Genomic DNA, 144,179 nt, shown 5'->3' on the forward strand with positions numbered 1-144,179 from the left:
CACACATGACCAGCTGTCACTATGCTGCTATGTTGTTTCATAGAAAGTACCAGGTTCTTGCTCTTGCCCCAGCTGCTCCTCAGTATGCTAAAGTGATAAAAGGTGTGTTTTGTGCTCACCTGCGTCCACCACGTGGTCAATGGTAGGGAAACGCTTGTACACCGCAGTGCTGACTGAGCGGAAGATAAGCAGTGAGGTGAGGTTGACGTAGCGCATCAGTGTGCGCCGCAACAGCCGTCCCTGTTCGTCCTGACCCATAACACAGCTGGAGATGAGGAACATGAGCCGGTCGGGCCACGGCAGGTTCTGAAACTGATTCCACCAGCGGTTCACCACCAGTGTTACATAGAAACCTGCAGAAAAGAAATGCTCATGATCTCAGAGTGATGCTATCTGTTATACACCAATCAGGCATAACATAATGACCACCTGCCTTATGTTGTGTCGGTCCCCCTTTTGCTGCCAAAACAGCCCTGACCTATCAAGGCATGGACTCCACTAGATCCCTGAAGGTGTGCTGTGGTATTTAAAAGAAAACGTGATTCATCAGACCATCAGGGGTCAGCATGGGCACCCTGAATGGTCTGCAGCTATGCAGCCCCATACGCAACAAACAGTCATGCACTGTGTATTCTGCCACCTTTCTATCAGAAGCAGCATTAACTTCTTCAGCAATTTGAGCAACAGTAGCTCGTCTGTTGGATCGGATCACACGGGCCAGCCTTCGCTCCCCACGTTCACCACTGTTCCTTTTTTGGACCACTTTTGATAGATACTGACCACTGCAGACCGGGAACACCCCAAAGGAGCTGCAGTTCCGATCCACTTGTCTAGCCATCACAATTTAATCCTTTGTCAAACTCAGTGCTATTTAACAAAGAAAACGAATAATCTTTGATAATAACATATTCTATGAGGAGATTAGGTTTATTTCATATTTATGGAAGGAGTCTCCAGTATCGGTGTGAAAGGTTTCCCACCACAGGAGAATCTTCAGGACCTTTGAGGACTTTTCTCGCTTCTTAACTTCCCAAGAGAGAAAAATGACACTGATCTGATCTGTAGTGACTGACAGTTTACAGCCGCTATTATGTAAGTGATAACAGGAACCTGTTTTCCATGACAGTAAGCATAGAAATGTTTTTCCTTTAATTGCCAAATTGTTGCCAAACTGCTGTTGTGTAAGAGTAATACACTTCAGGATATATTGCAGTGGACTGTATTATATTGCATTACAGCAATTCTGGTTGATTATACTCATACCACAGCATGCCTTGATGTGTAATATTCCTTAATAAATCTCAAATAAATGCTCAAATGTGTTGTACGGCAACATTAATAAAACATTTTAGGGGCAAAACCTGAAACATGAACATTTTCAGAATTAAATCTGTCTACATTTTTCTTTTCTTTTCCCACAAAAGGATTTTTTTTTTCTAGCCTTTAAAAGCGGAAATGATTTTATTTCACACGTTCCTACAAGGACATCGTGTGTGAACAGCTGCAGCTTTAAAGACTGTAGAATAAACTGCATTTATTTACATTACAGTGATATTATTCTCAATGACTGTATGAACATTTAATCTGAGAATTGAATTCATTTGGGTCTCAGGATAAATTCAATTAGTCTGTTTACACATTTGCTCAATTAGAAATCATGAACAGTGATGCAATAGGATCCAGTTGCTTATAGAGCAAATACTTATACCACATACACATGCTTGCATGGTTTTATGACAGTTCTGGTTCCACTCACTTACAGCATCATTATTTACTAAGAATATGAGAATAATCAGGTTTATAAAATTCATACAGCATGTCTATACAAGCCGAGATTACAGCTAAAGAGCAAAACACCGTACCTAGCACAAAGGTGACAGGAATCTGTTCGGCATATCGATCACAGTAGATAGACAACTTTTCAAAGAAACGCTTCTGAGGATCTGTAAGCACCAATCTAAAGGTGGTAGAGAGATGCGATTAGATTAAAGTGGTCAGACAAATAAACACCATACAATAGGCATAATTTATGAAAGTATACATATGGGAGAGCTGTGAAATTACAAGATGAATGTAGAGTTAGATATAGCTGCTGAAGCTTTTCTATTCCAAAATAACTAATAATACATCCTGGAAATATAGTTAATTTAGACAATTTTAACAATTTAAATGTATTCCAGTTATTCAATCTGTGTAGAAAAAAGGATATGTACAAACATTTACAACAATACAAAATGGATGAATGTTAAACACACAGTTAAAATGGAGGGTCTTGGAGGAGATCGTGTAGATGTTGTATATTACCTGTAGATGAAGCTAAAGAGGGAGTAAAGCAGAACAAAAACCAGAAATTCACGGTAGAGGAGTTTGTAAATGCTGCCTTTCCACCTCAGTAGCAGTCTGTGGAAACCGAAGAAAGTGGCGTTGGCCACTTTACTGGAGTAAGTGACTGTCATCTTAAATCAAATGCTAAGGTTTCCTACATTCAAACACACTGGCTAGTGTCTGACCTGAGAGTGTTTTACCCCTGCCTTACAGAAAACTCTGCATGCTTTGGGAAATAGCGCGTTGTGGAGGAGAGTCTGTCCCTCTGTGAGGAGAGTCTGTGGGCTTGTGAGGAACAGACAGACAGATGAACAGACAGAAAAACAGATAGACAGAGAGAGAGAGAGAGAGAGAGAGAGAGAGAGACAGAGAGACAGAGATCTAAATTTATCCTCCGTGGTATTTACTGTGGATGGAGTGATCAAGTTTCCAATTTGGATGGGTTGTGCAGTTGTGCAATAACACAGGGGACAGTTGTAGTTACATGTGTCTTTTATGTGCCGAAACAGACACATTTCTCATCAGATAAATGTTAATTCACATTATTATCACGATATATACAATTAAATCTATAGCAAACCATAGATTTTCAAAATGTCAGTAATTTCAGCAACAGTACAAAGTGCAGTGTTTGGGTTTGTCAATGTACAGAGAGACACAGAGCCTTTAATAGACTCCTGTAAGATCTGTAATGAGGAGTCTGATGGCTGGAGGGAAGAAGCTCCTCCTGAGCCTGTCAGTTTTATCCATCAGACTATGGAAGCACTTACCTGAACATACAGTTACCTGGGTGGGTGGAGGCTTTGGTGATTTTAGCAGCTGTGGTGTAGATGTGTGGCAGAGTGAGGAGATCAGACACAGAGTTAGAGATGTGCTCGACGCAATACTCTCTGCAGAGCTTTACGGCCTGGGTGGTGCAGTCAGTAAACCTTCTATAGCCCAAGTATAGAATGTTATAGAACACTTCATTCCTTCATTCAAGCAAAATGAAGTCACACTTGATTAATGCTTCAGGCTACTATCTAGTGAACTTTAGGCTACTATCTAGTGAACTTTTAGAGTGAAACCATATAACTAGAATATTTAGTTGTGATTTGATTACATACAGTCATCTGGAGAGCCTGTCAGCTAGTTTTGAGCAGTTTTAGGCATTCCTTACCTCATTACCTGTGCTTGAGGTAGTATCGTTAACTAGGGTTGATAGGTTTTAGTAAAAGTTCCACTCTAACTACACAAGCTAGCCTAAAAAAAACCCTGGGAATTAGCAAAATGAGCTATTTTCTTTTCCTCAGTGTTTCTGTATCAACATTAACCCACTGCGATATAATTTACAGTATAAATGATTTTGTTCATTATAGACACACTGTGTGTGATTATTAAATATTTCTTTGTATAAAATGTATTCAATTTTATTCCTATTATTTGCAATCAAACAAGACATTGGCACTTGATCTTAACTTGATCTGGCAACCCTGTAAGAAGGGGTCAAAATACACAGTAAATGACGGGTCAGAGCTGTTTTAGCAGCAAAAGGGGGACTAACACAATATTAGGCAGGTGGTCATAATGTTATGCCTGAAACGGTCCTGTCCTCTGTTCCTGAGTACACCAATCAGGCATAACATTATGACCACCTGCCTAATATTGTTTTGACCCCTATATTTTAATATTTTGACCCCTTCTATCAGAACCAGCATTAACTTCATCAATTTGAGCAACAGGACAACAACATGGTCCAGCCTTCGCTTCCCACGTGCATCAATGAGCCTTGACCGTCCATGACCCTGTCGCCGGTTCACCACTGTTCCTTCCTTGGACCACTTTAGATAGATACTGAGCACTGCAGACCGGGAACACCCCATAAGAGCTGCAGTTTTGGAGATGCTCTGATCCAATGGTCTAGCCATCACAATTTGGCCCTTCATCAAACTCGCTCAAATCCTTACGCTTGTCCATAAATGGACTTGTTGAATGGCTATAATAAAGGGCCGGGCTTTGCTCCATCTGGCCATGTGGATGAGCTACCACTGATCATTTTTTCCCCTAAACATTAATAAATGGTTTCTCATAACAAACTATTTTTATTCCCATAATGCACAACAAAATTCATAGATTTTTTTTTACAAAAAACTATAGAGTTAAATCAAAAGGAACACACTGTTAGAGTGACCCCATAGGTTGGGTTTGTTGTGAGGTCAGTTCATTAAGCCAGGCAGAGATCAGTATATTTACTGCAAATTATATTCATGTGTAGTTGTGTTAGAGACTGTGAATTTAAATCTGCAATAATTCCACAGCCACCAGTGTCCTGGAGCCAAGGGAGTAGAAATTGGCTGCGCTTCTCTGAAAGGGAAGGCATATTCTCTCTACCTCATCAATCACACTGACACTAGCCAATCATGGGTGTCTGTGGAAGAGGGCAGGTAGCACTTTGCTCTATTGCAATACAGAAAGAGCAGTTCAAATAGGTGTGATTAGCTGGCTTCACATTGCTCTGTAGTTACAAAGGGCAGGACAACTCCCTAATACATTCATGTGCATGTAAAGGCAGACGTCCCAGTTTTGGCCTGGCTCGCAGTCTCCAAAGGTCAGGCCAGTCAAGTTCCTCCACACCAAACTCGCTCATCCATGTCTTTATGGAGCTTGCTTTGTGCAGTCATGTTGGAACAGGAAGGGGTCATCCCCAAACCGTTCCACAAAGTTGAGAGCATGAAATTGTCCACAATGTATGAAGCTGAAGCATTAAGAGTTCATTTCACTGGAACTAAGGGGCCAAGCCCAACCCCTGAAAAACAACACCTGAACTCAATGATTTCACTATCTTTTGGCAATATAGTGTAAGTAGATTTAAGTCTCCTGTCCAGAAAATGGCCAAAGACCTGCGTCCAGCTAAAGTCATACCCAGGTATTAAAACCCAGCCTTTTGTTAAATCAGGAAATGAGATGAATTTTTCTAGGAAACTCAAGTGATACAGTTTGATAGCTGAGTCAGGAGCACAGATGACTTGACAAATATGCTTTCAACACTTTCCCTGCTCACAGAGCTTCAAGGCAGAGACGGACAACAACAGATCAGCTTTCGTGATCTCCTTTCCGTTTGGCAGGATCATTCTAGTTGCTAAAATCATGAAGCATATGCAGTGTATTATCCTGGATGTTTTCACTGCAGTAATATTAATGTGCACCTGATGGCGCTGGTGACTACACAATTATACATCATCACTGCTGCCCACTGCCCTGACCGTTTTATTTGTTATTTTGGAAGATGCATTTATAGAAATACAAATAATCCATAATAGCATTGTCCTGTGTATTCATCATGGTGTGTATTTGTGTGTATTGTTGCCCATTGTTTGTGTGTGTGTGTGTGTGTGTATGGTTGTGTTTCAGCATTGTCCCAGAAGAAGTAGAAAATTAGGAAAGATGATGAGGAATGAGAACTAATTTTATAAATTGATCCAGAAAGAAAGCAAAAAAAAGAAAAGTGGACACGCGCGCGCGCGCACACACACACACACACACACACAGACACACACACAAAGACACACCTACTATTTGACCACGTGTGCACCTTAAAGAAACGTATGTGTGTGTGTGTGTCTTTTTTATCACGACAGGGAATTTAAAAAGATAAAACAAAAATAAAAACAAAATAAAACAACAACAAATTAGAAGGTTGTTGAGGTTCATGTTAGGGTTAGCTTCGAATTAGCATTAATTATATACGTATTGTCAATAGAAGGCAAAGGATAGTAAGATGTGTGTGTGTGTGTGTGTCACGACAAGGGATTTGAAAAACAAAACAAAATAATAACAATAAAAAATGATGTAACTGAGTTTCAGGTTAGATGTAGGGTTAGCGTTAAATTAGCATGAATAATACAACAACAGAAGGTCCTCACAAGGATAGTAAGACGAGTGCGTGAGTGCGCGCGCGCGCGTGTGCGTGACGCAAGTGGCCGGTTGTATGGGTCGTGTATCACTCGCTCGGTGCCATAGTTACTGTTAGCAGCCACACGCTGTGTGTGTGTGTGTGTACACGGATTTGCACAATGAAAGAAGCTTAATTTTTATCCATTTTAAAAAAATATAAATATATATATATATATCTCGGGTTTGTGGATTTTTAAGGAGCAGCGCCGCTGCAGCGTGCCAACGCCTTGCAGGTAATGTTTAATGTATTAAGTTGCATTACATTAACAAGAATTGCTCAGTTCCTGTACACGCTGCTAACTAACTCATTAAGTATCTAGTTGGTTTTTTTATGCATTTATTTGTCACCTTTAACTAGCGATGAAAAGCACACCCAGTCCTCCTGCAATAAATACCCCGGTGTGAGATTTGGGCTCGTGCATGAATGCGGCTAGCGCTCCAGCTAGCTAACTACGCATAATATTCATGTTGTTTTAAAAAACAATCACAGGGATTTCTATAAAGAATACACGTCCAGTGTTTTGTTTATTTGATTTGATTTATTCGAGGTTTAGACATGATCGCGAACGTTTCCTCCAAACGGAATCGGTATATTATCCCGTGCCCTTGTTATGTAAAGCTGCCTTTAATAAGCCGGCTAGAAAGTGTTCAGCTAGCTACAAGGCTACATAACAATTCAGCAGGCAAGTGTGCTCAGGTTAGGGCTAGGGAGCTTGCATGGGGTTTAAAACAGTTCCTTTTGGCAGTGACAGAGATTAGATAAGATTACACGAGATTAGATGTTCCCATCGTTTTGAGAAGGAAATGAGTTTTATCTAAAATGCACCTCACACACAGGTGCATTATGGCTTTTACTAGTCTCCCAAACCTGTCTGTCTGTCTGTCTATCTATCTATCTATCTATCTATCTATCTATCTATCTATCTATCTATCTATCTATCTATCTCTCTGTCTGTCTGTCTATCTATCTCTCTGTCTGTCTATCTATCTATCTATCTATCTATCTAGAAGAGTGCTGTGTTAATAACCCCTTTAATGCCTTTATAAATAAATGATGAGAGGGAATTTAATCCCAGGCTGCTCCTCTACCTGAGGATCAAGCATGACAGGCCTACATGAAGAGGCCTTGCCTCTACTCTTTAATGCTCCGAAAGTCTTTCAGCAAAAAGGCAAAAGCATACGAAATGTTATTTATTCAAGTATTGATTGTGAACCGTCTACAATAAGTGAGAATGAGACTGCTGCCTGTCCCTTCCCCCCATCTACAGCATGTGATCTCAGTAATTGATGACCAGAGCCTGGGTTTCTCGGTCAGCAGGATTTTTTGAGGGTGACGACTGAACCATGCTGATGATTTAGATGATCCAGGATGCTCTTAAGACTAGACTTTGCAGGGGGAAAAGAGTCAGATTAGACAGGAAACAAGTTGTAACAGTGCACAAGCTCTAATGGCTGAATCCTTATGGGTTTGTTTGCCTTGTGCTCAGGACTGTGGGGTGAACTGACACCCTGTGTGTGTGTGTGTGTGCGCGCATGTGTGGTCATTCATGTGGGGGACACATCCATTACATCAGCTGTCCCATTAATAATAAATACAAACCCTCTGTTATATAAAGCTTTTTTCCAAAGCTATTAGAAGCTCCATAATCTAATACAAATAGGCAGCTATTAACAATGTAAGAGAAGATTACAGTATGGAGTGAGGAGTGTTTTTATCATCACCTACAGAAAACTCTTGCTGCTGCATACTTTCAGACGTCTCTGGTACGATTGCTCTCTCAGTCTGAACAGCTTCGTTCTTTTTCCAAAAGTTAATCAAACCTGATATGAAGGGTTAATAAGAGAGCAGGCAGATAACATGGAGCAAAAGTGGACTTTGGATCCTGGTTAGAATTGTAATGCCGACCTGGGCGATATGGTGAGATGAAAACGCGATTAGACTTCAGATAAACGTGGATTTGTCTTGCTTTAGCCGTTCCTGTGTTTGAGCAGAGCTTCGTGCACAGACGTGGAGCGAGTTCAGGCTGGGAGTGGTGCCTATAAACAAATCATTCTTTTTTTTTTATTGTGGTTCCTCAACAAGGATACAAGACCTTCCTTTGTTTGGGTTTAGTGACTTTACAGCTGCGTATTAAGCTTACACACTGGATATGGACAAGGAGTCGTCTCACAGTGTTTCTGCAGACTTTAAGAAATAACTGTAGAGTCTTTCAGCTCTAAATTATAGCTGATCCTCTGTTTCTGCGGGTTTGCAGCCAATCACATGCATCTGTTTCAATTATTTAGCTGAAGGCAGCTTATTGGATCAGCGACTAGTCACACGGCAAGAGACGTTTTCTCAAAACAACGAGAGGTTTCATTCGTTTTTCTATAAAATCGTAACGTGACAACCATTACGACAACAAAACACAACCATTTGGAGTTGTTTTATTGATTAAATATGAACTAAAAAGCACCACACAGACATGTAAGCTGCTTACTGGACCTTTATAAGTAAAAGAAGTCTATGTAACCGGACCTTACACTCCAGTTATATCTAGTTTTCCTCCTGTGATGACGTGAATGTGCGTACTCTTCACGTGGCCTGAGGCTTTCTACTACGTTTTCATCTCTTCCCAAGTCATTTCTGAAGAAAAGGTTAAAGCACACTGCTTAAAATGGATGAATAATTCATTTAAGTTGTCTTTATTTATCACATATACATTACTTTCTTCGCATATCTCATCCTTGGGGGTTTGGGGTTAGAGCGCAGGATCAGCCATAATGCAGTGCCCTTGGAGCAGGGTGGGTTGGGGGCAGCTTTGTGGTGCTGGTGCTCGAACCCTGATCTTCCGGTCAACAACCCAGACCCTTAACTACGTGAGCTACCACCGCCCCAAATTTATGTATTTCATGACATCTTTACCTTTTTGTCTCCGTTTCATCCGTGATGCAGTCTGCCAAGTTTAAACTATGAGGTGATCCACACCTCTGGTCTGGTTTTAGACTCACTTGATTCTGTCAAACCCGGAGCATCTTACATCATCACAAACACACATAGAGGTCATGATAGAGACCTTACCTTATCTTTCCCTTCAGTAGTTTTGTGAGATGTGGTAGCTTTGTGGTTATGGTGCTGGACTACTGATGGGAAGGTTGTGAGTTTGAATCCCAGCTCCACCATGCAGCCACTGTTGGGCCCTTGAGCAAGGCCCTTAAACCTTAATTGCTCAGTTGTGTAAAAAAAAAAAAAGAAGAGAGATAATAATGTAAGTTGCTCTGGATAAGGGTGTCTGTTAAATGCTGAAAATGTAAATGGTGTTGTTATGTGCAGTAAAGCTTTTAACCTCTTCTGTGTCCCATAACATTCCCCTGTCACTCATGCTACACGTGTATTTTGGAAATGAATGATGTCGTCGTCATCGGCTAAAACACACACACACGTTTTATTTACCTCCTGAACAAGTATGAGTTGTGTATACATTTACGGGAATCGCAGCACAGTTCCAGTGCAGCCGAACTCGCACCACCTCCTACAGGTAGTCTCAGGTTCAGTACTGTGCTGTGCTTCCTGCTCCACATGACAGATCTAACATTAACATCTTATCATACAAACTGTGCTCTGTTGAGGAATAAGTGTGAAAACCCTGTAATTGCTTTTCTTCTCATATAAATCTGGGGGAGGATATACAAATCCTCTTTTTAACACGACATACTTCTCAGTTGTATATTACACAAGTCTTGTGTGTGTGTGATGTGAAAGTTGTGTGTATTTTGGGTTTCGGCAGCAGTGTTGTAAATGTAAATTGCTGAACTGATCCATGACATGTAACCTGAGCCAAAGGACAGAGCTGTAGTTCTGCAGTAAGGCTAAAGGTTCTGCTTAATAATCACAATAAGCAATGACTATATACATTTGCCGAATTCATAAAGTGAAAACTGAATTAAATGCTCAGGCAGAGAAGCTTTATTTAGCTTAATTACCCAAATTCACCTCACCTAAATCCACTATAAATAAATAAAACGGACACTCAGGCTTCAGTGAACAAAAATGATGATGTAATTAAATGTTGTTAGAGTACCTACTACACATCCTGGACAGTTTTTGTATGTAAATATGTGTTTTTTAATATGGTTTTTTTAATACTGAATGCAGTGCGAGAGGCTGAACTGTCGGAGACATTTATTCTGATCTAAACAAACATGCATGTAAACACAGCAGGCAACATGGAGGTCAGCAAAAAATGACACGTGCATATATGGTCCAATCGGTTGATGACGTCATTATCATGACAGGTCTGGTCAGCTCTGCACTTCATTATACTATATTATCATCAGTGTGGGTGTCAGTTTGGAGTCTGATCTCTGTGTGGTCTGATACGGCTGTACCGGGGCAGTGCTGTAGAACGTGCTGCATGATAGCACACTGCATACTTTGTGTTTGATGCTGTCCTGCTTTGGCGCAGCGCTGACATTTTCTCCTGGCCTTCTTACAACCAGCAGAATCCTGAGCAGACGAGACAGCTTTATCTTTCCATTTGCTCTAAATATAACGTGTGCAGAAATAGTAGAAATAAAGAAAATGGGAAGTTTGAAGATTGGATAATCATGGCCTGGTCCAGTGTGAGCGAGGCTGTCTATCTCTCTACTGTAGCCTCAGGTTCCTGTTGTTTTCAGACAGGAGTGGAACCTGAAGCTCCAGCTGTTGTAGCTCCTCCACCTCATGATTTGATGTTTTGTGCATGCTGAGATGCTTTTCTCCTCACCACGGCTGTAAAGAGTGATTACTTGAGTTAACATTGCTTTCCTGTCAGTTCATCAGCAAAGGGTTTCCACCAACAGAACTGCTGCTCACTGGATATGTCTTTTTTTTGCAGCATTGTGTGTAAGCTTTAGTGACCGTTATGTGAAAATGGCAGGAGGTCAGCAGTTTCTGAAATACTGAAAGCAGCACATCTGCCACCAGTCCAGGCCACAGTCCCACTGCGATCACACGTTTCCTCATGTTAGATGTTTGTGATCATTGACATTAACACTAATTGTGGACAGATCATTATTATTATTATTATTATTATTATTGTTTGTATTTAAACATGAACTGGACAGTGTAGGCATGCAGTTGGTCATTTTTATTATAAGCAGTTTTTACATCCATCTAAAAACTTTTGAATCCAAACATTTCTGCAGTTAAATATCAGTTTAACTCCAATACATGTTTTATTATATGCACTAGTAGCATGGAGTCTGATATACGCTTGGGGTTTTATGGTCTGCTGTCTGATACTATTTTTTGCTAGCAAATTTCCTATTGGGATGAATAAAGTGTCTGTCTGTCTAGTAGTGTTAGACCCTTTGGCTTTAGTTGTATAGCCTATTTGTAATGGCAGGGTTGATGTCTCATGAGCTTCCTTCTATTGCTTTTGTTCACACGAGTCAATCCTCTTTTGTGCAATTTGACCTGTGTAGAGTTCTACTGCAGCATCAGTGTGATTCCTGCAGGTGTAGAGACACGCTATAGTTTCTTCACACGCCTGAATGCGGAAGTGCATGTAGCAGTGAACGATGAGGGCAAATACAGCTCGCAATCAGGGCAGCGTCATATACCTTTCATCTCCTGTACCTCACAGAGAAAATAATCTATCTTTATAAGTTTTATGACCTGATTTATTTTCCTCGATTTGCTTTTGGCATCCGAAAAATGAAACACGTGTCAGAGATGCAGTACTGTAATTCTAATCATTTCACTTTAATGCTGCTTTGTGAAAGTTATTAAAAAGTGCTGTACAAATAAAAGTGAATAGAATTTGCATGTTTTTTTTTTTTGGAACGTATCAGAATACAGGAGCATTTCTATACAGTGAGGGGAAATAAAGTTTTGGGACACCCCTCCAAATCATTGAGTTCAGGGGTTGGGCTCGGCCCCTTAGTTCCAGTGAAAGGAACTCTAAATGCTTCAGCTTCATACCAAGACATTCTGGACAATTTCATGCTCCTAACTTTGTGGAACAATTTGGGGTTGACCCCTTCCTGTTCCAACATGACTGCACACCAGTGCACAAAGCAAGGTCCATAAAGACATGGATGAGAGAGTTTGGTGTGGAGGAACTTGACTGACCTGCACAGTCCTGACCTCCACCTCATAGAACACATTTGGGATGAATTAGAGCGGAGACTGTGAGCCAGGCCAAAAGTTTTGGGACGTCTGCCTTTACATGCACATGAATGTAATATGGAGTTGTCCCGCCCCTTTACAGCTATATCAGCTTCAACTCTTCTGGGAAGGCTTTCCTCAAGGTTTAGGAGTGTGTTTATGGGAATTTTTGACCATGGCTCTAGAAGTGCATTTGTGAGGTCAGGCACTGATGTTGAACGAGAAGGTCTGGCGTCTGAGTTCTGATTTGTTTACATGCTTTTACCTTCCTTGACATTAGTCTGAGAGTGTGTTGTGTAATCTTGTGTGATGTCCAGGGATGATTAGCTGAAAGCGGTTGTACTAACAGGGATGTTTATCGTCTTTGCTCTGTAGTTTTTTCCACTGGAGTGCTGTCACAACTTTAGGAAGCTTCTTCACCTTCATCATGAATGCTAGAATATCTCGAAAGCATATCTTTGTCACGTTAATGGACACATACTCCTTTTGTTTATATATAAAAGTACAACATCAAATCTCATTAGCTGAGTTATATTACACAGTGTAGTAGGTGAAGATTTCTTTCTGCTCACAGACCTGATTTTTATCCTGACAGTAATGTAGACAGGTTGTATCAACACTTTGTATGCTGGTAAAGCGTCTTATCTGTGGACACACACATCTGCGGTGTCAGGGGTGGGACTGGCGCTTGGCCAAGGTCAAGCCTGTAGCCATAGCAACCGGTTTGACGGACAGTGGGCCACGCTATTGTCAAAAGCAGGCGTATCAGCTGATTTATTTTTCTATAGTAAATACAACAATGAATAGCTCTCAGTTATAGACTATTGAAATGAACCTTTGGAATGTGTGTTAGGGCGTGATATCATGTTGGAGTGTGTGTGTGTGAAGTCCTGCATCACTTCTGTGTTCTGCTTTACTGTTAAACACTGATGATATCCAGTACTGTGCAGCTTTTTTAAAATTATTAATTAAATATTTATTAAATAAATATTCTGCTGCCCTGCTGTTGAGTCTTGTGTGTGTGTGCGAGTCTGTCTGTGTGTGTGTGTGTATTTGTTTGCGTGTCTGTCTGTGTGTGCGTGTCTTTGTATAGTTATCTGTGTGTGTGTGGGTCTGTGGGTGTGTCTGGGTGTGTGTGCCGGTGTGCATGTACCTGTGTGTGTGTCTGTGTGCATGTATCTGTATGTGTGTATGTTTGTGTTTGTCTGTCTGTGTGTGTGTGTGTGTCTGTGTGTGTGGGTGTTATCAAGGTTGTATAAAGTATCTCAATAACTTTGTCTGATTTTCTGTGTATTTAGGTAGTGAGGAAACACTGCTGAGACATGTCTGAAGGACTACACACACATTCTGCAGAATGGTACACAAACCCTTTCCTGCTATTTCAGAGATAGTCCAAAACCTCCTTAATTTACCTTCATAAATGATCATAGATTGGTGTACACTTAGCGACTGTAGACCATTTATTGCTTTATGTGTCAGCATTTCTCAGCTCTGTCCATCAGAGAAAAGAAACCTGCATTTGATCCGCTCGTACTAGTCTGTCCCTTCCCCCAGTATAACACAACTACTGTGTTTGGGAGTAATCCATCACCCAAGCAGTATCCGGTGATCAGTGCTCCAGAGGTGGTTCTTTCCCCCGATGGAGCTGGTAGAGAGGAGCTGATGAGCTACATGACAACAGATGGGATTCAGGCACTAACTCTGCATGTATTGTAATTCTAGCTGATAAATCATCTAATGAGTGTAGCTACACAACTAAAGTGTTTCTCTGTTCATGTTGTGCATCTTAATATCCATAAAAAGCATCTCTGTCCAGTGCAGCATCTGTACCACCAGAAAGATGTTATTTACTTTCTGTTAGACTGCATTGGTCATCCTCATGTGAGCTTTTTCACGGAGTTGCTCTTTAAACATCATTCTTTATGATTTAAGAATCTTTCAGTACATATTCCGGGTTTTACTGACTCAAATTTCTCTTCCTGCCTAGATAAACATGCTATGACTCTGAGACGATGGCCAGCGAACCCCTCGAAGGTTTCCACGAGGTGAACCTGGCATCACCCACCACGCCGGACCTGCATGGTGTCCATGAGCAGCACACGCCGAAGCCCAGCGCCCCACCCAGCACCCTGTACCGCACACACTCCTTGAGCTCCAACCCCTGCCCTCCTAACACTCTCTATGTTGACCAGTTACCCACCCAGCCGGTTTACCCCGCTCCCAGAGAACTGGACAACGATGAGCCACACAACGGCAGGTGATAATATGGCTTGGTTTCATTAATATTAATAGGTTTATGAGAATAAAGTGCTTGGACAGACACAAAATTCATCCTCCTTTTGATTTTTTTCAACATTCACTGTCCACTTAATTAGGAACACTTGCACATATACATACAGTTATCTAATCAGCCAATCATGTGGCAGCAGCACAATGCAAAATATCATGCAGATACAGGTCAAGAGCTCCAGTTAATGTTGGCATCAGAGATTGTGATAATGGCAGTGAAAAAAGGAGGATGTGCAGCCATGACCATCACACTCATATGTGGTTCTTCTCCAAAGTTTAAAGCACACAATTGTACAGAAAGTCTCTGTATGCTGTAACATTATAATTTACTTTCACTGGAAGTAAGAGACTCGAACCCTGTTCCAGCATGACAATGCCCCTGTGCACAAAGCCCCTGAGCTCCATGAACACATGGTGTGTTAAGGTTGGAGTGGAAGAACTGGAGTGTCCGGCACAGAGCCCTGAATCTGACTCAACCCCACTGGGAAGAACTGGAACACCGACTGAACCTCAGACCTCTTCACTCTTACATCATCAGTGTCTGATCTCACTAATGCTCTTGTAGCTGAATGATCACTAATCCCCACAGACACGCTCCAACATCTAGTGGAAAACCTTCACAGAGACTGGAGCTCATTATATCAGCAAACATAGGGTGCACAAATTTTTGGCCATATAGTTTATAGAATTAAAACATACTGAGATGATGTCTTGACACAAAGCAGTATTTTATTCACTGAAGAATGAACACATCCTTTCTGTCTGTTTATAGTCACTATGTAGTATGTTATAAACAGTCGTTCCGTCACCAGCCTTTTTCCCTCCGTCTTAAGCTCTTGTGGATTATATGGATTGTCTGCTGTACTGCTCATTGTGAGTGAACTGTTACTATAGCAACAATAACATATTAGAACAAGTGCTTTAATAAATAAAATGATGGTAATGTGATCAATAGCTTCTGATCAGTTTGAGTTCAGCAGCACTGTGGTGTAATGCGCTGTGGTGTAAAGCTCATGGTGATTAACTCTGATTACTCCCACGCAATATGCAAATCAGGGGAAGTCATGCAGCTGTGAACATGGCAGGAGCGGAGGATCACCAGAGCTTGTTTTCTTCTGCAGCCTGTACTTACATGTCCTCTGCCAACGGACTGTTTCCCACCGCTGTGTCTTAGGAGGTGACATGAACAGAGACATGCCGTGTTAGCAGCAATTGCTGTGTCTTTTTTTTTCCCACCTCTAGGGTTAAAAAAAAACTAATAATGTGATGCCATTTCCTGTGGGTGGATCACTTCTTTGTAATTGCATTTAATTACATTTAACTCCAGCCAGAGATCTGTGGAGGTGGTCAGCCTGATGTGGACACACTCTGGAGCTGTGTTCATTCACTATTCACACGTTTCTTTTTAATGCGGTTAAATGTCATCATGACTTATCAAGATGGATCAGAGACATGAACGAATTTCTTCATGGGTAAAATTAAAAGACCTGTAGTTCCTTGATCAATTATTTAGCACCTCAGTAATGTCTAGTGGAGTAACCATTTCCGTGATCTGTGTTCTGCAGTTGTACTGAACTTCACTTGTGAGATTGAGAGGGGATTGTAGACCTGGAATACCTTGTTTCACTATGATGTGATGACTTGCACCAAGGGCATCACCTAAATCTACACAGGGAATACCACAGCCAACTATGTTCCAGCACAGATATGTTCTTTGTGCAGAAACAACTTCTCATGGAAGGACAGCCTATGGGGAGCAATCTCCTCTACAATATGCTCTAGTTGAGACCATGCCCTTTCACTCTTGGGTGTGGGAAATATGAGTTCTGGTTGTGGGGATGAACTCTCTTGGATTAGTCTTTTCAGAGATCTTTTCTGGATGGAATCCTCTCACCTGTAAACCAGTAAGCTTCTGACATGGAACAGCAGTTGAGACCCATACTGGTACAACTGTGGAGGTATGAGAGTTCTGTATAACCTTATTGGATATTGCCTCACTTGCTGTCTCTTTAACTACTGCAGACTCGGTCCCTCTTTCCTTCAACTTTTCCTGTTCCTTTGACTGCTCTGATTGCAGAAGCTTCCTAGCCTCTTTGCTGCTGTCTTCATATAGACATGTTTTGTAATACCTGATTTCTCAGTGGAATTAATTGGCAACACCCTTGCTGCAGTGCCTTGAGTTCTTGCTGTTTTCTCTTTCTCAGCTTCACTTGGTTTTAAAGCATGAAGGGATGTCACTGGATTGCAAGCAATCTGGCTGAAGCTAGGAAATGTGTTAGCTTCTTCATCAATTTCCATGACCTTACGATTCCATCTTGCAGTTAGCCAATCAGAAAGCTTGGCAAGAATTTTTCATTGCAGTCACTGAGGACTTCAAGACCCTTAATCTGAGGAATAGCAGCTTCACAGCCTCGAAGGAAGTCAGTAAATTCTCACAGTCAAACACTATCCTTGGAGCTTATCTTTGGTCATAAACTGAACTTATCTCTGTAGACCTTAGCAATGAAGAATGGGTTTGGTTCATTTTGCTAAAAAAGTAGCCTGAATTTAGTGGTTAAACTCTGAGAATCTATCTATCTGTCTGTTTATCTATCTGTCTGTTGATCTATCTATCTGTGTATCTATCTATCTGTGTATCTATCCAACTCTATTTTATGTCTCTTTTTTCTTAAAACTTCTAATTTAATCTATTAATTATTTTAAACTTTAAACATCAGTCTGGCTTTGTCAAAACAATGCCAAAGTTTGTCATGATAAACTTTACCTGTCTACTTATTATTCTTAAATGGACAACACTGACTTAGGAAGATGTGTTCTTTATGAAAGTTGTCCACCAGCTAAACAATGATGAGTTATTTATTTTTTTATCCAACAAACTGGGCTGGATCTGAGACAAGAGATTTGAGATGACTTCAGATTTCTGAGATAAATAACATGTTCATGGTCAATTGGATCGTATTTTAAGGGTTGTCAAGACATTATTGAAGAATATTCCCCAAAGCCACAGCAGTAAATGAGTGAAAAACTGTCAGTGAGATTGTAATGGATAAAGAGAAGTTAATGCTAAAATCCCTGCAACAGCTGGACCTTCATTCTTTATCTAACTCAGACATTTACAACTTAATCCTATAAACAGAAGGAAGTTTTCACTCTGTTACATTCATTTGTTGTCTTCAGGAAAATACTGCTATTACTAAAATACTACTATTCCTTAAAGCTAATGTTTTTTGAATGTTTTTCATTTTAATGATCTAACATTTATTAGATGATTTAAATCTATTAGATTATTACACATAGATTTGAACACATTTTGTTTGTAAATAAATAATATAATAATACATGTTTCTTTTTCAAATTTAATTCAAATGACAATCATATATAATATTTACAATAATAGTGTAGGTGTTTATTATTTCTCTAATGTAATTTTGTAAATTTATTTCTCTTTTTGCAATTTTTGTTGGTCAGAGTGACCACAGTGAGGTTTGGAGCCATTCTTCTGGCTGGGACGGCTTGGACAAGGCCCATAGTGAGAGCCGTATTTATGGCTGGGACGGCCCGGACCGGGTCCTCAGTGGGAGCCGTGTTTAAGGCTGGGACGGCCCGGACCGGGTCCTCAGTGGGAGCCGTGTTTAAGGCTGGGACAACTCGGACAGGGTCCTCAGTGGGAGCCGTGTTTAAGGCTGGGACGGCTTGCACAGGGTCCTCAGTGGGAGCCGTATTTATGGCTGGGACGGCTCGGACAGGGTCCTCAGTGAGAGCCGTATTTATGGCTGGGACGGCCCGGACCGGGTCCTCAGTGGGAGCCGTGTTTAAGGCTGGGACGGCTCGCACAGGGTCCTCAGTGGGAGCCGTGTTTAAGGCTGGGACGGCTTGCACAGGCTCCCCAGGGGGAGCTGTCTTGACAGCTACAAAGCTCTTCTTTAGGTTGGGAGGCAGCACAGGTTTCCTAAGTGATGTGGTGGGCTTGATGAGCTCAAGGCCAAACAGCTCCTGAGCCACATTTATGGCTGGGACGGCTTGGATAGGGTCCTCAGAGGGAGCTGTCTCAACAGTTATGGTGCTCTTCTTCAGGTCGGGAGGCAGCACAGGTTGCCTAAGTGCTGTGGTGGGCTTGGTGAGCTCAAGGCCAAACAGCTCCTGAGCCTTCTGATGTTCAAGGCGAGCCTGGCGTTCCTCTTTTCTTAGAGCCTCTCCCACATGAATCGGCTTCCCGCCCCAGATCCTGCCGTTCACGCCATTTTTGGCCATCGCGGCTTCCTCGGAAGATGTAAAACACACGAAGCCGAAGCCTTTGGATCGCCTGTTCTCAGTTATCACCTGAAGGAGGCAGGATCATGAGGAACAATGAGCACAGAGAAAGCTTTCCACTCTCTAGAGTCAATAAGGGGAAGTAGATACAGATTATTAGGAATAAAATGGAGAGCTCATTAGCTGTATGTTACCTTGGCACTGGTGACCCTCCCGAATTGTCTGAACACCATGCCCAAACACTCATCATCAATGCTGTTGTCGAGGTTCTTGATGAAGAGGTTGCTGGCATGGTGTTGGGAGCTGGGGCGATCTTCAGCCTTGCGCTCTTTATGAGGCTTAAAATATTGGCTGGTGCTGTAACAGAACAGAGATGCTGCTTTTAGAGTCTTTATCTAAACCTGCTCTTAGATGTTATGTCTTTTTCCAGCAGCCTGATGTTGACTGAAATACTCTCATAAGACCAAACACAACCTCTGTTTCAACAATTAAAGGAGTTCGATTAATATCAAATGCAGTTAGTTTAAGCACAATGTCACATCATACTAATTAACACGTGGCTTACACTTCGAGGTCGTTCAGCATCATCACATTGAGCCGCTCGATGGCCAACGCCGCTGCCTCTGCTGCCTCGTATTGAATGTAGCCATGGCCCTTCGAGTCCACAACCTTCAGGAGAAACACAGCATGTAAACACATAGTTTACGGGGCAACACTGTCGCTAGACTCATCCAGGTTCTGGATGAAAATGTTGGCCCCGTTGGTCCTCTGGCCCGTTAGCTCCCAGTCAGACCACATGACGTGCATGGGTCTGTCCAGAAGAGGTTCAAAGTGGAACATTTCCAGCGCTCGCTCAGCTGAGGGAACCAAAATAAGTTGTTGATTTTAATTCAATCAACAATTAAAAATAGTTTTTACTGCTGCACAAAAAAAAAAATCCTATCTGTGCTGCACTATAAGGTGAAAATCCCACAGCAATGCATATGTTTAAGCATTTAATTGTAAAATATTGTATTATGTTATAATAATATACAGTAGACCACTGGCTGTGTGACTGGCTGTGGATATCTGTGGCTTGGATTCCACTGGAAATACAAATCTTCACCAGTAGAGAAACTAACTGAACTAACTAGACTAGAAACAAACTAGAAAAACTAACTAGGAAATTCTAATCCTGACACTAGTCTGGAGTGTTTATGGTCACTGTAGTAAAAACCACTGGCATTTGTTCTTAAGGCTTAAGTCCATTTTCTTAAGGCTTAAGTCCATTTCCTAGATCCCACTTTTTTGCACACAGGATACATTCATTTTAATGAATGACAAATTGAATGGATCTGTCATGTGTTTTCTGTCCACATTTATTATTAGTGCAGGTGGTGTTTCAACTTGATACCCCCCCCCCCCGTCTAGCTGAGCTGATGTGCCATGGGACTATTAGTAACAGTTTGCTGATAAATAACAGGATCCATGTGAATGAAGGAAATCTGACAATAATAAGTGATAAGTCTAGTCATCAAACCCAGTGTGTTAAATCAATTAACTCGAATCAACAATTAACATTCTGCTCATGTGAATTTAAAATGATTTATTGCAAAATATTACTAATGTTGAAATTTCTTTTTTCACACAAAGCACAAAAATGGTTCATTCAGCAGGTTCCTAATAAAGTGGACAGTGTGTGTATGTTTGTTTTTATGGTGGAGCCTAAAAACATTTCTGCATTGACGTATTACTTCAAAGCACCTTTATATCCCCCAAATGTAAGTTGTAGCTACTGAATCAGCTGCAGTGGTCAGTCCTGCTGATTATTAATGTGTGTGAACTCTGTGGTGTTTGTTTCCACAGCATGCCTGGACTGGACGGCTCAGCCTCGCAGGAGGCGGGACTAGGTGATGCGTTGGCTGATGATGGCGAGGACCCCATGGGCTTGAGCACTGACAGCCTATCACGACTCAGAAGCCCTTCTGTGATGGAAGTCAGAGAAAAGGGATATGAGAGGCTGAGGGAGGAGCTGACCAAAGCCCAGCGGGTGAGGGATTAGTGAAATCCACTTCATTATCCCTGTAACAGTAAACATCCTCACTCTGGTTTATATCCATAAGCTTACACTACAGTCTAAAACACTTACACTACAGTCCAAGCCTTATTTTAGCTTAGTAATTATATACAAGGATATTTTGTGACCTAAAACATCAGTAAGCACTAATATGCTAGAAAACAGCAGCAGTTTGGCCCTGAGCTCAGGTTACTGTCCATGTGGGATTCCTCAGGGTTCTCCAGTTTCCTCCCCACCTCCCAATAACATGCCAGGAGTCGTTGTGTACGCTGAATATCAACAGAGAGTGAGTGAGTGAGTTGTACATGCAGTAGAAGCAGAAGTCAGAGTCTGGGATCAGTGTTAAGATCAGAGTATTGAGTTCAGTAACAGTTTTCCTGGTGTGTTTGTTTTCCTGTAACTCAGATTAGAAGGTTGAGGATGATGCTGAAATATCTTTTATTTTAACCAGCTACTGGAACAAAAGTATCACTGAAGAGCAGTGTGGCATTGTTCAGAGTGATTTATCATTTCTAACAACGTTATAACGTGACAACAAATGGTCAGTTTTATAGCTCCACCCTTGTTTATGGGCATGCAGCTCATGCCCTTGTTTAGCTTTCACACTGTTTGCTTGAACTTTGTGAAATTCCAAAAGACTCTAATGTAGCCTGACATTGCAATTTTTCAGGCTTAATTTGACATTTCACTTTAATTAGATGCATTATTGTTGGAGAGTAAACTCTTAACATCAACATACAATTCGTGGCTGTTTAGTGCTTTTGTAGATAAAAACTGTTTTCCCTGTTTGTCTGTGTAAGCACTAGTGTCAAATGTCTGTTTACATTAATGAGGAAATAGGAAATGTGTGTGGTGAAGACTCTGAAGAAGAGCTTGTTGAGTAAAATCAGAACGTTGGTCCATAATCCTTTATTCGTCCCACAGCGGACATTTGCATTGTTACAGCAGCATAGGGAAAGCAGCTAAAGATAAAAAGATCATGATATAGAAATATAAAAAAATATAAACAGACAATACTTATAGGATTTTAAGTGTCACTGCACTATTCCCATATGAGATAGGAGATTCCCAAAGATTTATTGTCCAGATTGTAGTGCTGTCTGCTGGGAGCAGTGCTGGATGGTCAGTCTCACAGCAGCATGAGGAAGGACCTGAGGTTCTGCTCCCTCACACACTTGGGGTGAAGCAGCCGGCCATCATAAATTATTATTATATCATCTTCCTGTCCTTTTTTTATCTAATCAGTGCTATTTTCATCTACTTATTTTTATCCTTACTCCCTATGTGGCATCAGCATGCTGAGACATGTTCTTTGCTTTTTCTTGTACCTGGACTGCTGGCTACTACACGATGCACAGCATTGTTTACTTACAGTAAGCTCCTAATCCCCAAAGCTTTTGAGGGGCGTTAGTGTGGATGTAGGCCAGGCGTTAACATATAGGAAGGAGGAGAAGGAGATTTAAAGCGTATCTTCCCTTCAGCATGATGGAGAATCTGTCTGGTGAAGCTGGAGGCAGTAGTGAGGAGACAGATGGTATAGAGAGTAGTTTTGGCTGCAGGAACACAGTCCTAATGCAGACCCTAACACTGATGGCTTTGTGTTATTCTGCGTGAAGACAAATTAAATGTGCTAGAAGGAGATCTGGACCATGCTAACGTGCATCACTCGACTCAGATTAATACCATAGAAAGGACATATTAAAGAATGTTTTATAAACATTGGAATAATTTGAAGGAATGTGTAAGTAATTCAGATAGATACATTATAGTTGTTTACGTCTCACCAATAAATGTAGAAACAGTCACTCACTTCCTATCTGACAAATTCCTCTGTGCTTTCATGGCTACAGTTCAGGCTGAATGCTTTTGTACCTCTTGGCTAAAGATATTCACTCTCAGTTTTTCAAAACTCTACAAATTTCTTGGTGGTGTACATTTCCTTTTTATAGCAGTGGATTAAAGACAGTTTTGTTTCAGTTTTAATTCAAATACAGTCTGGAAAATTCCAGATATCAATGTAATTTTTAGAAACTTCTGATTGGTCAGTTGTCGTAATTAGGAGTTAATTAGGAGCGCACCTCTAGCTGTATTTAAGGATATTTCAGATGCAGTGCATTTTTGTCCTTGATATTGCGGAAAAATACTGTATAAGCAGCTCCAAGACCTCACTAAACCTAGACAAGAGCAATTTTCAAATAGCTAAAGTTACCATGAGCTTTAGCTAGGGACAAACTTTGGTCCAGAAAGTTCAGGTACCAAAGTATGTACATCCACCACTAAGTGTCCTACATCAACATGGCTTTAAATCACAAACTACAGCACAGGACATGAAGCGTATTGTTCCACGGTTCTGCCAGAAGCCGACAGAACAAATTACTGCCTTGCTTTGCTAACACCATACTGTACACCAATCTGATTTTGTTCAGTGGCAAGCTGTGATTATGAGGACGTTGAGGAAATAGTCATGTGTTTGGGAAGAAAAAAAAGGAGAGAAAAGACACCTGTGGAAGAATGGTAGAGGACGAAGTGCAGGTCAGTAGTATAAAAGTGCTTGAGTGGGTAATTGAGGAGGATTTGGCTGCTAGAGATGGCCGCTAAGCTAAATCTGACTGTTTTCATATCCCTCGATTAGTTAATACATAACATCTCTCTCAGCCTCTCACCACACCACACTACAGCGTTTGTTCCATCTCCCTGTACAGCTGCCTTCAGAATGACTGCCTCATATTTATCTGCACTAGCATTAGCAATTATAGACTGCTATTAATAGCAGCATTATTACACTGATAAGAGCTGAAGGTGTTCATCAGACTGGAATCTGTGGGACACAATGATAAAAAAAAAAATCTCAGCTGGTTTTACAGTAAGAAATTCCTTCAGAGCGAGAGGATATGGGATTAAATAAACAGTCTCACAGGACTGAACAGCATCAGTGACATGCTACATTGTCTGTTTAATCTCACCTCAGATGCTCCACCACCAGGCAGTGGTGTGTCTAATGTACATGACATGGACAAAAGTAAGTGGACACCTGTCATAATCACGGAGTTCAGGTGTTTCAGCCACATCCATGGTATTAAATCAAGCACAAAGCCAAGCAATCCCTGTAAACAAACACAGGCAGTGGAATGGGTCATACTAAAGAGCACAGTGACTAACCCTAACCCTAGGCACCGTGACAGGATGCTACCTTTGCCACAAGGCAGTTTGTGAATTATCTGCCCTGTAAACCCCTGCCTATTGCCCTGTAAACCCCTGCATATTGCATTGCTCGTCTGTTGCATACCACCTCCATATTAATGCTGTTGGTTTGGGAATGTCCAGCGAGCTCTTATAGGAGTGATGATCAGGTGTCCACATATGTTGAACACTATATGGTCTTCTGGACACAACCTGCAGGATATGGACAGCTGCAATCTGATTAACTCTCTGTACTTTAGAAGGTAAACAAACATCACAACACCATGGGCTTTTTGGAGCATGGTGATTGGAAAAGTCCCATATTTAAGGTGGTTTTCTCAGTGGGAACTTTTGCTGTGGTCTAAATCAGAGTGTGATTGTTCCTGGCTCCCCCACAGTGTCAGTGTTGGTCTGGTTTCAGACTCGATTCTATCCTATCCTGGTGCATTTGCACTCAGATTGAGTCATGACAGATGGACTTGGAGAACACACAACTCCACTTGGCTCAGTATATGGTATTATTATGTATAGCAGAGTGAATGAAATCCTCTCTCTCTTCTGTATCCCATAAAGTTCCCTTGTCACTCAGCTACACGTATGTTGCGGACACTGATGAGGTCATGATCGGCTAAGCACAATTCCAGTGCAACTGAACTCGCACCACCTCCTACAGCTTCAGTACTGTTGTGCACTTCCTGCTCCACATGACAGTTACCAATTTATCATTCAAAACATGTCCTGATTCAGATTAATCTGCCAGTGTGAAAGCCTTTTAAAAGCTCTCACAGTTGCCAGCAGGCTTTGGGAAAATTTGCCATGGATGGTATCCAGTGTTATGTAACATTTGTCAGATTGAGATTCTGTAGTAAGATGATCCAACTATTGTGTAGTAACGAGTGCCTACAGGAAGTCATTTCTGCTTACTGCTATCTATCAGAAGTGTAGAACTAGTTTTGGGCGTGAATTTGGACTTGAAGAACAGAAAATGTAATTAGACAAGTAATTAACCCTACATAATCATATCAGTCTTGTATGTGACTTGTCATGGAAAGGTTCTAGTAAAGTAGTTCATCATGGACTCCATTATGCCATGTATCTCACACATCCTCAACAGTACTTACACTCAGGCAGTTTGGTGTTCCTGGGATCTGAAGTCCAATCAGTAGCCCAACATCTTAACCACTGAACTGATTAGATCATGGACAAGGTCACAGCAAGGTCAAATATATGAAATCATTTTTCTTCTATAGCTTTCTTTCTGTCTGCCATACAAAGATGTCCAGGAACTCATCGTTCCACCAGTGTGTCCATCCGTGTGTCTGTCTGGGATTCTAGTTAGCTTGATTTCATAAGAACGAGTGTTTTGTAGGATTTATCTGGGATCATAACACTGTTATCTCAGTAGTAATGGAATATATTAGGCAACAAGTGACCCTGAGGACTCCTGTCTATGAAATTGTCTCACTCAGTTTTCGGCAGGATGGAATTAGTGCAGAGTCAGTAATGAACTCAGAAACTACACTGACCCATTAGTTCCTCAGGAGCTCCTGCTTGCACAATTCTTCATGTCTATAAACTTTTGAACAAAGAACATTATCAACATTTACATTATTTACTGACCAGTGTCACCCAAATGAGGATGAAGTTCACTTCTGAGCCTGGTTCCTCTCAAGGTTTCTTCCTCATATGATCTCAGGGAGTTTTTCCTCAATACCATCACCTCAGTCTTCCCATTAGGGATAAATATTAGGGATAAATAGTAACTTAACAATAGACATTCAGAAACACAGAAAAAATGATAAAGATTAAAGTTAACAGATCTATACAAATAAATTGAATTGAAAAATGATCAGATGAAGTATAAACTCTGGAATACAGATTAGTAAGAAAAAAGATTAGACATGGTGGTGGTGGAGGCGACAACACAGACTCCACTGGCATTGAGTTTGGCGTTTTAACCATCTTTACCAAAGGAGCCAATCATTGTGGAGCAGGTGAATGTCTAGCTGGATGAGTGGAGAACTAAAATGATCTTACAGCATGTCAATACATCATTAACATTCACATCTCACTAACCAACCTGATCTCATGTCATTTCATGCAGTTTGTATACATTCATCTGCTCTGCCTCCAGACTGGAGAAAGTGTCTTTTCTAGTGAACATCTGGTCCAGGAGTGTTTGTTCAGATGACACTCGTTTGTGACACAGCCATGACTCTTTATTTTTGTTTCCTGGTCACCAAAAAGAAAAGTAAAATCCATTTTTCCCTCCCGCTTTTTTTTGTTCATTCATTCATTATTATTTTCCATTTTCTTTTTTGTCTTCATTTCATCGTTTGGTGTCCGAAGGAGCTTAAGTTAAAAGACGAGGAGTGTGAGAGACTTTCTAAAGTCAGGGACCAGCTGGGGCAGGAGCTGGAGGAACTCACTGCTAGCCTGTTTGAGGTTTGTTTTCATTCGTTTGGTTTATTCTCCTTCCTGGTCCAATAAAATAAAAGTTTTTTTTTTTTTTTTTTACTGTGTTTTAGTGGCCATTTCTGCCAAGACACATAGCTTCTCAGCAGCTACACAGCACATCTCCAGCTTTGTATAATTCATGTCCAGCATGCAAGGATGTAAATAAATGATAAAAGTTTCACTTAATCAGTATTTCTCTTTATGATCATAATGTGCTGATGATCTGCTTGTGAAGCTGTTTGTCTTTCTCTATTCATGTATTCCTTTGTCATGGTTTTTGACTTCATGTCCCTTCCTACTCCATTTCTATTTCTGTTTCTCATCACTTGTTTCCTACCTCTCCTGTGTCTCCACTGTCATTCGTAGAGATGTTGGCTAACTTGCTTCCCTTTCGAGTGTGTGTGTATGTGAGAAAGAGAGATAGAAGCAAGCTCGACTGGCTTGGGCTGGCTTTCGGTGTGGGGAATCGTGGAAAATAATGGCAATGTGGGATGCTAGAGATGCTGATCCAAGTGTGACATGAACACTGTCTCAACAGGAAGCTCATAAGATGGTGCGTGAAGCGAACGTAAAGCAGGCCAACGCAGAGAAGCAGCTGAAGGAAGCACTGGGGAAGGTGAGACACAGTGGCTAAGCTGAGGGGTTTAGAATGAAAGGCTAGCGAGAGTGCATAGAAACTTTATTCATCTCATCAAAAAAGTTGTCTGATTAAATCTAATTTAAATCTGTTCATCAATCAATCAAATGCATACTTATGTTTAATATTACTGAATGATTGTAGTCTTCAGATTCACTACAATTATAATGTATTTACAATGAAGTATATAAAGTGGATAAATTATGTGACGTTATATCTCCTCCTCTGCATTTCTCTACAGATCGATGTCCTCCAGGCCGAGGTGGCTGCACTGAAGACTCTCGTTCTGTCCACGTCTCCTACATCACCGTGTAAGGAGCTGCCGTCAGGCTCCAAGGTTCCATTTAAGAAAGGTCACGTGCGCAATAAGAGCACCAGTAGCGCTATGCTGGGCAGCCAGCAGGAGCTCAGCGTTCCCCAGCCCATCGTACGTGACTGCAAGGAGGCAAGAATCCTGTACAATTTCTATCCACTCTACACTCATCATACCCTGTGTGACTGCAGGATTGTGGTCACATGACCATCATCTTCACATGTCCCAGTCCACATTTATTCCCTCTGTGTTAAGCTCCACTCTTCTGGGAAGACTTTCCACTAGAAAATATAGTAGGAGTATAAATATAAATGTTATATAACAATAATATTAATATTGTGTGTGTGTGTGTGTGTGTGTTTGCATGTGCAGGTGGATTCCATTCTGTTCAGTGAGTTTAAGGTGTGGAAGGAGGAACCCACACTGGAGAGGAGTTGCTGTTTCTTGGAACGAATCTACAGAGAGGACATTTACCCGTGTCTCACATTCTGCAAGAGTGAGGTGTGTGTGTGTGTGTGTGTGTGTGTGTGCACCTTTATCATACTGTCAGTATTAAACACATGATTTTCATTCTTATGTATTAAAGCCAAAGACAAAACATTAGTTTAATTACTAATAAATGACTGTTTGTGTCATTTCCTGTCCACAGAACAGCTCATCACAAACACTAATACTGGTGTCCTAACAGTGTGTTAATGTGTACTATGATCAGTGTATAGGACATTTGTGTGTAGAATTGTGTGCTGCAGTGTTAATTACACAGATTCAGCACTGTAAGGAAAACATTATCTTAACACCTGAACCTCCGTGAGTAAATGTGTGTGTATTAACCTCAGTGTGATCACCCGTGCCATCATATTTACATGAGTTTTATCCTGGGACAGAAGGGAGAGCTTGTTTTACATATGAGCTCATATCACCCTGACAAATGATCTAACTCTAAGTGTGTATAACTACAAACACTGTCTCACAGAGACACAGAGTCATTTACTGAACTGCCTTTTAACCTGTGGGTATACACACACACACACACACACACCACAGCATTATAATCACTGATGGATGAAGTGAATAACACTGATTATCTCACTAGTAGTGGAATATATTAGGCATCAAGTGAATAGTCAGTTATTGAGGTTGTTGTGTTAGAAGCAGGAAAAATGGACAAGCGTAAGGATCTAAGTGACTTTGGCAAGGGCAAAATTGTGATGGTCAGACAACTGGGTCAGAACATCTCCATAACAGCAGGTGTTGTGTGGTGGTCCTGCTATGCTGTTTATAGTACATACTAAAAGTGTCCCAAGGAAGGACAGTCAGTGACTCTGTGACAGGGTCATGGACACACAAGGCTTGTTGATGATTGTGGGGATTGAAGGCATCCCCCTGTAGCAGACTGCTGAAGAAGTTCTGTCTCTGATAGAAAGGTGTCAGGACACACAGTGCATCACAGCTTGCTGTGTATGGGGCTGTGTAGCTGCAGATCAGTCAGAGTGACCACACTGACCCCTCTTGTGAAGTTCATGAACTGATGGTTATTAGCTGTTTTAGTGGCACAAGGGGACCTCCACCATTTTAGACAGGAGGTTTATGTTATTGCTGACTGGTGTGTATAAGCCATAAGCCTGTGAGTGAGAGAGGTTGAAGCTGACAGGAAGGCTACAGTAACTCAATTAAACACTCTTTACAATCGTGCTGAGCAGAAAAGCATCTCGAAACACGTCAAACATTGAAGTGGGTCACATCAGGTTCCACTCCTGTCAGCTAAAAACAGGAATCAGAGGCTACAGTGTGTACAGGATCAACCAAGTCATTTAATATGGAAAATCATCTCCTGGTCTGTTTCCAATCTGTCCAGTTTCAGTAAGTCTGTACTCACTGTAGCTCTACTGTTATATTGTTTTGTGAACAAAGATAAAAAATAAGATGTCAATTTATAGACAAACAATTTATGTAAAACTGAATTATACCAGGGCAGCACAGTGGCTTAATGGTTAGCACTGTAACCTCACAGCAAGAAGGTTCCAGGTTCAAACAGGCAGGGGCCTTTCTGTGTGGAGTTTGCATGTTCTTCCTGTGCCTGCATGGGTTTAATTTCCCATAGGAGTGAGTGTGTGTGGTTGTCTGTCTATATGTGGCCCTGTGATGGACTGGTGACCTGTCCAGACCTGTCCTTTCACCCAATGTGTGCTGGGATAGGCTCCAGCAGATCCCCGTGACCCTAATTAGAAATAAAGCAGGTATAGACAATGGATTGATGGATGGATGAATTATACCCAGAAATCCAGATGGTGAAATGTGCAGGTTTTTGTGTTTATAGCTGGGCTCAGCGATCCTGGAGGCTGTGGAGAGAAACACACTGAGTGTGGAGCCGGTGGGATTCCAGCCGCTGCCTGTAGTGAAAGCCTCAGCCGTGGAGTGTGGAGGACCCAAGTGAGTACCACCAGTCATCTGCTTCATAAATAACAGCAGCAGATGTGCTCTGGAGAGGACTGATGATGATGATGACCCCTTCTTAATAAAGTATTAGATGAATTCATTAACACAATTCAAGTGAAGTAAGATCATTTAATAAAGTAAATGAAGAATATTGAGTAAGTCGAGTATGTAAAGTGAGAAAGTGAAGCAAGTTAGAAAGGAAAGTGAGAGAGTAAGGAGGTTGAGTAGAGAGAAAGTTAAGTAAGGTAGAAGGTTTAGGTAAAGTATTTGTTAGAAAGTTGAGTAAGTGAAGCAGGAATGTAAAGTAAGTGAGTAAAGAAACTGAACAGAAAGTTAAAAGGTTAAGTAAATAGTAATGTATGTTAAGTTAGGAAGTTGAGTAAGTAAAGCAGTGATGGAATTTAAGTAAGTAAAGTCAAAGTTCAGTAAATAAGTAATGTAAGAAAAATAAACTAAGGAACTGAAATAAACTGGAACATTTAAAGTTAAAGGCAAGTAAGTAAAGGAAGTTAAAATAGTAAATAAGTAAATAAAATAAGAATTCAAAGAAAGTGAAGTGAACAAGTACGAGTTGATGTATTTCCATGTTACAGTGTATAGGCTGCATGACCTGGTGCTACCTGTGGCTTTATAAAGAAATGTGTTAGGGTTCAGAATCTCATCTTTTCTGAATCTCTGTGAGGAACAAAGGGCAATGACGTGTGTGTAAATGTCAGTTCAGGGGGCTTTAATCCATCAGAGCATGTGGGTGTGTTAATTACAGGAACAAAATAAAACCCTCACTAAAGTCTTTGTTTTTTATTTCATTTGATATTTCTTCCACATTCACAGTGATTGATGATTCTGTAACGAAGCAGAAGGATAGTGTGTTTTTATAAAAGATGGGTCCAGATTGGATATAGTGTTTTATATACAGCTTTCCCTCTCACACACTCCACCATGTCTCCACCTCCTTCACCCTAGACTTCTGTTTGATCAAATGTTCAGCTCTGCTGCTTCTGTTTGTCAGCGTTTTCCATCTCTTCTGTTTCTTTATTCCTTTCTTTCTGTTTTGCTGTCCCCTAGTGGCAGGATGTCTGAAATAGTCACGTAAGTGTACATTCTCTCTCTCTCACTCTTTCACGTGCCCTCTATATCTCTCTCTCTCACTTCATTCTCCACCTAGTTTCATGTGTTTGTTAGCTTTATAGCCCACTTTTGGTTTCACTTTATAAGAGACAGGTGTGTTAGCTAGTGTTAATAGTGTAGGTCTGTGCATAAACAGTGTACATTACACTGTAATTACACTACTCACAAAATGTTAAAGATATTTGGCTTTTGGGTGAAATGTATGGAAAATGTAAAAAGTTCACGCTGCAGTGATATTATATCATGAAAGTAGGGCATTTAAGTAGAAGCATGCAATGGTGATTTCCTCATCTCAAACAATTTATTGAAACAAAAGCCAACAACAGTGGTGGGTATACCACAACAAAAAATGTCAATGTCTCAATAATTTGTCAAGTGCCCTTGACCATTAATTACAGCTTGACAACGATACCTCATGCTGTTCACGAGTCGACTTATTGTCTGCTGAGGCATGGCATTCCACTCTTCTTGAAGGGCGGCCCTCAGGTCATTGAGGTTCTGGGGTGCAGGGTTACAAGCCTCTACACGGCGACTCGGCTGATCCTATAGGTTTTCTATGGGATTCAGGTCTTGAGAAAGTGCAGGCCACTCCATTTGAGGTACCCCAGCCTCCAGCAGCCGTTCCCTAATGATGCGACCTTGATGAGCTGGAGCATTGTCGTCCATGAAGATGAAATTAGGCCTGTGTTGTTCATGCAGGGGCTTAATGATGTTATTCAGGTAGTATTGGCTCGTCATTGTACCATTCACAAGATGTAGGACAGTTCTGTATTAAGTAGACACACCTGCCCAGACTGTAACACCACCACAACAGTGGCTGATGCATAGCGCTCTCCTTGACGTCTCCAACATCATTGGCGGCCATCATTTCTGCTGAACGTGAATCGACTTTCATCAGAGAACAGCACTGAGGCCCACTGGTCCCTCGTCCAGCGTAAATGCTCCCTGGCCCAACGCCTGTGCCTGGTGGTGTGGTCAGGTACCCTTGCAGGTCGTCTAGCACACAGACCACGCTGATGTAAACGGTTTCGAGTGGTCTGACGTGACACTTGGGTGCCTCTCACCTCCCTTAAATGTGCCTGGAGTTGAGTGGCATCCATCATCCGGTTCCGCAGGGCACTGTTCACAATGAAGCGGTCATCAACGTGGGATGTGGCTAAAGGACGTCCACTTCTATGTCTTTCTGTGACTCTTCCAGTCTCTCTGTATCTCTGTCGCAACCTGCTGATGACACTCTGTGACACTCTAAGCTCAGTAGCCACTTCCCTCTGAGAACATCCTGTTTGAAGCCTCACAATGGTGAGGTACTGTTGATCAATTGTTAGGTGTGGTCTTGGTCTCATGATGTCAAAATGTGAACAGCATGATGAAGAGGACTGTTTAAATACCAATTCTAATGGAACCAGAAAATTTATTGGTCGATTCATGGATCAAACACCAGTTGTGAATTTTGCCATTAAGCACCTTGTTAGAGAACAGCAAGTTCTGCAAAAAGTACTGAAACACTGAACAGTTGGACATGTGCATTCAAAAGTGTAGAGAAGGTCAAATTAAGTTCACCTGGAAAGGTTATAGTGCATTTTCGGTGCATCCTGAAATTTCACCCGAAAGCCCAATATCCTTAACTTTTTGTGAGTAGTGTATATATAGGTTGTCTTTTTGTACTCTCGGATGTTTATGTGAAGGAAATGTTTTCCTGTCTGCAGAAAGTGCGCTCTCAGCGGCCAGACTAAAACCTGCAAGCACAGAATCAAATTTGGGGACTCCAGCAACTACTATTACGTTTCTCCATTCTGTCGGTATCGGGTGAGTGTTTCCCTGCTGCTTTTTGCAACAAACAGCTTTCTGGGATCTGACTGCAGTTAGCTAATGTGGAGTAGTGACTACACCTGCCTTATCCATCACCCAGGACTCGGACAGGAGGAAACCTCGAAAAAGGCAGTTTTCAAATCTAGTGATTCTTTTAAAGAGAGTAGAAATAAGAAAGTGTTTCAAATGTAAAAAGTCAGTAGAGATTAAAAAGAGTAATTCCAAAATAACTTAAATGCTGATAACTCAGTAGATCATGAATATAATCCTTTAGACAGAGGCAGCTCCTGTAACTCATCTGGACTGGACTGACATGATGTTAAATTTAATGCAGCATGGCTGGAAAAGGCAGCATATAAAAAGGCAGCTTCTTGAAGACACAAGTGATGAACGTGCCTGTAGTAAAAATGTATTCTTAATGAATGAGGGCATGAATTAAGAGCATGAAGGGCATGAATGAGGGCATGAAGCCTTTATTATCACCACACATACATTACAGCACAGTGAAATTCTTTCTTCACATATCCCAGCTAAGGAAGTTGGGGTCAGAGCACAGGGGCAGTTATGATGCAGCACCCCTGGAGCAGACAGGGTTAAGGGCCTTGCTCAATTGCCCAACAGTGGAGCTTGGTGGTGCTGGGGCTTGAACCCTAATCCTTCAATGAACAACCCAGAGCCTTAACCACTTGAACCACCACATTTATTTTTGGAATTTAAAAAGAAGAAATAAAGAATATGCTTAAATTATATATCTCGAAAGGTCCTGGAATTTCATTCTAAAGCATCTGAAATGTTTTCTTCCTTCAGTGAAGTTGTGATTTGGATAAAATGAATCTGTATTTTCTTTTCTGATTGATCCTGTAAAGTAAATGATCAGATTACAGAAGCCAAAGAAAAGCTCAGAAAACACAATAAAAAGGATGGAAAGAAAAACAATATATGAATCAGCACATCAGTGTAACGCTCTGGACAAGCAGAGATCTGGTTCAAATTGAAAAGGAAGATGATGAAAGAAGACAGAATAGTCTGATTTTTCTCTTTCCTACCTGTAGAGTTAATTTCAGTGTTTTTATTGTAATTCTATTTTTAGTATTCTTACGACATGGACAGTGGATAAAGCACTTCACTGCATGTTGTAGTGTGTATGGCCGTGTCTGTGTCCAGTAGAACTGAACTGGAATTCTGATTAGACTGATGATGAGGGAGAAACTGTAGGAAGTGACAGTGTACAGAATGGTGTACAGTGTTCATGTAGACTTTAGTGACTACAACCAAGTTACCTCTTCCTCCTCTCCTTTCTACTCCTAGATCACCTCCGTCTGCAACTTCTTCACCTACATTCGCTACATCCACCAAGGACTGGTCAAGCAGCAGGATGGTGAGCTAAACTGACCACACACACACAAGCAGCATTAATCTTTAAAGTGTTAAAACATGTGATGTGTGCTTCATTAATAAATGTGTGATTGTTCTCAGTTTGCTGTGGTATAAGCAGAATCACACACTCCAGACTGTTCTCCACTTTAAGATGATAAAGGCACTATGATGATAAGAGTATTATTGATGATAATTATCTCCATTATCCTTATTATGTTAAGAGTTATGGAGACAAGTTAGAGACAGTGTTTTGCAGCACACTCAATACGGGTGGACTCACACAAAATGATAATGTCCATATCACATGACATAATGCGTTCAGTATGGAATAACGTAGAGGGGACCATCAGTACTAGCTGTGTGTGAATGTCTCTACTACTCTATGTAAAGCAGTAGTATGTGTGAATGGTCAGTCATCATAAAAACAGTAGGTGAGAAATACCCTGATGTCCTTCTGCTTCCTCTGAGAGTATTGAGTATGGAGCCATATGAAGTTTTTACTTCATTGTAGGTCACATGACAATACCAACATGGCAGCTATAGTATATCTGGATTGTATTGATACTACACGATGGTCAGTTCATACTTTATTAATCATTTATTGGAAGTGCTACAACAGTACTGCTAGAGCTGCTGAACGTAGCCATGGTATTAAACACACAGACTGCAGTGTGTTATTCTGCTCATACCACAGTGAAGTGCTGACAATTATAACGTTTCATTTATTAATGACCCTTCCCTGAACCGCCACCTTATTGTGGTGTAGGGATTTGAGTACCTGAATGAGCCTAGGAGCCATGTTGTCGGGGCCTAGTGCTCCTGGTAGGGTCTCCCAAGGCAAACGGGTCCTAGGTGACGGGTCAGATTAAGAGCAGTTCAAATCCCCTCATGAGTGATAAAAGAGCAAGGACCGTTACATTGCCTGGATTGGTGTTACCGGGGCCCCACCCTGGAGCTGGGGCAGGAGCACGCAGGCGAGCGGCTAGGTACTGGCTAGAGATAGTCGGGTTTGTCTCCACGCACAGCCTGGGCTCTGGAACCCAACTCCTTGAGAGAGGTTGGACCCTCTACTACTCTGGAGTGCCTCATGGTAAGAGGCGGCAGGCTCGGGTGGGCTTGCTTATAGCCCCCCAGCTCAGCTGCCATGTGTTGGAGTTTTCCTCGGTAAACGAGAGGGTGGTTTCCCTGCGCCTTTGGGTCGGGGATAGGTGTCTTACTGTTGTTTCGGCTTATTGGCCGAACAGCAGTGTGGAGTACCCGACCTTCTTGGAGATCCTGCAAGGGGTGCTGGAAGGTGCTCCAACTGGGGACTCCATAGTTGTTCTGGGGGACTTCAACGCCCATATGGGCTATGACAGTGATACCTGGAGGGGCGTGATTGGGAAGAACGCCCCCCACCCCCCCGATCTGAACTCGAGTGGTGTTCTGTTATTGGACTTCTGTGCTAGTCACGGTTTGTCCATAACGAACACCATATTCAAGCATAAGGGTGCCTATCAGTACACGTGGTACCAGGACACCCTAGGCCGGAGGTCGATGATTGACCTTGTGGCCATATCATTATGGCCATATGTCTTCGACACTTGGGAGAAGAAAGGGGCTAAGCTGTCAACCGATCACCATCTAGTGGTGAGTTGGATCCGCTTACTGAGGAGGATGCCAGACAGACTTGGCAGACCCAAACGTATTGTGGGGGGAATGTCTTGCTGAACCCTCTGTTGGGGGGTCTTCAACTCCCACCTCCGGAAGAGTTTCGACCAGATTCCGAGGGAGGTTGGGGACATTGAGTTCGAGTGGACCATGTTCTCCTCCTCCATTGTTGACGCAGCTAACGAGCTGTGGCCGTAAGGTCTGTGGTGCCTGTCGTGGTGGCAATCCCTGAACCCAGTGGTGGACACTAGAAGTAAGGGATGCAGTCAAGCTGATCTATCGAGCCTTTTTGGCTCGTGGGACCCTGGAGACAGCTGATGCGTAGCGGCAGGCCAAGCGAGCTGCAGCCTGGGTGGTTGCGGAAGTAAAAACTTGGATCTGGATTTGAGTTTGGTGAGGCCACGGAGAAGGACTATCGGTCGGCCTCAGGGAAATTCTGGCAGACCATCCGGTGCCTCAGAAGGGTCAAGCAGCTCTCTGCCAACACTGTTTACAGTGGACTTGACTGGGGATATTATTGGACAGTGAAAGGAATACATCGAGGATCTCCTCAATCCCACTGACATGCCTTCCATAGAGGAAGCAAAGGCTGAAGACTCAGAGGTAGATTCATTCATCACCCAAGCTGAAGTCACTAAGGTAGTCCAGCAGCTCCTCGGTGGCAAGGCACCGGGGGTGGATGAGATTCACCCTGATCACCTGAGATTCACCCTGAGTACCTTAAGTCTGTGGATGTTGTGGGGCTGCCTTGGCTGATATGTCTCTGCAACATAGAGTGGTAGTCAGGGACAGTGCCTCTGAACTGGGTGACTGGGGTGGTGGTCCCTCTTTTTAAGAAGGGGGATCGGAGGGTGTGTTCCAACTATAGGGGATCACACTCCTCAGCCTCCCAGGGAAAGTCTATTCCAGGGTACTCGGATTCAGGAGGAACAATGCGGTTTTTGTCCTAGTCATGGAACACTGGACCAGCTCTATACCCTCCACAGGGTGCTTGAGGGTTCATAGGAGTTTGCCCAACCAGTCCACATGTGTTGTGTGGACTTGGAGAATGCATTCGACCGTGTCCCTTGTGGCATTCTGTAGGATATGCTCTGGGAGTATGGGGTCCGTGGCCCTCTGTTAAGGGCTGTTCGGTCTCTGTATGACCGGAGCAGGAGCTTGGTTCGCATTGCCGGCTATAAGTCAGACCTGTTCCCAGTGCACGTTGGACTCCGGCAGGGCTGTCCTTTGTCACCGGTTCTATTCATTATTTTTATAGACAGAATTTCTAGGCACAGCCAGGGGCTGGAGGGAGTCCGGTTTGGGGACCACAGGATTTCATCTCTGCTTTTTCCTTCGAGCAAGGACCTACAGCATGCACTGGGGTGGTTTGCATCCTAGTGTGAATCGGCTGGGATGAGGATCAGCACCTCCATGCCAGCCGGGAAGAGACCCCAGGGAAGACCCAGGACACTCTGGAGGGACTATGTCTCTCAGCTGACTTGGGAATGCCTTGGAATTCCCCCGGAAGTGTTGGAGGAAGTGTCTAGGGAGATGGAAGTCTGGGCATCCCTGCTTAGACTGCTGCCCCCGCGACCCAGCTCCAGATAAGCGGGAGACAATGAATGAATGAATTTATTAATGAAGCACACCTCACACATTTAAACAGCTAATTTAATCATTTAATCATGTGGAACGTCCAAGAGACAAGTTACCTGCTGTTGTCACATAAACTCTATCTGAAATACACAGCTGTCTCCTCACCATATCAGTTTATTATTATGCAAAAATGACGTCTTTCGTCCAATCAGATTTGGGAATTCTACAGCACCGTGCTACATGATTGGAAACACACATACAGCACATTCAGATCATTTAGAGCTTCTAAAGTTAACTAATGGATTTCTTCAGTGATTATTTTCTGTTATGTTTAGAGTAATGTGTGGTGTTATAGTGTTCTTCATAAATCAGTAAACATCAGATCAATGTCTGTCTTTTATTTTTATTTTAGCTGAACAGATGTTCTGGGAGGTCATGCAGCTGCGTAAGGAGATGTCCTATGCTAAACTGGGCTACTTCAGAGATGAACTGTGAACACTGAGCAAGGAGACCGTGTGTGAAAGAAACATGCTCAGTGCAGGAGAGGGGGGTTCTGCAGTTCACCAAGACACATCACAGGGACCAGGTCTTTCCTCACACCTCAACACTCCAGCACTGTGTGTGTGTGTGTGTGAGACTAGCCATCTATGTTTTCATGCCCTTTCCTGTTTAAAGTCCAACACAAGCTGCTGAAGTTCTGATTACTTGAGTCCAGTTTGTGTATTGATCATTACATGAAGGAGAATCAAAGAAATCTATGCTGGGTTTGGATTTCCATTCTGTACCTTAGACAAGAACGCCTTCGAGCCCATACACTCAACTCCACTTCAACTTTCAGTTCACTTGAAATTTAGCTAGCGCTGTGTTGCTGTGCTGTTATGTGTGTGTGGAATGTGCTGTACATCTGTTTTTCTTGGAACTGTCTCATCAGTCGTTTGTGCATTTTCTTCCAAATCTCATCACTCTTTCCCCATTTTGAGTTTTAGTGCCTTTCTGGAACAACGAATAAAATTGTATACCTCCAGCTATCCTTTACTTTGTTGTTTATTAAAAGCCAAATATAGTCCATGTTCTGTATACTTCATATTCTGTTCCAAACAACACACACTTTGAGTGAAGACAAAGGTTTGGAGTCCATTCAGTTCATAAAAAACACCAACTATGATGCATCCAGAATAGAATAAGACCAATTCCCATTAATGGAACCTTGGAATTTTGGAATCATCCTACATTTAGTAACAAAAACAAACTGCATTATGAAACACTGAAAGCCCTAAAACCAGTCCCCTCTATCAACTGGTCCTGAGACTCACTAACACACTACCGTCTCAGACCCGCACTGCCCAGCAAAGTCTGATCAGAGTCAACCAAATGACTGAACAGATGAGAAGTGTATCATAAGCACTCGGACCCAAACCCAGTCCAGGTTACTGCTATTGACCCAGTTTTTCAAAGCACTTCATCACAACAGAGGTCAAAGTTACTGGTCAACAATCATTGAGGCAGGTGGCCTGAAAGAATTGTGACCATTGCTGAAGGAATTCTGACCGCCGATTAAGGAATTCTAATTCTGACCACTGCTGAAAGAACATTAACCACCACTGAAGGAATTCTGACCACCACTGAAGGCATTCTACTTCTTTCTATTGAAAGAATGCTGACCACTGCTGAAGAACCAGTCAGAGTGCTCATGCTGACTCCTGTCAACAATCAGTAACTCCTACAAGGTCCATGTGAGCATCAGAACTGGATCATAGAGCAATGGAAGGCCTGGTCAGATAAAGGCCTGGTCAGTTTTCATCATGTGGACGGCGGATGTGTTTACATCACATACCTGGGGGAGATGGAACTAGGATGTTCTACAGAAAGAAAGCAGTGTGATGCTCTGGGTAATGTTTGGTTAGGAAAACTCGGGACCTGGCATTCATATGGATGTTACTTTGAGATGTACCACCTACCTGAACATTGCTGCAGACCAAGTACACCCCTTCATGGTAACAGTATTCCCTAATTGCAATGGTCTCTTTCAGCAGGATAATGCACACTGCAAAATTGTTCAGGAATTGTTTGAGGGAAGAGTTCAAGATGTTGACTTGGAGATCCCCAGATCTCAGTCTGATCAAGCATTTGTGGGATACAAGCAAGATGCATGGAGGATCCAACTCACAACTTCCAGGACTTAAAGGATCTTGGTGCCAGATACTGTACTACAGCATACCTTCACAGGTCTTCATCAAAGTCCATGCTTTGACAAGTCAGAGCTGTTGTGGTCACACAAGAGGGACTAACACAACATTAGACAGGGATTTTAATGTTATGGCTGTTTACTGTATATATATTTTTACATATGTATTCATATAAAATCTAAAGAGGTGGCTTGGGTCAGTGACTCAGCTATTGCTGAAAAGTAAAAACATTAATTACTACAGAAACACTCATAAAATGTTGTTTGTCTGGTGGTATAGATGATTTCCACAATCATAAAAGGCTGTGTACAGGAGCCGTGCTGCTTCGTTAGACAGATCAGAGACAGACAGTATCTCTCAGATGTCATGACTCTGTTTGCTTTACAAGGCCAGACTTAGATAAGCAACTCTTAGCACCAGCTTTTCTACAACATGGCTCTTTCCCATCTAACCCAGGTCATAAAAACTCCACATTTATTACCCTGAGCAAGGACACCAGCCCTGCCTGCACATACACATGCGTGTACGCCTGCGCAGGACAGGCGGATGGAGTTTGTCTCAGAGATCACTGAACAAAGTACATTGTTAGAATCGACAACAGCCGCCATTTCCGCTGAACAATGTAAATTCACTGTAGAACATATTTAGCATATTTAGCGTCTTCACACAGTGTAAGTGGATTATATACCAACGTGTGCAATGATGTTGGATTACACTTGAGTGAGAAGCAGACTGGTGAATCTTCAACAGAAACCGGGAACGTTCTAGTGAAGAAACGGTGAGATCTGTCAAACATTCTGCCAGTCTAGATCATCCGGCCAAACAGCTTGGTCCTTTCGGTCTTCAAATTCATTTCTAAACAATGGATTTTGTTGTATATTATTGTTTTTATTTATTTTTATATTGCCTACACTAACAGATCAGTATTAATATCTGTGTTATATATTAGTGTATCCATCCCTTTAATGCTTTCTTTACTCTGTTTTCTTAGCTTTATATAATTATATGTGTTTGTTATTCCTCTACCAGCTGGCAAAATGGTGCTGATTAGCAGTAAAGGGATTTGCTTTAAAGGGGGTGGTGTCGTCTTGTGACTTGTTTCCTGGAAACAGCGTGTGAAGTCAGTTATGTTAAATTACTAAGCAAAGAATCAATAAACTGCCATATTTGCTGGATTGAGGATACACAATACTTAGTATTGTACAGAGTATAGTACAGAGCTATAGTACAGAGCTTCCAATCTATAAAGGGATAAACTAGGAATAAAAAAAAAAATACCATAGTCTGTCAAACCACCAAGGGTAGATAAAGTGTAACTCCACTAGGGTTATTATAGGTGAAATGAAATGTTCTGCTTGACATCGTTCAAAGATATTCAGTATGGAAGTGACAGGAAATGCCACAGTGACGAATCCAAGTGTGAATCATACAAATCGGTGAACGCAATAACCACAGAAGAATAACACTGATCAGGGGCTGAACAGGAAGTGGCTTTAAAGAGCTGACCCAAAAACTCCATCAGAAATGTGATTTAACTCTAAAATACAGATCCCTTAACTCTTCATGTTGAAAAGGCTTTTAACAAAAAGAATTCATATCCAAATGTGCAGTGTAGGGTGATTCTGCAAAACTGTTCTGTCACTTTACTTAACTATTACTGCCAACTTAGCAGAGCTGTGAGAGCTATGGGCAAAAGAACAAACACATAAGGAATATAAGAAGGGATGCTCCAATATTTCAGAAATGGATTCAAACCAAACCAGGAAAGTGAAAGTAATTGAAATCTGTTGCATCACCAATCACTCAAAACTGATTGATGAGTATTATAGATACCATTATAGATACCAGTGTAGAGAAAATCATCTCACATCTCTAAAGTCCCAGGTGTGATACTGAGCTTAGGTTAATGTCTGTGTGGAGTTTCTGTTCTGCTGATATTCATCCAAAAACACTAACAGCTGGACTGGTGAAGATGTATGAGTTTGTGTATGTTTTCACAGTATAGGCTCTGGATCCACCGTAATCATGACCAGGATAGAATGGTTACTGAAAGTGAGTGAGTAAAAGTATATTCAGGTGAAACATCACATTAGTACTGCTGTGCTGCTGAGAAAATATACAGAATATAGTCAAATATAATAGACATATGATATAATAAACTTATAGTAAAACAGAGTAGTCTGTGTGTATATGTGGAATGTAATGGAAGAATCAGAACAGTGTGCTGATTTGTGGATCTGTGTGAATGAGGAATATTCAGACTCTCTCAAGTGTCTTTGCTCACTAGCCGGATTGCCTGAAGGTAGCAAATCCCCCCCCCCCTGAGTCTCTCAGGATCCAGTAGCACTTGTTTGATGGGAGAAGATTCTGTCCAGTGTGGTGATAGTCATTCATTATCCTCCTGGACCTGGATCTACATCACTGGTTGTAGAAATAAGATCAGGAATAAATATCTGTGGAGAACTAGTGACCAAGACTCCATAGATATTCTCTCTATAGAAATGAGAAAAGACTGGTCAAATATAAGGAAAAGGAAAAGATTGTCTCACATGAAATACACTGTAGACCAAGAGGCTTAATTAAATCTACAAAGGACTGGTTTATAGCCACCGAGGAGCACATGTTATACAAGAAAATGATTCATTAAATAGGTATAAGTCATAGTCCTAATTCCTACTTAACAATAAATAGTGCAGCTGTGTGGAGACAGTAACCCAAGAATGAAGGCAAGTGCTCCACAGATCTTAGTCTACACATCAGAACATTAGCTACTACTAAACTAAACTAAACTAAACAGAAACTTAAACAGAAACACGATTCAATCACTAAGAATCTAAGCAGCAGTCCTATGGACTTTTTGTGCTATAAAGAGATGCATTTTACTCCTGACATTACGATCAGATGAGACAAAGAATAAATATTTGAAGAGGTGAAGAGCTAACCAAAAAGTCTTATAATTTGGGGTTAGTTACACACACATACACAAACCTATGGGCAATTTAGTGTACCAGAAATGAAGAAAAATAAGAGCAGTCATTCATTTAAGACAAAAAGACATTGTCCCAGTTGATGTGTGAAATCAGCTTTGTTATATCTGTAGTGTCATTACATAATTTCTCTCTGATTATCCATCCATCCACCTATCTACATATCTGTCTATATGTCCAAAGCGTGTCCATTAAAGAAGTTCAGTTGTTATAGTACAGTGGGGGAAAAAGATGAAAATGATGTTAAAGATAAATGGAAGTGTAGGGACGAGTCACTTAGAGTCCACTTGAGGACGTTCACATTGGATGTGACCGATTCAGTCGAAGCTTCACTTCACCTCAGATCGTTCAGATACTACAGAGTAATACAAAATAAAACTATAAAATTAAATAGAAAATAAAACTAGGTATCTGTCAGCTTAGTGTAAACAATCTTGTTGCTGCTGATGATAATGGAAATAAAATGTAACTAGTATAACACAAGGCCTGTTTTCACTAGCTTGTTATTTGGTTAAATTTGCTTAGCTAGCTTCAATATACAGTATGTAGCGTGTCGTTAGCTAGATTACGCGACACTATCCTACCTCTTTCTGAGTACATGTTTTATTTTTATTTTCTTTGACAATAATACAAAGCAACGTGTTTAGCTTTTCCTCCTCTTAAAGCCACCAGTGTGACCTGCTCTCCGAGTCAAACAGCAGTAATGAAGCAGAGAGCTGGGAGATACCAACTTGTGCAAAGGAGCGGGGTGTTGTGTTTTTTTGTCTTATTTCTTATAACAAACTTACAATCGATTCTGAATATTAATTACAAAATGACTGTCTTTACATATCTTTCAGTTGATCATTGTATTAATCTTGGGGGGATTATTACTTCCCCCACCCCTGGAAACTACGCCCCTGCCTCAGTTTGCCATGTTATCTTCTTTAAAGACTAATTGACCGATTTGGTTTACCTCAAATTTATTTAGTGTTCTGTGCCAATGTTGTGTTTATCTACTGGATACTACAGGTTTCAGTCAAGTTCGGTCAAACACATGGCGAGACACATTAACCAGTTAAACATGTTCAGCACTTTTCACTGCCACCAAGGATGATGTCTTATTTCCCCTCTTCAATTCTCCTCTCAAACTATTTACTTTTCACCTCACTTATTCACCTTTTCTAGAATTTCTCTTCAGATTTTAGTCTTTTCAGGCGCTGATTCTCTGCTAAATAATATCATTTTTCATTTTTTAACTTAGACATGTTAAAATAACATCTATCTCTAGCTCTGAGAAAAGGCCTTTTCTTTCGTTTTGTTCCCGTTTTGTTCTTTCAGCTCTGTGACCTTCTCCTTATATGGAGTTTTGTGGGCGTCACTAAATGTAAATCAGCTGTGTCTCAGTATTCTTATACAAGTACATAAAGACAGTTTGTTTTACTCTACATCTTGGAAATATGGGAAAACTCTTTAGTTACTTTACTAAACATACATGAGGTGCAAAATTCAGAAGAAGAGAAAGACATAATGATGTAATGGTCACATCAACATTAACTCTTATAGATTTCCTCTTGAGTTTTTTTTTTTATTTATCTTAATTTGTGTGTGTTAATTTAATAAAGCATTGTTAAACTACATAATCGTCATAATCTTTCACCTAAGTGTTTGGTTCCTGGAACATTACTTGTATGTTCAGGGTTTAAAATATACCCCTAGTCTCACCCTCTGTCTGTACGAACCAGGGGGAGTAAAGCGGAGGCACTGCAGCAGGTCTGGGAAAGGGCAGATGGATGTACTCGGTGAAAATGAGGCCCTGCAGCAGTTTTTTGATGGTGAGACTTACATAATGTCACTTACACTCCGTTACACTCTTAAACAGAATGACTAAAGTGTCGCTGTACAAGAAACTAACTGAGGTTTCGAGTTAATTACAACAATTAAGTCAGATTTTATTTATTTATCACATACAGAGTCATGCACATACAAATCATGCAGGGAAACGCTTTTTATGACTGTGTGAATCAAATAGAATAAAATAAAATAGACTAGCATTACAATAAAAATGGAATTTAAATGTGCAGGGGATGAATATAAAATGATAGTATATGAATACAGATACACTGTGACTGATGTAAATATGATGATATGAATACAGACTATTGTGAAATAGTCTTTATGAATTGTGCTAAAATGTGTGCAGTTTTGCTTCACTAGACCTTTTCTGTATCTCTTATACATGATAAGAACTGAAATGAGTGAAGGATTTAGTACAAACAAGTGGAGCAATAAGTCGCCTCGTCCCAAACCCTAACCTCAGATTTACAGAAAGTCTGATATCTATACAATAGTCATTTTGAGTCCCTCGCATTTTTAATAAATACTCCTCCTATATAGTGTTAATATTGTCCATAATTCTATACCAGTATTCACAAAAGACACATTCACGCTTTTTCCCTGTTCATTTTTGTCTTAAGATAAATGGGACACTTTTATCCTGCTGCTATGAAGCTTGAAGTGGGATTGGTTTTAAAAAAATAAACTCCCACACATGATGTTATACAGCACAGGTTTTATAGGAGCAGCAGATCAAGGTACATCTAGTGAATGAATGTAGCTCATATCCTGGGATTGACTTTGCTTCCTGTTTGTTATTCCTGTTCTGGTAAATGTAGATGTGTTCAGGTTTTGCTATAATCAATACACACCCTCATGGCTCAGTGAGAAAGTAGTGCACAGACATCCAGACTTTATTTCCTGACCCACTGCGTGTATTAAGACACACGGGTATTGACACCTTGGTGCAGTGTGAATAAGTGAGTGTGCATGGCTCCCACAGATACATCCACCTCCATCCAGGATTTATTCCCAGTTTTGTCAGTCACACCTGACTAGGATCAAGCAGCTACTGAAGATACAGGAGTGAATGAATGAATGATATCTTGTGGAGAAACAATCTGTACTATAGCATCTGATGATGTATTCTTGGTGTAGTTGCAACATACCCTCATACATTCAAGGCCACGTGTCCATAAGACACAGAGCTATTAAGTCAAGGCCAAAGTGTTGCAGCAATAATGTACAGTGCCTGTGGGAAAGCAGTGATTTATTACAAGTCAAAAGAGCCATTGGATTTTATACTGAGAGTTTTTCTGGTGTTCTTTGGGAGGCTATAACTAGCCGAGTTTCTTGGTTTGGGATTTAACCTCACTGGAATGCACACTAGCTTTCATTTTCTTTAAAAGAAATGCGATGCATTTCAATGATTTGTCGCTGCATTTAAAGCTGATATACAGTAAAGACAGACAGATACGATGTTACACAGAACCTCAATAAAAGGCTTTATCACAAGGCTGTGTCCATTTTCAGCATTTGGGAAATGATTATCCAGAGTGACTTACAGTTTATCTCAATTTATACAACTGGGGGGTTAAGGGCCTTGCTCAGGGGCCCAGCAGTGGCAGACCTGGGATTCAAACTCATAGCCTCCTGATCAGTAGGCCAACACCGTCACCACTGAGCCACCACATCCCCATACAGGTGCTATATATGTGTGCCTCTTTCTAGATGAAGGATTTGAGCAGAAAGTATTCAGTTCTGTTGAAGGTGAAGTTATGTACACAGGTGTGTGTTTTCTGATTCATAGGGCAGGATGTCAGTGGTGTACTGGACAGTGCAGCAGTGGACACCAGCATTCTAGAGCAATATCTCAGCAATGATATCGACCCCACATTGTGAGTATTAAGTACATTGTCTCGTTACACTTAACACATAATGACTAAAATAAAACACACTACTTCATATAAATCAGGAAAACAATGTAAATAAATGTGTGAAACACGTCCAGATGATGTTAATGATTGTTGAATATACAGTGTTTTATACAAGACTATGGCTTGTCACTGAGCGTGTTTAGTGTCAAGGTCATGCCCCTGATATGTAACTCAGATTAGGAATGAATTTCTCAACTTATCAAGATGTTTATTATTGGCTATACCACCATGCTGCTGAAATCACAAGCTGTTCTCAGTTTCTTTTTTGTCTTATATAAAATAGAAAAGTTGTAAGATAACAGGAATAAACTTGTCTTGTGGATGTCCTACAAGGTTATATGTAAATACAGGTTGTTTTTCTTCACCGGTTTTGCTCATTAGGGATAAATATAAATGTAAAAATGTATCATTTATATCCTGAATGTTTATATTCCTGAAACGCTTCAATAAAAGTGGAATCTATATACACTATATTGCCAAATTTTTGGGACACCCCTCCAAATCATTAAATTCAGGTGTTGTTTTTCAGGGGTTGGGGTCGGCCCCTTAGTTCCAGTGAAAGGAACTCTTAATGGTTCAGCTTCACACCAAGACATTTTGGACAATTTCATGCTTTGTGGGAACAGTTTGGGGATGACCCCTTCCTCCATAAAGCTCCATAAAGACATGGATGAGTGAGTTTGGTGTGGAGGAACTTTACTGGCCTGCACAAGCCCATAGAACACCTTTGGGATGAATTAGAGCGGAGACTGTGACCCAGGCCAAAACTGGGACGTCTGCCTTTACATGCACATGAATGTAATATGGAGTTGCCCCGCCCTTTACAGCTATAACAGCTTCAACTCTTCTGGGAAGGCTTTCCACAAGGTTTAGGAGTGTGTTTATGGGAATTTTTGACCATTCCTCTAGAAGCACATTTATGAGGTCAGACACTGATGTTGGACGAGAAGGTCTGGCTCACAGTCTCCACTCTAATTCATCCCAAAGGTGTTCTATCAGGTTGAGGTCAGGACTCTGTGCAGGACAGTCAAGTTCCTCCACACCACACTCTCTTATCCATGTCTTTATGGACCTTGCTTTGTCAATCCAATACTACTCAGGCTTTTGTACAGTAAAGCTGTTTAGCTTTAGGCTTCATAAGATCACCACATTGTTGATTAATTCTCTGTAACAGCACACCACCAACTCCTCACCTGTGGTGTAGTTCAGGGTTATTTAAACTTATCCACAAAGGGCTGATTTGTATGCCACCAACCTGGTCTTTCTGGATAAGACTGAATTTCTGTGGTTTTTAAAGGAAAATATGGAACAAAATGACCCCAAACACACAGTCTGTAGATAAGTGGCTTGATGTACAGTAGTGAATGAGTATTGTTAAGATTTTTCATTGTTTTGTTTAATCATGTCTTTTTTTTTTTTACAGTATGTTACCTGAATCACCTCCAGATTCAGCGTCAGAACCGTGTTCTCCTCCACAAATTCCAGGTAACATCCAGAAGCAAAATATATACATGATCAGGCAAAACATTTTGGGCTCTGTATGTAATTAGACAATCATTAAAAAAATGTCCTTGTTACTTTTTTTTTGTTACCCTGAGACATGCTTTCTCACTCAGTGTTTTTCCTCCAGATGTCCACTTTGTCTCAGATTTAGCCCCTGAGCAGCTGGCTCCTGGCCTGCATGCCCCAGCAGCACAAATTCCTGCTCCTTTCTGCCATCTTAAAGCTCCACCATCCTCTCAGTATGATTTGGGAAACTCCATGAAGCAAATAAAGAGCAAATCACCTGCTACAGTTCAGATCATGTGTGATTCCTCCTTACACTGTGCATACAGCAGTCCAGCTGAGAGCTGCATTCAGAGCGCCGGGCCTCCAGTACACCATGACCCTATAGACACAATCAGAGGCTACACAGAAGCTGCCACTTCCAGCACATCTCCACGCCTCTTACCTCACGGCGTATGTGTGGATCCGTACATGACCTCCAAACCTGGCCTGGGCACAGGGTGAGGAATGTTTCTGAATGTACATTAGAAAGGTGTGAGCACTACAGTGACCTTGTTTCCAAGGAAAAGGTTGAGGAAAATAAAGGATAAAATGTGTCTTCCTTTCTCAACTAACTTTTTGAACTAGTTTCAGGTCTTCTGTGTGGTTTTTGAGCTGTAATTGTGCTGAAAATCTAGCTGAAACCTGGCAACCCTGGTTAATGATTTTTGCTCCTCTGTGTACGAAACTCCTGCTGTATCAAACACAGCTGAACAATAAGGCAGTACACTGTATGCTGTATTACTGACATCATCCTTGAAGATTTCATAAAGGATTACTTATCTCACTTCCTCATTATCTCTTTTCTTTTTTGGCAGGCAAGTTGTACCTGAAAAGAATAAGAGAAAGCGCTCGAACTCTTTCGATGTAAACACACATGACAGCCAGTGGAGAGACCAAGCCAACGTTTGGACCAAGCCTTCATTTTGTGGGTGTTTAATCTATTCAATCATGAACATCAACATCACTATCAACTTATTCATGAGAAGAATCCCATGTGTTTTGTTTGTAGGTCCTGAGAGGGGTGTGTGTGAAATGCCAGGCTATGAGGGTGATGCTAATGGGGCAAGTTCAGCAATGATGTACCAGCTACTGAAATGGGACTGCTATCAACCAAACCAGTGGAGCAGCCTCTACAACAGCAGCTACCAGACTCTGTATGCTTTTTCAGGGCACATTTATATCATCATCATCTAGCACATAGGCTTTAATAATAAATAGCACAGGAGTTTTCAATGATAGTATTTAGAGAAGACAAAGCTGTTCCCCTGGATGATAGTAAACTAGGGTTTCATAACCCCGGGGTAAAAAGCAGTGCTAAAATGTTGCTCTTCCCAGGTATAAGCGCAGTTTCAAATGCCCTGATGTGTGTTTTTAATCCAAATGGATGTTTTCTTAATCCCTACTCCCTGGAAATTATTTCTATAATGAATGGTTTTACTCCTGCATGGAAACAAGCAGCCTGCTATATATATATATATATATATATATATATATATATATATATATATATATATATATATATATACACATATATTAAGAATTACTGCTGAATCTGCAACAGTGTTCTGTTTATTTCCTAATATTTCATTATTATTATGGAGTTCATTTGTGACTCTTTCCTGAGTGATGTGGTGCCTGTGTGGTGCCTAAAATCTTACAAACTTCCTTACAAACTATGGAGACGTGAAACTCTGAGGTTGAATATCTTAAGCCTAGGTGTATATCACATTTCAGCCTCATGTATACATCTTTATTTATGCTATTGATTGTGCACTTCACAGCCCTCCACCAGGTTACCACGTGGACACAGATAAAGGCTTTAGCTTCTCAGTAGCTGATGAAGCATTCGTGTGCCAGAAGAAAAACCATTTCCAAGTTACAGTACACATCGCGATGGCTGGAGACCCCAAATATGTCAAGACCCCAGCAGGTCCTATGCCTGTAGACAGCTTCCAAGTGAAAGTCTTCGGAATTAAGGTTTTGTCTAATACTTGCTTCTTCTGGAGTTTCTCCAAATTAAGTCAGTTTAATCCACTTCACATTTCATTCTTTTCAGCTTGAGGCTCAGAGCCACCACATCACCATCGAGCAGTCCCAATCAGACCGCAGCAAAAAACCTTTCCTGCCAGTCCAGTAAGCGCTCATTTTAGACTTTTCTACTGACTTCATGATTTAAGACGTCTACGTATCACTGGCTCCAGTTTCTCTACGGCCATTTTAAGAGCTGATATTTCTTCCAGAGTAAACTTGCCTGGAAATAAAATCACCAAGATCACGCTTGGAAGGTTACACTTTAGTGAGACGACTGCTAATAACATGAGGAAGAAGGGCAAACCCAATCCTGACCAGAGGTAACACACACACACACACACACACACAATCCACTAATCTTGTTATAAATAAATAAAGGTCTATAGGAATTTTTTACTGAAAGGTAAATTTACAGTAATTAAGCTCTAGGAAAGGAGCTGAGTGTTAGATTGGGTTAAGTTTTGGAGAATGTAAGTTATCTTTGGTGATTGTGGTATATAATTTGTATTTATCAGGTACTTCCTAATGGTTGTGGGACTTTACGCTACAGTCAAAGAGAAGAGTTACCTGCTGGTTGCAAACGTATCTGAGAGAATCATCGTCAGGGTAAGTGCTGTATAAGTGCTGAAACCAGCTGTCATAGCGTGACCTCACCTCCAGCCTAAAACTAGAAATACTGTACATCTTCAGATAAAAGATGATGTCATATTTATTGATTGTGTTATTGTTGTGTGTTGCTGTGTAATTTCCAAAATAATGCCATTAAATGATTTTGCGGTAACTGTACAAGTATTCGCTTATTCATTTTGTGAGGCTGTTTTTCTCATTCGGGTTTCTTCCAGTTGTCATCCTCAGCTGGATCACATGCTGATTCCCAGCTCTTCCCATCATGCAACTGATCAGTTTTATTTTACTGGTTTAAAAATGGGCGGGGCTTTAAATGGGCGGGACATTAAAAACAACGAGGGTGTGTATAAATGTTGTTGTATGATGTATGCATATGTACTTAACTTACCTTTCCTAGTGAGGGTGTGGTCCCAAAAGGGGCGGAGTCTGAGCCTATAAAAGGGAAGTGCAGACTCATCTTGGGCTGAGTGTTTTTGTTGGTGGTGTTTTTGTGTTTACTTGAGCTTCGTTGATGTCATGAGCAGTGGTGCCATGACCAATTCAACAGTGTGCTTACTCCAGATACTCCTTTGTGCGTATGTTTAAATATGTTTCTTCTGTTATTTTGGTTTCTGGTCTGTGAAGACCTGCTGGATCACAGTGAACTAACACGTGCTTCCTCTGAGACATCTGAACATAGTCATTAGCTTTTACTCAAACTGCTCTTCATGCTGTTTCACACTCAGGGGAAAGCACTCTCCACCCTCTTTCACACACAGTTTTGGAGTGAGTGTTGTGATTGACAGGAGAGAGAGAGAGAGAGAGAGAGAGTATAACATCCCTCACCTCCAGACAGCAGTTTTGCTCTGTTGGCTCCTGGGTTTCAGACAGCAGATAAAAATGTTTCAGGGTTATAGCACTACAATATTATTATTCAGATTGTAACTGCATGAATGTGGGGATTAATATTTATGTCACACTGATGCTTACCTTCACAAGGCGTCAAACCCCGGGCAGTTTGAGAATGACAGCGAGGTGCTCTGGGTAAAAGGGCAGACCCCAGACTCTGTGGTGTGCCAGGGGCTGGTGGGGATCAACACCGATACCCCAGACGAGGCTTTGGTGGTTTGTGGAAACGCAAAGATAATGGGCACGGTCATGCACCCGTCAGACAGCAGAGCGAAGGAGAACGTCAAAGAGGTAAATATATCTCTCTTCTGTCTCTTCTGAGATACTCTTGTGGATGAATCATTTACCTGGCAGTCTTTCACAAAAATAAAAACACACACACAGTGCCTCCATCGTTGATGTTGTGGTGAACTGTGATGCTTTCCCAGGTGGATTCAACAGAACAGCTGAGAAGAATAGCTCAGATGAGGATTGTTGAATACGACTACAAACCAGAGTTTGCGTCAAAGATGGGCATCGATCAGGTCCATGAGAAAGGTGTGTGTTAAACATTACAGCATAAAGACCACCGGGCCACTCCTGATGGAATCAGATTTCACTCATCACTGTCCAAATAAAACATGTCCATTTCTCAAAGCCAAGAGAAACCCAATCACTCAGATTTGAAGCTAAATTTTAGTGAATTTTAGTGAATATGCACAATTGATTATTATTTCATCCTTTAAGCCTCAGTTCAGGTGCTTTAAATTACTTTTGTAGGAAGGAAATAGACACAATCTGGGTTTAGTCACAATGGGGACTCAAGCGATGCATAAACGTCCATGTCTTTAATAACAATCCAAACACAAGTCCACAACATCCAATCATTAAGGTCAAAACCAGCTGACACAATACTCATAAATCTTTATACATGATAATGACAATAGACTCAGGCAACCAGGAAGTGACCAGGAAGTGGGTCATGAGTGACAGAGAAGATGCTAGAACTCCAGAGATAGACGAGAACTGACCCGGGTGTGTGTGTGTCCTGTGTGTGTGCGTTTTGGGAGATGAAGTCTATGCCGTCTCTGTTTGTAGTCTCTGGATTGCAATGACCTGATATTCCCTTACATTAGTAAATAAAACCAACTCTGAATAATTCATACATACGCTGACTTTGAATAGAATTGTAGAGAATCTGATTTTTTTTGCAAAGTTATCCTCTTGGCTTTGTCAGCGTAATGATCCTGACCAATACATCATTAGATTCTTACTGTTAAATAAGAGCTTTTACTTGTCTTTTTCAGGCATTATAGCTCAGGAGGTGAAGGAGCTGCTTCCCACAGCGGTGAGAGACGTAGGAGACGTCACATGCTCCAACGGACAGAAAATACACAACTTCCTCATGGTGGACAAAGTAAGTTCACAAGGCCCATATTTATAGAGGTGACAATAAGTAAAGAGAAAAAAAACTGAAGCTGAAAATCCTGAGTGTATGTTGTGTATACAGATGTGCATTAAGCAGGAGTAAGAGACAAGAATCCTCTAAAAATTTAGCAGTTCCTCCATTTTTCTGTACTGACCATATATATATATATATATATACACTACCAGTCAAAAGTTTGGACACACCTTCTAATTCCATGGTCTTTCCTGATGTTTATTTCCTTCTACATTGTAAAACAATGCTGAAGGCGGCCGAAATCCACAATAATGTCCTTTGAACAGTTGATATTGAGATATGTCTGCTACTGATGCTCTGTAAAGCCTTCATAACGCCTCTAATCTGAGGTGCTGTTAATTGGTGATTTCTGAGGCTGGTCACTCTAAATGAACTTCCCCTCTGCAGCAGAGGTAAGTCCTGGTCCTGCTTTACTGGGATGGTCTTCATGTGAGCCAGTTTCATCATGGTGCTTGATGGGTTTTGCAAATGCACTTGACGATACTGTTCTTGCAAGAACTGTTCCAGAACACCTGACCTTCGTGTCTTAAAATAACAACTGACTGTTTTTTGGTGTCATTACATATGGATTACTGAAGTCCATGTGTGTTATTTCATAGTACTGGAATCTCCAGGATTGTTCTAGAATGTAGAAAATAAATCCCTAAACAAAAAACACTGAATTAAAAGGTGGCCAATTTAATAGGAACCCTCCCACATTTGCTCATTCATACAATTATCTGATAAGCCTCTCATAAATCAGCAGCTCAGTGCATAAAGGCATGTAGGTATGAGTCAAGAGCATCAGTTAATATTAAGATCGAACATCAGACTGAGAGGAAGAGTGATCTCAGGGACTTTCACCATGGCGTGGTTGTTAGTGGCTGGTTTGAGTGTTTCAGAAACTGCAGACCTGCTGCGATTTTTACAGACAACTGTCTCTAGAATTTTACGCTTAAGAATGTAATGGGGGAAAAAACACCAAGACTACAAAAATAAGAAGAATCCACCCAGTAAGCAGTAGGTCTCTGAGTGTGGACATACCTTATATATGAGAGAGATGGACTCAAATAATCACTCTTTATAACAGTTGTGAACAGAAAAACATCTCCGGCTACACAGAGTTACCTAATTTCAGACTGGTGTTCCTAATAATCTGGTCGTTGAGTGTAGATGTTGATGTGGTGGTCACTTGAATCAACACGAAATTATTTTTGACTTGTCTGAGGATCCTGTAAGCAGGAGTGTGTTGAAAAGAAAAAGATGTGTTGATGTCAGGTCAAAATGATATGCACAGTATCTCTATAAAATAAATATATTCTTTAACATTTATTGTGAAGCTTTAGTGAAAAGACAAAATGTATTATTAGAGATTTAAATTATATAAATAACTTAAAATGAGTATAAATTAGTGGACATTAAAGGCAGCCATTTCGATACAAACTGATGAGCTGAACTTGTGTGGATTCCTGACAGGAGCAGATCTTCATGGAGAACGTGGGGGCGGTGAAAGAGCTCTGTAAGCTTACTGATAACCTGGAGACACGCATTGAGGAGCTGGAGGTGTGGAACGCTCGCCTGGCCAAGCTGAAGAACCTGGGGAGCATGCGCTCCAAAAACACAGCTACAATAAATAAAACCCTACAGTAAATATTTTAACCCTATTTGCTGATCGATTTTTCTTCTCTGTAGTGTTTGCAGTCTCATAGAACATAATCCATAAGCCTTTGGATTCACTTAACAGTTTATTTTAACATTAATATTATACATATAATTATTCCCTGTTTACATTTGTCTTACAGAGGAGTTAGCAGAAGCCAAACATCAGCTCCTCCCCAAAAGCCTTCACCATTAACAACTAGTAAAGTAAGTTAACACAACTCAAAGCTCCTGCTCCACCTGATAAATGATGATGTGTTGTACTAACTCTATAAATCTGCTGGTTCTGTGTCAGGAGTATGTGCGTAAGAGATACCAGCACTGCCTCCAGCACCGATTATTCCAAGCCACAATCATTCTGCTTGTGGTAACTATGGCTTTTTGGTGAGTCCTTTCTCTTTTAGATATTTAACACAAACCTCCTGTACTGACCATGCAGTAATGCAACAGTGTTAAGATAAACACGCTGATACACAAAAATCAGTTTTAAAAAAGTTGCGCTATATGAATGCAAATAAAATTCTCATTTAGGAGATCACACTGCTGTAGTAAGTGAATGTAGACAGATTTATACCGAGTAAACGGAAATACAAACCAACAAATGTACGTTTTGACTACTAGTTATTATTAGATGTGCATTAACGTTGGCATTTGTACATTTATTCTCATCCACATGGTTCCAGTGCCATCTGCATCACCTCACTTTACATGCTCACATTAAGAGAAGACACAGATTTTGGTTCCAGGTACAGTGCGCTCATCATAAACACCTTTGTTATATCTGCATGTATACATACAGTTGGTACAGTACATACTACACTGTAAAGATGAATGCTCATCTGTTGGACCTTTGTGTTTCTAGTAGTAACAGCAGCATGCATCCAATCTCAACGTCTACTACCACAGAAACGGTGACCACAGGTAAGAAAAAGCCAAGTCTTGTTATTGTAATTACAGATAGATAGATAGATAGATAGATAGATAGATAGATAGATAGATAGATAGATAGATAGATAGATAGATAGATAGATAGATAGATAGATAGATAGATAGATCCGCTGACTCTGTTGTGTTGGAGAGCGAGTGAGACGGATTGTCCATGATGGAGAGCAGTTTGTTCAGTGACCTCCTGTGCCTCACTGACTCAAAGTTTGTGACCAGTGATAGATCCAGCCTTGTGAGTTAGCTTGTTAATCCTGTTGCCATCCCTGGTGCTGATGCTACAATGTTACAAACATTGAAAGATCTGACTTTCCTCAGAAAATAGAGTCTACTCATTCCTTTCTTGTACAAAGTGTCAGTGTGGGTCCTTTAAGTTCTACCTTTAATGCAGCACTGGGTTACATTACAGGAATGTATTTGATCTGATGTTTCACAGACTTCACAGACTCACCTACTACATCATCCCCTGGCCCTTGGCCACTAGAGATCGATTTTTCTAGCGTGTTTTACTCGGATGAAGTTTATTGCTGTCTACATACATCATCCAGGAGCCGTGGGTCTGTCACGTCGAGCTCGACTGTTCCCTCAGGCTTTCATAAAACACCTCCTGATGCCGTACAGGGTCCGACTGGTGAGACAGGTGAGACAGATGAGACAGATGAGACATGCATCCAGAGCTGTAACACTGAAACACACAAATGTTTCTTCTTCTTTTTTTTATTGTTGTGTTGATCTTTGTGTCTTTTCAGACAAAATTCCATGGGAATGGTTACGACATCACAGCGACTGTGAGTTTCAAAATTCTGCACAATAGTTTAACTAGAACTACAACACCGTTATAACTGGACCACTATTTAATATTTATATTGCATTATGGTTTTCTTTCATTAAAGGGACAAACACAACCATTCGGTCGATCCTTATCACTCAGAACCAGCAGGTTATAGACCACCATTACATCGACCAGCAGAATTCCCGGTAGGATTTTGACTTACTGCCATTTTCAGAGTCATTTTCGCTCATAAAGTGCCTCACGCTGTAACATGTCTGTGTTTCACAGGAAAGGGAACTACAGCTATCGGATCCCCGTTAGTAAACACATTCCCATCAACATGCCAGTCACCCTGCAGATGAAGTGCGTAAACTTTCAGTTTATTATACACTATAACTCTACACTATCTAGCTCTATAGCAACAGTTACATCGTATATTCACACACAGCTTTATGTCTGATGGGGATTTGTGTCAAGTCTTGGAGGTAGGATGGGTAGGAAAACAGATTTTTGAGGTCACTCTGGAATCTACTGTAACATGCATTGCTCTTTGAATATCCCAGCTCTCACCACCAAATGGTGATCAAATCAGACGGAGGTCAGGAACTGTGAACTAGCGGACAGTTTGGGGGGGCCAACTCTGGGGATCTTTCTCCCATTTGTTTAAGAGTATCACCTCTAGGCTTCATATCATACCAGGGAGTCAACACCGGTGAGGTCTACCTCCCCTTGGGGGTTTTTGTTTAAGAGCATCACCTCTAGGCTTTAAAACTGCAACTTATGTTCCTTTTCACTGGACTCGATGACCACAGTACCACTGCAGTGTGTTCTGATCTCCAATAAAACATTCCTGCTGAACACTATTTCAGAGTCCCCTGGTCTCCTTCGGTCAATTCACAACAGATGCAAACAAATGCAGGTGTCACAAAAATAGGTACAGATGAAACAATCTGAAACCTGCTCACAATATAAGGGACAGGGATCAATAAATCCAGTACACTTTAGGTGAATAACAGGCGCAGGTATAACCAGTCTGGATATTACCTGGATGTAAACAGGGTAGGCAGAACCGTGCTCAAGAACAAGCAATATATTTAGTCTAGGAGCCAGGTACACAGGAGCATAAAGACTAGGCTTGGTAAACATCACCAGTGTGAGAGAACTGAACACATACTTGGTAGCTAGACAACTGAAACAAACATGCTTTTAAACTAACCATACATAATTAACCACAGGTGACCACAACAGTGATGTATGATGGTCACTGGCAGTGAGGGGAGGCAGGTTGTTACTCTGAGTACTCTGGGTGTGTGTGTGTGTTTGTGTGAGTAGAAGTGTTTAGTTATCTTTGGTGTTAGATAAAGATCTATTTGTTTCTAATAATTAGTTTTTGAATATTAATAGTGTGATGAAGTTTTGAAATTCAGCTGTTAGTGCAGTGTGTGGATCACCAATGTGTATTTACTCTGGTGTGTGTGTGTGTTTGTGTGTGTGTGTGTGTGTGTGTGTGTGTGTTTGAACAGCACTACTGAGCTGTTAGTGGCTCACCTGTGTGCGTATGAGCTGAGGGAGGAGTGCACTGTTGTAATGGACAACAATGACTCTGAATTCTACAGAGTTCCTAATACACAGGTATTTTCTCAACATCCATCACTTACAACACATTCCTCTGTTGTGTGTGTGTGTGTGTGTGTTGACAAAAAAATTTTTTATTTTTTTTATTTTAACACTTTATTTAGAGTTCATATAATATGGATTTTTTTTTTTTGCCAAATCAGTTATAGAATAAAATCTGACCACTGCCCCTAAAGACTCTTAAAGCTCTGGGTTACTGATCAGGAGTTGGCACTATCTCCTGGCACTGTTAAGCTCTTGAGAGAGAGCTCTTAACCCTTTCTGCCCCTGTTTCCTGGCTGATCCTATGCTCTAAACCCTGAATAAGACCCTTTACCCTCTCTAATACAGGGCTCTGTATCATGGCGGACCCTGTGCTCTGACCCCAACCTTCACAGCTGGGATATGTGATAGGTATATGTATATGTGAGGAAAATCACGACTTCAGAATACAAAAACATTTCAGAATGAGCTGAAAAACTCTCCATTATGAATCACCCCTGGAGCAGAGAGGGTTAAGGGACTTGCTCAATTGCCCAAAAGTGGGGCTTGGTGGTGCTGGGGTTCTTATTGACATTAATGTAGAGTTTGGTGTCTTACAGGGGTATGTACACGAGTGGCCCCTGTCAGTTGCCCGGCATTTCCGATCGTCTTACCACTTCCGTCTCTCAGTAGCGGTAAGTCTTTTTACTGTTCTATATTTGGATATTTCTCTCTTCACGTTTCACACATGATTTTTGTGGACATACAGAGTCAGTAATCTGTGCTGAATTCCCCAATTTGATCTCTCCTCAGGGTCAGGCTCACTGTTCCACAGACCCCAACTATGTGGGAATTCTGTTTACTGACTACCATTTCCATTTCTACCGCCGCTGCCAGTGATGCTGGATTAAGACTAATCACCCCTAATAAACACTAATCACAGTTCCTCCTGATGCTTTGATACGATTCGAAGCAGGACGAAGTGATACTGAGGCTTCTCACAGCATGGCTTTCATATGTGTGTGTGTGTGTGTGTGTGTGTGTGTGTCTTGATTTTATGTAAGATGTATAGAGTAATCTGATGATAGATAGTAGAGATAAGGGTTTATATGACAATAAGAGCTGATACACTATCCCTATATCCCTATCCCTATCCCTATATCTCTATAACACAAGAGGGAGAAAAGAAATAATACATTTGTGATTAGGCTGAAAGTCAAAAAAAAAATATCCAGTACAATAAGAGGAACAGTAAAATGAAGAATTATTCATAATTCGGTCCTTCAGGCTGACCGTGCATGATGTGTAGGAGGTTCTTTTGGTTTTTGTACAAGGGCTGGATGAAGTTTCTAGGCGGACATAAGGGTCAGGGGTCGTGTTGACAAATTCATTTGAAAAAGAAAACAACAAATGTGTGCACATCATTATCCCCGAGAGCCTGGCAACGCTGGAACACATCACGCTCCGTCTCTCAGACCATTCCATCATTAACGGACAGGACACTGTGGACTTTAGCCCACCTGGAGGGTATGAACAACCCCATATGCTCTGTAACTTCCTCATTAGTTTAAGTTCTTATTTTATATTAATATATGTATTTGTGAACATATTGTTTACCGTAACATCAGGAGATCATGACCTGATGATGCCACAGTCATCTGTGAACAAGAACCAAGGCTGTTCTCTCTCTATCACTGGCCACACTGGCCAATCTCAGGTATCATGTATGTGGAAGATATATCTATCCTCCAAGTGTGTCACAATGTAATGTAACACAGCATGAGCAGGAGTTTAAAACGGCGTGCGTGGCGACGTCATGTGTTACTGGAGGTACGATAATGGGAAGCTAGTCAGTGTGAATTAGTAAGTGACTGAAGTGGGGGAGAGAATTACCGGGAAACTAAACAAAACGGAAGAAATATATTACAGTGATGCAAAAAGATACGCAAAACCCTGACTTTTACAATGGAAACGTTTTGATATAGTGTATTTGAGTGTGTGTGTGTGTGTGTGTGTGTGTGTGTGTGTGTGTTGCACATACTTTACAATCTAAACCCAGCCCATAAAGCTTTGAATTGAAATAATCATCGATAAAATATATATATATATAAATATATATGTATCTCTGGCCTGAACAGAACACTAGAACCCAGTGATCGAGTGTGTGTGTGTTTTGTGTGTGTGTGTGTGTTTTGTGTGTGTGTGTGTGTGAGAGAGATCAGCAAGTTACACTAGCTCACTACGCAAGCCTTACTGCTGAAAATTTCACCACCACAATCCTTAAATGAACAGCCTTCTCTATTATATTGTTGCGTTTCTACTTTATTGTCCATATTTGATATGGTTCCTCTCGTTTGCACTGCTCAGTGTGTTCACAGATTTTTGCATCAACCAAACTATGATTTAGAGACTAGAGATTAGAAGAAAAAAATAAATAAATCAGCCATGATATATTTTCCACACAATTTTGTATTTAAACAAACCACTGTCACGACAAGCAACACGAAATAATCAGAGGGTTTGTGACGTTGTACAATTATTTCAGTTCATTTTCCGACTCCGTTCACATTGCTGACACTCTTCTAGTTCTTCTGCACCTAAATGTATTATTTAAGTTGTTTCTTATCTATTAAACAATAAAGGAGAACGACGCAAACTGATTATCAGAAGCAAATATCGTTATTATTTTCTGACCTGTATGAGTATACACAATCCACACACACACACACACACACAATATAAAAAAGCTACAACCTTGCTTATGAAATGCACTTCAAACTATGACATCTTAGCATCTTGAATAGTGAAATATTTATGTAGTTATACAGTTATAGTTAAATTGATCTAGTTTTCCATTTTATTTAAAGATTTCTTATATTTGGTTTGGTTTCATCATATAATAGAAAATGCTGGATACATTTAACTAATCAATATGTCTTTTTGTTATTATTATTATTATTATTATTATTATTATTATTATTATTATTGGAGTGCATTCCCAGCTTTTTATACACTATACACTATATTGCCAAAAGTATTGGGACACCCCTCCAAATCATTGAGTTCAGGGGTTGGGCTCGGCCCCTTAGTTCCAGCGAAAGGAACTCTTAATGCTTCAGCTTCATACCAAGACATTTTGGACAATTTCATGCTCCCAGCTTTATGTGAACAGTTTGGGGATGACCCCTTCCTGTTCCAACATGACACCAGTGACCAAAGCAAGGTCCATAAAGACATGGATGAGGGAGTTTGGTGTGGAGGAACTTGACTGGCCTGCACAGAGTCCTGACCTCAACCTGATAGAACACCTTTCTGATGAATTAGAGTGGAGACTGTGAGCCAGGTCAAAACTAGGATGTCTGCCTTTACATGCACATGAATGTAACATGGAGTTGTCCTGCCCTTTGTAACTATAACAGCTTCTTCTGCGAAGGATTTCCACAAAGTTTAGGAGTGTGAATTTTTGACCATTCCTCTAGAAGCACTAGAAGGTCAGGCACTGATGTTGGATGAGAAGGTCTGGCTCACAGTCTCCGCTTTAATTCATCCCAAAGGTGCCACATGAAAAACACCTGAATTCAAAGATTCGGAGGGGTGTCCCAAAACTTTTGGCAATATAGTGTACATGGTGCATAAATATTCATGCAGTAAATTTACGACAGCAACATTTTAAGATATTGTGATGTAGAGCTTCTTACTTTAGATGTTTTTATATCTCCTCTCTCCTGTATTTGAATTCCCCGTGGTCAGAGGAGGTACAGTCTTTCATTAACTAAATCTAACAGGAAGGGATGGGTCTACAGGAAAGATCTACAGGACCTCTACCAAACCTGCCCAGTGTTGAAGTGGTGTTGAGCGTCAGAGTGGCAGGAGAGCTCAAACAGCAAGAACACATCCAGCCGTCTGATCGGCTCCTGAAAAGCAAGGCTCGCAGGAACGTGAGCCGCTAATCAGCGAGCTCTTATGACTTATTCACGCTCCAAGACTGCAGAACTCACGAATGCTAATTAGATGTAAGGAGTGACAGGACGAATGCGTGGTCACACGGCAGGAAACTTGAAGTCATGGAAGGAGAAACCATAGAAGTGCTGCATTATTGAAGAATGACGCCAAAACTGGATGACTGAAAAGAGCGATTGCTCCCCAGAGAGGAGGGAAACTCATACCTGGGTGAAGATGAAGAGTCTCTCTCTGTATACATACAACACTCACCCCTGAAGGGTCAGGAGCAGATGGTCAGGTAAGCGTATCGGGGTCGCGAAGAGAAGATTCAATGAGAATGATAACCACTGTAATGTATATAAATTATCATCTACATAAACTAGCAACAACTATTTCTGGATTTTGTTACATATTTCAAGCTTATTATTATTATTATTATTATTATTATTATTATTATTATTATTATTTGCTTGTTCTGTTCTTTCTAGAAATAAATGCTTAAACTTTGCAAAATAAAATGTTTTCAAGCTTGAAATTAGTCAAAGAATGTCCAGAAATATTTGATTTATTGTATCTTATAATAGAAAACATTCAAGTTATTCACATTTGCTGAATTTTTGCTGAAAATGTAAAGAAGGTGTGTTATAGAAGTGCAGTTATAAATGCGTCGCTGTTATAATGAACCCATTTTACCCAGATCCACAATTTACATTAAAAAAAAAAGTTTGATCTGTTCAGTCAGTTCTCTCATTCAGAAAAAAAAACGACAAAACCGGTAAAATCACAAAGTTTTATTTGCTACATTAATCCAATTTATCACGTATTGGTATTCTTTTGTATAAGAAATGTAAGTTTGCACAACTCTTTATTTATTTATTTATTTATTTATTTATTTATTTATTTATTTAAGCATGTAGACTGTGGTACTGGGTAAATTGAGTTCACCCTCATTATAGCAGCTCTGCAGGTTGTGAGTGCTACAGATGTGAAAGCTCTCTTCTCCTCTATCTATCAGTACTGTGAGACCACAACAGGACCAGAGCTGATTAAACGTCTTATCCAACCTGTAACTATATAAACTATAAACTATATAAACTATAATTATCGGGCTGTCCAGCAGGATAAGCGTGTCTACATGTTTCTATTAAAATGGCCAGTGAGTGTATAGATTAGATATCATTCCCTGACATATATAGTATGCAGTATTTGTGTATTTCTTTTCTTAAACAAAAAAAAAGTCACATCAGTAATTGGAGTGGAGTGATGAGTACTTTATTAATCCCCAAAGAGGATATTTAGTTTGAGCTGCTGCTACTCTCACTGTGTCTGGAGTTATTATGTTGATGATATTTATATTAGATAGAATGATATGAATTATTATAATATTTGGAAATCGGAATAAGTAATTGGTTGAAAGAACGGTGTCTTACTAAATAATTCAATAGTTCACCTTTTAAATCAAATGGCTTGTGTGCATGTGTGTGTGTGAGAGAGAGCGAGAGAGAGAGAGCGAGAGAGAGAGAGCGAGAGAGAGAGAGAGAGAGAGAGAGGTAAGTAAGTTGCAGTCAGCTGCACTCGAGTGCCTATCTCATTTCCTCATGGCAGCCCTGAGTATTCAGACAGCCGGCTTGATTACAGCTTACAATGCTGACAGGAAATAACAGCACGCACGCACACACTCACACACACACACACACACACACACTCACACACACACACACACACACACACACACACTCACACACACACACACACACACAAACACACACACACAGAAGTTGAAGAAAACTCAACAATGGACCCCTAACCCACAGTTCCCAGCCTGTAACATAGCTCGTTGATGTTGTTTGATCATCACAGCTACATGGAGACGAGCCACTGTGAAGCACTGGAGCAGAGGGCGGGGACAGGACCACAGGAAGTCAGGTAAGATCCTGCATTCTTCTCTTCCTCTGTCACTGATTTACTTTCTACAGATATGTAATGTGCACTGGTGTGTGCTCTACTGTGCCATTCAACCTTCCTGAGACAAAAAGTAACCTGAGATCGTTCATCTACAATGACTTCCAGCGGCACGAGCGTAGGCACGCGCTGGGGACGAAATGTGGGCGTGTCCAGTGATGCGACTAGCCGTAATTAGAGTGCACGTGATCCGTGACATCGAGCACACACTGCTTCTCCTTCGTCTTATATGACAAGATGCACATAAGCACTCCTGAATTTTATACACAAACACCAAAATCTCCCTCCTGAATCATTCATTGTAGCTATCTAATATCGGAATGCCTGTTGCTCCACCCACTGAGAAACGTTATTACCATGGCAACCAGTAGTAGGAAGGCCTCCAGGCCACTTTAAGTGTTTAAAGGAGAAGTTCACTTCCAGAACTAAAATCTACAGATAATTTCCTCACCCCCTCGTCATCCGAGATGGTCATGTCTTTCTTTCTTCAGTCGTAAAGAAATGATGTTTCTTGAGGAAAACATTTCAGGATTTTTCTCCATATAGTGGACTTCAATGGCAACCTTCCGAAATTTAGTTTAAATGCAGCTTCAAAGAGCTCTAAACCTCGATCCCAGCCCAGGAAGAAGGATCTTATCTTGTCATTTCCTTAGAGAAATAAAAAATGTTATACTTTTTAACCACAAAAGCTCGTCTAGCACTAGCTGTATATTGCGTGTCCGCGACGCTACGTACTTCGTAATCACATAAAAAGGTCAAATGTGACGTAGGCGGAGCTACAGACTAGTGTGGAGAAGGATGACCGCTCCAAAGGTGTTGTGTATGGAATGACACAAAGTTATATGAACCTTTTTGCTAGTAAAGAGCGGCGTTTAACTTATTTGCACTTCCTTGGTCTTTGCACGCTCACTTTGTAAACACTGGGTCTGTAGCTCCGCCCACGTCACGCGTGACCTTCCGACGTGATTACTTTGTGAATTTATGTACTGAAAGTGAAGTTCTCCTTTAATCACCGTATGTGTGACTTCAGTATGAACACCATAAAGGAAACGTGTTTATTATTTCTCCACACACAGATCCTGTGTTCCATGTGGATGTGACTCGAGTCACTGACCTAACTAACAGCACCGTTTCTGTAATCACAGTAGTGAAGGGAGAAGCAGCTCACGATGTCGCACTAATTAAAAAAGGTCTTCTTAGTTTTTCAAACCGGTGACATACTTTATTTTCCCCCAGCCCGTGTTTACACCCGCTGACTGACTCTGCCGCTGCTCAGAAGACGGTCACGGAGAATGACTTCCTGGATGCACTACAAAAGCAGCAGATGAAACTGGAGGACAACAAAGGCTTACTGGCAGAGGTAATGCAAAATCGCTCTTGTTTCAGTTAGCCAACCTGTGTGTTACTCTATCCCCTGCGCTCCACGAAGCTCCTTCATCACATGCCTGTATTGTGTTATTTATTTGTCTGTGTAGCCGGCTTACATGGCCTAATATCTCAATAGACCAGTCCCAATAGGCCAGGAGCTCCCTAAAATAAATAAGGAAAATTCTATATTTTGTCTCTATTTTGGCTGTGACTGGTGTGTGTGTTATGTGTGAGAGCAGCTGATTCGTATCGAGCAGGACCTGAGGGAGAGGGGACGTGTACAGGAGGAGAGAGAGCAGGAAGTGGAGCGTTTGAGGCAGGAAGAAAACCGCCAACGCTGGAGAAGTCTGTGCTTCCTCATCCTCAGCCAGCGCACTGCGAAGTATGAACTCTGTCATATCATCTATCTTATGTAATAGATAGGATTCCCTCAGTAAGTCCATCGGAGCTCTGAATAGGAACTGTATGCACACATGCTGGCGCTCAGGTGCCGAGTGCTGAGTTGTGTAGATAGAAAAAGGGGAAAAAAAATTCTTCAGGGCAGTGAGTTATCAGATCGCTCATTAAGATATTCTCATGTAAAAGAATATATGTTGATTATTTTAAACAGTTCATTCTTTCAAGTGTAATAAGATGGACATTAATGTATGCCTCTGTGTGTTTGTTGCAGGCCGTGGGTGACGAGCTACTATAAGAACATACCTATGCACATCTACTGCTTGCCTATAGAAACAGTACAACGTAGAAAGAAGAAGAAGAAGAAGAAGAAATGCAATTAGGTTGACTTTAAATTAACGTGAAAAGCAATGTATAGCCTACACTGTATACAAAGATGGGTGACAAAATAAAGGAAAAACAACATCAAGTGAGTTAGTAAGGTTCTGGACCGCCACAGTCTGCCAGAACAGTACTGTACTGGAGATGAACACAGATCTTCCAAAAGATGATGATGGTGATGATGATACAATGATCATGATGGTGTTACAGACATCTATTTGATGTTATGATGTTGAATACAGATGATGATGATGGTAATGCACAATTAATAATGATGATTATAATAATGATGGTTATGATATGATGATGATGATGATGATGATGCTGTCTAACCCTGTTGCTTTTTAGTACCTCTCACTGGTCTTTATTTGGGTTGATTGAGCTTCATTTAGCTAGATTTACACTTCCTAATCATCAAACCATCACCAGCTAATGGAGAACCTGGAGAACACGAGATGTATTGTTCATACAGACAGTAGTAACACAAGCTCTGGATTGAACTGGTCCACACACCCATGCCACTCTTACAGGACTTCACTGGAAATATGGTTCTTTACTTCACAAACAAACTGTTGATGTCTGTTGATGATTTTTTTATTTAAGCTTACTTATACTGTGCCAACAAATAAATATTAGCAGAAAATGTGCTCTTTTTCCAGGTCATTACGATATTGTAAACAATATTGTAAACAAATATAAACAGCAACCTTTCACATTGAATTCCTGTAGAGAGCTGAACCCAAATGGATCCCATTAATAAATAGTGTAGAAGAGCTGCTACAGGATATTAATGTCTCATCCTAAAAGACAATACCAACAGATGTCTCATAGAAAAAGCTCCAGAAAATGATAGAAATTCTCTTTCATTCCTGTACATGTTTCTTATTGGACTTCTTTGGGTTATTTTGACAAGAAAAATTTCAATCTGCTTATTGTTTAAATGACTGTCCCATCTTGGGATCATTACTTGATACAGCAACATGATCATGGAAATATATGATTTGTCTTGGACCAGTCAGGTTCCACACTTAACATGGAGTTTCATCAAATCCCAGTAACACAGATGGTTCCAAACAAGAAGGTTCCAATTTCTTAACACGTCTCCTAAGATCAGTTCACGTCCACACGCTGCTCAAGTCTGTACATGATTCCTACAACTGCCAATCAACGAGTCTGAGCCTGTGAGTGCCACCAGCAATGAGCAAATTCACCATGCAAAAGAAATACTAAAATATGTAAACATTAATCCTAATTAATTAATTAAATTATCCTGTATTGCATTTTTGTATTGCAATTTTTAACTGTATTTTCCTAAACATTGTTTGCTGTCATTTACAGTCCAGATGTTTGGTGTTTTCCTCGATGAGCTCAGTGAGCCTGGAGCATTTCAGTGGACATACTGTACAGCCATCTCACATGACCCTTAATACTCAATACAACTGTGCTAGTATACCTGTAGTCCTTTCTTCACATTTTCCTTTTCCTTAATTTTTTGTCATTGCATTTTGTAACTGAACCCTAAATATCGTTTGTTTCTATGACATTTGGTTCATGGGCTTATTTCACAGGTCATGTGAGTATGCTACACTCAGCAGTAGAGAGTTCCTCAAACTGACCAAAGTGCTGCTGATTATATCACACTGGTCTGCTTTCTGTTGTTTTGCTGTGCCCAAATATATGGTCTTTTCTGACAACATTTAAATTATTTACATTATTATTCCCGTCTATTTATTGATTCAAAGAATAAACACCCAAAACACACTGTACATACACAAATGAAATGAAATTATCATTTAGTCGGCCATGGTGCAGCAGTGCCTCCTCCTCTGAATAGTTTAATAGAGTGAGCACGGGGCAGCGTGAGTCCTGTCCCAATGGGTCTCTATCACTGCTTGTGTAATTGCTGCAGCTCCTGTGTAACTAGATAAATATAATAATAACCCTGTGGAGCTAAAAGGGACTGATTAGTGAAAGCTTGACTGAAGATGCTGTGTCTCAGTCAGCTCTCTAGCTCTCTAGCTGGTGAATCAGTATATCATATACACAAGTTCAGGCTCTGGTAAGGGCTCACTGCACATTGAGACACTCATGACTCAGTTTACCAGCAACAAGCAGAACTGATATATTTCACCATTTTCCAGTGGCGTTCAATGTCACTTTAATGTAGCAGTATTGGAGACAGCAAATCCTGGAGAATGTAATACGAAGCTGTTGTTACAGCAGTGACTCTATTGCACTCAGCCTTGCTAGTCAGGTAAGTTATTCATCATGGATTTTTTTCTTTAAGTCTTCTACAGTTTGCACACAATAATTAGACAATTATGCCTTATTTGCTTTATATTATATTATATTATATTATATTATATTATATTATATTATATTATATTATATTATATTATATTATATTATATTACATTATATTGATGGTTATTGACAATTCTGGAATAATTAGCACCCATGCTCTGTTCCTCTAGATTCTGCAAAGGTTACTGTATATACACTCACTGGCCACTTTATTAGGAACAGTTATACATTTAATGTATAACATTTAATTATTCAATCAGCCAAACAAGGTGACATTTTTTCTACACTTCATCTTTGGGCGAATCTGTGCCTACTGTAGTCTCAGGTTCCAGCTGACCTGGATGTGTGGTTTTCTGCTGTTGTAACTCACTTGTCTCAACGAGATGCTTTTCTGCTTACGGTTATAAAGAGTAATTATATGAGCTAATACACCTTTCCTGTCAGCTCAAACTCTTCTGGACATTCTCCTCTGATCTTTTTCATTATTAAGAGTGTTTATGTGCAAAGAACGTCATCTCTGGTAAACACATGTTGAAAGATTTTTCGTAAACAGCTCAGAATGAGCTGCTAGACTGTTGACCATATGACTGGACGTTGTTGAATCTCAACTACATTTTATGAAAACCGTAGCCTATTAGATATCCTACCTACAGAATAGCAGAAATCAATCCTATTCGTTTTGTTTGAGGCGGTGTTGTAATTATTCCTCACTACTCTAAGAACATCTAACAACATCTCACTACCATCAACAACAGCTAGGGCTCCCTTGGCCTTTGGCAACCTTACAGGACCCCAGTGCATCGTCATCATCACTATTTCCACCACCATAGAGCATTTATATCATATTTTAGAAGTGTGTTTCATGCTCTGTGAACATTATATGAAAACTGAACTTTTGCTTAGACTTTATCCAGAGGAAAAACTGCCTGTTTTGATGTACTACTGCGACTCAAGCAATCAGGAGGTCGGAGGTAAGGCCACTCACTCGCGCAGCAATGTACACACACACACACACACACACACACAGCCATCTTGGATCTAAGTGTGGAAAGAGAAATTAATGCGGTGAGTGTAAATTTGCACTAGAGACGATGTGCATGGAGCTGCAGTCTTGATTCTGGGTATTTTTTTTTGCTGATGTTAGCAGTTAAAGGCGCGCGAAGGTTTAATGGCTCGCTTCGGTTGTGTGTGTGTGTGTGTGTGTGTGCGCGCGTGGATATATATATATGTGTGTGTGCGCGCGCGGAGAAGGCAGCGTGAAAAATGATACGGAACTGGAAGCTGGGAGATAGAGAGATAGAGAGAGTGAGAGATAGATAAACAGATGATCTGCTTGCTTTCCAAAACTTGTGCAGTTACTTTCAGTAAAAAACCAGCCAGAGCTCCTCAGTGTCCATGTCGGAGCGGGCTGTGAGCACAGCTGAGGCCGGAGTGGAGAGCAGTGCAGGCGGACTCCTCACTGCACTGCTCCGGCTTAGCTTTCAAGCTAATTCGTCTCGGAGCTAAAAGGGATTCCTCATAACTAGACACATCTAAGCATAAGCATTATGTCCATTTCAACCAAACCACTATCACTAATCCTACTAGTTAATTTTGGTTTATCATCATTTTAGCGCTCACACCGGTAGCTAGCTAGTTAACCTGGCTGGCTAGTTTACAATGCTAGTTTGTTTACACTCGCTGTAAACTTGCTGGGACATTCACTACAACTCTATAAACGATCGAATAACTAATATGAACTGAGCCGTAATAAAAAAAAAGCTATAAAATTATAATCAAGTTTAACTCAATTCCGCATCTGAACATACACTGTCGTGTATCAAATGACGGCTAGTTTTACTTTTATTTTGACAGCTAGTCTGAGCTGTGTGGATTTTTCTGTGTATTGCTTGATGACATGAAAATATAAGGCTGAAACATGATTGTTAAAATCCTCAAATGAGTTAAATGTCTTCTACAACATGTATGGAAAGTTTTATGAATTGAAAACACACACTCGTAAAACTCAGAAAGGCGAATTTTCTGTCCTGTCAGGTCTAACATCTTGCACGTTTCTTGGCAGGAACTCCCTTTTTAGCTTAATTAATTAAAATAAAATACACGACCTTTTTCATTAAAGGTTTATTTTTTGTCTATTATTATTATTATTATTATTATTATTATTATTATTCGAAGGTGCACATGAATATTCTTTCAGTGAATTGGACCCGTGTAGGATTTTATTCCAGCATTTTGCAGTAAAGTTTAAGGTTATAATATATAAAGGTAGACTTGTTATTGAGGTTGGGATTAAACTCATTCAGTTTGAGTGACAGGATAATAACTGTGAGAAGTTAATAGTAAATATAACTTTAAGACCCATTGATATGTCATGACTTGTGGAAATGTTGAGTCAACACTGACTGAAACCGGTAACTCTTCATGTTCATGTGAAGAAATCATGAAAAAGACAAGATACACCGGCTCTTTACTTTACATGTAGTTCAGTTTAAGGTAAAATAAGTAAAAACAATGGGCCTCACTTATCAAGCTAGATTCATTTGTAAAATCGTTCATATGAATGAAATCACATATTCATAAAAATGCTGTAAATTCAGAAAAATCCATTTATATCCTGCTCATCCCCCTGAGTTAGCTTGACTAATGTAAACCTTGACGTGGTCGACTTCAGTTGTATAATCCGTGTGGATTACTTCACCTTTTTATATGAAACCTACAGCATTTAGCAGACAGCCTTATCCAAGCCTTACAGAAGCTCTTTGGAGTCTCGATCAAAAACACATCCTCATACTAGTTCTATATTACAGGGACTTAAAGCAACATGGAGAACCTTTTAGTGGAAAACAGATGTTTTAGCTATATCCTGTTGACATTTATTAAAGAGTCTAAGATAGGGAAAGAGAGCCTACACAGAAACCGTTGTGAAGGCAAATGAAATCATTGAAATATGACAAAAGAAATGGTGCATGTGACTCTAAGAATTTCTGGTGCTCGAGATCGATAGACAGATAAATAGATAGACTTTATTGGTCCTATTAGGGAAATTCTTGTGTTACAGCAGCTTAATTAGTGACAGTATACCACACACACAAATTTACATCAGTGGCAAACTGGCAGTAGATAATGAATATGAAGAACCTTAAGAGTCTGGAATATAATGATGTTAATGGTTGTAGTAGTTGTGAGAGTGCTATGACCCGTCACACACAGGTGAACTATTGTACAATGTTACTGAAATGGTATGAATGATCTTCTGTAACGATCTCTTGGAGAATGAGCTCTGCTGACTGTAATGTGTGGCTGAGATGGATTATCCATGATGGAGAGCAGTTTGTTCAGTGTCCCCCTGTTCCTCACTGACTGAAACATCTCCAGTTTGTGTCCATTGATAGATCCAGTCTTGAGAATTAACTTGTTAATTGATGATGATGATGATGATATGATTCTATATTACTGGTGCATTAGCTTGCAAAGATTTGACATTGTGTATGGTGGAAATGTTCACATTATGGAAATCAGCTTTCTATTAATTCTGAATTTAATGCATTTGCACAGAGGACTCTTAGTAGCTCTCGACCTGTGCTGTGATGAACCATGCACAAGAAATCGGCTGTAGAAGTCGGTCATTTTAGCTGACGTTGGAGCTTCAGGCTTCACTACAGAGCTCATTTTGCTTCAGCTGATCATTTTCCCCAGAGACGTTGTTTAATACTCCGAATTCTTGGAGAATTTTCCTGTAGCACATATTGTTAACAATATTAATCTTCTGTTTGTAGCAATCTTGTATTTAGCTAGGAGTATATTGACAAAAATACACATTGTTTTGCATTGCTGATGATTGATGAGCCTCCATTTCTGCCTTTAGTTCATTTATGGACAATGTAAGGAGTTTTGTGTGTCCTTACATGCACATGACCTGTATCTGGAGCACGCTTTGTTCTTCACGTGTTGATCAACATATACACATGAATATTAAGAAAATCAGCGTTATTTTATTTGACATATTTTCTATATTTTATTCATATTCTGTAATCCTTAACTAAATATTCTGCTATTAGACCGTCTCTGTGGCTATTTTACCGCATTGTGTTCAAATCCTTTTGGAAATGTTATATGTACGAGTTGGGAAGTCGTAATTATGATGTCAGGTCAATTAGTCGCTACAACCTTCTCTAAATTAACTTCAGGGTTTTTTTTTTATATATCTCTAAAAAATAAAGAATGTGCATCAGGCATGTTTTGCTTTTTTTAATGTTAATCTGCAAACCGTTGAAAATTTTACGTTACATATTATATCGTAATGATACAATGCTATGGTATTTAGTGCAGGAAATTAGCTTGTTTTATTGTAAATCAAACCATTTCTCTTGTATAGATGCTAATATGTTAACCAAGCTCCTTGTATTTCAGTAACCTACTGCATAAACCACACTAAAATCAGCCTCTGAGGCGAGCAAACATTCAATTTCAACAAATTTACCATCAACTACAGACGCTACATCCATTTACTCCACCATGTTTTCTGCTTGATTCACCCCCAATTCGGAAACTCCACAGTTTCCCCAATCGTAATTACGACATTGATGTGCGTTCAACTCGTGAATACGATCTTTCCGTCATGACTTGAACGCACAATTAATTTTAACATGTTTCAACAATCACAGTAAGCAAGCTAATGCTACTCGCTGACATTTTTCCTGTGAGGTCGGTGTATCTCGCTGTACCAATCCTCTGGTGTTTAATGTGGTTTCAGATATACATTTTACAATAGATATTATATTATAAATATTTAGAAGTCACACACGCCCATCTTTGTGCTTTAAGTGCGTCTCATTCAGTCTATCTTGTCTGGATCATAGAGATAATATACTACAGTACTGTCTCGTTAACCTGTTTGAATAAAATTCCTCTTTGACTTCATCCTGTTTGCTCTGAGACAGGAAGGTTAGCGTTTATTATGTTGTGTCCATCATGTTTTTCAGACAGGAACTCATATCCAGTTAACAGAAATGTTGGGTTTTTTGTGTTTGTTGAGAAGGATGGTGTGAAGGATGGCTTCAGAGTTACCTCAGGATATAACCGGCTCATTTGTGAAATTGCTAATCAGTATAGTCTGGACAGCAGCTCTGTCTTACAAGCTGAACCAAATTAATGAATAACAAACCATGGAGGTTTCCTGGTGTAATAACTGGCTGATGGGCAGCATTGTGTTTCATTATTTAAAAAAGCAGCTCTAGGCAATTTCATAGAAAATCATTTCAGACCGTGTTATAGCTCAGAAACACTTCCTGCATTTAATATATCATTTGTTCCGTGTTGGACGTACACATGAATCTGAGGACCATGAGGACCAGGCTTTTCCACCATAATGGACGAGACTGTTGCCAGATCCTCCATACACACCTCATCATCTGTCAAACTGAATTAAAGGGAAAAAAAATTCAGTGCTGTCTTTGCTAAAGCTCCCTGAAGAGACACACGTACAGAAATGATGCTGCATTCGTGCTATTAATTATTCATGAAGGAATTATCCATGTGCTACAGTGAAAGTGACCGCAGCAGCAGGTGAATAATGAGATCTCATCTGGAAAACTTGTGTATAAATAGACCTGTCCATACCAGCAACAGACCATGGAGAAAACGGATCGGATAATATCGGAAAAACAAACGGAAAAGATTGGAATTGGATTAGGGAAAGAAATTGAGGCCTAAAAGTAAAAAAAGTTTGTAAAAGTAGGGAATGTTCTCTCATGAAGGGGTTGGTGTTTTGGATTGACTTTATTTGCAGTATCAGTGTTAGTAGTGTTTAGTGAACAGAATATCTGAGGTGTCTTGGTATCTGATTTTGAGGTTCAGAAGAATCTGAATATAACCTAATGTTAGAAATAAACACTGTTCACACCATGGTGCTCTCATCCCTGGCCTGCTCACTGTTTCCTTACAATGGGATTCTTTATCTGGTCCTTCTGAGAACTCTAGATAACTGTGTCTTTCTGTCTGTCTGTCTGTCTGTCTGTCTGTCTGTCTCTGTCTGTCTGTCTTTGGTTTTTTTTCCTCTTCTTTTTTCTTCTTTCTTTCTTTCTTTCTTTCTTTCTTTCTTTCTTTCTTTCTTTCTTTCTTTCTTTCTTTCTTTCTTTCTTTCTTTCTTTCTTTCTTTCTTTCTGTCTTTCTTTCTGCCTGTCTTTCTTTCTTTCTTTCTTTCTTTCTTTCTTTCTTTCTTTCTGTCTGTCTGTCCTTTCTTTCCTACTATCACAGAGTAACACAGTGTGTAAGAAGCTGATTGGTTCATGTCTTGTTTAATTGGAGAGAAATAGACAGACATATATTAGGAGTAAATCCTGCACAAAATGTTTAACACTTAGCCGGTGTGGTAATTCTGTACCATTACAGCACCGGTATATCACACAAAACATCATGCAGATAATATTTTACACATACACTATATTGCCAAAAGTATTCGCTCACCTGCCTTGACTCGCATATGAACTTAAGTGACATCCCATTCCTAATCCATAGGGTTCAATATGACGTCGGTCCACCCTTTGCAGCTATAACAGCTTCAACTCTTCTGGGAAGGCTGTCCACAAGGTTTAGGAGTGTGTTTATGGGAATTTTTGACCATTCTTATAGAAGCGCATTTGTGAGGTCACACACTGATGTTGGACGAGAAGGCCTGGCTCTCAGTCTCCGCTCTAATTCATCCCAAAGGTGTTCTGTCGGGTTGAGGTCAGGACTCTGTGCAGGCCAGTCAAGTTCATCCACACCAGACTCTGTCATCCATGTCTTTATGGACCTTGCTTTGTGCACTGGTGCACAGTCATGTTGGAAGAGGAAGGGGCCAGCTCCAAACTGTTCCCACAAAGTTGGGAGCATGGAATTGTCCAAAATGTCTTGGTATGCTGAAGCATTCAGTGTTCCTTTCACTGGAACTAAGGGGCCAAGCCCAGCTCCTGAAAAACAACCCCACACCATAATCCCCCCTCCACCAAACTTTACACTTGGCACAATGCAGTCAGACAAGTACCGTTCTCCTGGCAACCGCCAAACCCAGACTCGTCCATCAGATTGCCAGATGGAGAAGCGCGATTCGTCACTCCAGAGAACGCGTCTCCACTGCTCTAGAGTCCAGTGGCAGCGTGCTTTACACCACTGCATCCGACGCTTTGCATTGCACTTGGTGATGTATGGCTTGGATGCAGCTGCTCGGCCATGGAAACCCATTCCATGAAGCTCTCTGCGCACTGTTCTTGAGCTAATCTGAAGGCCACATGAAGTTTGGAGGTCTGTAGCGATTGACTCTGCAGAAAGTTGGCGACCTCTTCGCACTATGCGCCTCAGCATCCGCTGACCCCGCTCCGTCAGTTTACGTGGCCTACCACTTCGTGGCTGAGTTGCTGTCGTTCCCAAACACTTCCACGTTCTTATAATACAGCTGACAGTTGACTGTGGAATATTTAGGAGCGAGGAAATTTCACGACTGGATTTGTTGCACAGGTGGCATCTTATCACAGTTCCACGCTGGAATTCACTGAGCTCCTGAGAGCGACCCATTCTTTCACAAATGTTTGTAAAAACAGTCTGCATGCCTAGGTGCTTGATTTTATACACCTGTGGCCATGGAAGTGATTGGAACACCTGATTCTGATTATTTGGATGGGTGAGCGAATACTTTTGGCAATATAGTGTATATGTTATATATGTGTGTGTTCATAGATTGAAAAAGTGTAAGAGTATGGACATTATGATGTTCTCTCCACAGAACGAAAGAAGAATAAATGAGTTAATATCTGTAACAGCACAAATCTGCATTAATCTGCCAGGCAGAATATTAAACATGAGTTATAGAGATATTCTGTACATTAATTCACTCCACACCGTCCCTTATAGAGCAGCCACATTAATGGTGTGTATTAATATCTTTACCAAGACATGTAATGTTTGATATGAAGGTCCTAAAGTGGGCCTGTGTGTGTGTGTGTGTGTGTGAGATGATGTTGTTTTGTAAGATTGGGCAGCTTCACACGCCTTCATGTCAGAATATTCACAGAGTTCAGAGTCTACAGTATATAGTAGCCTATTAAAGCTGAGTGATGTTTATATGTTTATATCAAATGGACCAAAATCACTTCCTTTCTCTCCTCTGTACAGGTGACTAAGAGCATGTTTAGTGCCACCAGAAAGAAGTTTATGGAGGGGCTCGATAATGACTACCCAGATGACAGCTTGTACTACGGCCAGCCGTCCATTTTCACGCACCGGTCTGAGAAAGACGTAAGAGGATTACACACAAGGAACAAAAGAGTCTCAAATAACACTTTCACTTGAGAGAAGTCTGTTAAACTGTAAACATATTTGGAGGTTTACAAATCACATCATTTATGACCTTTGTGTGTTTAAGCTACACACTGAGACGCCTCCATGTTTGTCTTATGTTAGCAACAAGCTAGTCAGCTAACTGTGACGAGTGAGTTTCCCTCCTCAAAACCAGTGAACAGTGTTCCAGGCTTAACAAGAGAATATGGCTGTGTGTTGATTGATCTAAAATGAATGGTTGTATACACAATACAAAACTTATATAAAGGTCAGAAGTGCAGATTTGTTTACTGTTAAATGCTGGGAGCGGCCATGTTGATTTGATGTCGCTCGTTTTCCATATTCAAAAGATCAGACCTTATCTGTTCATCTGGAATATTATAAGTAAGAAATAGTTCTTTAGTATTATTTTTCTTTACATTGAAACGTAGGGAAGACCAGTAGATACTTTGTTGGTAGTGCTTTTCATGTGTTTTTATGCTGCTTTTTCCAAGCGTGTTACAGAAGTAAATTTCATATATGTAAGGTTATTAACTTTTGCGTGTAGAAATGAAATGAACGCACACTGGAATTACACAAAGATGTTGTGCATCTGCATTAACCAGATTAATAAGCAGAGTTCAGTTCACTACAGCTTAGAATTGATCCTCATCTTCAAACCACAAGTTCTGGTTTTATTGAAATTGCAATTGAAGTCAATTGAAGTGACTTTATTTTTTCATCTTCGTCTGACGAACTTTCACATTTCACGTCAAAAGTAACAGTCATGAAAAATGTATCATGTGCCCTGATTCCAAGCGTTTCCAGCTAGGAAGTGGAATTTTCCATGATGAACACAGACGATTGGAGTCAAACTTCGACCCAGTGTCAAATACAGGAAACGCCTCTCGACCAATCGGATTAGAGAACCAGTTCTAACAACTGCTGTGTAATAATGAAATAATCTAAGTAGCTTGCAGTTGTCATGATGTAACACTGTTCTCCCTCTTCCTGGTTTTTTTTTTAGATGCTGTCGTCTTCATCTCCTTCATCATCGGGTCAGCTCTCTCAGCTGGGTGCAAGTTTATACGGCTCGCAAAGTACGACCTTATACACCGCTTTAACTGTATACTACTAGCTGGATACACTAGAAAAAGGGATTTTGTGCAGAATGATCTTGATTCAGTGGTTTAAAATAGCGATTTTATTACATTTACATTTTATTCTTTGAAGCTTTTTCTTTATTCACCTCACGCCATGACCTCATGTTACAATACTTTGTTAAACGTTCTTGGCAGATTTGATAAAGGTCATAAACTGAAGGAGAAGTGCTGCAGTGCTTCACGTTTAAAATCAAGGCCAGCAATGTTGGCAGCACTTGCACTTTTATTCACTTTTATAAAATGTCTGGACAAGGTATCAGCAGATATTTTTTGACATTGCTCCAGAATGTTTGTTCTGTTTTTTTTCTTGTTGCTATATTTATCATCCCTGTTGATGGAGACTTTGGAGATGTTTTTGGATGCGCGTGACTCACTAACCCGTACTCTTTGATGCTCTGCAGATGCTTTAGGCTTCCCGATGAGGAGCCTGAACAACAACAACACGCAACTCAATCGCAATCTAGCACAGAGCACACAGTTACCTAGTCATGGCACAGCAACCACCAGTGTCCCGACGTTGTCGCTCCATACTCCAAGCTCGCCGAGTAGGTAAGACACGGTTGGAGCAATTGGTGCAACACACACACACACACACATGCTGTCAGCTTCCAGATTACGTCATTTCAAATTTTTCCGCTCCTTCCCAGGGGGATTTTGCCCATGAACACGAGGAACATGATGAATCACTCGCAGACGGGCTTGAGCATATCGATGAGCGGACGGAGCAACAGCATGAGCAGCTCAGGCCTGGGAAGCCCGACCCACAACTCTCCCAGCACCATCTGCATGCCCAAACAGCAGCAGGCCAGGCAATCGCTCAGCATCAACAGGTGAGACATCACACACCTCAGAGCTACCTGACTGTAATGCTCCAGCACAAGCTAGACTGCTAGATCTATACAAATAATACAGCTGTTTACCTCTAATCTCATTTCATACCATACATTTCTTTGTCCAAGTCAATTGCAGCATCTACTTGATTTATTCCAACTTCTATTTACTCATCATTGGGTTAGAGGTTCACACACACACACACATTGCTAGTACTTGGTTAACTTTTATTAGCTTGAACTTGAATCCAGCTCTTGCTGTAGCCTTCCACAAACTTGCTGGAGTGTTTGCTCATTGCTCCTGACAGATCGGGTGGGACTCAGTCAGGATTGTGGGCCTCCTCGCTCACACACACTTTTTCAGCTCATCTCTGCTCTGGGCTTCGTGACAAAGTTTTAATTTGAGATGTTGCTTCAGTATTTGTAGTAACTCCTCCTTCCTCATGATACCATCTACTTTCTGAAGAGCATCAGTCTCTTTTCCAGCAAATATAAACCCACCTCCACATCACGATGCTACCACTTCCATGCTTTACGTGTTTTTTTTCCATATCATTATTATCTATATTAATATAACAGTTAAATTGTTGTTGTAGCTGAACATTCCTCCAAAAGGCTGGGGATGATCTGCAAACCTCTGCCCAGCTTTTCTGAGCCAGTTTCGGATTTTAGATCAGAGATTTCTATCTTGCACAGCAACCTTGCTTACTGTAGAGATGTCAGACTCTCTTCGTGGCGGATATACATGCTTTGGTACCTGATATATCCAGAAAATCCTTCACCAGTTGAGATTGAGCTAGAGTGTGATTAGATATCTACAGCCTAGGTGTGTGTAGAAGTCATGACCTCTACTTGTACTAAATGTATTAAATATGAGCTGCTGTTTGTTCTTTCTTGCCCGAATCACACAAAAGTGATTGAAGAGTGAAGGGCTGATGCATATACTCAGATAGGTTTACGTGGCTGATGAGAAACAGCTACAGCGTACAATAAAATTATGTAAATACGCCGTTCTGAAAGGATGGGAAGCAATGCAGTGTATATTATATGTTTCTTATTATTCACTCACACCCTTTTTGGGCTTCATCCACATCTCAGTGTAGACTCCGTGTGAGTTATACAACAAAAGTACTTTTATATGAGAAGTACAAAAGTCTCGTCTTTTTTACCGGACAGTTCTACTGACCGGATAGATCAGTTCTACTGATCTATCAATTTCTGAAGCAAACAGATGTAGAGAAATGTTTGTATAAATTGCTGTGATGCCTTGATTTAACACGTTTCTCTCTCTGTGCAGTATGTCGGGGTTTGGAATGGGCCGGAATCCTGCGTTTGGTTTAAGCAGTTCATTCTCAAGTAGCATCTTTAATGGAACTGGTAAACATTTACCACACACACACACAAACACACACACACACACACACAGAGTTTGATTGTTCTCTAAGCGCGTGACGTTTTGGAAGCTAACAGACAGATCTGTTTGTAGACGGGAGTGAAAACGTGACTGGGCTGGACCTGTCCGATTTTCCTGCCTTAGCCGATAGAAGTCGAAGGGAAGGAAGTGGCAACCCGACCCCGCTGCTCAACCCGCTGGCTGGGAGAGCTCCATACGGTAAGGGAGAGAAAGACAAAAAAAGAAAGGCTTCTTCTGCGTTCACATGGAATCTTTTCACATCATTATACCCTCAGTGATGGCTCCTCTTACGGTCAGCCTTTGATTTGTTTTCTTTCTAGTTGGAATGGTCACAAAACCGACACACGAGCAGACGCAAGACTTCTCCATCCACAATGAGGACTTCCCTGCACTTCCTGGACATAACTATAAGGATCCCAGCATCGATGAATGCAAACCAGTATGTGATGATAGCTACACACACACAGGAATTAGGAATATCATCAAATTAACAAGCTGATCTAGAATTTTAAAGGACATTCTTTACACTCCACAGATTCACAATTTTGTTCTTTTCCACAAAGGCTAAGTTTAAATTAATATCAGATCTATTCTTTAGTACACTTTCCTCCTCTTATCCCTCAAGCAGCCACCAGTCAATAAGGGTGTGTTAGAAAAACAGCAAAGAAACACAGCTTAGTATTTCTCTTTGTCATCTCAGACATCGCTTCTAAACCTCAGGGTCACCTGAGAAGCAGATGAGGTCACAGGAGACTTTTTACCAACTGGTCTGTTCATATGACCTTGATTAATGGAATAATCAGTAGGTTATTAGTATTATTATTAACCTTTCATTAGGTTTCATTCAGTTTGGAGCTCCTCTTAAGAGCAGTTTACATCATACTGAGTTCACAGCACTGTCCTGTCAGTCCAGTCGGCCTAGACAGGGTACAGGGCAGCTATTTAATATAGAAATTATAATATTTTATTTATGAACCAGTGAACTAAAGCACAGAAGTGATCACCATGTGTAAATACGGCTTTGTGTTCATTTCGGGATCTGCAACACGTAAACCCGACTAAACTGACAAACCTGACCAATTATTAAAGCTTATTAATAAGATCTTGTGTGCACTACAGAACAGACTTGACGAGATGCTAGTCATGTCAGTGCTCTCGTTAGATGTGAGCTGTAGGGTTATATTTATATTACATCCCACTCCTGGAGGTTCAGGATTCTAGGTCCTATAATAACAGGTCCCTGACCTCCACATGGGCTATTCTCGTTATAACAGAATGCATATGATTTACGGCATACGCATGGGTGATAGATGAATGGAACACTGGTGCTCTGTGAGGCGTTTTGCTTTCACAATCACGCTCCACTTGTCCCTTTAGAGAGAAGGCTGAGTGTAAATCAATACACAGTTATTCTGACTGATCACCCTCTGTCTGGCATGAAGCATTTCTATTCCTCGTCTATGTTGACAATGCCATGAGGGCTTACTGAATACTTTCAATCGTGTCAGATCTTCTGACTTTTACATACATCAGATTTCAGCTCAGTTAAACACCTGAGATTTTGGATTGAAATGTTAGATAGAACACCAGGTAAAACACCGGGTAAAGAAACGTTTCACATCTGTGATTTGAAAGCAGGGTTAGCACCGCATTTTACCCAGGGTTATGAATTAGCACCTCATTTTACCCAGGGTTATGAATTAGCACCTCATTTTACCCAGGGTTATGAATTAGCACTGCATTTTACCCAGGGTTATGAATTAGCACTGCATTTTACCCAGGGTTATGAATTAGCACTGCATTTTACCCAGGGTTATGAATTAGCACCGCATTTTAACCAGGGTTATGAATTAGCACTGCATTTTACCCAGGGTTATGAATTAGCACCACATTTTAACCAGGGTTATGAATTAGCACCTCATTTTACCCAGGGTTATGAATTAGCACCGCATTTTACCCAGGGTTATGAATTAGCACCACATTTTAACCAGGGTTATGAATTAGCACCTCATTTTACCCAGGGTTATGAATTAGCACCGCATTTTACCCAGGGTTATGAATTAGCACCTCATTTTAACCAGGGTTATGAATTAGCACCTCATTTTACCCAGGGTTATGAATTAGCACCTCATTTTACCCAGGGTTATGAATTAGCACCTCATTTTACCCAGGGTTATGAATTAGCACCTCATTTTACCCAGGGTTATGAATTAGCACCTCATTTTACCCAGGGTTATGAATTAGCACCTCATTTTAACCAGGGTTATGAATTAGCACCTCATTTTAACCAGGGTTATGAATTAGCACCTCATTTTACCCAGGGTTATGAATTAGCACCGCATTTTACCCAGGGTTATGAATTAGCATCACGTTTGCGGTGTTAAACCAGCAGTGCAGTGCTAAGTTTGTTCAGTGTGAAACGGAGCGGTGTTTGCTTGTTGCTGCTGGACGCTTGTCAACAGACAGCCAATCAGAAATTGAGCAGCGAGGCTCACGTCACGTCAGTAACAGGAAACATGCGTCGTGTAAACAGGTTGCCTGCTGTTCGTCCAATCAGTGACAGCGACACCGCAAATATACAAATAAGAAGGTTAACCTGGGGTTTAGGAACGTACAGTGTGAAACGTCTGTTAATAAACACCCAGCATTAACAGTGTGAAAAGCCCTAAAGTGCACCGAACCTGAACTAAGATTTATACAGTCTGTATTATCAAATCATTCAGTTTCCTGAACCTCAACATTTCAATTAGGAATGCAGTTTATTTCTAACATCACGTATCTGAACGTCACTTTTTCACTTTGAGTGTCTTTCCTCAGAATTGGCTTTAACATGAGAGCTTTCCTGTTCTGTAATCTTTAGCTTCGCTGCTTCCTTTTCTCCATCACAGAACTTAAATTCCTCGTCTGGTAAAAATGTGGCTAACGCAGATGGTCCCAAGTTCCCGGGAGACAAGAGCTTGACGCTACAGAACAACAATCATCAGAAGAAAGGAATCCAGGTGCTACCTGATGGTGAGAGTCTTGGTTATCTAACTGAATATAACTGATTGTGTAAACAGCAGTGTGTTTATTTTGCCGTGTTTTTCTTCTTCTTTCTCCTTCCCGTTGTCTTTTCTCCAGGCCGCGTGGCGAACATTCCCTCTGGCATGGTGACGGATCAGTTCGGGATGATCGGCTTGCTGATGTTTATTCGGGCAGCAGAGACGGACCCGGGCATGGTGCACTTAGCGCTGGGAAGCGACCTGACCACGCTGGGCCTCAACCTCAACTCGCCAGAGTAAGCGCTAGCTCATTTTGCTATGCTAGTCTGAACCAATCAAATCACAAACACTGGGTGAGAAGGCTCATTGCCTGAAGCTGTACTTTATAGCAGGGGGTCTGATCTTATCAGAAAATGACCCGGGTGTGTGCAGCTTTCTTTTCTATTCAAGCAGAAGCCACATTTTAATCAGTTGATCTTGGTTTTCAATAGACTTAGGTGTGGCTGAAATGAAAACCTGCGTCCACACTGGCTATTTCCTGGATAAGATCAGACTCCCCTGGTTTACAGGCTCAGATACAGGATACTGCTGTAGAGCCAGAACTGACCAACTGTTTGGAGTGATAATGATGCGAGACGTGGGATATGATGACCTCGTCTCCTATCGCTGTTCAACAGAGTGACCGTAAAGGTCGTAGCATATGATGTACATCATTTTCCTCCTTGTTAAACCATCAAGTGAACCCTGGGGATGCTTACCTGATAAATCCTCCAAGATTCCACAGTGATCCAGCAGAATTGTATTCATTTGCATTGACTCCAGTATTTTTTTTCCTTCCTTTCTGCTCCCATTAAAAAACCCCAACTAATTATTCCTTAGAATCCACAACATAAAACAGCAGGACAAAAACACAGTACATCTTTCATTTACTGCTTACACAAATCACTGGTCTAACTATCTCTCTCGTGAATCCCAGATGTTTGTACTATTTTTGGCTGGGAATATTTACTCATATCCTTGATAAATATTGCTACTGTATCTGATGTCAGTTGTATACTTGGTTAATGATCCTCAAGTTGAATATAAAGCAATATTTCACATGAATTAACTAAAGTAGAAATGAAAGTAATGAACTATTTAAGAGCTCAGAGCGCCGGTGCGACTGTCAGTCATTCCTGTTGAATCTGCATTTTTTTATTTATGGGGGAAAAGAAGACTTTCTTCCATCTTGGTGTATTTTTGCTTTCTTTTGAAACAATCATTTAAAGATTTTACATTTTTTTTGGTATGTTTTTACCTCACTGATCTAAGTGGACTCGAACCGTGCGTGCACAATACCCCCCCCCACACTGCCAGCAGTTTTTCTATTAATTTGTCACACATCTGTATAATAATGAAGGTAGAATACTGTTTTTTTAGTGTATACATTTTTTTTGTAATATATCTTGCCCAAAGTTGTGACTCTATCACATTATCAGATGCATTTGCAGCAGTTTGACTTAACTCTGGTTTGTTTTTGTCTCAGGTAGATGTTGTAGAGCTGAAGTTTTTCATGTGTTGTTCTTGACATGAAACATAAGCTTTATATCAAGGATATTTTGTGATTTTGCAGGAACCTTTATCCCAAGTTTGCCTCTCCCTGGGCCTCCACACCGTGTCGGCCTCAAGATATCGGTGAGTGTCTGACCTCGTACTGTATGTACATGAAATTCCTGGAAATTATATAATTATTAATTCAATTAAATATATAATATAATTGTAATATTATTAATAATAAATAAATAAATAATAATAAAATCATTATATATAAAATATTAATATATATAATATATATAATTAATATAATTATAAATTACTATATTTGAATTAAGTATATAATTAATAATTAAATAAAATAATAATTATTATTTTTTTTAATTACATGAATTGTAGTCAACTCATAAAAAACCAAACCTGTTGTGGAACAGCTCTCTGTTAAAAACTTAATCATCAAGTTTTGTTTTTATTTTTATACTGACCGCGTTATCCAGCCATGTGATGTTTTTTCATGATAAAACTGACCACATTGCAGAGAATCTCTGTGTAGCTTAGTAACACCGTCAAATCCTCTCTCTCTCTCTCTCTCTCTCTCTCTCTCTTTCAGACTTCCACGTTCCATCAGAATATTTAACAAACGTTCACATAAGAGACAAGGTAGGTGTTCCTCACATCCCTTTTTTTCACACTCTTGCTTCAGCGTCCCACTTTCTTCTGCTGAGTATTGATCAGATTCCCGAGCAAATGTGTACCACGTAATAGTTTCTCCATTAGAACTGAGGCTGTCTATTTTTAAAATGAGGTAAACTGTATGAATTGATCTGCTGACTAGCTAATGCTGTTGTTTTTATCCCTTCCCTCCACCATGTACCCTGTTTGTGTGCACTAGCAACACCAAACAAGCATTATTCAAAGCGGGCGATAGCTGTAGAGCCATTACTGGGCCCCATAGACGGAAGTTGAGTTCTGCCTTTCTACTAGCGTGATTGTGTTGGGGAACACGCTTGTTGTGGATGTGTGTGACTGAAGCAGAGGCAATTTTGTGGTGTTTTGGAAAAAGTTAAGATAATAGAATTTTTGTTCTCTTCTCCTCCACAGTTGGCTGCAATAAAGCTCTCTCGATACGGAGAAGACCTGCTCTTCTATCTTTACTACATGAATGGTGGAGACCTGCTGCAGCTCTTGGCCACAGTGGAGCTGTATGTATGATCTGTCCTTCTTTTAATGAGTATATATCTGTAAGATGTGGAAACCTTTCAGCTTTATCAAAGTTAATCATGTAATTGTACTTCCCTATGGTCTGGTCCACCAGGGTGCTTTCCTTTAGAACTATTCGGATGTGTTCACTTCCTTGTTGATTACCAAAGCAAAGTCATCACACTCAAGCCCACAACATGGACATGTGACCTATCAAAACACTCAGCACCGTGAGGAGAACTGATTAGCCAGTTGGAATCAGGTGTAGCTCCTGCTTGGTTGGAATGAAAACCTGCACCCGCACCGGCCCGTTCTGGATAAGATTGGACACCCCTGTTATAATGTATAAAGTAAGAGGTGGTAACAACAAGCATGTGGCAAGTGCATGTGCAAGAGCTGTTGGCGCAGATGATGTCCAGACTCGGAGCTTAGTACAGCTGTCTCACAAACCCAGACCCTGATAAACTTTGGCTGCTTCTCAATCTCTAACAGTACCCACACTGGTGGAGACTGCAGATCAGTGGAGTAGTACTGCAGGCTGATATAAAGGCTACCTTCATGAAACTGTAGGTGGAATTTGAACATGACCCAGCTGCTCCAATGCCTAATTTTGTAGTGCAGTCATTAAATAGATGTTTCAATAAAGTGTTTTTCAGTATAACGTTCTGGCCACACAATTGCTGCCACTGTCAGAACACCACCTGCTACTGGTTCCTGGACCAGGGGGCACTAGATAATGACTTCCTTCTGGACAGAACATGAATTAGACTTCTGAGAGTGCAGGCTACATTTTAGGTCCCCATGTTGGCCGTTACTAAAGCTGAAACACATGAATCATTTTATGGGACTCATTGAACTTGCTCCATAGTGCCAGAGGCCCTGACCAAAGAGGAGGAGGGATCGGTCCTATTTTTAATCTAAATAGCCTAAAAGTCATTTCAATCCAGTTGCCTTTCCTGTTGTGTATGCAATAACAAACACTAGTTTACGTTGTCTCCGCAATTTGCTTTTACGTGTTCTGAGAGATGTACCCTTGCCTTTGGGCACCCAGGGAATTCATAATGTGTGTGCAAGTGACCTTAGATCTCTTGCAGTGCCAGGGTCTGTGTATACACCTTTATCTGGATGATTGTATCTGTTTTATGTGCAGTCTCAGTATCAGGTGACGAGGCCAGCAAATGTAATATAATCTTAGATAATAAAGTAAATCACAGAGCAATTCACCTGAGCCTTTCTTGAAGGAAAAGCCTTCTCGACTGAGCCATTTGAAATATGAATGCAAGTCACCACAAATCACCCATTTGTAGATTTTCTGCATCTTACTGAGATGTTATTCTTCGAAACTCATATAATTTTGCACATGTTGGCTGAATGCTCAGTGTCTGTTAGCCATATCACAAAGAAACTGCACAAAGAATCAGTAGTAGTGTGAGTGCAGTCTGAGGCATGGGTCCAGTGCATGTTTATTCATGCAGAAAGGGAAATCCTGAGAAAAAATGAGTAATGAGAGATGCCTCCAGAGAAGATGAAGGTTGCTTCAAAATAGTTGATGCTAGTGTATTTGATATATAGGTCTTTGTGACCTTTAGGGGTTCATCTGCTAGTGCTGACCAAACACATCATGATGGTGTTTAACATAAACCAACAAGGGTCTACAAAAACAAGTGGTGTTCAGGAGAAGCAAGCTCTGGTAGTGGACAGGAATGGAGTCTTGCTACAGGACATGGGCAAGGGGGTAGTTTGGCTCGTGTGGAATACCTAGGACAAAGGACCGTGATTCTTCATGATGTAAATGTTACTGCTTGACCCTCTGTGACCACTACCCTAGACCTGCAGTCCTGCTTGAACGGATCGCTATAACACAGCAGAAATCACTGCTCTGGCCCCTGACCCCAGCATACTGGCATCAGCTGACCACCAGCTGTTTTATAAAACGTTGCCAACCCTCATTTGGTTAATTAGACATACAAGTAATTCTGAAATAAACCTCTGGTGTAGATCATGAAAAGGTCAAATGTAAGGCTAACTAAAGGTCTGCAACTGAATGGATGACCACCAGGCCACCTGGATCACTTTGGTTGACATTATGGACTAGAGGAAGAGCTTTAATGTAGGAGAAACGTTTTATAGGCTGCCTGTGTATGGGAGGTCACAGTTATGAGATGATGACTTTGCTTTTGGTTCCCAGCAAAGAAACAAGCATATGGGAATATTCTAGAAAGATTAGGAGTGAGAGTTCTCCATTCATAGATCCATGTTTATATACACTGTGTGGAAAGGAAACCGGGCCAAGTGTTTAAACAGTTCAAACTGAATGGAACAACAGTAATATGTCCTCGTGTTAAAGCCTGTTTTTATCCCATAAACCAGTCAGGATTGGAGCAACAGTGATATATATATATATATATATATATATATATATATATATATATATATATATATATATATATATATATATATATATGAGAGAGAGAGAGAGACTGGGAGAGGGGGGGGCATTAAAATATCTAAAGGTATTATAATATACAAGGCATTATTATATATATATAGTCTGCAGAATTATTGGCACCTTTTAATAAAATTCTTCTGAAAAAAATAACTTTTAAATTTGGTCAATGAACCAAATTTATCCTTAGGTTCAGTGACCTATAATAATTCTGCCCTCACACATTAAGTGTGATTTCTGGTCACAGAGCTGTGGAGAAAGAGGAATTTTAAATATATAAAGGAATGATTTTAGGCTTTTGTTCTTCCACCTTTCTTTAAATCAAATTAGCGGGAAAGTTTGAGCTAGTATTACCTAGAGCTCGCTCGCTCGAGTCAGATACGGAAATGAGGTCCGGCTGAAGAAAGGAGACCATCTGGTTTTGCAGAGGAGACGCTTTAAGTGTGCTAGAGCTCGGTTCAGCCTTTTGTGATGAGCGTATCATTTCCAGCTGGCTCAGGTATGTAAAGTGAAACCTGAAAGCCTGCTTTTGATCTGCAAGCTGCTTCATTGTGTTCGATGAACACAGGACTCACTTCGAAGAGACTGAAACTCCGTCTAGAGTGTGGAGAATAGGGTTAAAGTCCATCAGTGTTCTGCACTTGAAACTCACGGCTGTTGGAAAAGCCAGGTCTTAACCCGGGTCAGGTCTAATAGTGATATGACAGAATAACTGAACTTGTGATATAACCTTTAAGGGAACCGATCTCCATCATCGTACAGATATCACTGGAACAGGTTGATTATCATGGATGGCAGGACTGTGTAGAGTGTGTGCTTTTATAGCTTCTGACATCATTCATCACTCTGTTGCTTTATTCCATGTCTGGGGGATTTTGGGTCACACTTTTTTTTTTACTGAGAAATTAAATAGCACATTTTCACCCTGTCCACAGTTTCAATCGGGACTGGAGGTACCATAAAGAGGAGAGGGTGTGGATCACACGAGCGCCAGGAATGGAACCCATGATGAAGACCAACACCTATGAAAGGGGAACGTATTACTTCTTCGACTGTCTTAACTGGAGAAAAGTAGCCAAGGTAATAACGTGGATTGTTTTATTTCCTCCAGCATGCGTCACTGTTGCAGATACCAGATACTTTCTCTTATGCAATAAATCTAAAAAAGCTAATTTGATTTAACTTTTTTTAACCGTAGGAATTTCACCTGGAGTATGACAAGCTTGAAGAGCGGCCACACGTCCCGTCCACGTTCAACTACAACCCAGCCCAGCAGGCCATCTGAGACACCTCATGAAGAGGGGGTTTTGCTTGACTTGGCACTCACTGAATCTACAGGTGCTAGCTGTGGCTCTGGCAACCTTGTTTTTTGTTTTATTTTAAATACGATTCCACTGCAATCTGGAAAGGCAGACTCAGGAGCTGTGGGCTGCTACAGTACCACCACAATAGACTGCTGCACAAAATATTTTACTTTTTCCCTTTTATTGCTTTTAATCCCTGTCCTTCAAGTGCAGATTGAAACAGAAAGACGGATAAACAATCATACTGAACTAAAAAACAAAAACAAAACAACAACTATGGTGTAATGCCTAATAGAGATCACAATGTTTATTTGGTTTAAAAGAAAAGAAAACAGCTTAGATGCATATTTTACCGTTTTTAAAAAAAATTTTTATTTCAGTTGTTTGTATTCAACAATTCAATATAACTACTGCCTTTCATTTCCCTGCCCCATTATTATATACGGAAAGACGTCGAGAACCTCGCGAAGCTGATTCAGGATTTTCCTTTTGGTTTAAAATAATTCGCTCTGAATGATGGAAACACTGTCTTCTGGTCTTTGTTACAATTTTGTAATAAGAGTGTATTTTTTCTGTTTTGGAAACCACGTGAAGAAGTACATATATACACACACACTGTATATGTATATATTATAAGTTGGAAAAAAAATTGCTGCCCTGTTGTACCTCATTTTAAGGAGGTTTGCATGGATGCAGTATGTTTAGGCGAAAAAACTGGAGCTGTTAGGCTGAGGGACCATACACTGGCAACCGAGGACATCCAGAGCCTTATGACTGAGGGGAGGAGAAATAATTCCAGGAAGATTGCGGCACTTCACCAGCTGTTTTCAACAAAAGGAAACCCAATAAAAAAAGGAAAACAATTATGTTTACACACTCGTGTGATTCTTCTGGGGGAAACTGGGTTTCTAGTAACGTAGTAAGAACGGCATGTTGTATTTAATTTCACGAATCATTCGTTTATTCATTTTTAGGCTCTTACATTGTCTTGTGGTGGATTTCAGAGTCCAGGAGCAGTGGTGCATGAAGGGAATACACTGGAGATGAGATGCCAGTGCATCACAGGGAACCACACACACATCAGTGTTTTTAGAGGGTAGGAGGAAACTCATGCAAGAAACTCGAACACACTTAGTAACCCAAGCTCAGGATTAGACTTTATTAATATTATTTATTCCAGGTTTTTTGTACTTTTTTTTTGCAAAGGACTGTGCTCCTGGAATTTAGAGTTGCTGTATGATATCTGCACAAATTCCTTACGTTGTTTAAAAATGATTAGTTATGTGGCCTCTTAACTGATATACTATACTTTCTGTCTTTTACAAAACACTTACACAGTCACTAAAACCATCTCAAGGAGAGAACGAACCAGCATTTTGCACTAGATCTCATTTTCAGTAAAGATTAATAGCCATCCATTAGCTGAAGGTTAATATATGAATCTGTTCAGAATCTCGTACTCAGCATCTGCCTTTTGGCTGCTATCAGTAAATTACTGGAGTCTGTGGCTTCAAGTGTTCTGTGATGTGAATGATGTCTTGTAGCACTTCCACGTGTCCTTGTTTTTATTAAATGTATAATTTAATGATCCGTTGCCCATTAATGGACCGGCTTCCTCCCAATCAGGCTGTATTCCTGCTTCTGGGACTGGCTCTGTATCTACAGCCTTCCTTGCCAGATTAAAGTGGTCAGTGAATATTAAATAATGGATGAATAATGAATAGATTAATTAATAAATCAATAAGTAAATGTAATTTTTTAGCAAGTCAAACTGTGATGCACTCTTACCTTTGTCCACTAGATGGAGTCTTAACACTAGGAAATAATACAGCAACAGGTCTCGTTATGACCTGGAAAATTTTTAGATAAAAAATGGCCAACGGCCATGTTTTTTGATAGAGAACACAAAACATCTGTAAGTGTCTCTGGATAAAGATGCCTGATAAATACCATAAATGTGAATATTAAATGTAAATGAAACCCAAGGGTCAACCACAAGGTCTCTCTGGAGTCATCTGGCCACCAAAACACCAAGGCATGAAGTTCTTCCTCATTCTGCAGTGATCAGTAGGTGAAGGATTTTCCAGTTCAGCAACTAACAAGGGGTCATATGGGGAGCCTTAAAGGATTTTTTAGATCCCATGCTAAAGAGTTCTGGGAGGAGCTTTGAAAGGGTAGGAAGAAATTGAAGGCTAGAACATCCACCCTCAGTTCCAGCCGGTTAATGTGTTCTATTCTTACTCTAGGGCTCCACATGCCTGTACTCAGCAAGGACTCATCCCCCTGTTGGTGTAACAACAGAGTGTCTCTGGTATTTGGGGCTTAGTAGCAGGCTGATGATATGGTTGAGGGTTGATGGTGGAACTGAAGTCTGAACCCTTGCCACTGCAAAGGTATGATGTACTTGCAGCTCAATAAGCAATTTTTTGAACTGTTAAGCATCCCCATCGTCTGCCCCCATGGCACTGGGTGGGTAGGGTAGGAATCCCTGACATGTAGGTTAGGTTTGAATTCTGGACTGTACCAACTACACTTGTTGCTGATTGGCTGGGAGCCACAGTGCTTATTGATATCCCACCACCAGGAGTGATGATCAGCTCCTAATAGGACTGATAGCTGCAGATTGTTTCAATGTAAGCCGTAAAAAAGTCTTTGCCAGAATGTCAGCGCGTCTGCCTTCAGCGCTTGAGCCGTGTCCATCTGAATGGACCTTATCTTTGGTGAAACCACAAGTAAGGCAATGCAAGTGTTAACAGCTGGGACGTGGCCTAGACCAACTTTCTCATAGGTGCATGAGGTCCAAACTTTGTGAAGAACCAAGGACAGTGGTCATATAAGAACGAGGTTGATATCGAATTTGTGACTTTGTTGAAAGTCTTGGCATGCCTGCACACATTCACAATAAACAATCCATCCAGAACATGAAACAGAAAAGACAAGCAAAGCCACTTAATCAGGTCTATAGCACGTGTGAATGGGAAAACCTAATGACTGTTATGTACAGTATAATATAGAAACTCAAATCAAGCACACACATTTAACTAAAAATGATTTTGTGTCACTTATAGTAAAAATATAAATGTGGTTTACAAACTGCAGCAAAACAAATTCCACTACCTTGAGGTCAAGTAGTGATTTACAGATGATTGCTTTCACAGAAGGCCAAGGCAAACCATAAAAAAAGATAATGTGGTCATAAAGTGAGTGTAGAAGGAATATTGATAGAGTAAGCCTCCAGCTCAGGAGCTGTCTGTGTTAGAAGATGAGTAATCTGACCTATGTGACTGTATTTAAGGCAAAATTCATAGCAGTCTGATGCTTGTTTAACTACACGTCAGTGACATGATGAGAGCTTCAGGCTTTAATCTTTTTGTGAAAATCACAAGTACAGAAGCTTGTGCTTTTCCTATTTTTCATTTTGAACATTTTTGCTTTAAATGATTAAACTAGGTTCAAACAGAGGTGCTGTGGTGAGTGTTATTCAGATAATAAAGCTGATTAAGTGGTTCTTTAATTCAAAAGAATATTTTTTCCTACCAGAATTGTATGCTTGGTTATATGATACAGACCAAGGGGCTTGATTTCTATTAGTTGTACTAGGAATATCTATCATTTGTCTATTTTTTCCTTCTTTATTAGAAGAGATGGTAAAGAAGGTAATCAGGTATAAAATCGACTACTTCAGGATTAAGACCAGTTCATTGCCCACAAGCTTTTAACAGTCCTGGGATATGAATCATTAACCAACATGCACATTACCTTTACCTCCTTGCCCCCATGCTCCAATTAGAAATAACTCTTAGTTTATTTGCCTTAAAAAATGCTGTGCAGATTATTGTCAGGCCTCCTGTAAAGTTGTTCAGTAAAGTCTGTGCTATGTACAATACCACTCAAAATCAACTAGGTAGCAATTTAAAGCTTGCCAGAAGCTTAGCACCGTCCCTGACTGAAGTTAAACACTGTCCCTGACTGAAGTTAAACACCGTCCCTGACTGAAAATAAACACCGTCCCTGACTGAAGTTAAACACCGTCCCTGACTGAAGTTAAACACTGTCCCTGACTGAAGTTAAACACCGTCCCTGACTGAAGTTAAACACCGTCCCTGACTGAAGTTAAACACCGTCCCTGACTGAAGTTAAACACTGTCCCTGACTGAAGTTAAACACCGTCCCTGACTGACGTTAAACACCGTCCCTGACTGAAGTTAAACACCATCCCTGACTGAAGTTAAACACTGTCCCTGACTGAAGTTAAACACTGTCCCTGACTGAAGTTAAACACCGTCCCTGAATGAAGTTAAACACCGTCCCTGACTGAAGTTAAACACTGTCCCTGACTGAAGTTAAACACTGTCCCTGACTGAAGTTAAACACTGTCCCTGACTGAAGATAAACACTGTCCCTGACTGAAGTTAAACACCGTCCCTGACTGAAGTTAAACACTGTCCCTGACTGAAGATAAACACTGTCCCTGACTGAAGTTAAACACTGTCCCTGACTGAAGTTAAACACCGTCCCTGACTGAAGTTAAACACTGTCCCTGACTGAAGTTAAACACCGTCCCTGACTGAAGTTAAACACTGTCCCTGACTGAAGATAAACACCGTCCCTGACTGAAATTTAAACACTGTCCCTGACTGAAGTTAAACACCGTCCCTGACTGACGTTAAACACCGTCCCTGACTGAAGTTAAACACTGTCCCTGACTGAAGTTAAACACCGTCCCTGACTGAAGTTAAACACTGTCCCTGACTGAAGTTAAACACCGTCCCTGACTGAAGTTAAACACTGTCCCTGACTGAAGTTAAACACTGTCCCTGACTGAAAATAAACACTGTCCCTGACTGAAGTTAAACACTGTCCCTGACTGAAGTTAAACACCGTCCCTGACTGAAGTTAAACACTGTCCCTGACTGAAGTTAAACACCGTCCCTGACTGAAGTTAAACACTGTCCCTGACTGAAGTTAAACACTGTCCCTGACTGAAGTTAAACACTGTCCCTGACTGAAGTTAAACACCGTCCCTGACTGAAGTTAAACACTGTCCCTGACTGACGTTAAACACCGTCCCTGACTGAAAATAAACACCGTCCCTGACTGAAGTTAAACACTGTCCCTGACTGAAGTTAAACACCGTCCCTGACTGAAGTTAAACACCGTCCCTGACTGAAAATAAACACCGTCCCTGACTGAAGTTAAACACCGTCCCTGACTGAAGTTAAACACCGTCCCTGACTGAAAATAAACACTGTCCCTGACTGAAAATAAACACCGTCCCTGACTGAAAATAAACACCGTCCCTGACTGAAGTTAAACACTGTCCCTGACTGAAGATAAACACCGTCCCTGACTGAAATTTAAACACTGTCCCTGACTGAAGTTAAACACTGTCCCTGACTGACGTTAAACACCGTCCCTGACTGAAGTTAAACACCGTCCCTGACTGAAGTTAAACACTGTCCCTGACTGAAGTTAAACACTGTCCCTGACTGAAATTTAAACACTGTCCCTGACTGAAGTTAAACACTGTCCCTGACTGAAGTTAAACACCGTCCCTGACTGAAAATAAACACCGTCCCTGACTGAAGTTAAACACCGTCCCTGACTGAAGTTAAACACTGTCCCTGACTGAAGTTAAACACCGTCCCTGACTGAAAATAAACACTGTCCCTGACTGAAGTTAAACACCGTCCCTGACTGAAAATAAACACTGTCCCTGACTGAAGTTAAACACCGTCCCTGACTGAAGTAAAACACCGTCCCTGACTGAAGTAAAACACTGTCCCTGACTGAAGTTAAACACCGTCCCTGACTGAAGTTAAACACCGTCCCTGACTGAAGATAAACACCGTCCCTGACTGAAATTTAAACACTGTCCCTGACTGAAGTTAAACACTGTCCCTGACTGACGTTAAACACCGTCCCTGACTGAAGTTAAACACTGTCCCTGACTGAAGTTAAACACTGTCCCTGACTGAAGTCAAACACTGTCCCTGACTGAAGTTAAACACTGTCCCTGACTGAAGTCAAACACCGTCCCTGACTGAAGTTAAACACCGTCCCTGACTGAAGTTAAACACCGTCCCTGACTGAAAATAAACACTGTCCCTGACTGAAGTTAAACACCGTCCCTGACTGAAGTTAAACACTGTCCCTGACTGAAGTTAAAGACCGTCCCTGACTGAAAATAAACACTGTCCCTGACTGAAGTTAAACACCGTCCCTGACTGAAGTTAAACACTGTCCCTGACTGAAGTTAAACACCGTCCCTGACTGAAAATAAACACTGTCCCTGACTGAAGTTAAACACCGTCCCTGACTGAAAATAAACACCGTCCCTGACTGAAGTTAAACACCGTCCCTGACTGAAGTAAAACACCGTCCCTGACTGAAGTAAAACACCGTCCCTGACTGAAGTAAAACACCGTCCCTGACTGAAGTTAAACACTGTCCCTGACTGAAGATAAACACCGTCCCTGACTGAAATTTAAACACTGTCCCTGACTGAAGTTAAACACTGTCCCTGACTGACGTTAAACACCGTCCCTGACTGAAGTTAAACACTGTCCCTGACTGAAGTTAAACACTGTCCCTGACTGAAGTCAAACACTGTCCCTGACTGAAGTTAAACACTGTCCCTGACTGAAGTCAAACACCGTCCCTGACTGAAGTTAAACACTGTCCCTGACTGAAGTTAAACACCGTCCCTGACTGAAAATAAACACTGTCCCTGACTGAAGTTAAACACCGTCCCTGACTGAAGTTAAACACTGTCCCTGACTGAAGATAAACACTGTCCCTGACTGAAGTTAAACACTGTCCCTGACTGAAGTTAAACACTGTCCCTGACTGAAGTTAAACACCGTCCCTGACTGAAGTTAAACACTGTCCCTGACTGACGTTAAACACCATCCCTGACTGAAAATAAACACCGTCCCTGACTGAAGTTAAACACTGTCCCTGACTGAAGTTAAACACCGTCCCTGACTGAAGTTAAACACCGTCCCTGACTGAAAATAAACACTGTCCCTGACTGAAGCTAAACACCGTCCCTGACTGAAGTTAAACACCGTCCCTAACTGAAAATAAACACCGTCCCTGACTGAAGTTAAACACCGTCCCTGACTGAAAATAAACACCGTCCCTGACTGAAGTTAAACACCGTCCCTGACTGAAATTAAACACTGTCCCTGACTGAAGTTAAACACTGTCCCTGACTGAAATTTAAACACTGTCCCTGACTGAATTTTAAACACTGTCCCTGACTGAAGTTAAACACTGTCCCTGACTGAAATTTAAACACCGTCCCTGACTGAAGTTAAACACTGTCCCTGACTGAAGTTAAACACTGTCCTTGACTGAAGATAAACACCGTCCCTGACTGAAATTAAACACTGTCTGTAACTGAAGATAAACACTGTCCCTAACTGAAGATAAACACTGTCCCTAACTGAAGATAAACACTGTCCCTGTCTGAAATGAAACACTGTCCCTGACTGAAGATAAACACTGTCCCTGACTGAAGATAAACACCGTCCCTGCATGAAGATAAACACCGTCCCTGACTGAAGTTAAACACTGTCCCTGACTGAAGTCAAACACCGTCCCTGACTGAAAATAAACACTGTCCCTGACTGAAGATAAACACCGTCCTTGACTGAAGATAAACACTGTCCCTGACTGAATTTAAACACTGTCCCTGACTGACGTTAAACACCATCCCTGACTGAAAATAAACACCGTCCCTGACTGAAGTTAAACACTGTCCCTGACTGAAGTTAAACACCGTCCCTGACTGAAGTTAAACACCGTCCCTGACTGAAAATAAACACCGTCCCTGACTGAAGCTAAACACCGTCCCTGACTGAAGTTAAACACCGTCCCTAACTGAAAATAAACACCGTCCCTGACTGAAGTTAAACACCGTCCCTGACTGAAAATAAACACTGTCCCTGACTGAAAATAAACACCGTCCCTGACTGAAAATAAACACCGTCCCTGACTGAAGTTAAACACTGTCCCTGACTGAAGATAAACACCGTCCCTGACTGAAATTTAAACACTGTCCCTGACTGAAGTTAAACACCGTCCCTGACTGACGTTAAACACCGTCCCTGACTGAAGTTAAACACCATCCCTGACTGAAGTTAAACACTGTCCCTGACTGAAGTTAAACACGGTCCCTGACTGAAGTTAAACACTGTCCCTGACTGAAATTTAAACACTGTCCCTGACTGAAGTTAAACACTGTCCCTGACTGAAGTTAAACACCGTCCCTGACTGAAAATAAACACCGTCCCTGACTGAAGTTAAACACCGTCCCTGACTGAAGTTAAACACTGTCCCAGACTGAAGTTAAACACCGTCCCTGACTGAAAATAAACACTGTCCCTGACTGAAGTTAAACACCGTCCCTGACTGAAAATAAACACTGTCCCTGACTGAAGTTAAACACCGTCCCTGACTGAAGAAAAACACCGTCCCTGACTGAAGTAAAACACCGTCCCTGACTGAAGTAAAACACCGTCCCTGACTGAAGTTAAACACCGTCCCTGACTGAAGTTAAACACCGTCCCTGACTGAAGATAAACACCGTCCCTGACTGAAATTTAAACACCGTCCCTGACTGAAAATAAACACTGTCCCTGACTGAAGTTAAACACCGTCCCTGACTGAAGTAAAACACCGTCCCTGACTGAAGTAAAACACCGTCCCTGACTGAAGTTAAACACCGTCCCTGACTGAAGTTAAACACCGTCCCTGACTGAAGATAAACACCGTCCCTGACTGAAATTTAAACACTGTCCCTGACTGACGTTAAACACCGTCCCTGACTGAAGTTAAACACTGTCCCTGACTGAAGTTAAACACTGTCCCTGACTGAAGTCAAACACTGTCCCTGACTGAAGTTAAACACTGTCCCTGACTGAAGTCAAACACCGTCCCTGACTGAAGTTAAACACTGTCCCTGACTGAAGTTAAACACCGTCCCTGACTGAAAATAAACACTGTCCCTGACTGAAGTTAAACACCGTCCCTGACTGAAGTTAAACACCGTCCCTGACTGAAGTTAAACACCGTCCCTGACTGAAAATAAACACTGTCCCTGACTGAAGTTAAACACTGTCCCTGACTGAAGTTAAACACCGTCCCTGACTGAAAATAAACACTGTCCCTGACTGAAATTAAACACTGTCCCTGACTAAAATTAAACACTGTCCCTGACTAAAGTTAAACACTGTCCCTGACTGAAATTTAAACACTGTCCCTGACTGAAGTTAAACACCGTCCCTGACTGAAGTTAAACACCGTCCCTGACTGAAGTAAAACACCGTCCCTGACTGAAGTAAAACACCGTCCCTGACTGAAGTAAAACACCGTCCTTGACTGAAGTTAAACACCGTCCCTGACTGAAGTTGAACACTGTCCCTGACTGAAGATAAACACCGTCCCTGACTGAAATTTAAACACCGTCCCTGACTGAAGTTAAACACCGTCCCTGACTGACGTTAAACACCGTCCCTGACTGAAGTTAAACACTGTCCCTGACTGAAGTTAAACACTGTCCCTGACTGAAGTTAAACACCGTCCCTGACTGAAAATAAACACTGTCCCTGACTGAAATTAAACACTGTCCCTGACTGAAGTTAAACACTGTCCCTGACTGAAATTTAAACACTGTCCCTGACTGAATTTTAAACACTGTCCCTCACTGAAGTTAAACACTGTCCCTCACTGAAGTTAAACACTGTCCCTGACTGAAATTTAAACACTGTCCCTGACTGAAGTTAAACACCGTCCCTGACTGAAGTTAAACACTGTCCCTGACTGAAATTTAAACACTGTCCCTGACTGAATTTTAAACACTGTCCCTCACTGAAGTTAAACACTGTCCCTGACTGAAATTTAAACACTGTCCCTGACTGAATTTTAAACACTGTCCCTGACTGAAGTTAAACACTGTCCCTGACTGACGTTAAACACCGTCCCTGACTGAAGTTAAACACCGTCCCTGACTGAAGTTAAACACTGTCCCTGACTGAAGTTAAACACTGTCCCTGACTGAAGTTAAACACTGTCCCTGACTGAAATTTAAACACTGTCCCTGACTGAAGTTAAACACCGTCCCTGACTGAAGTTAAACACCGTCCCTGACTGAAAATAAACACCGTCCCTGACTGAAGTTAAACACCGTCCCTGACTGAAGTTAAACACTGTCCCTGACTGAAGTTAAACACCGTCCCTGACTGAAAATAAACACCGTCCCTGACTGAAGTTAAACACCGTCCCTGACTGAAAATAAACACTGTCCCTGACTGAAGTTAAACACCGTCCCTGACTGAAATTAAACACTGTCCCTGACTGAAGTTAAACACTGTCCCTGACTGAAATTTAAACACTGTCCCTGACTGAATTTTAAACACTGTCCCTGACTGAAGTTAAACACTGTCCCTGACTGAAATTTAAACACCGTCCCCGACTGAAGTTAAACACTGTCCCTGACTGAAATTTAAACACCGTCCCTGACTGAAATTTAAACACTGTCCCTGACTGAAGTTAAACACTGTCCCTGACTGAAGTCAAACACCGTCCCTGACTGAAGTTAAACACTGTCCCTGACTGAAGTTAAACACCGTCCCTGACTGAAAATAAACACTGTCCCTGACTGAAGTTAAACACTGTCCCTGACTGAAATTTAAACACCGTCCCTGACTGAAGTTAAACACTGTCCCTGACTGAAATTTAAACACTGTCCCTGACTGAAGTTAAACACTGTCCCTGACTGAAATTTAAACACTGTCCCTGATTGAAGTTAAACATTGTCCCTGACTGAAATTTAAACACCGTCCCTGACTGAAGTTAAACACTGTCCCTGACTGAAATTTAAACACTGTCCCTGACTGAAGTTAAACACTGTCCCTGACTGAAATTTAAACACTGTCCCTGACTGAAATTTAAACACTGTCCCTGACTGAAATTTAAACACCGTCCCTGACTGAAAATAAACACCGTCCCTGACTGAAAATAAACACTGTCCCTGACTGAAGTTAAACACCGTCCCTGACTGAAATTAAACACTGTCCCTGACTGAAGTTAAACACTGTCCCTGACTGAAATTTAAACACTGTCCCTGACTGAATTTTAAACACTGTCCCTGACTGAAGTTAAACACTGTCCCTGACTGAAATTTAAACACCGTCCCCGACTGAAGTTAAACACTGTCCCTGACTGAAATTTAAACACCGTCCCTGACTGAAATTTAAACACTGTCCCTGACTGAAGTTAAACACTGTCCCTGACTGAAGTCAAACACCGTCCCTGACTGAAGTTAAACACTGTCCCTGACTGAAGTTAAACACCGTCCCTGACTGAAAATAAACACTGTCCCTGAGTGAAGTTAAACACTGTCCCTGACTGAAATTTAAACACCGTCCCTGACTGAAGTTAAACACTGTCCCTGACTGAAATTTAAACACTGTCCCTGACTGAAGTTAAACACTGTCCCTGACTGAAATTTAAACACCATCCCTGACTGAAGTTAAACACTGTCCCTGACTGAAGATAAACACTGTCCCTAACTGAAGATAAACACTGTCCCTGTCTGAAATGAAACACTGTCCCTGACTGAAGATAACCACTGTCCCTGACTGAAATTTAAACACTGTCCCTGACTGAAATTTAAACACCGTCCCTGACTGAAGTTAAACACTGTCCCTGACTGAAGTTAAACACTGTCCTTGACTGAAGATAAACACCGTCCCTGACTGAAATTAAACACTGTCTGTAACTGAAGATAAACACTGTCCCTAACTGAAGATAAACACTGTCCCTAACTGAAGATAAACACTGTCCCTGTCTGAAATGAAACACTGTCCCTGACTGAAGATAAACACTGTCCCTGACTGAAGATAAACACCGTCCCTGCATGAAGATAAACACCGTCCCTGACTGAAGATAAACACCGTCCCTGACTGAAGTCAAACACCGTCCCTGACTGAAAATAAACACTGTCCCTGACTGAAGATAAACACCGTCCTTGACTGAAGATAAACACTGTCCCTGACTGAAGTTAAACACTGTCCCTGACTGAAGATAAACACTGTCCCTGACTGAAATTTAAACACTGTCCCTGACTGAAGTTAAACACTGTCCCTGACTGAAATTTAAACACCGTCCCTGACTGAAGTTAAACACTGTCCCTGACTGAAATTTAAACACCGTCCCTGACTGAAGTTAAACACTGTCCCTGACTGAAATTTAAACACTGTCCCTGACTGAAGTTAAATACTGTCCCTGACTGAAAATAAACACTGTCCCTGACTGAAGTTAAATACTGTCCTTGACTGAAGATAAACACTGTCCCTGACTGAAGTTAAACACTGTCCTTGACTGAAGATAAACACCATCCCTGACTGAAGTTAAACACCGTCTCTGACTGAAATTAAACCCCGAAATTTAAACACTGTCCCTGATTGAAGTTAAACATTGTCCCTGACTGAAATTTAAACACCGTCCCTGACTGAAGTTAAACACTGTCCCTGACTGAAATTTAAACACTGTCCCTGACTGAAATTTAAACACCGTCCCTGACTGAAGTTAAACACTGTCCCTGACTGAAGTTAAACACTGTCCTTGACTGAAGATAAACACTGTCCTTGACTGAAGATAAACACTGTCCCTGACTGAAGTTAAACACTGTCCTTGACTGAAGATAAACACCGTCCCTGACTGAAGTTAAACACCGTCTCAGACTGAATTAAACACTGTCTGTAACTGAAGATAAACACTGTCCCTAACTGAAGATAAACACTGTCCCTGTCTGAAATGAAACACTGTCCCTGACTGAAAATAAACACTGTCCCTGACTGAAGTTAAATACTGTCCTTGACTGAAGATAAACACTGTCCCTGACTGAAGTTAAACACTGTCCTTGACTGAAGATAAACACCGTCCCTGACTGAAGTTAAACACCGTCTCTGACTGAAATTAAACCCCGAAATTTAAACACTTTCCCTGATTGAAGTTAAACATTGTCCCTGACTGAAATTTAAACACCGTCCCTGACTGAAGTTAAACACTGTCCCTGACTGAAATTTAAACACTGTCCCTGACTGAAATTTAAACACCGTCCCTGACTGAAGTTAAACACTGTCCCTGACTGAAGTTAAACACTGTCCTTGACTGAAGATAAACACTGTCCCTGACTGAAGTTAAACACTGTCCTTGACTGAAGATAAACACCGTCCCTGACTGAAGTTAAACACCGTCTCAGACTGAAATTAAACACTGTCTGTAACTGAAGATAAACACTGTCCCTAACTGAAGATAAACACTGTCCCTAACTGAAGATAAACACTGTCCCTGTCTGAAATGAAACACTGTCCCTGACTGAAGATAAACACTGTCCCTGACTGAAGATAAACACTGTCCCTGACTGAAAATAAACACTGTCCCTGACTGAAATTTAAACACTGTCCCTGACTGAAGTTAAACACTGTCCCTGACTGAAATTTAAACACCGTCCCTGACTGAAATTTAAACACTGTCCCTGACTGAAATTTAAACACTGTCCCTGACTGAAATTTAAACACCGTCCCTGACTGAAGATAAACACTGTCCCTGACTGAAGTTAAACACTGTCCCTGACTGAAAATAAACACTGTCCCTGACTGAAATTTAAACACTGTCCCTGACTGAAGTTAAATACTGTCTCAGACTGAAAATAAACACTGTCCCTGACTGAAGTTAAATACTGTCCTTGACTGAAGATAAACACTGTCCCTGACTGAAGTTAAACACTGTCCTTGACTGAAGATAAACACCGTCCCTGACTGAAGTTAAACACCGTCTCTGACTGAAATTAAACCCCGAAATTTAAACACTGTCCCTGATTGAAGTTAAACATTGTCCCTGACTGAAATTTAAACACCGTCCCTGACTGAAGTTAAACACTGTCCCTGACTGAAATTTAAACACTGTCCCTGACTGAAGTTAAACACTGTCCCTGACTGAAATTTAAACACTGTCCCTGACTGAAATTTAAACACTGTCCCTGACTGAAGATAAACACTGTCCCTGACTGAAGTTAAATACTGTCCTTGACTGAAGATAAACACTGTCCCTGACTGAAGTTAAACACTGTCCTTGACTGAAGATAAACACCGTCCCTGACTGAAGTTAAACACCGTCTCTGACTGAAATTAAACACTGTCTGTAACTGAAGATAAACACTGTCCCTAACTGAAGATAAACACTGTCCCTAACTGAAGATAAACACTGTCCCTGTCTGAAATGAAACACTGTCCCTGACTGAAGATAAACACTGTCCCTGACTGAAGATAAACACCGTCCTTGACTGAAGATAAACACTGTCCCTGACTGAAGTTAAACACTGTCCCTGACTGAAAATAAACACTGTCCCTGACTGAAATTTAAACACTGTCCCTGACTGAAGTTAAACACTGTCCCTGACTGAAATTTAAACACCGTCCCTGACTGAAGTTAAACACTGTCCCTGACTGAAATTTAAACACCGTCCTTGACTGAAGATAAACACTGTCCCTGACTGAAGTTAAACACTGTCCCTGACTGAAAATAAACACTGTCCCTGACTGAAATTTAAACACCGTCCCTGACTGAAGTTAAACACTGTCCCTGACTGAAGTCAAACACCATCCCTGACTGAAGTTAAACACCATCCCTGACTAAAGTTAAACACTGTCCCTGACTGAAATTTAAACACCGTCCCTGACTGAAGTTAAACACTGTCCCTGACTGAAGTTAAACACTGTCCTTGACTGAAGATAAACACTGTCCCTGACTGAAGTTAAACACTGTCCTTGACTGAAGATAAACACCGTCCCTGACTGAAGTTAAACACCGTCTCAGACTGAAATTAAACACTGTCTGTAACTGAAGATAAACACTGTCCCTAACTGAAGATAAACACTGTCCCTAACTGAAGATAAACACTGTCCCTGACTGAAATTTAAACACCGTCCTTGACTGAAGATAAACACTGTCCCTGACTGAAGTTAAACACTGTCCCTGACTGAAAATAAACACTGTCCCTGACTGAAATTTAAACACTGTCCCTGACTGAAGTTAAACACTGTCCCTGACTGAAATTTAAACACCGTCCCTGACTGAAGTTAAACACTGTCCCTGACTGAAATTTAAACACCGTCCTTGACTGAAGATAAACACTGTCCCTGACTGAAGTTAAACACTGTCCCTGACTGAAAATAAACACTGTCCCTGACTGAAATTTAAACACTGTCCCTGACTGAAGTTAAACACTGTCCCTGACTGAAATTTAAACACCGTCCCTGACTGAAGTTAAACACTGTCCCTGACTGAAATTTAAACACCGTCCTTGACTGAAGATAAACACTGTCCCTGACTGAAGTTAAACACTGTCCCTGACTGAAAATAAACACTGTCCCTGACTGAAATTTAAACACTGTCCCTGACTGAAGTTAAACACTGTCCCTGACTGAAATTTAAACACCGTCCCTGACTGAAGTTAAACACTGTCCCTGACTGAAATTTAAACACCGTCCCTGACTGAAGATAAACACTGTCCCTGACTGAAGTTAAACACTGTCCCTGACTGAAAATAAACACTGTCCCTGACTGAAATTTAAACACTGTCCCTGACTGAAGTTAAACACTGTCCCTGACTGAAGTTAAACACTGTCCCTGACTGAAGTCAAACACCATCCCTGACTGAAGTTAAACACCATCCCTGACTGAAGTTAAACACTGTCCCTGACTGAAATTTAAACACCGTCCCTGACTGAAATTAAACACTGTCTGTAACTGAAGATAAACACTGTCCCTAACTGAAGATAAACACTGTCCCTAACTGAAGATAAACACTGTCCCTGTCTGAAATGAAACACTGTCCCTGACTGAAGATAAACACTGTCCCTGACTGAAGATAAACACCGTCCCTGACTGAAGATAAACACCGTCCCTGACTGAAGTCAAACACCGTCCCTGACTGAAAATAAACACTGTCCCTGACTGAAGATAAACACTGTCCCTGACTGAAAATAAACACCGTCCCTGACTGAAGATAAACACTGTCCCTGACTGAAAATAAACACCGTCCCTGACTGAATATAAACACTGTCCCTGACTGAAATTTAAACACCGTCCCTGACTGAAGTTAAACACTGTCCCTGACTGAAATTTAAACACCGTCCCTGACTGAAGTTAAACACTGTCCCTGACTGAAATTTAAACACTGTCCCTGACTGAAGTTAAACACTGTCCCTGACTGAAATTTAAACACCATCCCTGACTGAAGTTAAACACTGTCCCTGACTGAAGTTAAATACTGTCCTTGACTGAAGATAAACACTGTCCCTGACTGAAGTTAAACACTGTCCTTGACTGAAGATAAACACCGTCCCTGACTGAAGTTAAACACCGTCCCTGACTGAAGTTAAACACTGTCTGTAACTGAAGATAAACACCGTCCCTGACTGAAGTTAAACACTGTCTGTAACTGAAGATAAACACTGTCCCTAACTGAAGATAAACACTGTCCCTAACTGAAGATAAACACTGTCCCTGACTGAAGTTAAACACTGTCCCTGACTGAAAATAAACACTGTCCCTGACTGAAATTTAAACACTGTCCCTGACTGAAGTTAAACACTGTCCCTGACTGAAATTTAAACACCGTCCCTGACTGAAGTTAAACACTGTCCCTGACTGAAATTTAAACACCGTCCTTGACTGAAGATAAACACTGTCCCTGACTGAAGTTAAACACTGTCCCTGACTGAAGTTAAACACTGTCCCTGACTGAAATTTAAACACCGTCCCTGACTGAAGTTAAACACTGTCCCTGACTGAAATTTAAACACCATCCCTGACTGAAGTTAAACACTGTCCCTGACTGAAATTTAAACACCGTCTCTGACTGAAGTTAAACACTGTCCCTGACTGAAATTTAAACACTGTCCCTGACTGAAGTTAAACACTGTCCCTGACTGAAATTTAAACACCGTCCCTGACTGAAGTTAAACACTGTCCCTGACTGAAGTCAAACACCATCCCTGACGGAAGTTAAACACCGTCCCTGACTGAAGTTAAACACTGTCCCTGACTGAAGTTAAACACCGTCCCTGACTGAAGTTAAACACTGTCCCTGACTGAAATTTAAACACTGTCCCTGACTGAAATTTAAACACCGTCCCTGACTGAAGTTAAACACTGTCCTTGACTGAAGTTAAACACCGTCCCTGACTGAAGTTAAACACTGTCCTTGACTGAAGATAAACACCGTCCCTAACTGAAGATAAACACTGTCCCTGACTGAAATTAAACACTGTCTGTAACTGAAGATAAACACTGTCCCTAACTGAAGATAAACACTGTCCCTGTCTGAAATGAAACACTGTCCCTGACTGAAGATAAACACTGTCCCTGAATGAAATTAAACACTGTCCCTGACTGAAATTAAACACTGTCCCTAACTGAAGATAAACACCGTCCCTGACTGAAATTAAACACTGTCTGTAACTGAAGATAAACACTGTCCCTAACTGAAGATAAACACTGTCCCTGTCTGAAATGAAACACTGTCCCTGACTGAAGATAAACACTGTCCCTGACTGAAATTAAACACTGTCCCTAACTGAAGATAAACACTGTCCCTGACTGAAATTAAACACTGTCCCTGACTGAAGTTAAACACTGTCCCTGACTGAAATGAAACACTGTCCCTAACTGAAGATAAACACTGTCCCTGACTGAAATTAAATACTGTCCCTGACTGAAGATAAACACTGTCCCTGACTGAAATTAAATACTGTCCCTGACTGAAGATAAACACTGTCCCTGACTGAAATTAAATACTGTCCCTGACTAAAATTAAACACTGTCCCTGACTGAAATTAAATACTGTCCCTGACTAAAATTAAACACTGTCCCTGACTGAAATTAAACACTGTCCCTGACTAAAATTAAACACTGTCCCTGACTGAAGTTAAGCACTGTCCATGAAGACAAACACTGTTCATAACTTGGGTTAAACACTGGCATGAAACACAACTCATGACTAAAGTTAAACACCAGTTAAGTTGCTCTCAGGTTGATGTCATGATGTGAACCATAACAAAGGAAACTGTAGTAGTAATTAGTCATTCTACTCACTTCCTTGCTCTTTGCCTAAAGGCTTCATTAAAAAGAAACCAAACGGTGACTTCCTGTCATAACGGCTGTAGCAGGTCTGAATAATTGATATTATAGTAAATTCATCATTACTGTTTACCCAGTCTTAAGAAGCAGTGCTTCATTATTGGCCACATTGCTTTGAAGGCTAGTAGAAATGAACTGCTCAGCTTGGGTAAAAAAAAAAAAACAAGAGTAAAGCAGAATGAAATCGTTCAGATTAGTTTGGTGAATTCTGCACAGCTAATCTGATATTCTTCTATGAAGTGCTGTCAATATAGAGGCATACAAAGGAAAATAAGGAATAAGCAAATGACAAAGTAAAAAATGTGTTAACCCATAAAGCCTTAAATAATTGGTTCTTTAAGTGTCTTGTTGCATTTCCTGCAGGAAACTGGATGAGTTATGACAGCAAAACTGAATCCAAGCCATCAGTGAAATTAAAGTGTTGATACTGCAGTAGCCACCAAATCCATTTGATAATGTACTGAGCTGATGAATGCACTTTTTATATGCACTGTGATGGTATTACACTATGTGTGCTGTCAAAAACACGTCTAACCCCAAGCGTTTCCATTTGGATGAAGTGTAGCTGATTCAGCAACCAGTACAATAAAATCTGGTTCAAGTTTTGTTTTACTCTTTTTTTCTAAATCCTGGCCCTTCAATCAGTGTTCAATCATTTTTTCTTTATTAGTATTATTACTACTTTTCAAGGTTATTTTCATTTTAACAAGAGGGCTCAAGCTTTCTAGTGGGATGCCAAGCAGGCAGCCTCCATCATGATTAGAGCTTGTTCAGAATCATTACCTCAATCCTCCCTATGAGGTCTGGACTTTTGCTATAAGAAAGGAAGACGCCTTAATCAGCAGGGATGATGTTTTGGCCTGACAAGGAGATATGTCATTAGGGATAAGTTGGAAAGGAAGAAAATTGTATTGTAAGTAAATGTATGTTGCTGGATCTGATTAGAAATCACAGACACATACAGGTGAGTGTTGTGTGGCCTTTGTTTCCACCTTTGTTTCCACCTTGATCACTTAAAATGTTTATTTAACTTAAATCAGTAAGTTGAACTAACTATAATAAGTAATAATTAGGGATAAAGTGTGCATGAATGAAACATATAAAAATGTTCTGAGCTTAGATAATAAACATCTGTCCATATTCTGTAGCCCTATCCTACACAGGGTCATGTGGGACCTGGAGCCTATACAAAGGAACTTATTACAGGCCACAGTCACACTCATTCAGTTTTGTGTACTTAAAGCCCTGCTGTGGTTTGTTATGGGATAAAGCAACTCCGATAATGAAGCCAGAAGGTGGATTGGCTAAGATAAATTGCCCCTAAGTGTGAATGAGTGTGTGTGTGTGTGTGTGTGTTTGTGTGTGTGTATGTGGTGCCCTGCAAGTTTTTCTTTGATGAATTAATGTTAGAGCTTTACAGATAGGTGAATATGTGCCAGAGGGTTACGAGTGTTCTTCTGAGAAGAAAGAGATCTATGGTTGCTTCCCTTAGGAGACAGTGCTTTACAGGTGCTTCTCTGTGGAGATAAAGCATTATGTCTATTTCTCTAAAGAAATGTAGCTCTACATGTGTCTTCCTGGTGGTTATGGAGGTCTACATGGGCCTTTGTGCAGTTATGGAGCTCTTCTGGTGCGTCTCTGGGGTTATGGGGTTCTATAGGTACTGATTTGGGGTTATAGGGTTCTACAGGTGCTTCTCTGGGGTTATGGAGGTATACAGGTGCTCCTCTGGGGTTATGGGGTTCTATAGGTACTGCTCTGGGGTTATGGAGGTATACAGGTGCTTCTCTGGGGTTATAGGGTTTTACAGGTGCTTCTCTGGGGTTATAGGGTTCTATGGATACAGCTCTGGGGTTATAGGGTTCTACAGGTGCATCTCTGGGGTTATGGGGTTCTATAGGTACTGATCTGGGGTTATAGGGTTCTACAGGTGCTTCTCTGGGGTTATGGAGGTATACAGGTGCTCCTCTGGGGTTATATAGGTACTGCTCTGGGGTTATGGAGGTATACAGATGCTTCTCTGGGGTTATAGGGTTTTACAGGTGCTTCTCTGGGGTTATAGGGTTCTATGGATACAGCTCTGGGGTTATAGGGTTCTACAGGTGTGTCTCTGGGGTTATAGGGTTCTATGGGTACAGCTCTGGGGTTATAGGGTTCTACAGGTGTGTCTCTGGGGTTATAGGGTTCTATGGGTACAGCTCTGGGGTTATAGGGTTCTACAGGTGTGTCTCTGGGGTTATAGGGTTCTATGGGTACAGCTCTGGGGTTATAGGGTTCTACAGGTGCGTCTCTGGGGTTATAGGGTTCTATGGGTACAGCTCTAGGGTCATGGGGTTCTACAGGTGCTTCTCTGGGGTTATAGGGTTCTATAGGTACAGCTCTAGGGTCATAGGGTTCTACAGGTGCTTCTCTGGGGTTAAGTTAGTCTATGGGTACTGTTCTGGGGTTATAGGGTTCTACAGGTCCTTCTCTGGGGTTAAGTGAGTCTACCGGTACTTCTCTGGGGTTATGGAGGTATACAAGTGCTTATCTGGGGTTATGGGGTTCTATAGGTACAGCTCAGGGGTTACAGAGTTCTACAGGTGCTTCTCTGTGGTTATGTGAGTCTACAAGTACTGCTCTGGGGTCATGGGGTTCTTCATGTGCTTCTCTGGGGTTTCTTACAGGTACCTGTCTGGGCTTATGGAGTTGTACAGTCACTTCTCTGAGAAGAATGGGCTCAATAGATGCTTGTTTGAGGAGAGAATGCAGGTACTTATTTGCATCTGGACAAAAGCTTCTCTAAGGAGCTGGAGCGCTACATGAGCTTATATATGGAGCCAGAACTCTACTGGAGCCACTCCATAGAGACAGAGCTTTACAGGACCTTCTCTATGGAGACCGAGCTCTACATGAGCTTCTCAATAGAGACTGAGCTCTACATGAGCTTCTCAATAGAGACTGAGCTCATGAGCTTCTCAATAGAGACTGAGCTCATGAGCTTCTCAATAGAGACTGAGCTCATGAGCTTCTCAATAGAGACTGAGCTCTGCATGAGCTTCTCAATGGAGACCGAACTCTACAGGAGCTTCTTTGCAGAGATTTCTACATGTTCTCTGAGAAGTCAGAGCTCTACAGGAGCTTCTCTATGGAGACTGAGCTCCACAGGTGCTTCTCTGCAGAGATGTCTACATCTTCTTCCAGGAGTCAGAGCTCTACAGGAGCTTATCTGAGCAGGCACCATAGCTCTATAGATTCTTCTTTCACAGATGTGGCGCTCCATATTCATACGTGTCACTTATCCAGATGCAAACTGTCACCAATGTTCTTTTTTTTTTTGTCAGTGGCATCTTTGGCATTAGAGTGTTTTTTCACTGCACATCGCTATCTAAAGAGACTTCATTACTCACAGGGGATGGTACTATGAATGAAATCCCACATTTGCTTGAGCAAATCCCAGATCCATCACCCACATCTGTCAGAATCTGTCATGAATCGAGAGAACTGTGCGCGTAAAAGGGAGGAGCAAACGGTCAGCTTTACCAAGTTCCACACACACACACACACACACACAGAGAGAGTCTCAGCATGATGCGTGGTGGACGCGAGCGCACAGTTCAGAGTTAGAGGCAGCGGAGAGGGAAGTTCCTGAAGCACGGTGCGGTCTTGTGTCGGACCGCACCGCTTTTTATGGACCTTTTCACCACCAGAGCCGAGCGATGGCTAAGATCCGGGTCTCGTATGAGTACTCGGAGGCGGAGGACCGCAGCATTCGGCTCGGCCTCTTCCTGATCGCTTGCGGCGTGCTTTCTCTCTTCATCCTGTGCTTGTGCTGGCTGAGTCCGGCGCTGCAGAGTCTGCGCAGCCGCCCGACCAACTGCACGGTGCTGAGCGTGCGCCGCCTGGACGAGCGCTTCGAGTGCGTGTTCACGTGCGGCGCGGACTGTCGCGGCACGTCGCTGTATCCCTGCCTGCAGATCTTCGTCAACAACTCGGCATCCGGCGCCGCCGCGCTGCTCCACTACGACGAACAGCAGCTGTTGCTCAACCCCAAGGTAATGCTGAAATATCTAAAAGTTCGGACCTCTTGTCAGTCTCTTTGGAAATTCAACCGTCCACCTGATCCACAGGTTCCCAACCCTGGTCCTGGACTTCTCCCTGTCCTGTCCTGTCCTGTCCTGCACATCTGCACCACATGTTCTCCCTGCTCACAACACGTCTGCTTCAATCAGTTAACTAACCTCTCTCCCTGACCAGGACCATGGTTAGGAACCTGTGATCCAGATCCAGATGAAACACTTAAAAACCACGTCACAGATCTGAGTATACAGAAGTGTCATGGTCCTGGTAGTATGTGGACACCTGACCATCACACTCATGTGCTCGTTGAACATCTCCTTCCCTGCTGTTATAATGCACTCCAGTCTCTGTGAAGGCTTTCCACTAGATGTTGGAGCGTGTCTGTGGGGATTAGTGATCATTCAGCTACAAGAGCATTAGTGAGATCAGACACTGATGTTGTAAGTGTGAGGAGGTCTGGGGTTCAGTCGGTGTTCCAGTTCATCCCAAAGGTGTTCAGTGGGGTTGAGTCAGAGTCAGGGCTCTGTGCACAGGGGCATTGTCATGCTGGAACAGTCTGTAATGTCAGGAGAAAACACTGAGTAAAATGTTGACTTGGCTCTTAATATTTAAGCAACAACCCCTAAAGTTCAACTTATTTCATTATGCAGAAATAGTCCAGTAGAAGTGCAGTAGATAATGTGAATTATGATACTGTAACTGTTTCAAAACAAGTGCGTGGAATAGATATATCACCTTTATTAGCTCAATACTTTACATGCAACCATCCCAATTATTGTTCTAAGATTATCAGCATTGAATGAAAGCATGGGATGAATATGCATCCGTTTTTTTTTGCAGAGAATTGAATATCTATCTAAAGTCAGAAGGTTAAATCAGAGACTGATTCACATTTTAAAAATTCATTTAGGTCACTGTCTTTGAGCACGGATTAAAGGATCAGATGGGATTTTTAAAGCCATTCCTCACATGTATGAGTGGATAATCCTGCGAATACATGCTGATGAATCGAAGTTAATACATCTTAGTGAGTCTCATCTCACCAGCTCACTAAGTGGATCCAGTGAAAGGGAGATATTAAAAATAAAAGTGAACATCGTGTGGCATCGTCAGGTAAGGCAAGTTCGGTTTTAAAAATATTTGATCCATTTTAAAAAATATCATTTGTACTTATTTGAACTTTCACACTGCTTCTCCCCTCCTCTCTAGCCACATGTTGGTACATCTTAGTGCCATGGTAACGCTCTAACACTTTTGCTTCAGCTTCACTAAGCCTCACCTGGTTCCCATGGCAACATTGCAGGGAACTCCTTAGTATTTGTAGAGATGCTGCACTACGGAGGGTCGAAATATGTTGTTGTTTTTTAGAATTCTTTTTTATTGTCACATAATGCCTTGGCAGTAAGATGGTGTACAGCTTTTCAGTAAATAGCTCTATTTAAAAGCAAAACTTTCTCTTGTAATCTCAGTTTAAACATTTCCTTACAGAGACATCACTATCACAAGCTTAAAACTTCTCAACTGTCTACAACTGTATTTCTAAATCCTGTGTACCAAGACTAATGAACCAGAAATCCGTCACATGATTTGTCTTCTTGATTGAAAATGGCTTGATGTGAAATTCATAGATGTGTCTGATTTTCTCTACGACTCCTCTGTACAGTGGGTGAAAGCGGTATGCCGAAGCAGTAGTGTCTGAATTCTCAGTGTTCATAGAACAGTAGGTGAGAATTACCTGGAAGACTTACTGCTTCCACTGAGAATCTGCAGTATGGAGTTAATGCACACTGCGCTATCCCATAATGCAACAGGGCTGGCGTGGAAGACCTGTCAGAATAAAAAATAGTGTAAGGTAGCGGGTCGGGTCTTTTCAAGTGTACCTGCTTATAGGAATTAATCATTATCCCTTATGGTCATCTGTACTTGTTTTTAAATATCTGAGTAAATTGTTATTTAATTGTTAGAAAAAAAGTTTCCATAGGTTTCCAAATCATAGGTCACATGACAGTGTCAACATGGCGGGTGTAGTAGGTCAGGACTGTATTCATACAACACGCATGTTCTGATCAGTATGTAGTGCATCAACAGGCATGCAGTGAATACTGAAATGATTGCAGTAGGTAGTGATTTGAATGCAGCAGGTACTGAATTGAATGCGTCAGGTACTGAATCAAATACATCAGGTATTGAATCAAAAGCAATAGGCACTGAATCGAATGCAGAAGGCACTGAATCAAATGCAGTAGGTACTGAATCAAATGCAGCAGGCACTGAATCAAATGCAGTAGGTACTGAATCAAATGCAGTAGGTACTGAATCGAATGCAGCAGGCACTGAATCAAATGCAGTAGGTACTGAATCGAATGCAGCAGGCACTGAATCGAATGCAGCAGGCACTGAATCGAATGCAGCAGGCACTGAATCAAATGCAGTAGGTACTGAATCGAATGCAGCAGGCACTGAATCAAATGCAGTAGGTACTGAATCGAATGCAGCAGGCACTGAATCAAATGCAGTAGGTACTGAATCGCATGCAGCAGGTACTGAATCAAATGCAGTAGGTACTAACTTGAATGCAGCAGGCACTGAACTGAATGCAGTAAGTACTGAATCGAGTGCAGTAGGTACTGAACTGAATGCAGTAGGTACTGAACTGAATGCAGTAGGTACTGAACTGAATGCAGTAGGCACTGATCTGAAAGGAGTAGGTACTGAACTGAATGCAGTAGGTACTGAATCAAATGCAATAGGTACTGACTGGAATGCAGCAGGCACTGAACTGAATGCAGTAGGTCTTGAATCGAATGCAGCAGGTACTGCATTAAATGCAGTAGGTACTGAATCAAGTGCAGCAGGTATTGAATCAGATGCAGTAGGTTACTGTACACGAAAAGGACCAAAAGTAGATTTGGACCTTCTATCTGGCCCATTGGATTAATGCCACATTCACATTTCTCTGTTTATCAAATTATAAGTTTACAATAGTAATTACTCTGATCATCATCATCATCATCATCATCAGTCCATGTTTCATCACTTGAGGTAAATGTCACCATGCCACTTGCAGCTTTAACCACGTGCCTCATGGTCGTCTCTCCATTCATTCTACTGATCATGTTTCTCTTTCACAGAACAGGTTCATCATGAACATATGGAAAGCCAGTATCTGATTACAAGGTGGATTGATTGGGCTTATGTCCATTTCTCTGTGACGCCTAACTCTCCAACACTTTCATTAAAGCATGACATTCACGATGTGAGGAAAGCACAAGGCAGGCGGACTGGGTTTGCTGAAGGGCTTTTTTGAACACGATCTTCTCAGATATCCTCACCTAGAATATATAAATGGAATCAAATTTCTGCAATTTATTTCGAATGGTTCTTCAAATAGTAGAAAATTAAAGAAAGGCCACACATAGCACTATTATTATTCAGGATTGTGGATGATGAAGTAAAAATAGAGTTAGGAGATAAAAATAAACTTTAAAACAGGATGTTCTGCCACCGTAGTGAGTCACTCTGTGAAGCCTATAATGTTCATTTAATCCTTTTGCTTTACATTAGGCGTGAGATTTTCAGCCTTGTTCTTCAGAAGTCATTACTCCATAATCTTCTAAGGCATGTAAAAAGCTCTGTTTGGGGAGTGACTTTCTGAGAATGGTATCACAAGCCTATTGTGGTGCATGGACCCTTTCAGCAGGACATTATTTCTGTTAGTCATCCTGTTATCCCTCATCTCTCTGTGCACATAGCCTCCCTGACCTCCAGCATCATGGTGCAGCTCGTAACCAGATTAAATTCCAAATCCCTGAAAATGACCTATGCTGTAAAGAAACAGCACCTGTGTTGTCATACTGTATGTATGCACTCATATTTACATTAAAGCAGGTTGGCAACATGTTTGAACCAGTCAAACATAAGAGATGGTCATGCCTGTGGTGGGACAGCATCTTAATGTGGCCACCAAATGAACTTGTCTGATTCAGAAACATTTAAAAGCTTCTGCTCAGCATGCAAAGTGTGCCTGGGACCAACTCCTTAACACTCTCTGTGTGAAGCAAGACATAAGCTGTGGCTTAAATGGTGCTGCTGTGAAATGGTGGACATTGTGGTCAGCTGTATAGAGTTCTCTAAAGAGGAAGTGCAGCATCAGAAATGAAAAGATCACTGTATTAAATAAAAGCTCTCTTGCACTTATCAAATAAATGGTGTGGAGTGAATTAATCTGGCCATTAGAGACCCAATTGATTGTACTCTGATGAAACCACTGAATTAGCTACTTCATAATAAGTGAGGCTGGCACGGTGGCATGGGGAGCCCTGCTGCCTCTCAGTTCACAGCTCAATCCCGAGCTCGGGTTACTGCCTGTGCTTGTTCTCCTGTGACTGTGTGTTTCCCAAAATCACTCCAGTGGAAGTTAAATTGTGTGTGTGTGTGTGAAAGACAATGCACTGGCATCCAAACCAATGTGTATTTCTCTGATCAGGATCAGAAGATGATTGAAGATGAATAAATATTAAGTATGGAGTTAAATTGTTTCATTTAAACAAATTTTGGACAAAGTGAATTAGAACGATTAAGCCATTAGGATTCTTACAGAAGTTTACAGCTTTGCACTTGAGGTGAGTGTGTGTGTAATTCTTTTCCACCTCCCAGTAGTGCTGTTGCATCTGATCCACTTGTACCAGCTGTTCATATCTAGTTAAAGTTAATCCTCTTCATGACTAGAAGCATGTAAGATCTCCACACGAGACCTTCATTGCCATCAGTCTGGGAACTCTTTTGTGTTCCCATCAAGATGCACTCTCTCATCTCCATGCTTGTCTTGAGGGTCCACGATTTCTCTTGCCACTGAAGAACATTTTGAAGAGTGTGGAAGAAGTGTTTGGTTTTGCATCAGATGGCAGCCATCTCCACCGTCATGTGAAAGATGTTGTCCCTGTACTCTTGCTTTGACCATAATATCTCCAAGAAACACTTCTGAAACACTAGTTTTATTCCTGGCAGTCAAAATTGAACTATTTTAATTTAAAACATGATGTTCATGCACACGGTGAGTCACTCTTGAAAGCCTATAATGATAATAATTTATTGTATATCAGGCTTTTCAGACCTGTTTCTCAGAAGTCATCACACCGTAATCTTGGGCATGTACAAAGGACTGTGTCTTTGGGTGGTTTTCTGAGACCGCTGTCATGAGCCGATTGCGGTGCGTGGAGCCTTTCAGCAGGATGGAATTTCTGTTATTTCTCCTCTGATTCCTCATCAGTCATCAGTCTGCTTCCATGTCCCAGCCATCTCCAGCATCTTTTCTTAATGATCTTTTTCAAAAGATCCTCTTGTGCTTTATTAACTCTGGCCAAAATATCATCAAGCTGAGACATTTGTTTTGTAAATGTCTTTGCTGCCATCAACTTCCAACATTCAGCACCATAGAGGCAGATTAAACTTTAGATGAAGGCTGATGTTTTGGGACTTTCCAGATCTTGTTTACCAAGGCCTTGGCTGAGTCTCCATCTTTGGATACCTTTTAAGGAATGGTGATTGGCCTCTTCTTTGCTAATCATCCTCATTGTCTGGGTTTTAATGTCAAGTTCGATCCTCTGGGATCTTCTGTGATTTACTCTGCATGGTTTGATGTCTGCTGGTAAGCAGAGCCAGGTCGTTTGGATTCTCTGGAGATGCACAGAGCGATGTTAAACTCTATTTAACCCCTCTTTTCTTCCCACTAACACACTAACTTGCTACAACCATTTAAATGTCAATGCTGTGCTGATGATCCAGCACCCAAATAATATCTGCTCAGTGGTGGTCGCTTTCCACTGATGCACGAGGTAGTGGGGGGCAGAGGGAGTGTGTATAGCAACAGGGAGTAATTATAGACCTACAGTGTACGTGTATACTGTTCTCATGCTACAGGTCAAACTATTGTGCATCACAATGTAGACAGTTTTGTGGTACATTAGCTAAGATGCATGTTTCACATTATCTAGATGCAATTTATGGCTTTAGACTGTTTGTTCCTCACGTTCTGGATTCTCTTCTGTAGTGTTTTGTAAACCTAAAAGAACACACAACATAACTTCTGATTTGAAAGAAAGGGTTATCTCTGCTTTTGCTCTTTATACACTCTTGTCATGAGTTAGGGCGGGGTTTGGGGGTGGGCGGGGTTGCAATGGTGGGCGGGTGGATTTTTTTAAACCTAACCTAACTCAAGGACACTAAACTATTGATTTACGCAGGTGATTTGTGGCACATGTAAGAAGAGTGAGGATGATGATGATGATGATGAAGGTGGTGAGAGACGGCGTCAGAGCTTCAGAGCCGCCTGGGAATATCATCAGCCCTTTTTTTTCCATTGCTGAAAGGCTGATTATGAGGTTGATAGAAATATACGTGCCTTTTCTCTGCGTGTGTGTACGAGTGTGTATATGAACCCATCACAGGAGCGCTGACCTTTCCGAATGTGAGGTAATGAGAGCTCAGGTCTCTGTAAGCAGCAGTGGCTAATGACTTGATTAAACCACCTGTGGGATGTGACTGACATGACATTATCACGGTGCGGTGCAGTAATGACGGCCTGGCTCTGTTCATATGTGGTCAGGTAGATCAGATCAGACCTCAGACTTCCAGCTTGGGACTGGAAAGCTGTGATCTGAAAAACTGCCTGCCCTGTTTTGTTATTTTAAGGGTTCTGTGTTATGTCTGAATGTATTGTCCTATCTTGAAAAAGAAATCATCAAATTTCCATTATTACTTGACCTGATAATTCTTATTCATTTTGTGCTTGCAGTATGCTTGTGCAAGTTATCTCTCGTACATAATTCTTTATAAGAGTCATCTTTTTTCACAGTAAATAAAACAGGAGATATCAATCTGGAAAGATCTGTGCATGTGTCTGGAATTCTCAAATACTTACTAATCTACCTGGAAGCCCCGCCCCCTTCCCCTCATTTCACATGCCCTTGACTCCCTCGCTTTCTGTTACGGAGTAAGGAGAGCTTGTTCGTGTGAAACAGCATCTAATATGTGTTGGTTTGAGTTCGTTAACATTAGATAAGTATACTAAATTCATTAGCAGTGTCACAGGAATATTTTGTCCGAAAAATGGCAATGAAAATTGCTGTTTTCATTTTTTGTTTGAAAAAATTTCATTTGGAAAAGAAAATTCAGATTGAAAGAGAGAAAAAAAAAAAAAAAGGAGGAAGATTTTGGTCATTAAAAGATGAAACAGGTCAACAAGGAAGTGTCACGTCAAACACATCTGATTTTTAAACGGAAATGTGTTGATATTTTTTTATTTTATTTTTGTATTTATTTATTTATTTTTATATTTATTTATTTATTTATTTATTTATTTTAAGATCTCTTTACTTCACATTCCTGAAAAATGACTTAAAAAGCATCATCCCAGCTTTCTCTCCTACTCTCCTTCAACCTGAAATGGAGGAAATTCCCATCTTCCTGTCTTGTTTTAGAATGATTACATCATTTACTGTGATGGAAAACAGTGATAAGTGAAAACTCAGTATGACACACTAAGCTGAATGCAGCTCTAACATTCAGTCTGTTTAAGATCGTCCATAGATGAGACTTTATTCTCTGTTTTCATTTTTTCTGATGACAGTCGTATTGAAATAAGATGAGTGACCTGTGCTGTGAGACAGATGATCTTTTCAGGCTTCCGTCACACCTTTCTGGATGTCTCTATTTTTACGGTTGGATGAACCACCTTCATTCACAAGGCATCACACCCACCCCAGCACACACACACACACACACACCTCTGTATGTGTGGTTTTTTGTGGCACTCCTCTAGTCTCTATGGTTACGAGGTCACACAGAACTCGCATGCTTTAATTGAGTGTTGAAGTAGCATGCTGCTCAGGCCAGTCATGTTCTATTTTTACATAGGATGAGTCGTGCTTTGGGAGGATCCCTCACTAACCCTGCCAGCAAACACAACCACACGATGCACACACGCATCGGAACGGATAAGCTAGCTCAGTGGGACAGGGACATGTCTGTTTCCAGGCTTTTAAGATTGACAGCTCTCTGCAGTTCTGTCTAGTCGAGTCTAGTCAGGTCACAGGTCAGGGGGTTCCAGATCCAGGTCCAGGACACACTGTAGAGATCATGCGCATTACGCAATCATCCTGTCATACCCCCTAATTGATAATAGTTTCACCTGTGCATTTTATGGGGAGTGGTAGGCCTCTTATGGGGGAAAAAATAAGGGGGCGTGGCCAGACATACAGTACACATCGTGTATTGTGTACACATTACATCAGAACAGCAAACAAAATCTAGGACACTAGTTACAAGTCGACCAAAACTACTTATGACTAGCATTAGACTTTATTTATGAATGCAAAACTCACAGATTATTAGCTATTACACAACTATTATTCAATTTAAATATACTGTAAACTATGTGTGTATATGTTCTGTGTTGAAACAGAATCAGAGATATTATTATCTTGCGTAGTAAAGCTAGCAAAGTAATTCATGGCTTTAGCGTAGACAAGGGAAAGTTGAGATGAACCTACTTAACCATATTCTCCAAATTATTAAAAAAAACCCTTAAAAAGAGACTGAGATACAAGTGAGTTTATTTTTGTCGGCTAACAGTTAAAGCTACAGGCAACATGTTTTCCACCAGATAAATAGTGCAGCCACACTGCCTACCTGCATGCTTTTGGGAGGATGGAGGAAACCAGAGAACCCTGAGTAAGACACTCATGCAGAGCCGAGAAGAACATGAGCAGAAACACACAGACAGTAAGCGCAGGATCGAACTGATGCTCTTCTGATTTATAGGAAACGTAAAGCATATATGTAAAGCAAATGAATATATAATATAATCTTATAAAAATCGATAAACATATCTTGAGAAGATTTTTCATAACTGATGGAATAAAAAAATAAAAGTGGTTGATGGTGGAAGCAGTAGTCTGGCCTTGAACAGTGTGCAGGCGTGTCTGACTGGGATCAAGGAGCAACGTGAATGGAGTAGTCACTGAGCTATCATTTGGAATGGAAATAATTAAAAAAAAAGAATCAGTGCTGAAAATAAAAGTGTGTGTGCCCAATCCTGACTGATGTGTGAGGGTGATCACCAGCCTGGACTGTTCTCTGGTCAGATGAAACATAAATGTAATGTTTTTGCCTATAATGTATATGAAGAAATCAGGTTGCGGTTTTCATTTGAAGAACATAGTCCCTACTGTGAAGCATGGGGGTGGTAGCATCGCGTTGTGGAGGTGTTTTCCTGGAAAAGGCATTCATGCACTTCAGAAAATAGGTCATGCATCATGACGAAGGAGGATTATCACTATTAGAAATACTGAAACAGCACCTCAAGATTTCATCCAGAAAAGTAAGTCTTCCAGCAGGACAATGATCTTAAACGTCTATATTTTCTAAAAGACAACAAAATAATAATAATAATAATGATAATAACAATAACAAAAAACTAAATACAGAAGAGACTGAGACTGTGTAAGAAGGAAGATTTAGGAAGAGTAAGCAAGCTTAAACAGGTGAGACTTGAGTCTAGATTTAAAGATAGACAGAGAGTCAAGGTTACGGATGTCTGGAGGTAAAGAGTTCCAGAGCCGGGGAGCAGAGCAACAGAAAGCCCTCTGCCCCATGGTGGTGAGACGAGTGGAAGGCACAGAAAGATGGAGAGAAGAGGCAGATCTAAGAGAACGAGAGGGAACATGAATATGGAGAAGATCAGACAAGTAAGATTGTGAATAGCTTTAAAAGTGAGAAGAAGACTCTTAAAGTCGATGCGAAGCTTGAAACCGGAAGCCAGTGAAGCTGCTGCAAAACCGGAGTGATGTGGTGAAATGGAGGAGTTTTAGTGATACGAGCTGCTGAAGTTTAAGAAGAGATTTATGAGAGAGACCAAAAAGAAGGGAGTTACAATAGTCAATACGTGAGGTAACAAGATCGTGAACAAGAATAGCAGGAGCATTCTGTGTGAGGGAAGGACGATATTACGTAGATGAAAATACGCAGACCGGGTAATGTTATTAATATGTGATTGAAATGAGAGCGTACTGTCCAGGAGGACACCCAAACTCTTAACCTGAGTAGAAGGGGAAACAATAGAATTGTCAATAGAGAGGGAACTTTTAGATAAAGTTGATTTAGTACTGATTAAAAGAAATTCAATTCAAAATGAACATCACAAAGCCCTGACCTGAATAGAGGATTTGTGGACTGAACTGAAAAGTGTGTGTGGTCAGCCAGGCCCACAATTCTGACTGAGAGCCACCAGTTCTGTCAGGAGGAATGTCCAAACACTCCAGCAAAGCATGGTGAGAAGCTTGGGCAATTAAAAGGGGAACGTTTGTCAACTGTATTTTATCTGTTTGAGTCTGTATCACAAGTTTCTCTGCCAGATATTACAGAGAGATTTGTATATCATTGTCAGGGATTTCTATATCTATGATAGATAGATAGATAGATAGATAGATAGATAGATAGATAGATAGATAGATAGATAGATAGATAGATAGATAGATAGATAGATAGATAGATAGATAGATAGATAGATAGATAGATAGATAGATAGATACTTTATTCATCCCAAAGGGAAATTAACAGTTTCCAGCAGTATCCACAAGCACAGGTAATACATAAAATAAGAAGGAATCTAACAAAATACTAAAATGCCCAAATTAGGGTACAAAAATATAACCAAAAATATATCAAATAACAAAATATAAAATATTATAAAATATAGCAGAATATAACAATATAAGAAAATATAGCAGAAAAATACTAAATACAGAGATTTTGGAATAAATATGGAGAATGAGATGAAAAACAAGATAAGTAATGTAAATAGATATGTAAATAGACTACTGTTTTTATTTTTTGTATTTATACTGTATAATACTACATAATACATTTAAATAAGCTGGTGATTTCCCTTGAAACCCTTTATTTGTCTCCTGATGAATGTCAAGTGTGTTTTCTCTTTAAACATAATAACTAACAGAGCTGAAATAGTGCTAGTGTACTGCTTGGGAACATACAGTATATAATCATTAGCAGACCAGTTTGTTTTTGAAGACTACAAAACATTCCCCCGTAGTCCTGTACTGATGCAGGGTTTTCTTTATTTGTCACATATGCATTACTGCACAGTGAAATTCTTTTCTTCGCATATCCCATCCTTTGTGGTTGAGCCTTGCTCAAGGACCCAACAATGGCAGCTTGGCAGTGCTGGGGCTTGCACCCTGATCTTCCAGTGAACGACCCAGAGCCCTAACCACTTGAGCTACCAATGCCCCTGTATGGCATTGGTCTTTCACTGTTCATATATTCATTAATATATATGACTTACATAAGGAAATCATAAGAGTGTGACACACTACATGTTTGTAGAAATATGCATATGTTTCTTCAGAGCATAGATGAATGATCATTAATCAACATCAGCTCATTAATCTCACTAGAATTAATATCCACATCAAGAATAAAAAGATGTCTGTCTAACCAGAGTGATGTACTTTAATTAAACACAGATTGTTGTTTTGTTTATTAAAAGCTGTTCATCAAGCCTTAATAAAACACATTTATCTCGACTTTCACATTAGATATTTCACGTTAGATATTCTTATTGGCTTATGTTTTTCCTAATATGCTCTTAGAGATTTTTTATGTATTTATTTTTTAGCTAGCAGATAAGTGAAGCACTGGCGGACTGCCACAGACAGATTCAGTCAGCTAACAGTGCTTTAAAAAAAACATGCTTTTGCAGATAATGTTAATTGTCAAGCTTGTGACAGTGGTTCAGTGGCTAACCTCTCTGCCTTATAGCCAGTGTGGCGTTTCTTTGTTTGCTCTCCCTGTGGGTTTTGTTTTTCTCTGATTTTATTCCAGCTACAGTTAATTGGCCTTAATTGGGAATGAAAAAAGAAGCTGAAGAAGTCTTTATTTGTCACATAGTCATTAAAGCACTGAAAAAAATCTTTCCTTCACATAGCCAAGCTTGTTGGGAAGTTCCATGTCAGCCATGATACCATAGCTCTCTGGAGCAGAGAGGGTTAATGCTCTTGATCAAAAGACTAACAGTGGCAGCTTGGGGGTGCTGTGGCTTGAACCCACAACCTTCTGGCTAGCACTACCTTTTCCCCAGGGCTATGAAACACCGCTGTGAAGCAGGCATGAGTTGGCACAGCTTTTTCAACACCTGCCAAAATGTGTACAGCGTGAAACCATGCGGTGTTAGAATGTTACGACTAGATGCTTAGCAATCAGGACCAGGACATAGCAACTCTTAAGAAAAACGGCTTGGTAGTGCCAGACGACAAAATGCTGAACATCACAGAAGTGTGAACCAGGTGTGAGCAAGCGGGTCAAATTAGTTCCATATCGACAAACACCTGACTAGCTACATGACCAAATTAAAAAGACCAAAAATAAAAGAAAGCTGTAAAAGATAACAATATCTGCTCGGGTACAGAACGGCAGATCTATCATTTTTTCTCACTCTTTTGAAAACGTGAGACAAGTCATTATTTAAAACGTGTTTATCCAGTTATGGTTATTGATGGTGTAGACATGCAAATAAGCAGAGTTTAGGAATGTAGAGTGTGAATTGTTAATTGTTAATCCCGGGTAAAGTATGAGCAGTGTGAAACCTCAAACAACATAAACCCAGGATTTTATTTACCCAGACATTACAATCAATCACCCAGGAAACTAGATCATGTGTAAGAAACCTTAATGAGTACGTTATGTATGTGTGTACTGTGATTATGCCCTGCAAAGGACCAGTGTGTTTCTAAGATATAGGAATAGTCGAGTCATATCCAGTGTGCAGCACACAATGAATTGATGAAATAAAGTTCCTCTTGTACCCGAGGTGCAAAGATAGACGTATGACATACACCGTGCTGACAGGACATAAATAAAGTGCAATAGGAATAAGAAAGCATGGTACTGGGAAGCAGTGGGGTGAATACACAGAGATAATACAACAATCACAAAAACACTGAACAGAGTCGATAGCTGCGACTCGAAATGACTCAAGCTATAAAGTGGCAGTGAGGTATTGGTTGCTAACCTGATAATAGATTTAATCGTGTAATAATTGGACCTCATTAGAGAATGAGATTCTGTGATACTCACAGCCATACATATGATCGTAGGACAATTCTTATTTTTAAGAATAATTTTCATGTCACTAAAAACATGTACTTGTTGATATTTTGTTCTACGGTATTTGATACTATCACAAATCCGTCCTCTCGGTGTGCTCTGCCTGTGTTTTGATCACCGCCCATGTGCTTTTTGTTTTGATTCATGTCTAGTCTCCACCTCAGTCTTGTCATTACTTTCCTTTTATCTCTCTATTGTGTCATGAAATCTCCCTTGATTGCTTGATTAGGACAGTAATTGCGATACACATTTGTTATCAGGTTTTATATGTTTTGGATCAGCCTGGGACCACACACACGCCCACACACTGAGGCGACTCAGAATGAAAATACCCACAGAGGAAAGCGGCGAGATTGGTTTTTTCGATCATAGCCATGGGTGGTGTGTTGTTTCTGCTTCCTGTTTTACCTTTCTTCTCTTTGCCGGCTTTGCTAGTGGTGTCTCTGTCTCTCTGTTGCTTTGTAGTCTTATTGCTTTTTATTGAGTGGTACACAAAAAGCATCAGACGGTATGTTAACCCTCTCTACGCTTTACCATCTGTCCTGTTCCACCCACAGAATGAAACAGAAACGGAGAGAATGAGAGCATGTGCTGTTGGGAACTTGTATTTTCCTAAACTGTAATACTCCATATGATGATTGAGACATTTATTTTACCACATTATTGATTTGCAAAGTTGATCAAATCTGAGGTCAGAAATGAATAAAACACTGTAGTTTTAGCGAATGTAGCGTTACATGTCGTGCCAAATTATTTGACAGAATATTTGTAGATTTTAAACAGGCCAAAAAGAATAAGTTGAATGCATGTGCCGTGATGTTGCACTGCCCACTGATCACTGGGTTTTAAAGGGAGATAGAGCTGTGTCGTCGCTATACCAATAAAAAAGAGATTTCCAAATAATGTTCCCAATAGCAGCATGTACACAGGGAAAAAGGCTGTATAGATCTTTAAGGAGGCAGTGCAATCACTGGTAACAATAGATGAATAGAGCTGCAGAATGGTAGTACTGTATCTTCTGAGAGATGTGGGCGATGGATGGATGAAGAAGGAACAAAGCTGTTTATCAGTAACATATAATATATAGCTCAAAGTGTGTGGATGCCTTTCCATTTATATGTGTGTAGAACTTGTTGTTGTCATAATAGTCTCCAGACCTCTGGACAGGATTTCCACTAAATTTTCTAGCATGGCTATGAGGGAGTGCGATCATTCAGCGGAGATTAGGAGTGAGGAGGTTTGGTGCAAAATTGGCATGCATGTGTTGCGGTGACCTGAGGTCATTGGCTTTTAATGGGAGCTGTGTGTCATCAGCATACCACTAAAAAGAGCTTTCCGAATAATGTTTCCTTACTGGGAGCAGGTAGTAAAAAATTAACAGACCCCAAAATAGATCCTTGACTGGACAATGCAATCAGTGGTAGCGATAGATGAATAGAAACTACAGACATTAGCTGAGAATGTTCAGTGGCTGAGGCAAGACCTAAACCAGCTCATTACCAGACAAGCATATGCTCAAGGCAATCAATAAGGATATTTTAATATACTGTGGCATGCAATGCTAAAGTGTAATGGAAGTAATGGACAGCAGGATTGACAGCAACCACACCAGTAAATTTCATAAATATCATAGAGCAAATGATTCTGGGTTTCTTCCAGGTTTTCCCCGCACCCCATGCTGTTAGGTGGATTGGCTACGCTGATGAGTGTGAACATTTAGAGCTCCATACACTAAGCGAGTCCTTTAGGATGTGGAAAAGGAGTCTCTGACTCATAGCTCTCTTAATATGAGAAACCTCCAGTGAATCAGAGCACAGAGAAATGTGCCAAGTTGATGAACAGTCCAGGCGGTGTACAGAGACATGCTGAACACCAGGTAATTTTAGAAGGCCCAAACAGGTATTTTTGATATTTTTTTGTGGAGGTTGAGAGAAACCTCTGGCTGGAAATTATTCAGGATGGTGCTGTGAAATCAGCCATGGTGGAGACATATTTATTTATGTCTGCCTTTAGTTCGTCTGCCCTGTTGCAGTGATTGATAGACATATTTACCATTTTCCAGATGAGATCCTTCACAGTTCCTTATCTGAGACAAAATCATCGACTGGTGAAGTGCCTCATTGCACATGATGCCATAATACACCAGTTATACCTATATGAAGATTCATGCCAGATCATAGGCAAGAAAAGGACAGCTCATCATTGTGAGCCTGATATGCTACTTAATATGATATGAGTAGATTTGAACTAGAACATTCCTAAACAATGGGCATTAATATAAAGTTGGTCCTCCCTTGAGTCCACGGTGTCCTTGCACACAGCCTTTTTTGTTCCATCGTTATGGAGCTTGCTTTGCCACAGGGGTATTGTCATGCTGGAACAAGATTGGACCTGTAAAGGGAAATCATAAAGCTACAGCATACAATGACATTCTAGATAACTGTGTGCTGCCAACTTTGTGGCAACAGTTAGGGGAAGAAACATAAGGGTGTGATGATTAGGTGTCCACATACTTTTGGCCTAAAAGCCCATGTGCATAGAATGTGTCTGAGAGATGTAGGGGTGGCTGGATGATGCAGGGACAAAACTGTGTGTCATTAACATACTGTACATTAAATGGCCAAAAGTGTGTAAACTCCTGTCCTTCATGCCCACATGTGCTTCCCATTGTAATAAGATATAACATAACCACCTTCACTGTTCTGAGAAGTCTTTCTACTAGATGTTGGAGCGTGTCTGTGGGGATTAGTGATCATTCAGCTGCAAGAGCATTAGTGAGGTCAGACACTGATGTTGTAAGAGTGAGGAGGTCTGGGGTTCAGTTGGTGTTCCAGTTTATCCTAAAGGTGTTCAGTGGGGTTGAGTCAGAGTCAGGGCTCAGTGCAGGACACTCCAGTTCTTCCACTCCCACCTTAACACACCATGTCTTCATGGAGCTCAGGGGCTTTGTGCACAGGGTTCGAGTCTCTTAGATCCCACAGCATGGAGAGCTTCCAATTTTGTGGTAACAGTTTGGGAAAGAAGCACATATGGGTGTGATGGGTTGGTCAGCTGCCTACATCCTTTTGGCTATATAATGTAGCAGTGATTTAGGAAAAGCTATGGGATCTGATCAAACAAAAGTGGATCGAGAACAGAGCCTTGGTGAAACTTCAGTATTAAGGCTGTCAGGTGATGGAACTGGAAGTCTCAACAGTACAACAAAGCCAGGTCAGGGCTGCCACAGTCTGCAAAAGAAGAGCATCTGGTGATTCATTATATTAAAGGCTGCTGACAAGTTGAGAAGGATGAATGCAGAGGTCATGGAGTTTTCTCTGGCATTCTACAGAGCTTCAGTTACTGCAAGGAGGACAGTTTTAGCTGAATCCATGGCCTTGTACTTATGTTGGTTGGTAGCCAAAAGGTTATTTAGTTTGATGTGTGAAGAAAACTGTGAGAACAGCACATTTATTTTGGACATGAATAGGAGAAAGAAACAGGTCTGTAGTTGGTGATTTTAACATATGGATCAAGGATTTGGGCAATTTCCCCTCAATGTTCCTACCAGATTCTCTCAAGTTCAACCAGATTTGATAGGGAGAGTCTGTGTACATTGCCATTCATATCTCTCCACAGATGCTTTAAGGGGTTAAAAGTCTGGCTTTGGCTAGGCCACTTAAAGACTTATCCTGAGTCCGCTCCAGCACTGATTTCATATCGTTGTTGGACTGAAAGGTGAATGTTTGGCTCTTTTCTGGGATCTTTAAATACCTCAGTTGGTATAGAAATAGTCCACCAACACAAATGAATAGTAATGAGCAATAATCACAGACTGTGCAAGGACAAATTTGAGCAATATTCCCTACCTGGGTACTAAATAGTACTAAATAAACTCTATATGGCCAAAACCTGTTGAGCATTTCAAAGTTAGACCCCGTCCCCCACTTTTGTTACTAAGTATAACAACCTCCACTCTTCTGAGAAGTCTTTCCACCAGATGTTGGAGCATGGCTGTGGGGATTAGTGATTATTCAGCTACAAGAGCATTAGTGAGGTCAGACACTGATGCTGTAAGAGTGAGGAGGTCTGGGGTTCATTCGGTGTTCCAGTTCATCCTAAAGGTGTTCAGTGGGGTTGAGTCAGAGTCAGGGCTCTGTGCAGAACACTCCAGTTCTTCCACTCCAACTTTGGCAAACCATGATTTTCCATAATATACAGTTCAGAAGGTGGTTGAAAAATTCTGATTAATATTACTGAGTAATAAGAGTTGGTGTTTGGTAGTGCAGTGTTTTGGAAATTCAAAGAGCTATTGAAGCATTCCTAGAATAACTGGATAGCATTAGCTGCTTGCAGCATCTCTGCTGTAGACATCCTTCCACCTTTTTCTAGCATGGATAAAGTGCTTGATCTGAAGTGCTTTCCATTTTCAGATTTTGGTTTGATTGGACTGCAGAGCCAATAGCGTTTCACATGTTTTATGAATAAACCAGCTCTGGAAGAGATTCATCAAATTGCTCACCTCTGCCATGACAGCTGATGAAGAGAAACTAGCCTCTGCCCTTTAGTTCCAGTGAAAGGAACTCTTAATGCTTCAGCTTCATACCAAGACAATTTCATGCTCCCAACTTTGTGGGAACAGTTTGGGGATGACCCCTTCCTGTTCCAACATGACTGTACACCAGTGCACAAAGCAAGGTCCATAAAGACATGGATGAGGGAGCTTGGTGTGGAGGAACTTGACTGGCCTGCACAGAGTCCTGACCTCAACCCCATAGAACACCTTTGGGATGAATTAGAGCGGAGACTGAGAGCCAGGTCAAAATTGGGACGTCTGCCTTTACATGCACATGAATGTAATATGGAGTTGTCCTGCCCTTTGCAGCTATAACAGCTTCAACTCTTCTGGGAAGGCTTCCCTCAAGGTTTAGGAGTGTGTTTATGGGAATTTTTGACCATTGCTCTAGAAGCGCATTTGTGAGGTCAGGCACTGATGTTGGACGAGAAGGTCTGGCTCACAGTCTCCGCAGTTTGTGTAGTTGTCTATATTGTGATTCTTTCTGTGAATTTCGATATTTAAAAGGAGTCTCAATCTATATTTTGAAAGTCAGAGGTAAAACTGTACCTTCCTCAGTAACATAATCTACACCTTTGTTATCTAAATTATATGGTTTGATGAAATACACAAACTGCCTTTCAGACAGACGCCATTGTTCACAAATTACACCTGCTTTTGATTTTGTTAAAGTAAAGTGGATACTTCAGCACCATATTATTTGCATGTATAATAATTATACTTCAGTCAGTCATTTATGTTAGAGTTTTTCACATATTGTATTATTACAACTTGGAACTGAAATGGAATACATAGCACAAAATAACCCTTAGTATTAAAATATGGGGATGGATATAAGTAATAATCAAAAGTTGCCCCATTGCTGTGAAACTTCTCAGTTAGTTCTGGTGCAACCATCACAGTTTAGTTCTGGAAGAAATTCCCAGAACATATTGAGTAGTACCATTTAATCTATCCTATTAAAATGGAACATTTGGTTTTTCAGTCGTGAATATTTTCTCATGTGCTCTGTAAAATCTTCTACCAAGTCTGTAGAATGTATATTTTACATTTTTCTTGCTGATTGTAGAATTTAATCCATTTCACTGAGCCTTGAAGCCTTTGTGTTGTCAGATGGACGCAGTGGGATTAAGGTGCTCTGGAAAGACAGAAAGACATCTACAAAATTGAGTGATGAATGAATGAAGGAAGGAATGAATGAATGATGTTTTGTGCACCTACACATTTATGATGCTGGAATTTTCTCCTGTTGATTGAGGTTGCATTACTAAAAAGCAAGAGTGTTTATTATACTCTCTCTCTCTCTCAGCTCCCATTAACTACTTTATTTTCAAAATTAATATCGATTGCTTCTCTCTTGAATTTGGCATGCCCTTTCTTGAACTTTAAAATGATTTGAAGCTGCCTTTATTCGTAAGCCAGCGATAATTTTCCCCCTTCAGACTTGTCACAATGGATCCTTTGTCATATTAGCAATTGGGATCTTTAAGATATTGAATTGTAGCTTACAACATTTCCAGCTAGTGCTTTTGTACTGTTTCTATTCAATAACCCTAATATTTTGGAGTCGGTGGAGTCCTGGAGTCCCATCTGATTATTATAAACAAATATATTTTACATCTTGAAACCCTTTCAGTTGGTGAATAAGAGATGTTTTGTCTCGAGTCTCCTAAAACCTTTTAGTTTGTGAAAATGATAAAACATGTTTCCATTAGGTTGTGATCTCTTAAAACACACAAACAATAGCCGGGGTGATTTTTTATTCTCAGCTGATTTAAGCACTGGAGCAGTGCAGAAAGGAATTCTGTGGAAGAAGGACATTCATATTTTACATGCAATTTAGAGCCATCAGTGAAACATGAAAGCTAGTGTGCGTGGAATGGAACAAATAAATCTCTGCACAGTTTCCATAGAAGCCAAGCTTTTGTGTTAGCAGCGTTGGTAATAAACAACGTGAGAACAGCCACGGGAAGAGAGAGCAGTTTAGAAAGGCTTCTCACATCACTTAACAAATAAAAAAGAAATGCATAATATATGTTTCAGTGGTTTTTTGAAGGACGTAGTTTCATTAACACAAGCAAAGAGGAATATAAGAGCAGTTACTTTGGCTGACTTTCATTCAGGTATCTTCAGTACTTTACTCCTCATAATGTTTTTAAATACATTTTAATAATCAATGATAAAGTAATTAATACCTTGGCTTATTGCATGTTATATGTTTATTGTGTATTTTGTTAAGGAGTATGTACATCTTATATACAGCATGCATATATGCTGATAACATTAAAACCATTGACATTTGAAGTGAATAAAATTGATTATCTTATTACAATTAGCAAATAAATGAACAGTCAGTTCTTGATGTGTTGGAAATAGGAAAAATGGGCAAGCGTAAGGATTTGAATGTCTTTGACAAGAGCCAAATAGTGATGGCTAGACGACTGGGGTGTGTCTCATTCCCACTCCTGTTGTGGAAATAAAAACTTCTCAGGTTTAGGGTCATTAATGTCAAAAGCTAGACTTTTTATTAAGCAAACAAAAAGTCAATTCAGTTTGCACTCTTCTACAAGGCTAGATCTTCCCCTCTTTCCTTTTGGCCACAACTTTGCACCATACCAAGATTATTTCCAGCTCCTAATCCAGTGCACAGGAATGTTTGCTCCCTAAACCCACAGTGCATCACCAAAAACAGGGAGCTCACTATCCATGCTCAACTATGTTCTCTTACTGGAAATGACGTCATACTTCCTGAAGCATCTCAGCTTAAAAACAATTGCAGACGAACCAAACTCTCAGCTAACCAGAAATGGAAGCAGCTTGTTATCACTGTTGTGGCTCTCAAATGATTACTTTCGCTAACGTTTTTAACTTTATTTGCATCCACTGACTTTTAAGTGTTAAAATCATTTAACAACATCCTCTAGCTAGAATTACAATCCTGCTTGAAACACCATGACAGGAATGTATGGGATTAAGTGAACAAATGTATATGACAAAACTGATAAGACTGAGATATTTGGGTTTTTACAGTGACTGATGAGGAAATTAGAGTCATGTCATTATTAAGTAAGTCATCAGTGTCCCAGTGTGTAGAGAGTGCCTCAACTAGAGAGCTAGAGAGCTGAATGAGACACACCCTGGCTCAGAGCATCTCCAAAACACATACAAGTAAAAAATTTGTGTGTATTAGCTATAAGTAAAGATTACCAGCGTTATTATTTCCAGTATCTCAGCAGTGTTGATGTTGCTGGCGAAGCACTTTGTGGACTTCTGCAACACTCACTCACGTTTAGTTGGAGATTCTCTGGCAGCTCTGTTATGCTGCGAGAGGCATTTTGTTGGCATGGTTTGTATCCCTTTAGAGAGACGAGTCACAGCGAATCAATATTTCACTCTTCTGACTGATCATCTGTATCCTGTCACGATGGCAGTCGTCTCTCACCCCAGTACTCACTGAATGCTTTGATACTTATTAGAATGTTATAGAATGATTGGTTGAGGGTGAAGATCGGCTCGACTACTTCCATGACAAATGGGTCTATCACGCTGTTGGAGCAGGTGGAGGTTGAGCCAAGGGAAATGACTGCATCAGATATTGCACTGATAGCTGGGAGCTGCTTGTTATGGTATGATAATTCTGTAGTTGATACTTGGACTTTCGCAAGTTTCACATTTGCGTGTTTTGTTTTCTCCAATTCAGCCTCCATTTTGGATTCATACTATTAAATTTTTTTTGTGTTACGGTGCTTTTCAAAATGCCAAAGAAGACCCAAAATAACATTGAGCTAAACACTAGGTCCTGAAAATGTGATACAGCAGGATTCAAGGCTCTTGGACCTTGTGTAAGGGTTTTTCTGACTAACAGAAATTGGCAAGTGAACAGAGTATTGCACAATTTTATAACTTCCTCAAATATCATAAGGTTGGAGAGGTAAAAATTATAATAATAATAATAATAATAATAATAATGAATAAAATCTTACTAACAATGCTGCTTTCCTAACACGCCTCTGTGAGCTCCCTTCACTGCGTGCTTCTGGCATTTCTTCAATACCTAAATATTCTTTCTTCTGCGGTAAACTATAATAGAAGATACAAACCATAGTTATGCATGTTGTTATTTTTGTACCCAGGACCAGTATTTTTTCATGCTAAATATAAATGAATATCGATTTCCTCGTCTTTGTTACTGTTGTGTATCGACCAGTGCTGATAGCTTTTTGCACATCTGCTGAAATCACACTGATCTTGAACTAACTTCATAAACCAGCACCTTATATTGGGCTTTTTTTTTTTTTACATCTACCAAACGATACACCGTGAATGCAAATACAAGCCACGTGCACCACACACTAATGGGTAGCTATTGCTTTCTATTGGTTTTCGCTCAGAAAGGCCTTTAGCCCTGTGGTACGCTGCCGTCTACATTCATCTTCATGTGTATTGCTTTAGTGGCTTCTCTGACAGCTCCCAGATGGTGATCGTTGTTGAGTGATGAAGCTCATCTTCACAATTCAAAAAGAAATAGCCATCACCAGAGTGTCAGCGGTGCAGCGTTATTGATGGCTGCTGATAATCTACTGAGAAAGCCTATGGGGAAGAAGAGCAGCAGACTCAAGGGACTAAATAAAATCCCGGCTTTTACAGGAAAACAACAAAATACAACCTGGAGCTAGTGTTTGAGTAGCCTAGGAAATCTATCTATCTATCTATCTATCTATCTATCTATCTATCTATCTATCTATCTATCTATCTATCTATCTATCTATCTATCTATCTATCTATCTATCTATCTATCTATCTATCAGCTTAAACTAACAGGAAAAGTTTTCCTTGTGGTTACGGTTGAAGTTTAAGGTTAGGGTCAAGGTCACACCTGAATACGTCTCCCATCAGTCAAAGCACAACACATGATCATAACACTCAGGTCACCTGACAGCTTTACACCTGATTACACATGTTCATGTTAATTAGCACTATTATTTAAGTCAGCACTCGGTCTCTTCTGCTGTCGGATTCGTGTCTTGTTCGTGTTGCTGGCTTGCGTCACTACTTTGTTTTGTCTCTCTGCCTTTTTGGTTTATGTTTTCAGTAAAGGAAACCTGCACTTGCATCTGTCTCCTCTATAAATACCAGACAGCTAGAATTAGTTGTAGTGCAGCATTTATTAGCTGAATTAATGATGTCGATCCTCACAAGCATAACAAACATGAAAAAGTAATGTCATTTAATTTAACCCATTACATGAGTCTTTTGAATTGGATCAGTGTTTGTCTGAAGCTGGTGTTTGTACATGATAGAGTCATGATAAAAGTATAGAGCTAAATTTCCAGTGTTGAGGCTTTTTTAAGTTCTATGTCATCCATTTATGCAACAATTAACCAGATTTGTTGATTGTTTTAATTTACTGTTTCTAATGAGTGGTTATACTTTCCTTTAAAATGTTATATTAGGAGAGTAACACATTCCCATTACTGTTTAATGCACTATAAATACAGTCTCATTTCGGCTCTCAGAACACCGAAGACATTTGGGTTAGTGGTTAAAAGATGAATGTGAGATGTTTGATCAGAATTTCAGTTTTCATTTCCTGATATTTACCATTTGTTTGAACCCACCCATATTTCATGTTATTAGAAATATTGGAACATGTTACTGACAGGTGTTTTTGTTACTCAGGTGTGTCCTGTAAGATCCATTGTTTAAACTTTTAATTCCTCTAAATATCTACTCTTGGTTTGAGCCCTGGGTTTCTCATGTGAAGACTGAATTTGTTGTTAACATTGGATAAACCAACATGGGGATCAGAGAGCTGTCTATGGGAGAAAATCCATTTTCAAGCCATTGTATAAGCACTGGACATACACAATACAATAATTTGGACCAGCAACCAGACACTGAACAGATTGGCTAATGACAGAAACATTGTGAGAGCTGTAAATAAATACCACAAACAACAGTCACATCACCAACAAACTCCACAGGGCAGGAGTGAAGTTATCAAAATTAACCATTTAAATAAGAATTGACAGAAGGTGTAAACAACTCATTAGCAGTAAGAATCAAAAGGCCAGATTGGAATTCACAAAGAAATACAAAATTATCCACAAACGTTTTGGAACCAAGATGAATTTCTACCAAAGTGTGGAGAAAGAAAGGATCTGCTTATGATCCAAAAGCTCATGGCTCAAGCATGGTGGAGGTAGTGTCACAGCTTGGACTTGCTTTGCTGCTTCTGGAACTGACTCACTAATCTACCCTGAAGTCTACAGAAACAGAAAATTCAGTCTGCCAATTTACAGAGAAATGCATCCAAGCTAACTGGAAAGACATCATCATCCAGCAAGATAATGATCCAAAACACACTGCCAACACAACAAAGGGCTGGGGAAGAATCAGGGGAAGAAATGGTTTTAGATTGGCCAAGCCAATCACCAGACCCGAAGAGGAGACTGAAGGGAGAAAACCCTGAAATAAACAACAACTGAAAGAACAAGCCTGGAAGAATCAAAAGTTTGGTGATGTCATTGGGTCACCAATTTGATTGCAACCAAATATTATAAGTAATGTTATTTACTATCTGTTCCTATATATTTGAATGCCATAAAAATGGTAAAGTCATTTATATTGTTTATACAGGAGTATGCCCCCTGGTGGTCGAGCAGCAGAATCCTGCACTCTTATTGCTGCAGCCCGGGTTCAATTCCCGGGTCAGGAACAAATCCAGCCACTGAATAGTGACTCTCCGGGCTGGTCACAAGCTCGGTTGGGGTGGCATCAGGAAGGGCATCTGGTGTAAAACAATTGCCAATCAAACATGCGGACCAGATGATCCACTGTGGCGACCCCGAGCAGGGAGCAGCCGAAAGAACAACAACATACAAAACTATTATAGAAAGAAAACACACACACACACACACATATATATATATATATATATATATATATATATATATATATATATATACAGATGTTTGCTGCAGATCTAATGTATGAAAAATGAAATTATTAAATTTTCTATGTCTAAAACTCTTTGAGAATATTGTTGGTACCCTTCACTAACACTGGGTTTGGCTTAAGAGCTCTTCTTTAAAACAGACCTTTAAGTAAAAACCTTGCCTTCACCCGCTGGATCCTTATACACAGTATGAAGAGTTCTGAGGTAAGAGTTCTGGTCCAGTCTTGGCTTTGTAGGCAAGCATCAGTGTTTTTAATCTGATGTGTGCAGCTACCAGAAGCCAGTGGATGGAACGCAGCAGTGGGGTGGTGTGGGAGAACTCAGGTTGGAAACGAGTCACGCAGCTGCATTATGGATCATTTGCAATGGATGAATTTCGTTCAGAGATAGGCCTGCCAGGAGAGTTGCAGTAGTCCAGTCTCGAAATGTCAAGAGTCTGAACAAGCTCCTGAGTAGCCTGTGTGGATAAAAGTGGCCGAAGCCGACCTGAGTGTGTCACATTAGCAACATGGGAGGAAAAGGACAGTTGATTGTCCATGGTTACCCCAAGGTTGAAAGCAGTAGCCAAAGGGGAGATCATGGAGTTGTTCAGAGATAATGCAAGATCCTGGGCTGGGGATGCATCACCTGGGATGACCAGCAGTTCAGTTTTGCTGGGATTGAGTTTCAGCTGATGAGCTGTCATCCAAGATGAAATGTCCAACAGACATGAGGAGATCCGAGCAGAAGACGTGGTACCTGAGGGAGGGAAGGAGGGAGGATAAGCCAACATTCCCAATCAGGAGATATTTTAACTGAATAATTAATTCAGTATCTTTTTACATGTACTCTTTTTTGCATCATGAAGCTGAGAAATTAAAATTCTATAGTGTTGGATAGTACAGACATTTCGTATAAAGCCAGGTGATCAATGAGTGAGCACACATGTATACACCATTAGGTGACACGTGAACATCCTTCTATCCACTGTCTTTGACAGACAATAGAAATAGTACTAATATATTGTGGGAATGTTATGTGTGTAGTAATTAAAACCTGAATACATCCTTAATAATAATGTCTTGTTTTACATGCATAGACTGTTAGAAGTTGTTACATATATAGATCTCTATGATGTTATGAGTGCTGAATTTGGTGAACCCAGTCTTCACCCTGCACCAGTTATGTTAGGCATTCACTCACACACTGCCCCATTCTCACATTTCCATGGTAACCTGGTTGCCCTGGTGAAGCAAATCCAATCAGATATCTGTATATATTTTTTTCAGCACAAGGGACGAGAATGGTGTGATAGTCCAATATTCCAATATGGTACACATTTATCTTGGATTAAGTATTCTCTTAAAGACGTGTATATGGATCTTTTTAAATAGACCTAGTGTAGTCTCTACAGTCTGACTCCAGAGAATATGAACAACTGTACACATTTGACTTAAATTGCTTAAATTAATTGGACTTTCTTTTTTTTTTTTCTTCTCAGTAATCAACCTGGAATAATGTATTTGAATCATGGGCCACACTGTGCATGGATATTTGTGGAGCTGTGGGTTTGGATTCTTCACTGCAAGTTCGAAAAAAGTCTTTATCCGTCGTCAGTCTATTGATCATGAGTGTTTTCCTCTCACAAGAAAAACTGCAAGCAGCTACCTTTAAAATCAAACGAGTATTAGATCCAGCCAAATACTGCTGTTTATGCTACAGCATTTTCCTCACAGAACAGGTCATTTTTTAAGACCTGAAAGGATAATAATGCTACATTCTCTATCATCTTGTTTTTTCTCCCTCTCTCTAGTGTTCTTATGTTCCCAAATGTGAGCGAGATAACCAGAAGATGCGAGAAGACATCCTAAGGTTACAACACTACTGGAGTGAAGAGGGCAGTAACCAGTCCTTCACCTGCTTCTTCAATCCTCAGAGGAGGTACCACATTGTCATTCAAAGTTACAGCAAGACAGCTCTGTGTCATTAATTGTATACATATAAAACAGTATAGATAATAATAGAAGAAGGTCATTATTGTCATGCTTGCTGAGTCTAGAGCTTATGCACTTAATGTGACTTCTTAAACTCTTACTGTATGTCGGTGTTTGCACCACAACTGTCACTAATATTGCAAAATATCTGGTTAGTGTGCTGTATATATCAGGGTGTCAGTTTCATGAACAAAATGTAAGCGCTTGGCTTTTATCTTTTGTGTTGGTACTGTAAAGTGGCATCAAGTAAACGTCTCACACACTTCTAACTTTCGATCAGGTCATACTGCATTCCCTCTTGAATACTTATCATTCATTCATTACTGCCATAAATGGGATATTCATCATGTTACATACAGACACTGCATTACCAGGTACGAATGTGATTTTTGGTGAAACTGCCAGTACACTGTCCAGTCTTCATGCCTCATGCAGATTTCTGCATATAGATCTGTAGGAAAGATATCAGTATAGGGTAAGGTTAGGGAGAGGTGCTGCAGAAATGAGACTTTCTGGTTCTGAAGTATATGCCTGAAATAAGATTTGTGGTTAACACAAGCTTAAGATATTTTCACTGTTTATTCTATGACATAAAATTGTGACTCCGCTTGTGATTTTTTAAAGACTATACATCTATTGAAAAAGGCAGTTGCTTAAATGTTGCTACAGAGATAAACGTCATCAAACGTCATCACACCAAATGGGAAAACTCATCTGCTGCACTTTTGTTGTGTTTTTATTCTAATTACACACTATTACAAACTCAACTCAAAACTTTTCATTGATCCCAATTCAACCACTAACAGAGCGAAGAGTGAAAGAGTTGTCGGAAGCTTAGTGGTGGTGACGTTGAAGTAATTTGTTCATAGCCTAACTGTTTATTTCTGTATCTGATTGACTTCCAAATTCCTAAAAGTTGTGTTGATTTGTGAAGATTATTTTAATGAACAAAACATATAAGAATCATACGTTTTTCTTGGTCACAGAGCTTTTGGTTTTCTTCAACATTTCAAAAGCCAATGGAAAGCTTTTTGTTGAGGGAACCAGAGTTAAGATCACTTCCTGGTTGGACCACAAACATTGGTCATCCCTGCAGCACTTTATGCACTGTGGTAGAAAGTCCACATGTGATGATGATGATGATGAGGTTCATGCATAAGTGTGATCTGTACGGGGAAAACAGAAGAGTAATTGTTCTTCAGGTGACTAAGAATCTCTGTGCAGGATGCCATCAGACTGTAATGAGCTGGTAGTGAGATGTCCTTCCTTTCGTTTGTGCATGGTTACTATTTTCCAAATACCAAATTTGGTATTTCAAGTCTAAAAATGCATATGCATTATCACCAACAGTTTTCTGAAATATTTACTATTGCTTGACATCACAGTTTAATGGATGTTCAGTATTTCCAGTGTGGAACACCACTTCACCCAAATACTGAATGAATACTTATAAGCAGCATCTTTTAGTGGCACATGTACTTTTGTGTTTAACTAGTGTTTAATTCCACACCTTAAAACCTGCACCAGTCCATTTTTCACAACTTTAAACTCATTCAAATCCAAGTCCAAAATAGCATTATTAAAATAATGTAGCACTCCGGCGGGTATGAAAAGAGGAGACGTGCCAGGTGTTGAGAAATCTTTTCCTTTATTTTCCTTCCCTTAAATGAAAGGCTTAACAGCTACATTTCATTGGCACACATTTAAAAAAAGGTCTTTTTTTCTCTGGCTCATTACTCTTTTAGTTTTATAGGACTTCTCCCTCTCTCTCTCTCTGGTCCTGGGCAGCCTACTGAGAAAACACACGGAAAATAAGTATGCTGTCATTAACAGTGCAGTGGTGTAAACAATCCTTCATTACCTGCTTGACTCCTCATAACCTCCACAGCTGAAACTCAGCCACACCCCCACTGGCACCTTCATGCCCTGAATAACTCATTTCTTTCCATAATAGTTAAAAAAAATCAGTGCTGTGAGAATACTAACAGCTTTCTCTGTCAAATTTATATTTTTGTCACGTTTTTAGTCCTTTTCGTGTCTTCATTTGAAAAATCCAACAATTTAATATACTCTTTTGTGTGTGAAGGAAATGTCTAGGCAATATGACATTTAGAGCAAACCAGGGCTAAGAACACTTTTTATTTGGGCTCCTGCTCTTGTCATGGTAGTTAGAACTCACCACATAAAACGTAACTCACTAAATCTGTGTCCGTATTTCGTTCCATACTCCTGCTCTCCTCCGGCTATAATCTGTTTTCCCCTTCATCAGAGCCCTCATTATACCCGATAAGGTGATTTTCCCTTCTGCTTCTCAGATGATGCTATGTCTATGGCCATACCTGGGAGGTTTTCGCATATTGACAGTTACATTTGGCTGAACTTTAATATTCAATTCCAATTTCAGTGTCTTTTAGAAACAAATTTAGACTGACCTACAGCTTGCAGCTGGCAGTGACTCCTATGGACGACAGCCCACAGAAGTTAATACACTCTCTTGTGTGGCTTTGAGCACAAAGGACTTAACATGAGGATGCTTTCTGGCAGTCTGGTTTATGCATGAAGTATATTTGGCATAGTCTGCATTACTGGACAAGTTTAAATCAAATTTGCAAAATATTTGGACCAGCGGGGCCAAATGGAAAGTACATTCTGCACCAAGCCAGCAGGCACCAGCAGTTCCCCTTAAATGGCACCCCACACCATAGAAGGGTTCTGATAGATGAGGGCTATAACCAGGATTCTGATGACAGTGTCTCAGGGTTTGAAAGCCTTCCCATTGTTTACTTCCTAAACAGGGGTTCGGGGCCTCATCAATATTAGGCCCCATCAGGTTATTGATAAGAGTATCAATCAAGCACCTTTTCCCAAGAATTCCTTCTGAGACATAGGTGTATTTGACCAAAATGTTCTAATTAACATACTTCCCTTTTCAGAAGATTGATGGTGTGTTTTGTTCATTTATAGACATAAGAGGGATGAACTAATTCCTATAATCCTCCATTTTTCCATTTTTAAGCGTTCATATTTTTCATGTTTAGCTTTCCAAAGATAGGCATTCCAATTCATGCTGTTGCTAGTCTTTCATAAAGAAGATTTATTATGGTTTTAACCATTTGTCCTAGACTATACTATATTTTCCTGCCTATACTCACCCTTTTCGCATTGTTTCCTTCAGGCTTCTGTGAAAAAACCTCTCAACACAAGACCACCGCATTGAGACAGCAGGTGCTGAATTCCTCAGTGAGGTTGTGGTGGTTCAGGGGAGACTGCTCAGCAGCTCTCTACTTTCAGAGCAACTAGAGAGGAGCTTATTCATCAAACAAAACTACTTCACTAGGGACTCAAAAGACAACTTCCTTACACAGGAGGAGGTGCAAATCACTGCCAGACACACACTAGAATTCTATACTCTTATTGCTAGCTTTTGATGCAACAGTTTAAGTTTGCATTTAGAAAGAGACTTTTTTGGGCATAATCAATCAATGGGCTTGCCAGGATGAGTAGCCAATTTTAACCTCCTTATAGGCCTGGCCATTTGTCTAGACAACTTGGTTCTCTTGGGTTGTTTTTTGGTTTGTTCTTGACTATAATCCAAGAATTTCAAAAGTACCCTTATAACAAGCTCTGTACAACCACATAATTACATATCCAAGTCATTAATCAGGTCACAATGGACAAACCAAGATTGACCAACATTTTAGACACAGATAGTGGTGGAACGCCATACCTACTGATCTCCACCATTTTGTTTCAGGAAAGTTCCAGCAGTCAGCTGTGCCTGAGCCTCCATGGTCCTATATTGCCAGACATTTTGTAATGGATTTACATCTGTCCTATAGAAACATTTACATTTCTGGCTTTTGACAGATGCCCTTAGCCAAAGCAACTTACAATTTTACACAACTGAGCAATTGATGGTTTAGGGCCTTGCTCAGGAGCCCAACAGTGGCAGCTTGGTTGAGTTGGGATTCAAGCTCCCAACCTTCTGATCAGTAATTCATGGCCTTAACCACTAAGCTACCACATCAGTTATAGACAGCTTTTAATCAAAATCATCCCTCTAATCTCTTGCTAAGCAACCCACAAGACATCCAAATCAATCATCCACATTTGAGAGAAGTTGCTGGAGAAGTTAGTAGTCAATTTCAACCTCACTCCAGGTCACCATTCACAGTCGATGTGAGAAAGGAAATCAAGAACTAGTAAACATTCTTAAGGATACTCTAACTCTTGTTACTGTCCCAGGGATCATTCACTCTTCAGTAACTTTTCAACACTCTGTAATGCCCTGGACCTTTCACCATTTCTACTGCAGATAATTAGATGAGAAACACCCTGATCTCCATGAACTCCAATCTCTAAAATCTCATTCCATTACCACACACACACACTCCAACTACCACCACTAAAGCTGACTGGCATTCTGATTATTCACACCTGTTACTCATCACAATGCTCATTAAATATAAGACCTTGGTTACTGCATTTCATTGCTACTGCAGTTCAGGTCTTGTTTGAGCCTGTGCTCTGCTGTAGTAAGACTTTGTATTCTATCTCATCTTTCTTTTACCAGTTAAAATTATTACCTTCATCCTTTCCTCTTTGGTCTGCTTAATCACTTGGTCTATGTTTCGAGGTTTTTAACTGTTTTGCCATTACCTTTATGTTTGTGTTTTCTACTATCTCTTGATATTCATTACTCAATTAATCAACTTCCACTTCTGCTTTTAAGAGCTCACAAATGCACATGATTGGCTAGTATCAACTTCCACTCATCTGCTTAGCAAGGTTCCACTGTAGCTGAACTAGTCACTTTTACATTGGCCAGTTTCTGGGGGCAGGACTACTGTGAGACATCCACTGTATCAGCCCAGGTGGTAGGCAGCTCAGAAGACAGATGGTAGGTGTCTCTTCTGTTTCAGATGGTGCCTACCCAACCTCAATAACAATCCCCCTTAGAGGTTGGGGTAAAAAAAACAATTTTGTGTTGTTTGGTTGCACCCCAGAGTTCCTGAGATTGTTGCAGCACTACCCACACAGCTTTCATTTCATTTCAGGGGTGCTGGTGGTGGCTCAAGTGATTAAGGCTGTGGGCTGTTGTCTGGAAGATCGGGGTTCAAGCTGCCACTGTTGGGCCCTTAAGCAAGCAGATATGCAGATACCCCCCCCCCCCCGTTTATGCTGATGTTTGAGCCATGCAGCATCAAAAACGTCTGTTACAACATGCATATTTTCACAATTGGAGCTGCAAATAATAATAATACCTTAGACATAGAAAGTCTGTGTGTGCATAGCAGTTGTATTAAGGAGACATTTAGGTATCTTCTTGAATAGAGTGGATTTGACATTCTTTTTGGATCGGGTGCTGTAATACATATACCCCCTGAAATATTGCCTATTTCTGTCAGTTCAGTCAGTGTAGCCATTTAGCATAGGGCTCCTGCCTTCATACTGGTTGATCCCGATACTGGTAGTCAACAATGATCTACATAAGAATGATACATCAGGGACCTTTTAGCGGCTCTCCACATGAAGCCACAGTGATGAGGTTTTCAGTTTGCTATTGATGCTTGGCAAGGAAACAAGCAAACCTGCTCCCTCCTTTCTCTGGGGGTCTAGAAACAAGATGAATTTGAACAGCTGTTCACTTTTCTGTGTAGTTATCCCCTTGCACAATTATGGATTTTGGACTGTTGATATTCAAAATGAAAATGTGCACACTATATAAATGTGTGTTAATTACGCTAGCAATATAATATCTAGTGA

The 144,179-nt window shown here is 40.7% G+C and overlaps 5 protein-coding genes across 11 annotated transcripts in view; 4 read left to right on the forward strand and 1 right to left on the reverse strand.

Moving 5' to 3' along the window:
* The window catches only part of LOC131370017 (bestrophin-3-like), a 10,664-nt gene extending 8,068 nt beyond the window's left edge, over positions 1-2,596 (reverse strand). For both annotated transcript variants that reach the window (XM_058417036.1, XM_058417035.1), the window contains exons 1-3: positions 2,305-2,596; positions 1,863-1,957; positions 120-353 (exon numbers count right to left, since the gene is read on the reverse strand). In XM_058417036.1, coding sequence (XP_058273019.1) covers positions 120-353; positions 1,863-1,957; positions 2,305-2,456 — 481 coding nt within the window. In that variant the 5' untranslated portion in view covers positions 2,457-2,596. The remainder of the gene's footprint in view (positions 1-119; positions 354-1,862; positions 1,958-2,304) is intronic.
* A 3,681-nt stretch (positions 2,597-6,277) lies between these two features.
* Positions 6,278-38,573, forward strand: rab3ip (RAB3A interacting protein (rabin3)). Of its 3 annotated transcripts, XM_058417049.1 has the most exons (13): positions 6,278-6,491; positions 13,687-13,745; positions 14,376-14,645; positions 20,774-20,957; positions 26,514-26,609; positions 27,160-27,237; positions 27,500-27,703; positions 27,944-28,072; positions 29,889-30,001; positions 31,073-31,096; positions 32,842-32,941; positions 34,253-34,322; positions 37,962-38,573. In XM_058417049.1, the coding sequence occupies exons 3-13, from the start codon at positions 14,401-14,403 to the stop codon at positions 38,042-38,044; spliced, it is 1,326 nt and encodes a 441-aa protein (XP_058273032.1). In that variant the 5' UTR covers positions 6,278-6,491; positions 13,687-13,745; positions 14,376-14,400; the 3' UTR covers positions 38,045-38,573. The 3 variants fall into 3 exon arrangements, with proteins under 3 accessions (XP_058273032.1, XP_058273034.1, XP_058273033.1); XM_058417051.1 differs by lacking the exon at positions 26,514-26,609; XM_058417050.1 differs by lacking the exon at positions 31,073-31,096 and having other exon boundaries at positions 6,280-6,491.
* Positions 38,574-40,280: 1,707 nt separating this feature from the next.
* Positions 40,281-60,604, forward strand: LOC131370007 (myelin regulatory factor-like protein). The gene is made up of 26 exons (XM_058417006.1): positions 40,281-40,513; positions 44,447-44,536; positions 46,348-46,435; positions 47,898-47,959; positions 48,105-48,480; positions 48,838-48,947; positions 49,032-49,176; positions 49,804-49,999; positions 50,079-50,155; positions 50,263-50,373; positions 50,569-50,659; positions 51,659-51,859; positions 51,997-52,105; positions 52,855-52,964; positions 54,465-54,634; positions 54,791-54,854; positions 54,943-55,031; positions 55,331-55,393; positions 55,510-55,568; positions 56,026-56,229; positions 56,339-56,377; positions 56,483-56,567; positions 56,650-56,724; positions 57,885-57,993; positions 58,578-58,652; positions 58,771-60,604. Exons 2-26 carry the CDS (start codon positions 44,491-44,493, stop codon positions 58,855-58,857), a joined length of 2,841 nt encoding a protein of 946 aa, XP_058272989.1. The 5' UTR covers positions 40,281-40,513; positions 44,447-44,490; the 3' UTR covers positions 58,858-60,604.
* An 8,475-nt stretch (positions 60,605-69,079) lies between these two features.
* On the forward strand, positions 69,080-90,336 carry LOC131370024 (CCR4-NOT transcription complex subunit 2-like). Of its 4 annotated transcripts, none has more exons than XM_058417043.1 (15): positions 69,084-69,281; positions 76,459-76,581; positions 77,630-77,702; positions 78,167-78,314; positions 78,413-78,595; positions 79,893-79,972; positions 80,082-80,207; positions 80,330-80,448; positions 82,898-83,021; positions 83,130-83,286; positions 84,603-84,664; positions 85,134-85,183; positions 85,625-85,725; positions 89,105-89,249; positions 89,368-90,336. In XM_058417043.1, the coding sequence occupies exons 2-15, from the start codon at positions 76,471-76,473 to the stop codon at positions 89,452-89,454; spliced, it is 1,566 nt and encodes a 521-aa protein (XP_058273026.1). In that variant the 5' UTR covers positions 69,084-69,281; positions 76,459-76,470; the 3' UTR covers positions 89,455-90,336. The 4 variants fall into 4 exon arrangements, 3 of the variants coding, with proteins under 3 accessions (XP_058273028.1, XP_058273026.1, XP_058273027.1); XM_058417044.1 differs by lacking the exon at positions 69,084-69,281 and adding an exon at positions 69,287-69,375; XR_009207365.1 differs by lacking the exon at positions 89,368-90,336 and having other exon boundaries at positions 69,080-69,281; positions 85,416-85,725; positions 89,105-89,150.
* Positions 90,337-111,248: 20,912 nt separating this feature from the next.
* Positions 111,249-144,179, forward strand: part of LOC131370034 (calcium-activated potassium channel subunit beta-4-like) — a 43,348-nt gene continuing 10,417 nt past the window's right edge. Inside the window, exons 1-2 of the mRNA XM_058417063.1 lie at positions 111,249-111,723; positions 138,233-138,360. Coding sequence (XP_058273046.1) covers positions 111,388-111,723; positions 138,233-138,360 — 464 coding nt within the window. The 5' untranslated portion in view covers positions 111,249-111,387. The remainder of the gene's footprint in view (positions 111,724-138,232; positions 138,361-144,179) is intronic.

The sequence above is a fragment of the Hemibagrus wyckioides genome, linkage group LG19, assembly GCF_019097595.1.
Source record: "Hemibagrus wyckioides isolate EC202008001 linkage group LG19, SWU_Hwy_1.0, whole genome shotgun sequence".
NCBI lineage: Eukaryota > Metazoa > Chordata > Actinopteri > Siluriformes > Bagridae > Hemibagrus > Hemibagrus wyckioides.

What these genes read in the sequence shown, in the direction of transcription:
- rab3ip (XM_058417049.1), top strand. Translation starts at nt 14,401, where the DNA reads ATGGCCAGCGAACCCCTCGAAGGTTTCCACGAGGTGAACCTGGCATCA. An exon ending in AGCTGACCAAAGCCCAGCGG is followed by an intron (nt 20,958 to 26,513) that starts GTGAGGGATTAG and finishes TGGTGTCCGAAG; the next exon opens with GAGCTTAAGTTAAAAGACGA. An exon ending in TCACATTCTGCAAGAGTGAG is followed by an intron (nt 28,073 to 29,888) that starts GTGTGTGTGTGT and finishes TTGTGTTTATAG; the next exon opens with CTGGGCTCAGCGATCCTGGA.
- LOC131370024 (XM_058417043.1), top strand. Translation starts at nt 76,471, where the DNA reads ATGTTTAGTGCCACCAGAAAGAAGTTTATGGAGGGGCTCGATAATGAC. An exon ending in CTCAACCTCAACTCGCCAGA is followed by an intron (nt 83,287 to 84,602) that starts GTAAGCGCTAGC and finishes GTGATTTTGCAG; the next exon opens with GAACCTTTATCCCAAGTTTG. An exon ending in GTGTCGGCCTCAAGATATCG is followed by an intron (nt 84,665 to 85,133) that starts GTGAGTGTCTGA and finishes TCTCTCTTTCAG; the next exon opens with ACTTCCACGTTCCATCAGAA.
- LOC131370007 (XM_058417006.1), top strand. Translation starts at nt 44,491, where the DNA reads ATGGATGTACTCGGTGAAAATGAGGCCCTGCAGCAGTTTTTTGATG. An exon ending in CACAGAAACGGTGACCACAG is followed by an intron (nt 55,569 to 56,025) that starts GTAAGAAAAAGC and finishes GATGTTTCACAG; the next exon opens with ACTTCACAGACTCACCTACT. An exon ending in CCAGTCACCCTGCAGATGAA is followed by an intron (nt 56,725 to 57,884) that starts GTGCGTAAACTT and finishes GTGTTTGAACAG; the next exon opens with CACTACTGAGCTGTTAGTGG.